General features: G+C 40.0%; 2 protein-coding genes and 1 pseudogene across 2 annotated transcripts; 2 read left to right on the top strand and 1 right to left on the bottom strand.

The window, feature by feature from the left end:
• Positions 1–9,538: 9,538 nt before the first annotated feature.
• On the top strand, positions 9,539–91,919 carry PEX7 (peroxisomal biogenesis factor 7). The gene is made up of 10 exons (XM_025865915.2): positions 9,539–9,776; positions 11,290–11,347; positions 12,736–12,886; positions 26,639–26,716; positions 27,296–27,404; positions 40,472–40,578; positions 42,024–42,137; positions 43,856–43,911; positions 69,555–69,654; positions 91,437–91,919. Exons 1-10 carry the CDS (start codon positions 9,647–9,649, stop codon positions 91,503–91,505), a joined length of 972 nt encoding a protein of 323 aa, XP_025721700.1. The 5' UTR covers positions 9,539–9,646; the 3' UTR covers positions 91,506–91,919.
• Positions 91,920–99,119: 7,200 nt separating this feature from the next.
• SLC35D3 (solute carrier family 35 member D3) lies at positions 99,120–102,939 on the top strand. The gene is made up of 2 exons (XM_025861101.2): positions 99,120–100,167; positions 101,176–102,939. The coding sequence occupies exons 1-2, from the start codon at positions 99,288–99,290 to the stop codon at positions 101,988–101,990; spliced, it is 1,695 nt and encodes a 564-aa protein (XP_025716886.2). The 5' UTR covers positions 99,120–99,287; the 3' UTR covers positions 101,991–102,939.
• Positions 102,940–141,605: 38,666 nt separating this feature from the next.
• Positions 141,606–142,953, bottom strand: LOC112815277 (keratin, type I cytoskeletal 18 pseudogene; annotated as a pseudogene).
• Between the last annotated feature and the right edge of the window lie 1,226 nt (positions 142,954–144,179).

Genomic DNA, 144,179 nt, shown 5'->3' on the forward strand with positions numbered 1-144,179 from the left:
TTTTAGGCATTTAATCAATTTTTTTTTTCAATAAGCCAACAGAGAAAGAAATCTAAACTTCACTGAGTGCTTACTCTGGGCCTGGCATAACACTAGGCCCTCTGCATAATTTGCTTCAGTAAAGCCTCACAAAAGCCCTAAAGACTATTATTATATCCACTTACAGAGAAGGAAATGAAAGTAAATTATTTTGGGTAAAGCTGAATATATGTAATTTCAAGTAGATTAAGAATCCTCTGTATTGTTAAAAAGCTTGAGACAGAACTATGTGTGGATATGGAATGATCTCCAAGATACACTGTGGGGATTTTTAACTGATAGTTGTATATGGTATAAAATTAAAAGGTGAAAAAATAAGTAAATATAGTGACTAGTAAGTCCTGATTCTTGGTGTCTCCATTTTTCTTCCTAGTGGCAACCACTATTACTAGTCTCCTTGTATTTCTTTCTAGAGATATTCTATGAATTTACAAGCAGCACATATACACACATACACATATTTTGAAAACATAAATGGTGGCTAATTCTAAGCATTGTTCTGCACTTTGCTTTTTTTCAGTAAACAATATATTCTTTCTGAGGAGGGGAACTGAAAAATTAAAGGGTCTGGAGTAAAAAGGTGACTTACTTCTCATTGTACACTCTCTGAATAATTTTTAACCATGTGCATGTGTTAATTTTTTTCAATTATAAAGCATACATGCAAGAAAACTTCTGCATATTCCTAGTCTTTGGATGAAGATCTTATAAACAAGTGGTAAGATTTTAAAGAAAACCAATTTGTGGTCCTGTTACTTCTCTTTTAATTTTGTGGCACCATTAACTTTCTCCCTCTTGAGGAGTGTGATTTTCAGCAACCTTTACTTTATGAATTCAGCTTTGGATTGTGATGCTACCTAACTCACTACTAAAAGCAAATATTACTTTTGTCGGTGAAATATAGAATCTAGGTTTTGGGATAAAGCCTGGCCACCCCCTGGTGGTCTTAGTTTGAATAAAAATAACCTTCAACTATAATCAATTTTCTTTATAGCAAGTTTTGGAGTTCTAATATTAAGAGATAAAAAGAATCAGAATCCATCATACTTATTTTACAGTTGAGAAAATAGAGTACCAAAAGGTAAAGCAATGTGCCTCAAAACACAAAGCAAAGAGTCCTGACATTCAGTCCATTGCTTTCTCCATTAAAAAAAAAAATGCCTTAATAATAATTATCTTATATCTTATTCATTGAATTTGTCACAAAAAGGATATGCTGTGTATCACCCTCAAAAGGGAAAATAAGAAAAGCAATTACAATTCTTACAAACTATATTACCTGCAAGTTCTTTTCAAATTTGGAAGTTAAGTTTCAGACATGCGTTAGAATTTCTGGAAGAAGTCAAGTTAAGTTTTAGACATGAGTTAGAATTTCTGGAAGAAGTCAACTCTATGGGTAGATTTGAAAGAGGACAGAGAGTTGGCTCGTGGGATACGAAGGTAACGATTTTTCCTGCATAGGGGGCAGCGTTAAAGAACACCCAGAAAAGTCAGTGGGTGTAGGGAACAAAAGAATCTTTCAGAAGAAATCCGTAGGCAATCCATGTTAGTGAGATGGGGGAGGGGAGATTTCATTTTCCTTTTTAGCTTCTTCAAAGTTTTCTCTTTGAAGGGTAGTGGAGAATAAAACCAAATTCTAACACTTCTCAATTTACTTAAAAACATTAATTGCTCTTAAGGTTTGTTTTTAATGCACCAGACTTTTTAAAAATTAAGACTATATTTTTAAGAGCAGTTTTAGGTTTGCAGAGAAATTGAGGGGAAGGTACAGAGATTTCCCATATATCCCCTGTCCTCACACATGCATAGCCTCCCCCATTTTCAACATCCCTCACCAGAGTGGTACATTTGTCACAATTGATAAACCTACACTGACATGTCATTATCACCCAAAGTTCATAGCTTACATTAGGATTCACTCTTGGTTTTGTACATTCTATGGGTTTAGACAAATGTATAAATGACGTGTCGATCATTATGGTATCATACAGAATATTTTCACTTCCCTAAGAATCCTCTGTGCTCTGCCTATTCACCTCTCCCAACTCCAACCACCCCTCCTCCACCATGCAACCCCAGGCAACCATTGGTCTTTTTATTTTCTCCATAATTTTGCCTTTTCCAGAAATGTCATATAGTTGAAATCATCATACAGTATGTAACCTTTTTAGATTGGCCTCTGTCACTTGGTAATATGCATTTAAGCTCCCTCCACATCTTTGTATGGCTTGATAGCTCTTTTCTTTTTAGCGCTGAATTATATTCCACTGTTTGGATGTACCACAGTTTATTTATCCATTCACCTGCTAAAGGACAACTTGCTTCCACATTCCAGCAGTTATGAATAAAGCTGCTATAAACATCCATGTGTGGTTTTTGTGTGAACATAAGTTTTCAACTCCTGTGGATAAATACCAAGAAGCAGAATTGCTGCATCCTATGGTGAGGGTATGTTTGGTTTTGTAAGAAATCACCAAACTGTCTTCCAAAGTGGCTGTGCCATTTGCATCCCCACCAGCAATGAGTGAGAGTCCCTGTTGTTCCATATATTCTCACCAGCATTTGGGGTGTTGGTGTTCCAGATTTGGGTCATTTTCATAGGTGTGTAGTGGTTACTCCAGTTCTCCTAAACAATTCTCTCAGTCATGTGGCTTCTAGATGCCTCACTGTTCTACCGGTCCTTCTTAGGAAGCTCTATTTATGAGGAAACTGAGACTCAGAGAGAAATTATTTGCTGAAAATCATGCAGTCAACATCATCAGAACTGAAATTTCTGTTCATCATTATTTACAGTGAATTGACTCACAGTGTGGTGACTTCTTTTTTACTGTGAATTATATAAGAAAGAAAGAAAGAAAGAAGGAAGGAAGGAAGGAAGGAAGGAAAAAGAAAGAAAGAAAGAAAGAAAGAAAGAAAGAAAGAAAGAAAGAAAGAAAGAAAGAAAGAAAGAAAGAAAAAGATTGATCGATCTCATCACCCTGGGATCATACCTGAGCTGAAATCAAGAGTTGGATGCCTACCTGATTGAGCCACCCAGGGCCCCTGGAATGATAGCTTTTGAAGAATATGCTATCTTCCAGAGCTAAGAAATCTGAGGCACATAATGAGCATGCTAGATTTTTAATGTCTGAAGCTCAGATTTAAGATGATCATACACATTCCCTGTATACTTGGCAAAGTGTTTCTCTGTCTAAACTTTTCTTTCTTAAGAATATATAAACAACATATATAGTCCAGAGAAATAGCTTGATACTGTACTATATGTTTGTTCAAAAGTGAAATGTATGTAGTAACTGAGGTTTATGCTTATCATAAACGGTAAGATTTATGAATTGCCGAGTAAACCTCACCAAGAATCCTGGAAATGAACGATCCTGTTTTGACTGATTTCTCCCTGAGGTCAGTTCTAGGTCGCCGTAGTCAGAGTCTTTATGCCGCTTAGTCATGATGAGAATTATAGTTGACCTGGATTTCCTCATTGTTTCCACTCGATTAGCTCTGAAATATAAAGTGTATGAGTTCTGTTTCACTCTAGACTTAAGCAGCTGGAAACTTCTGCTTTTCTTCCCAAACATACTCCCTCAAATTTATACAAGTCAGAAGTGCCAATAGAATCACAAAACAGATGTTTCTGACATATGATTCACTGACAGGGACTTGGCGGGCACCAGTATAGGAAGTTTTCACAGGCTCCCAGTTACTACATAACAAATTAGATCCATTTCTACTAATTCAAACTAACTGGACAAGAACAATTTGAATTAGTAAAATCCTTAGTCATATACTTAAGATGACCTTTCAATTATAATAATTTTAAACTTATAGAAATATGACAAGAGTAATACATAAAATTCCCATATATATTTTACCCAGATTCCCAAATTCTTAACATTTTTACTGTATTTGGTTATGATTCTATTTGTGCATGTCCATGTTCCTTGATTTTCTGAACCATTTGAAGTGTTATCCTTTTATAATTCCCTTTATCTCTTCTTACTTCCTAAGTATTTCCTAAAAATAGAGGCATTTTCTTACATAACCACAGGATAGTCATCAAGTTTGAGACACTTAAATTGATGCAATATTTTTATCTAATCGACCATTCATATGTTTTCAATTATCTCAATAAGGTGTGTATGACAGACAGCAACTCTCTCTGCCTTAGTCCACTTGGGCTTGGTAAACTCCTGTTGCAGACCCTTAAAGATCAACCCATATAAAACCTATGAACTTTTTCAAATGTTTACCTTCATGAGCCCCAGAAATGCTATGCTTTTATAAGCAATTGGAAGTTAACATCAACACCAGAGAACAAGTGTAAGCACATTGCGTCCATATAATTTCAGCCGAAAAACAAACCAAAGGAGTTTGAGCTTTAGGCTGGCCTCTGTTGCAGATTAATCAATGTGCAGTTCCACATTGGCTTTTGAAATATTTAGAATACTTTATCTCACCCTATTAGAGTCTCCAAGGCCTCCTAGCTAGAAATGATTGATGTAGCTGAAACTCTTCCACTGTACAAAACTCTAAGGAAAGTAGAGAACTGAGAAGTAAAGGGCAAATTGAGATCAAAACCCAGCATTCTGTGTTCTTTGTTGTGTGGCCTATTTGCATTTAAAAGAGGAATCTTAAAGTAGTCAATTAAAAAACAGGGAATAAATTTCTAGTCCTGGCATTTCAGGCAGTCCTTAACAAGCAGAAAATCAGATCAGTGGTTGATGAAGGGGGAGCGGACAGTGGTGATGGGCAGGGGTAGGGGCAGGTTTGATTAGGAAAGAGCACAAGGGAACTTTTCTGGGATGATGAAAATGTTCTGTGTCTTGAGAGGGGTGTCAGTTCCATGGGTACATGCACTTGTCAAAACTGATTGAACTGTACACTTCAGGTCTGCTATAAATAAGCCTTTAGTAATGTGGTGGTAAGGTGTGGGTGCTGGGGAAGCATTCTCTATTCCTATGATTAGGTCTTCGTCTTTTAGTGAGCCTTGCTTGTGCCTCTGGAGTGTGAACTTCCCAAGTAGTCCTCAGGTTTTGTTTTGTTTTTTTTTCCCTTCTCTGTTGAGGTAGGACAGGATGTCTAGAATGGGCTAGAGTTGGCTATTTCTCTTCCTTCAGGTCAGTTAGACTCTGGTTAACTAGTTTCTCTGAGGGCAGGCCTTGTTAAGAAGAGAGTGCTCTGGCATATTCCAAAATCGTTCTCCCTACCTCAACCACCCCACCCCCCTCCAGAAGCAGGAAGTGATTTTTCTCTGATATTTACTGTGGGAACCTGGTTGGCCTCATGGAAGTAACTCTCACAATATTTTGGACCCGCCCTATGATGGGGTCTCCTTAGAGATTTTAACTCTCAGACTTCTCTGCACTGAGCCTCCAGTAATTTATGAATTCTAGATCGTGTTTTCCTATATAGGTGCTGGTTCCATGGTGGTCTCCACTACTGAGTCTTGGCTATGGTAAGCCATGACTCGCTGCATTCACCTGTCTGGCTCTCCAATCTGGAGGACAGCAGTTTGCTATGCGTCCTCCCCTCAAAGACCCGAGAAGAGTTGTTAATTTTCAGCTTTTTACTTGTTGTGAGGACAGAGTAGTGACTTCTACTGATCTCCTTACATACAAAATCAGAAACCAGAAGTTCAGGCTTTAAAAAAAAAAAAACCTTTTTATTTTAAATTATTACAAATTTGCAGAAAGGTTGGAAAAATAATTCAAAGTAATCCTGTATAAGCTTCATGCAGATTCCCAAATATGAACATTTTATCACCTTTGCTTTATCTATGTAGCCATCTGTTTAAGAACCCAATTTTCTAATTTTTAAGTGCTTGAGACATAGTATATACTTCCTGAAAACAAGAACACAGTTTTACATGAACACTATACAGTGACCAGAATCAAGAAATTATTATCGGTATAAAACTATTAACTAATCCAGACTCTTTTCAATTTCTGCCAACTGTCCACTATTGTCCTTTACAGCAAAAGAAAAACATCTTTCTAGTCCAGGATCTAATTCAGGATTGTATGTTGCTTTAGTTGCAGTGTCTCTTTAGTGCACTTTAATAGGCAACAATTATTCAGTCTTTCTTAGTCTTTCATTACTTTGATATTTTTGAAGAGTACAGGCCAGTTATTTTGTAGGATGTCAATGAGGTTGGGTTTGTCTGATGTTTCCTCATTATCTGCATTCCTCAGATTAGCAGTTTGGGTAGGTACATCACAGAAGTGACGTCGTGTTCTTCCCAGTGCATCAGGTCAGGAGGCACCTGATGTTGATTTGTGCCATTATTGGTGATGTTGGATCACTTGGCCAAGGGTGGTGTTTGCTAGGTGTCTTCATTGTAAAGTTACCAAATTTCCTTTTTTAACTAGTAAGAATCTAGTGGGGAGATACTTTGAGATTATGTAAATATCCTGTTTCTCTTTATACTTCCTCTCACTAGTTTTAACATCCATTGATGATTCTTGCCCAGAACAATTATTATTATGGTGACTGCCAAATGATTACCTCGTGATTTTTGTCATTTCTTCTACCTTTATTTACAGGAACTCTATTGTAAAGAAAAACTGCCTCCTCTCCCATTATTCTTATCAGTATGGTTTCTTAGATTCTTATTTTATTCACTAGGTTATAATCTGTAATAAGCAATATTTTAACTGGCCCATATATGCCCAGGAAAAGCCCCCTCCGGCGGGTTTATGTAACCTTTCTACAGTCTTTATAATCTTTTCGTGCACTTCTTTACTTTCTGGCGGAGGAAGGTTTTCCAGGCCCTGTCATGATGTAACATCTTTAAATGAAATTAAAACTTATCTTAAGCTTACAGGTATTTATTTAATTCCAACTAATGTTGAAGACGTCCTGTGCTTAAAACACTAAATAAGATGGTCACATTTGGTGCTTCTTCCCCAAACCTTTTCATGTGAAGTGGCTGCTCCAAAAGGAAAGTCTGGGGACTGGCTTATTAATTTCCTTTTTGTTTGCAGGTGTAGACACTCATGGCTGACTAGCTGTCTGGGTCTCTGGTCTTTCTCTGTGACCGTGAGTTTAAAGAATGTGAGGGCTCCCACTCTGTGTTTATTTGGTCAAGATGATGTAGTTTAAATTGGAATTTAAGTTGTCTGTGTCTGATAAAGTAAGTGACTGCAGCCTCCATGTTGACACCGATCCAGGAGCTCACAAGCCATCTTGTGCCACTTTCAAAAACACAGCATATGGGAGGTGAGAGTGAAGTGACATCCACTACCTTGGGATCTTAGGTTCATACAAGGGCAAAGGACATGAAAACAATGAAACATATACACTAGAGGGTATGTGTAGTGTGCAAACCCTCCTAACCCGAGTTGTATTTCTGAACAAACTGATTAATTAACTAATAGGACCCATCTGTGTGTCTCCCCCCATCCTTCCCTAACTCCTCTTCCTCTGCCAACTCTTACATATGCATGTTTTCCCCACGGTTCTGTCTTTGGCCCTTTTCTCTTTTCATAGAACTCTTTTCCTGAGTGAGGACAATTCTTTCCATGACTTATGTATTTTTTACATGCAAACAGAACTCTTGCCTTAATCTCTGACTGGAATGTCCGATAGTTCATAAGAAATTCACATTCAATGTATTAAAACTGGAGCTCATTTTCTTTCCATACTGGTTTCTCCTCCCATGGTCCTTATTTCAGTGATGAGTCCTTGTATCAACCCAGGCACCTAAGTCAGAAATTTGGGAATCATTTTGACACCTCCCTGTTCCTTGTGTATCATTTATTATAAGTTATTGCCTTAAAAGTTTCATCTGACTCTATTTTTCACTCCCATTACCATAATCTTTTGCTTGAACAAATGCTAAAGTCCTTTAACTGGCCTCCCTATCTCTGATCTCTGTCCTCCCAATTAGTGTTGCCAGATTTTTTATTAAACCTTTATTTTGAGATTATTTCAGAGTCAGTTGCAGTTACAAGGAATAGGACAGTAAGCTCCCGTGTACCCTTCACTCAGTTTCCTCCAATGGTAATATATTGAAAAACCATAGTATAATATTACAACCAGGGTATTAACATTGACAGTCAATATACAGAACTTTTTCACCACCCAAAGAAGTCCTCATGTTACTCTTTTATGGCCAACCATTTACACTCATCTGTAACCCCTGGCAACCACTAACTGTCCTCCACTTCTATAATGTATATAACATTTCAAGAATGTTATATAAATGAAATAGTACAGTATGGAAGCTTTTGGGGTTGACATTTGTTACTTAGAGTAATACTCTGGAAATTTATCCAGGAAACTTTTTGATGCAGAAGATCTTTTAGAATGAACATTTATCACATTGGAAAACTCTGATGGTTCCCCTTGTTTAGATTACAGTAGAAATCCAATTCCATTGGTATAGCACACAAGACTCTTCATGATTCAGCCCCAGTACAACACTCTAGTCTCTTCACCCAATAGTCTTCACTATACCCCTTCTATCTGGCCAGGCTGAGTCCTAGCTGCTACAATCTCCTATGGATCATGCTTTTTTTCTTTTTCTTTTTTCTTTTTTTACATCTCTTGGGTTGCTCATGTTATTCCTGATCCTACAATGTCCTCCATCTCCTTGTCTATTTAAAGAAAACCTCATCATTTACTCATCTCAAACATTACCTTCTTTCTGAAGCTTTTCCTCCAGCACTGACAACTTCTTTTAAAAATACCTGTATATATTTCTAATAGCACCTACAGTATTTTGATCACAGTTAATTGTTGACAAGTTAGACAATCTCTTGAGGGCATGGACTACATCTTACTGCTTTTGAATCCCAAGTACCTAAAACTGTACTTGGTGTATAGTTAAGCTGACCGTACGACAAGGTTTGTGCCAGTTTACCTGGCTTCATTATTAACTGCACTCTCTTTCACTCTCAAAAGTGTCATGTTTGGCAAATAAATTATATATAGTCACCTTCTGCATAGTACATGCTTGGTAAACGTTTGAATAGTACATGCTTGGTAAATGTTTGAATGAATGAATGAGCTTTAATTTTAACTAGCCCCGCATCTGAGCATTAGTTACTTTACAATATACGTAGTGAGAATTTTTTTAAAAAGTTATTTGCTTCTGATATCTTTTTTTCCTAAGCTTCACTCCTGCCTGATTTAATATTGCTTCAAGTTACCTTGGACAACACAGCACTCAATTGTCTTTTTGCTCGCTGCTTGGTTTCAGAGTTGCTGTAGCTTGTCTTACTTTGTAATCGTCAGAAACACTTCCTGATGCCAGTCTTCCAAAACCTCAATGAACTAATAAAACACAAAAAACTCCGCAGTGAAGGCTGATGCGCAAAAACAGAAGTTGTCAGAATCATCACCTAACCCTAGAATCACGGCCTCGCCATGCCTAGTTCAGGATAGGTGGCGCAAAGCTCTTTGTTTTGCCCCAAACAAAAATGGACTCCGTCGGAGTCAAAGTCCTTTCCTTTGCGGACCAATCGAAATCTAGCATTCCGGGCTCCTGGTGTCCTCACTTCCGCCTCGTATTCCGGGGTCTCTAACTTGGCGAGTCGGGACGGTGCGCTTCCGACTCGGAGCGGCTGTGGCGGCGCCAGGGCAGCGAGGCCCGGACGCGGCGGGCGGGATGAGCGGGGCGCGCGGCGGAGCGGTGCGGACGCTGCGGGTGCCGGGCCGCCACGGCTACGCGGCCGAGTTCTCCCCGTACCTGCCGGGCCGGCTGGCCTGCGCCGCAGCCCAGCACTACGGCATTGCGGGTGAGGCCGCGCCGCCTGGGCGGGGGCGGGGGCGGGTTCTCGTCGAGCCCCAGCTTCACCGTGCGATCGGAAACACTTCCGACAGTAGGCAGTGCCACAAATGAACACCAGGGGGAGCCTAGGAACGAGCCAGTTGCCGCTTCCTTCTTTGTCCGGAGTGGGACTGGAGACCGAGTCAGTGGTTTTTTCCAGTTACAGTGTGGAAGTAGCACGTAGGAGGTGCCTACTGGCTCGTGTCCTTATTCCTTAGTGCACCGACTCCCCACCGCCACCGGACCCCCTACCCCCACCTCCAGGCACACGCCACCTCGGCTTAGCGGCTGTGACCCCTCCTGCCAGTACTTGGAAGGCGGCGGTCTGCAGGGTCACCCCCCAGTACCAGCTAATGGGTCCCCCACCCCCACAGTCTGCATCCAGGCTCTCTGTCCGTAAGAAGGATGGCCCTCAGCGGACGCTTGGAGTGTCCCGACAATTGATCCAAGTTCCGCCCCTACTTCTGTTGTCTCTGGAAGAATACACACTTTTGCAAGTAGTTGCTGGAGGTTCAAGGTCACTGTCTCTTTTCAAGGACTAGATTGAAAGGCGGGGTTCCAGTCATAAACTTTTAACTTTTAATTTGTATCCTAGCTGTTATTTACGCACTGAAGCTCTGTGAAATACGTCACTGCATAATATCGGATTTTGATAGTTTTTTTTTTTTTTTGGTCCTATGGCCGAAAAAAAAAAAGATGTGGTTTCTAAACCTCAGAGGGCGAGAAATATTTACTTATGTTCTCACCACTTAGCTCTTATTGCTTGCATTTGCACATTCAGATTTACAACACTTGCCCATTAGTTAGGTTGAAACTCATGAGTTTGATATTTTAAATTAAATCTTTTGTAAAAACTTACAAAGAGTTGGTATTTTTTTTAAAAAAATCACTCGTTTAAATAGAGCGTTTTTCCTCCCTTAGTCCATATAACAAGTACAACTTTTAAAATATGCTTGTCCCTTAGTAAAATAATTCATTTTTGGTAGATAACTGATATATTGTATTCAGCACTTTACCTCCTAGTATGTGGTACCAGGTATTTTGTTTTAAGATCCTATTTTGAATATATTTTAGGTTTATTGGTGAGGCAGTTTAATGGAGTAGAAGGAGCAGAGTTTCTGGGGTCTGTAGGCCAAAGGTTTCTTACATGTAAATAGGGATGATGACACATACATGGGAGGTTTATGTGCCTCGGCACCCTGCCTGGCCACAGAATACAAATTCAAATACCTCTCCCTTCTGTTAGAGCTGTGTCTGGATCCCAAATGTAGGTGAGATAAGTTTAATATTTCATGGTTGAGGTGCAATATAGAAAGAGAAATGGAGAGCACAGTCCTGATCATTTTGTATACAAGGTCTCAATAACTTTAGGGAGGAATTTGTGGTAGTAAAATTAGGTACTCAGTGCTCAATCCCCTTTGACCTTAGATGCTCCCCTGGCAAGTTCAACAGCATGACCTTGAATTTTTTTTTTTCCTTAGGCTGTGGGACCCTTCTAATATTGGATCAAAATGAATCTGGGCTTAGACTTTTTAGAAGGTAAGGTGGCTCTAATGATTAAACTTACATGTATTCTCTGTTGCTATTAAAGCCTTAATATAATTAGATTTTGAATTTTTTCGATGAGTAGAAGAATTTTTACTTTTTAAATTTGCAATAGAAAAGAAACTTCAGCATTTGCATGGTAGAGAACATATTTTTGCCAGTAAGTTGTGATTATATCAGTTTTCTTCTGAAGTCTTTGTCTCTTAGTATCCAGTTATACACTATAAAGCTTAAACATAAAAAAAAAATGTAAACTGGTTAGTATACTGTGGGACGTTTCTAACTTTGCTGTCTTCTTCACATAGTTTTACTCATTCAGGAGCTGATTATCCATTTTGTCAGTTACCTAGCACTTCTTGCCCTTTCTCCTTTCTATGACTGTCTTGACTGTTGGACTTATTAACACCTCCATCAGGGTTAGTCAATGTCAGAGAAAGGAAAGGAAATCGTGTCAGAAGATAACTACCTGCTCACAGCTCAGGTGAAAGTTTTATGTGGAAAGTTGAAATCATTGGTCTAAATTAGTATTGTGAAGTGCTTGCTGCTCCCTCCTGTGGACCACAAAAACCAGGGAGCACCCAGGTATGGCAGTACTCCCTCACGTAAATCGTGCCAAATTTCTAGATGGGAGACCTAATTTTAATCTAGCTCTGCAGTTTTCTGGCATGTGTATGACCTGGGCTGTTCTTTTCTCTTTTTTATTAATATGTTTTTTATTTTATTTTATTTTATTTATTTTATTTTTTATTTTATTTTATTTTATTTTAATTTAATTTAATTTTATTTTATTTTATTTAAGATTTTATTTATCCATTCATGAGAGACAGAGAGAGAGAGATGCAGAGGCAGAAGGAGAAGCAGGCTCCCCGTGGAGCAGGGAACCCGATGTGGGACTCGATCCCAGGACCCTGGGATCATGACCTGAGTGGAAGGCAGACGTCGAACTGACTGGGCCACCCAGGCATCCCTATTAATATGTTTTTTAAAGATTTTATTTATTTTTGCTAGAGAGAGAGTGAGAGAGAAAGAGAGAGTGAGCATGAGCGGGGGGTGGGACAGAGGGAGAAGCAGACTCCCCACTGACCAGGGAGCCTGATGTGGGACTCCATCCCAGGACCCTGGGATCATGACATGAGCCAAAGGCAGACACTTAACCGACTGAACCACCCAGGCGCCCTGGGCTGTTCTTTTCACCTCTGTGAATGCATTTCTGCATCTGTCAAGTGCTTGCTCTACTTACCTTCCATAGTCGTGAAGACTCTGTGACATAATATGTGTTAAAATATGTGATAAACTTGAAGAAAAGCTATAAAATTATGATTGTTATTTTATGTTCGGCTGCCTGGGTAACCAGATGTTCTGTTTCACTTTCCCTGGTGTAGCTTTGACTGGAACGATGGTTTGTTTGACGTGACCTGGAGTGAGAACAACGAACACGTCCTGGTCACTTGTAGTGGCGATGGCTCGCTGCAGCTCTGGGACACCGCCAAGGCTGCTGGGCCCCTGCAAGTCTACAAGGAACACACTCAGGAGGTATGAAGGCAGTCTTCCTGGGCCCATTGTTTTTCTTTGGTTGAAATCCACTTGGGGATAGAAACATGGGGACAAGAAGTTTAAGCTTTGGTATTTCTCATGCATGTTAGATGCCATTTATTACAGGATTATTGAAACATAACGTACATCTTGGCCTGAGGGGCTAGGAAAGAAGAAAAGGTCAGGCTTCTCATTAGTCTGCGAGGACGCCTCCAGTAGTATAAGTATGCTGTGGCACCATTTCCTCCGGAGAGGTCCGTCACTTTCTTCCCGCTGGAGGATATGCCTGCCCCCCCCCCCCCCCGACAGACTGAAGATAGGAGTAGGCGGCCTTTTCACAAGATTGCCTCTAGGGCTTCAGTAAGATTCCTAAGGATTTTCAGAATATACTGGAGCAAGAGCATCAAATACTGATTATGAGCGCTTACTGAAAAGATTTGAAATCTTAAGCCAGTTCATGTGTGTAGGTTCTGTGTGTATATATATGGGTAGCATAGAAAATAGTTTGGTTTTCAATCATATAGAACTACCATATATATTTTTAATGAATGTGATGGTAAGAACAATGCCTTTTGGTGTTTTACCTCAAATGTTTAAAAATTTTCCTCAAGGTAGCAGTAGATCCTTCAAGTGAAAACTTGCACATTTACGTTAAGACTTGTGTCTGCCACAGTGTCTGGACCGCAGAAGGCCTCCAGTGAATGCTTTATTAGATGCAAGAATGTTAGTCTTTTGTGATAAAAAGATTACTCATGTGAGGATTCCAGAAATCATTGTATAGCCAAAGCTATTAAAAATGACTATCTCTAAGATTGTGACTGAAAATAATGGAAAATCTTAGTTCCTCTGTTTTATGGTGAAGCCTCTCTCTGAGTACTATACTTACAAATGATAATGTTTTCATAGAATCACTGAAGACAACTCTGGTAAAGGAGAAACTTTAGTTTCAGGATGTTCAATGCAAGAATCCCCACAAAGCGGCATGTCCAAAATTTGGACATTTTTGTGGTACCTTCATGATTTTTGCTTTTTTCTAATACTACTTATAATTAACTTAGTTTTTTTTTTTTTGCTTTAAGATTTTTCCTCTCAAAAGTTTTTTTTCTTTTTTTTAAAATCTTTAGTGCTTTGTATTGTCTTATAAATTCTAGGACTATAACCAACAGGTCATAAAATAATATATCTAGTTATGTTAAATGGGATATATTGAGCTAATATATTTTTTAAATGATCTTTACATTGTTATTTCACTTATCCTAAAACAGTTATATTTAGGAAGCCATGGAATTGATGGCTAACTTAGAATGTACATTTATTAGTTTGCAATGTATGTTTAAATATGTAATGAATGAAATAAAACGTATGTGCCAGTTAAAATCATCTCTTGTACAACCAGTGGTATGTGTACTACTCTCTGGGAAATACTGCTCCAGAATGTTCCTGATGATAGTCACTCAGTCTTTACTTCCTCTCAGTGAAAGTAGATCTCACTATCTCATGAGATAACTTATTCGACTTTAGATTGCTCTAATGGTTAGAAAATTGCTCTCTTAAGTCCAAATCTACCTCCTGTCAACCAACTGTTGTTTCTAATGCCTTTTCTCTGAAGTGATGAGAGTGAGTCCAGCCCCCCTTTTCCAGGGAACCCTTGAAAATAGCCACCATGACCCCTTTTAGTCTTTCCTCTTCCAGACTATGCATCTGTAATTCTTTCAGCCTATCTTCAGATTACATGGTCTCTCTATCTTTTACCCTCTTGGTAAATTCCTTTGCATACTCCCCTTTTTCATGGTCATTTCTGGCGTTGCATACATTATTTATTCTAGAAATGTGATGATCAGTGCTGAGCTTTTTAAAACTTTTTTTTTTTAAGATTTTATTTATTTATTTGACAGAGAGACACAGCGAGAGAGGGATCACAAGCAGGGGGAGTGGGAGAGGGAGAAGGAGGCTTCCCGCTGAGCAGGGAGCCCGATGTGGGACTCGATCCCGGGACCCTGGGATCATGACCCGAGCTGAAGGCAGACACTTAACGACTGAGCCACCCAGGTGCCCCTGAGCTTTTTAAAACTTTGCCACCATAATCTTGAGCCTCTGGTTCTAATAATATTACAGAACATGGCTGGCTGTACATTTTCCTTGGCCATGTTGTAGTGTTGGCTTACTTTGAATCCACTGGTAAGGCACCTCGATCTCTTGTTCTTTGAACTGCTCTGAAGCCAGGTTTATATCATTCTATAGTTACGTAACTGGGTTTTTTTGAGCTGAAGACATCTTTGTGGGTTTTTTTCTTTCAGGCTGTTTTTTTCCCCTTAATTTCTTTTCCAATGCAATTTTTGATAAGTGCTTGTGTCAGTTAGGATGCCGTGGCTGTTCATGTAATAGAGAATACAACGAAAAGTAGATTCAACGGAGTTTATTATCTCACATAACCAAGGACATGGAGAAGGAATGGGTGCTGCTTGGTTACTCAGGGCTTGACAGTGCCATCAGATACACAGGCGGTCCTTGCCTTTTCCACTCCTTTATCCTCAGTGGGCATTGTTTTCTCCATATGCTGCTTATAGTTCCCAGTATCATCTTATCCCCTTTGAAGGGCAAAGGGCAGAAAAAGTGAACGTCCCTGTCTTGGGACTCCTTTTGAGGAAAAGCTTCCTCAAAGCTCTACAGCAGACCCCTCTTCACATCTCCATGGCTAGAAGAGCGTCATATCCCCAGTCCTAACCGTATCACTTATGAGGGAAACAAGCCACCATTCCTGCCTTCACCTAAACAAGATTCAGCCCTGGGATGAGGAAGGGACGGAGCTTTTTCCCTGAAGGACAGAATTAGGGTTTTGTGAGCAAGGAAGAAAGGGAGATTGGCTCTGCTACAACATACTTGTCTTTCTCACAGTCCTTAGTAAAAATCAAACTATGCCAAGCAGGGTGGTGAATAGAGAATGTAGGGTACTCGCAAAAACCATCTGCTGTGAGATTGTGAAGGGAAAGAATTTCTGGTGATTAACTTAAGGCTCAGTATTAAAATACCAAATATTTGGCATTTTGTCATTGGAGAGAAATACAGCATATATTCGAAGCATGTCTCTTATATCAAATACTAGAAACACTGAAAAGGATTTAAGAGCAAGTGAGAGTTTTGAGGAGCTAATAAATATTTGTTGAATAAATTAGTAAGTGAACGAGCATAGCTGATTTCCTTTTATTTTTTTTCCCACCAGCATGTTCAAGAATAGCAAACAATGGGTTGTTTTTTTCCCATGGATAATAGTATAGAATAAGGATGAGTAGCTTGGTTTCAATCAACTTTGGATTGAATCCTGGCTCTGTAACTTAGCTGCTGTGGGACCTTGGGCGAAGTTACTTGTTTCTCCTGAAAATTAGTTTCTTCATTTGCAAACTGAGGATAATAGTAGCCTATGTCCTAGGGTTGTTGTAAGTACTTAGAACAGAGCCAACACTAAATAATTAAGAGCTCTTATTATTATATCTTATTATACTAGGGTTAAAAAGGTACAGAACAAGTTAGGAATCCTGCACTTACCCATTTCATCACTTGGTAACTGAGAAAATGTCCAACAATCAGTTTTCAGATAATCAGATGGGTAGGTGCTGAAGTGAAAAGGAGAAATCCAAGACCTAGATATATTTTAGGCCTGGGGAATGAAGGGCTTGGTGAAATGGAAAGGAAGAAAAACATGAACATTATCCGTGTGCATAGCTTCTAAACTTAGCCTCAAAGCAAGAATCTGATTCTTCTCTCCTTTGTTTACCTGGTGCCTGCAGAGGCCATTATGTCTTTTGAGCCCATTAAATGCCGGTGGCTTAGCCTGCTGCTGAATATATACTAGGAGTGGAAAAATTGGAAAATTTTAAAAAGATCCAGCAAGAAGGAGAAGAGAGGGTGAACTGAGAATTTTGTTTCTGTACGTCATGCCTTACAACATGGTGCTACTGAGAGTTGGTTAGGAATGACTTTCAAGGTGACAGTGACTCAATTTAATGTTTACATCAGTATCTAGTTTCCCGTGTGCTGATTACAGTTTTTTTTTTAAATAGTTAACATTTGTCTTCATTATCAAATAGTAACCTTATCAATTTGTTGAACTTTTTTTTAAAAGATTTGATCCACTTGAAGTTTTTGGTTATGAAAACTTATCTTTGAAGTAAGTATACAACTATAGTATCTTATTGTGGAGAGAATGTATTTAACTATACATTTTGTAGTAAACATGTGCCATATGGTTAAGACCTTGCTTACTTTAAAAAAATCAATTATTTACTCCTATGATAGTGATAGAAGCTGGAAAGTATATAGTGATGGATGCCCATAAAAATATTAATGCAGAATGATAGTGAGTCATGCATTTAACACCAGTTTGTTCCCTTTAGAAATTGCATTTATGTTTAACTGCACAACAGACTTCTCAGCTAAAGAGATCTATCTCTTTTCTTTTTCCCTTACTCTCTTCCTCCTCTCTTCCTTTTTTCCAGGATACAGTTGAACTTGATATATTTCCTTGTGGGTATTTAGTCACCTAAATTCTGGAGTAGGTTACTGCAGTAAGATTTTTATTACAATTCAAAATAAGTGTAAATCTTCCTCCCCCTAAAATTGTAATTATGGAGAAAAATATTTTCCAGTCTTTCTGGATTTTACTATGAACAGGATGTGATATCCTTCACCACTTTTCAATCCTTATATTTTTAAAGCATTCACTTTTTTTTTATTTTTTATTTTGTTTAGTATTTTAAAGTTTTAACTTGTATTTAAAAAGCTAGATCTGGGGGCACCTGGGTGGCTCAGTCAGTTGAGTGTCTGACTCTTGGTTTTGGCTCAGGTCATGATCTCAGGGTTGTGAGATTAAGCCCTGCGTGGGGCTCCACACTGGAGGTGGAGCCTGCTTAAGATTCTCTCTCCCCCTCTCCCCCTCCCTGCCACTCATGCTCTCTCTCTTAAAAAAAAGATTCTCCCCCTCCCACACTCACATTCTCTCTTTCTCAAAAAAAAAGAATATAGATCTGTCCATACTGGTACATGTGTTATGTGCCAGGCATATGCTAGTCATTGAAGATGCAAATATGAATAAGACTCAGGTGCTGATTTCTGGTAGTAGTTCTGGGACATGCTAGCAAACCATTTAATACAGTGTGATTATATTGAAAAGAAGTGTCTAGAAGGTACAGAGAGGGCACAAAAGAGATGCCATTTGAGCTGAGTCTTGGACAATTAGTAGGAATTCACTGGCAGCCCAGAGGGAGGAGGACATTTCTGGTAGAGAAAAGCATCTGCACAGGTGCAGATCTGTGAAAGAGCATGACATGTCCAGGCGCTCATGGGTCCTCTGGTGTGACTGGAACCTAGGGTGTGTGTGTTGGATTCTAACATACTGGAATCACCTAAGGACCTTTCAAAAATTTTCATACCCAGGTCACAATGTCTGGGAGTTGGAGCCGAGCATTATGTAGATTCCCAGATGATTTCACTGTGCAGCGATGCACACTGCTTTAACTTAATAGGCATTCTGTTCTAATGACCTTAATACGTATATTGTCTAATATCTCGAGGGTTGTAGATTCAAAATGTAGATTTTAACAAATATTTAATAAAAAGCGTGATCTGATTTGCCTTGCAAAGGGGTAAACTCAAAGCTTTAAAACTTTTTTTTTTAAAGGAAGAGAAAATGATAGTCCTATTTTTGGGTCAAGAATGACTTTCATGCATGACTACTGCCACTATATCTGTAGTCTCTCTGTCATATACTCATTGTGGGTCTCAAACACTGTGCTTGTCTCCAGAGCAGGTTGGTAAGTGAATCGTGTCTAGAAATTAGAACACCATGGCTCCTACTTTAGATCTAGTAAGAAACATATGTAGGAGAATGATACAGCCTTATTTGATAATTTTAAATTATGTGAAACTAGAAATTCTTTTTAGTTTAGTTACAATCTGATATCCAATGAAGTTATCCTATGGAATTATTGGCAGAGCTATTTAAATATATTTCGAATTTATGTTTTATGTGAGACAGGGAGCAATTTTATATATATTTTATATGCACATGTATATGTGTATATATATTTGTATGTATATATATAGTTATCTCTGTATATATTTCAAAAGGACCAGTGGAAAGATAATCCAAAAGCTAATAAAAGTGGTTACCTTTAAAGGGAAGAAATCAGGGGAGAGGGGCCAAGGATGGACAATTTCTCCAATACAACTTGTATTACACTTTTGACCTTGGAACAATTGAAATATTTTACAAAATTAAAAACCACCATTTAATTAAAAAAGAAAAAAAGCAATTGCTAAAAATTGAAAACAAATGAATCAATCTAGTACTATATAAAATTGGCATCATAACCAGGTATTGAAAATAATTATTTCTAGTGACTTTAAAAATACAGTATTGTGATTGTCCATAACCTAATGAGATATGCCTGACAAACAAAAAGAATTGCAAAGAAGTTTTAAACTGCATTCAGAAAGATCAGTATTGTTATTTTGAAACTCTTATATTATAGAAAGACAGTTATCATGTTCTTTCACTCATATGTGGACTATAAGAAACAGCGTAGAGGATCATAGGGGAAGGGAGGGAAAACTGAATGGGAAGTAATCAGAGAGGGACAAACCATGAAAGACTCTTGACTCTAGGAAACAAACTGAGGGTTGCTGGAGGGGAGTTGTTTGGGGGATGGGGTAATTGGGTGATGAGTGTTAAGAAGGGCATGACGTGATATGATGAGCACTGGGTGTTATATGCAACTGATGAATTATAGAACTCTACATCTGAAACTAATGATGTACTATATGTTGGCTAATTGAATTTAAATAAAAGAAAACTCTCATATTGTAGGTTAAAGCAGAGCAGTAATTATGTTATCAGAAACCAAAAATTTTTATCTAAGAGAAAAGTGATGAGAATAAAGAAGTTAAAAAGAGACATTTAATTTTAAAGTTGAATGAGAAATATCTGTACATTAAAAAAAACAAAAAACAAACAACAACAACAACAAAGAAACATCTGTACAGACTCATGATTTATTTTTCTCTGTTTAAAAAAGTACATATGTCCTGGTTCTTTGGACTATAAAGACCAAAAAGCAATTGACAACTCAGTCACAGTAAATATCCCTAGTGCCCAGATTACTGCCTCTAAATACCATTTCCCACTAGAAGGAACTGGGATCTTTGGAGAGATAGTTGATTCCAGGACTGAGAGGAAACATACAAGATGAATCCAAGACATCTTCTTGTGTCAGAAAACTATGAAAGGCCACTGGGATCACATCAAAAGTTTAGAAGAGACAATGTGTAGAGAGACCATACACTTATATGTATATTTCCACCCATTCCGTGAGTTGTAATCATTAAGAAACAACAACTGGTCACCACTAAAGATTACTAGGACAGTGGACTCATTCTGAAAATTGGTAAGATAAAGAATCAAGGCACTTATCCTGCCTTTCTTGTATGAATTTTATTGTGGAATAATCAGATGCTTGATGTGGAAAATTTCTCCTTAACAGAATTCTGGCTAATAAATGCAGAAGGAATAGCATAGTTAGAAAGTCACCATTGAGTATCCCCAAATGAAGTAACAACTGTAGGCAAAGGTTTTCCATGGATGCTAAAACATTAATTTAACATTGATACATCTTCTGAATAGTTTTAGGATCACTAAAAGTGGGTCAACCAGCAATTATACACCTAATACAATAGGAAGCTAAAAAAAAAAAGATTGAACTGAATGTAATCAAGCCTCTAGACCTAACTTCCAACTTAAAGGAATGGGAAGGGTAGAGGAAAATGGTAACACCACGAGGAAACAGCCAAATCCAGAGTATAGAAGATTCTACAGGACCATTAACTCTGTGTCTTCAACAATTAAAAATATCATGGGAAGGATGGGTGGGAAGAGCAAGGTGGGAGAGGAGGACTTTCCTAGATTAGATCTAAGAGACAACAACTAAATGTAAAATGTGGGTTTTGTTTGGTTTCTGGTTCAAATAAACCAACTGTAAAAAGACATTTTTGAGACACTCAGGAAAATAAGAATGTGGAGTGATTTTTGGATGATATTCATCTTTTTAGGTGAATATAGCCTTGTGCTTCTCTAAGAAAGGAAAACATCCTTATCTGCTTAATTAATTATGAGTGAATTGGTCTGATTTTTTTTTGTTTTTGTTTTTGTTTTTAATTTTATTTATTTGACAGAGAGAGACACACTGAGAGAGGGAACACAAGCAGGGGGAGTGGGAGAGGGAGAAGTGGGCTTCCCGCGGAGCAGGGAGAGCCCGATGCAGGGCTTGATCCCAGGACCCTGGGACCATGACCCGAGCCGAAGGCAGACACTTAACGACTGAGCCACCCAGGCGCCCCAGAAGTGGTCGGATGTTAAAATATCCAGCAGTCAGTCAGTTGGTAACCGGACAGATGAAACAAGGTGGCAAAATGTTGATAATTATGGAAAGTAGTTGATGGATACCTGGGGATTTATTATGGTATTTCTTCTTTTATGTGCATTTTAAAGTTTCTATAATGATAAATTAAAAAAAACTTGTTTCATATTACAAGAAATATGTAGCCTTTTCTAATCGCTCAGTAATTAAAAGTCAGGGTCCCTTTCCTTTGTATTGATACAGACAAGTATGAGCATTCTGGACAGTTTTTATTTGATGATTTTTAATTAAATAGACCAACTTAAAAAGGGCAATGCTCTACAGTAGATTAAAAATGAGCTCTTTGGGAATTGGTTTCAGTAATAAAATTTGTCCTCTCAAATGGTGGTTTTGATAAGGTTCACATTTCATAAAGCAGCACAAAATATTGTTCAGGGTTATTTTTTTTTCTTTTTGCAGTTTCTCAATTAATTTTCTTCACCACTGCCAAGAGTAATTACATAAGATAGGCCTTTAGAGGACCCTGCTTTTAAAGCATAACTGCATACCCCTCTTCTTTTTTATCCTTAAACTGACCATTAAGCCATGTCCACTGTTTAAATGGGAGTGGGGGAGGAATTGGGAATAGGGAAAGGGGGGCAGACTAGACTGATGTGAGATGTGCTCTTCATTCAGATTTGTTTCTCTGCCCCTTCATCCATTCCAGAAACTTTGATTAACCCAACTGTATACAAGGGATGGTGTGAGGTCTAGCGGGGAAGATGAACAAGTCAGGCATGGTGTCCTTGCCCTGCTGGAGTCCTCGTCCCTCTCTAGGGAGGGGGGCTGGAGCTTGCAGGTTATCTCCTTGATAATGTGATCAGTGCTGGAATGTATGGAGTGCTACAGGAGGAAAGGATCTTGTCTGGGGAAGGGACCAGGAAGGCATCCTTACATTTGCAGGGAGAGTAGGAATTAACTATTCAGATGGAGAGGCCAGAGGAATAGGGTTAGAGGCAAAGGAAAAGTGCACGCTTGAAGGGGAGGGATTGAGCCTGCATGCCTGGAAGAGTTAGCATCTTGGCTGTTAAGCTAAAATCAGTGGAAAGGTGTTGAAGATTTTTAAAAATTTGCCATGATATATTTCTTACGTATGGAATATATGTAAGCTGTAAAAATGTATAATGAATGCTTGCATATTCATCATCTGACTTAAGAAATAAAACATTCCTTATGCCGTTGGAGCTCCTGCTTTACAGATGCTATTTTTCTTCTATCTACTTTTTTTTTTCTGAGTCTGTCATTCTCCCTCCTTTTGTCTTTACGCCCTTCTTCCCAGGAGTAACCACTAATGCTGAATTTCTATTTCCGTTTTCTTTCTTTTTTTTTTTTAATTTTACAGCATATGTATGCATCCCTAAACCATTCACAGTTTTGCATGACTTTGACCTTTGGGTAATAAGCAGCAGCAAGGATAAATCTCACTGTTGAGTGGAGATGGTAAGTTGTAGGAGACCCATAGTATGAAACCGTCAAAGGGCTTCCTACAGGGGAGTGACGTGTGTGTTTATGTAGTGCAGATCATGGATTGGACGTGAGCAAGGATGGATGGGGAGAGCAGTGGAAGGATGCTCCCTGCAGTCTAGGTGGTAGCCAGCGTAGGCTCGATGGCTGTAGCCTCTAAAGAGAATTATGTACATGGGCGCCTGGGTGGCTCAGTTGGTTAAGCGACTGCCTTCAGCTCGGGTCATGATCCTGGAGTCCTGGGATCCAGTCCTGCATCAGGCTCCCTGCTCAGCAGGGAGTCTGCTTCTCCCTCTGACCCTCCCCCCTCTCATGTGCTCTCTCTCCGTCTCTCATTCTCGCTCTCTCAAATAAATAAAATCTTTAAAAAAGAGAGAGAGAATTATATACAAACTTGTAACCATGTTCCTTTGGGTTCTTGTCCCTCCTGCTAGACCTTTCTGTTCTTTAACCGTGACAAGCCTGTTTCCTGCTTCTGGGTCTTTTCCTGTTCTTCTGACAAAGCCTTTCCTCTCAACCCTGTAGAGTTCTGTCTTTGCTACATGCAGGTCTCTGCTCAGCGGGGTCTTCCCTGTCCGCTCTATCAAGAAATGACTCCTTCCCCCTGTCGTTGTTTCCCAGTCTCCTCCCTTGGTTTGTTTTGCTCTGTAGCTTTTCTTTAAAATCACAATCTGAAATTTTTTATTTAGAGCCTGTCTATGATCCTTGAGGGCGGGGACTTTATCTGTCTCGTCTAACACAGTAGGTGCTTAATAAATACTTGTTGAATAGACTAGTGCGGTAACTTGAAGTTGGGATAATGGAATCTACTCATCCTTTTTTGACTGTCTCCCAAACATCTGTCTGCTATAAACTTTTTTTCAGAGCCTGAGGTCAATGCCCAAACCCCGTTCCCACTAGACATTTCCACTTGACTATCTTGCTGTCACTTCAAAGTCAGTAGGTCTAAAATTACACATTATCTTCTTTCCTCCAGTCTTCCCATTTTGTTAATGCCACCACCACCAGCAGTCCCTGGGCACAAAACCTTGGTGTTATCCTGTAGTGTTCTCTAGTCCTAATCCCTTGGGTACTATCTATGCCCGTGTATGCCTTTGGGGGAGTTTCTGATCACTGTTTTCATTTCTGCTTTCTGCTGTTGACATTTTAGCCAGGCCTCAAGGCCCCGCTTAGATCCTCTCTTCTGGGCATCAAGCTGAATTTTCCATCCCAGTGCCCGTTTTGTACTTATGTCTATAGTTTTTTTCTTTTTAAACAACATCCTGGCTTGTACTGTTAATTACTTACCCGTACCCTAAATTGTAAACACAGTCAAACACCATAAAATATTTATTGGGTTGCCTTTATTTCCTTCCCTGTTGTCCCGTTTTTAACCTCACCGTGTGCGTTCTGTCCTTAGTTTTGCGCGTCGTTGCGGGACTGATAATAGAGCTGGCAGCAACACTGCCGTCAGCAGAGCTATCTTCCTTCCTGTCTTTTGTTCTCACTAGGGCTGGGTTCTCCCTGAGCCTGTAGGGGCCCTTGCAGTTTTGAACGGCGAGAAGTCATAAGGTGTCAGATCTTAACAACATGCTGGACATGTGTAGAGGCAGTGGAATCTGAGATGTTGATCTTAGTTTTTAGTTATATTTGTTCAGTTATCCACTGAAATGAAAATAGTAGCTCTTTATAACTACTTAGTGATGCAGATTGTGAAGATAAATTTAATTGGAGAAATTATTTTAACTCCCATTTGTTGAGTGCTTATTGTATTGCAGTGAGCATAGACATACAAGATGGTTTTGCTCACATGGTGGATCTCCCAGAATCTAGCAGGTATTTAACACAAATTGTAGTAAAATATGGTAAATGTTAAATTATAAGTAGGTACAAGATGCTGTTGGGATGCATGGAAGGAAGCATCGAGGGTTTTGTCGAGGGGAGACTTGTTCCATAGAGGATGTAATGGGACCAAGTCTTGACAGATGAATGGGAGTTCACTCAGTTGACAGGGACTTTAAGTTCTTGGATATGGATAATTCATGGAAACAAGAATGGAATCAATCTGAGCTCTAATGGAGGGTGATACCTGTGAATCGCCAATGAAGGGCAGGCTTTTATTTCCTTAATATTGCAGCCCAAGCTCATTCCACTTCAACAGTGCCCTCAGGTAGCATGATGTAGAGACAGCCTAGTGTAGTTACTAAGGGTGGACTCTGCAGTTAGGCTACTGAGGTTCAGAATTCAGCTTTGCAACTTACTAGCTTTAGGAATTTGGACAATTTAAACTTTGTGGGTCTTAGCACAGTATCTATTAATGAGATAAAATATGTAAAATGCTTATGACAGTATCTGGTATGCCGTAGGTGCTCAATAAAGGTTTGCTATTGTGCTTATTTTTGACTGTTCACATCTGCCTAGAGCAGGAGTCGGCAACCTAGCGTGCTCTCTGATTTGTAAACAAAGTTTTATTGGAACACAGCTATGCCAGCTCATCAAGTATCACCTTTGGCTACTTTTGCTCTCCCAGACTGACATACAGAAACCACATGGCCCATAAAATCCCAAATTATTGCTCTTTACAGAAGAAATTTGCCATGCCCTTGCCTAGAGGATAAAATCAAACTCTTTAGCTTTCAGGATCTTCAATGACTACTTCAAGGCTGTCTTTTTCCATCCATAACTAGCAGATGGCCACAGCAGCTCTTGGGGTTTTGCTGCCCTTTCTATAAGAGGTGCTCTCCGTTGCTGGATTGTGGTTTTTTCAGTGTTCCAACTGATCTTCTCTCTTCTACATGAATATGGACAGCAGCAGGGCCAGGACTAGGGTAGGGTGGGTGAGTCACTCACCTTAGTTACACAATTAAGGAGGACCCCCAAAATTCAGTAGTCAAATAATGTCTTACTGCAGTATTTTTAAAAATCCCAATTCAAAAAAATCTGTGATGAGAAAAATACTAAAGTTTTAAACAAAGACAGACTCAGTATTACTGATATTTTTTAAACTGAGACTCCATCATGGCTAGCCATAGTTCACAGTAGAAGACAGCAGAGAACAGGTAACCCATACTTAAGCCACAGCAAACTGCAGACACCCCTGCTTCCTACATAAACATGGTAGCTAGAATTTTTAAGATTCAGAAGAATCTGCTGGCTGGTCACATTTAGTGATGTATACTCAGGTCCATGTCAGGACTACTTTAATTTAATAAAGAATAATTATGCACGGATTTTGTGGAAGTTTGCTTACAGTCGTGATCTGTATATAATCTGTTGTATAAAATGACAGAATAAAAAATATTTCCGTAAGTTTTCAAATGGTTCATTTAAAATGGTTCACTGAAAGCAGTAAAGCATAGATTAGAATAGCAGCATTGGATAACTAAAGCTGTTTACCAAGAGATCTGAAAGGATTACCTGGTTCCTATAAGCTTTTTCTAAGAAAGGACAGATAAGGATATTAATTGAATTTTAATGCTTTCTGATAAACACTGACCTGGCAAGCTTTTTTAGACGACTAACTTTCTAATCTGCTTTGACATTTCTACAGGGTGCTGCAAACAGTGTTTGTTGGTAGGTTAAAAATATATATGATTTGTTTTAGTGAAGGAGGTTTGGAAATCATCTGTAGCATTCTATTAACATAGAATGGAATCTTATCTGTAAGGAATATGTCTGGGGGAATGGACAAAATGACCTTTCCATTTCTCAGGCACCATGTTGAGATTTGTAGGACTTTATTTGATGTTTCAATGAAGTGAATTAGTTGTTCTAACTGGCTATCACTATTATAAAGAGATAAAATATAATATTGAACTTGATGCTCTTTTGCTTTCCAAATGATACATTAAAATGTTTTTAGGTCTACAGTGTTGACTGGAGCCAAACAAGAGGTGAACAGCTTGTGGTGTCTGGCTCATGGGATCAAACGGTCAAACTGGTATGTCAGCATTACTGTGTTTAAAACCAAATGTTCTCGGGGGGCGCCTGGGTAGCTTAGATGGTTGAGCGTCTGTCTGCCTTCGGCTCGGGTCATGATCCCAGGGTCCTGGGATCGAGTCCCGCATCCGGCTCCCTGCTCAGCGGGGAGCCTGCTTCTCCCTCTGCTTCTCTCTCTCTTTGTCTCTCATGAATAAATAAATAAAATCTTAAAAAAAAAACAACAAAACACCAAATGTTCTCTTCCGCAAAGCTGCCATTGAATTTTTTTTCTTTTCTAGAACGTACTTCTGTATCTTTTCAATTACACAGTTAATTTTCTTTTCAAAAAACTGTATTAAGGCATTTATTAGAATTTAAACATTTTTAACCTTTTGGCTGTAAATAATTAACTCAGCATTGATAATTTTGGCCCCTTAAATACCATTTTGCTTCATATGGAAATAGACTTTAAAGAATCTTTGAGTCTGTTTATTACGTGTGTATATATAAATACATAGATAGTGTATTATATGTATTATATATATAAACATAAATTTGAATCTACCTCTAAGTAATTGATCTATTCATTTGTTTGTAGTGGGATCCAACTGTTGGAAAGTCTCTGTGCACCTTTAGAGGCCATGAAAGTGTCATTTATAGCACAATCTGGTCTCCCCACATCCCTGGTTGTTTTGCATCAGCCTCAGGTAAATAATTCGGTATTTACCAAAAAAGCCTTACTTGTAGTGAGTGGTGGCTTTGCTTTCCCCAGCAGATGGTGCTGTGTACTTGCGATTTGGAGGGGAAAAGGGCCCACAGTACTATTCTTTGTGCTGTGTAGATGGTTTCATTCTTCATCAACCTCTAGATAAGAATCAGCCAGGCGTGGACTACTTTTCAACTATTAATGAACAAATATGGTTTGTCTTAGGCATATCATAACTGGTTATAAATCTTCCAAAATTGGGAACCGTTCTAGTTCTTTTTATTAGCCCCTGAGCTCCTTCCTTTAGATGGCATTATCCTTGGTTTGTTTATCGGAATAAAGGTGGCTAAGTCTGAGTAACAGGAGAATGTGTAACGTGCTAATTAATGACAGATATTTGTGATGATTGACAAAGTAAAATGATCACTATTCTTTGCTTCTTTTGTAACTTTCAAAAAAATAATTTATAAAGAAAAAATGGTATCCTACATAATCCCATAGTGAGGAAATTCAAACAGCACAGAAACATGCCAAACAAAATGTAAGTCCTCATCCCTCCCCTCCGTAGAACCACGTTAGCTTTTTCTTATATTCCTCCATAAAAATTCTTATTCACTTTCCAGAATATGGAGTACAAAAATGAAAAATGTTTGGGGCGCCTAGGTGGCTCAGTCCGTTAAGCATCTAGCTTCAGCTCAGGTCTTGATCTCAGGGTCCTGGGATCAAGCCTCGCATCAGGCTCCCTGCCGAGCGGGAAGCCTGCTTCTCCCTCTCCCTCTGCCTGCTGCTCCCCCTGCTTGTGCTTGCTCTCTCTCTAATAAAAAATAAAAAATATTAAAAAAAAGTGAAAAATGTTTATGGGGAATATTCCTGAGGAAAAAGTCAGATGTCTTTAAGGGCTGAATTTGCTTAGTTGGTGTTAGGTTTTATACGCTTATAGCTATAAGGCTTTTGTTGTTGAAATTATACAGAAAAATAATTTTATAATTGTGAATCAGAAAATCTCCCATCCCAAATTCATTTTCCCCACTGCAAACATTGTTATTATAAAACAGCTTTTGATCATGGAAATTTCTTAGTAGCCTTAGTCCTGTTATAGTTGAAGTGAGAGTATCATACCACCATTCAGAAGGAGTTATTAGACTCTAGTTTTAAATAAACTTGATGGAAAAGAACATTCACCAGTTATATTTTATGAATTTTATATATGAATTTATGTTATATACTTAAGCTTATGGAATTAAAACAAATTTAAGGTAGAAAGAGAGGTATACCGTGTTCCTTTTATTTGATCTACCACCAGTAAACATTTGGCTAAAGAATTTTCTGAGTACTATTTCCTTCCTAAAATCTCTGACACTTTAATATACATTGCTTCATTTTTCTTTTAGATAATTGGTGTGATGTATGGAGTGCCAGTAAAGCTGTAAAAAGTGTAGGAATGAAACAAAGGTGAACAACTAATTGGCATAGGCAGGGCAGGGTTGCTGTGCTAGGCTGCCTCCTTGAGTCACTAGGCTGCCTCTGTGAACAAGTAGTGGGAAGGGTAAAACCAATGTCTCCCGAGTATTCCAATGTGAGGACTTATTAAATGACATCGTCTGGGGAATATATACATAAATACAATCTATATGACACTAATGACTTTCAAAAGTGTTTATTATAGAGCAGCAACACCTTATAGATTAATCAAAACAGTAACAACAACCTTTCCAGTCTAGATGATGTCAGTTAATTCTGATAGTGAGAATCTAGTAATGTTAAGGTAATAGTTGTTTTAAGATTTGGACCTTGAAATGATAAATAAATGCACCTCCTTAATCTTTTAAATGGTTTCCCATTTGATGAGTGAAAAATGATACCTAATTTTTGTTTTGATTTGCATATTTGATTATGAGGGATAGTAAATATTTTTTATATGTCCATTGACTACTACAGTTTTTCCTTTGTGAGTCTCACGTTCATGTTTTTGGCCCATTTTTCTACTGTGAGCTGTTTGTTGTTGTTTTTCTGTATTGATGTATGAGCTCTTTTTTATATTTAGGAATTAGTCTTCTGTATCTTACGTATATTTTCCCATTTTTGTTTGTCTTTTAACTGTTTTATGTTGTATATTTTTTTTTTACTGTATATGCATTTGAGTTTTTTGGTAGCCAAGACTATCAATTTTTTGCTTAATAGTTTTCTGGCTTTCATTTAGGATGAATAAGGAATTGGCTCAGTGAAAAGTGGGAGACCTTGCATGGCACAGAAAGAGAGACCATTCTAGGTAGAGAGAATAGGACCAAAAGTAAGAATTTGGTGCATTTGAGTTACTGAAAGAAGGCCAGGGAGACCACTGCTTAAGAGGAAAAGGTAGTGAAAATGAGGTTGGGCAGTAGAGAGGCACCCAGATGGACACCTTATGGACTGGATTCAAGATTTTGGATTTTATCCTATGGACACGGGCAAGGCACTGAAGAGGTTTAAGCAAGGGAGTGGTATAATTAGGCTTGCATTTAAAAAAATTCCTTCTGGCTGTGTGTAGAGAATAGCTGGGAGGTGAGCAGGAGCGAATGCAGGAAGATTAACCGAGAGCTGAAGGCCTGGATAAGGATGGTGGCAGAAGAGCTGGCAGAAATTAGGCTGACTCGAGTGGTATTTGGAGATGATTGTATAAGATGTACAAGGATGAGTAAAGAATAACTCCTATATTCCTGCCAAGGGTAAGTTGGTGGGTGGTTAATGTCATAACAGAGGTAAGAAATATGTTTGAAGGAGAAGATCTGGAGTTTTGTTTTAGAGCACACTGAGCTCATGGCACACAGGGGGCTGTGGATGAGTAGGTTGAGTTTGGAGCTGAGACATCTAGCCTCATGAATAAATTGTGTCATTGGCTCAGAAATGGTAAGTAGAGCCATTGTAGTAAATCAGAGCCCCCAGGAAGGACTAAAGGGAAGAGACCTTAGACTAGAGTATAGGTTGACAAACTACTGCCCTCAGATCAAAATGACTCACTGACAGGTTTTGTGAACAAAGATTTAGTGGAACACAGCCATGCCCATCCTTTTACAGATTGTCTGTAGCTGCTTTTGTGCCATAATGGCAGAGGTGAGTAGCTGTGGTAGAGGCCAATGGCCCTTGAAGCCAGAAATACTTACTGTTGGGTCCTTCACAGGAGATGTTTGCTGACACTTTGTATAAAGTGTCTTGAGGGGAGATAAAGCAGTGGAAGCTCTTCCATGCAGTTTGGTTGTTTAGGGGAGGAGAGAAGAAAATAGCTAGGAGAGGAGGTAGAGTGTGCCTACTGTTGTCTCCTCATTTAATTACCCAGCACCCCCAAATAGGCAGTCAGTAAGATAGTTGCTCCTTACTTGCTACTAAACTCTTGTCAATGCCCTGAGTTGTTGAATTATGTTGAGTGGCTTCCATAGTAAATATAACATCACAGAAATCCTTTCCTTTCGTTTATTTTATTATTTTTTTATTCTAAAAATTTAAAATGACCAAATGTCCCTCAATTCTAAAGTATTATTAGGTTGAAGACACTCAGAACTGGAAATCTTCAGGTAAATGGTGTACAGACAAACATGTCCTTTAGATTAAGCAATTTCTTAGATTCTAAGATAATAGCAAATAATAGTAAATTCTGTGTATAGAGGTTCAGTTAAGTCAAAAAAATGTTCAATGGTTAAAATTAACAGCATGGTTTTCTAGAATGAACAGTATACTTATAAAATTATTACTATTATTTTCAAAATTTCTAAGTTGTCTTGAGTCATAGTGTTTTGTTCGTAATCTGAGTTAAATCTTTCCCGAGATATCAAATCTTTTGGGATGGGACCAGTAAATATATTTTTCCTTGGCACATTTCCTTTTCAAAGCCTAAATTTCTTCTTTGATTTTTTAAATTTTTCTGTGGCACAGCTAATTATAAGGCTGGGTGGGTATTAAGTAAGTGATAGCAGTATTGATATGCTATTCGAATTAACTAACCCTTTAGCCTGCCTATATAACTTGGTTAGTCATCTTTATGCTTTTAATTTAGTGTAAATGCTAATGAGTTTCATGCTTATTGTGAATCAGATCTGTAAGATGACCACAGTGCAGCATAATGGTTATAATTTACCATAGGTGAAAAGCCCTAATACAGAGAGTATTAGTACAAGTTCAATTAAAATTCTTTTAAGGATGTGAATTAGATTGACATTAGTTAGCATCATTTTCTTCGAGTAGGGATGCCCTTTGGCCTTATGTCCTACAGTTTCAAAGGAGTCATTTCAAACCCTGGATGAATTAGTGGTATAAAATAGATCTGTCTTCAGAATGTACTGAAATATACTTCCCTTCTGGTGAAGCAGTGAAGACGTGTCTGGTGGGAGCTCTAATTGGCAGCATTCATAATAAGCTGGAATTAATAATGAGTATAATTTTACATATTTGGAAAAGTATTAATAAGTAAAACTCCTTGAACTACTGACAGATTTTTTAAAAAATTCCTTTACCTTACTATTGTATGTAATTTTGTTGATGTATATTACTATTTAAGGTTCTAAAATTATCTTCATTTTCCTTGTTCTTTTTATGACCATGACCAAATATAAAATCTAATGGTGACAAAATCTTGAACGAATACACCGGCATTTATTTAAATGTCAGGCAGCATTGTGTGTACCAGCCTTTGATTTGGGCTGAGCCGCACACTCCTCTTCCTTTTCCAGTGGCGTTTTGTGTAGCAGGTCTACATAATACTGAGTCTGCGTGTTGCACACAGAACATTCAGTGTATGAGACTGAATAGCAGGAAAAGACTTATTGTGTGGAGAGTCAGCAATATAATCACAAAACTTAACTATCTGCCCATTGCAAATCGGTAATATTTAAACCGTCTTTTTATCATCACAATGTCCGTTTGGTTTAACAGAAAAAAAAAGATTATCTGCTTAATGACATCACCTTCCTGTGTTCTATTAGAAATAAATATAAATAGTGGTCACAGCAGCCAGGATTTCTTTGGTTGAAAGTCAAGGAAATTCTGAACCAAACCACTTTAAGTAAGAAGATAATTTATTTGTTCTCATTGTTGAAATGTCCAAAATTACATCTGGCTTTATACACATGGCTGGATGTAGGGCTTAGAGGATGTTCTTGCCATCTCTTCTGTATTCTTTTAAGTTGGTTTTGTATCAGGCACCATGTGAAAGTAAGACGGCAGCAGCTCCAACCCCTCTATCCTTTCTGGTTTCCGTCCAGTAGGAAACGTGTGAGACTCCTTCTCAGACATCTAGGAAAGTTTCATTTTCTCTCGTCTGATGGTCCACGTGAATGTTCTAAACTGAGCACTGTGCCTCGGAGAGGGGGATGTAATTGATTGGTGTGGGCCCAGCTTACTCCTGCAGTCGGGAATGGGAAATGAGAAAGAGGGTGGTAGTCCAACTCATACACCAAGAACGGAAAGAGTGAATAGTGATTAGGTGGAAGTGGCTGGATACGTTCTACGGGGCCAATATTCACTAGACTGTATGCACATCCAGCACTTAAGGGGATTTCACGAAAACCAAGCACTGGACCTGTGAGCTATAAAATGTTTCTTTTTAAAAAATTGGATAAAGGAATGCCATTTTTCTGCCAGCTTTTATGCTTTTAGAAACTCATTGGAAGGTTTATTTATTAAGCATTTGCCATTTTCCTGAAATATTCCTTCCTAATGGTTTTCAAATAGTAGCCTCCTTAATAAAGTTGAAAAGATTTGAAGTTTTTTCTTCCAGTCTGCGAGAGGAGGGTTTGTGGTACAGTAAAGGATGGGGCCCGCTCTGAAGCTTTCACTGTGCCTTTGTCATTTCAAGTGAGATGAGAAAATTTGCTTACCAAGCTATGTACAGTGTATTAGGAAGCAAATGAACTTCTTTGCATATTTTCTTACTCTTGTTTTCATGTATTTCCTATTGGACATGTGTATTCTCTTACATAGCTGAGTGCCTTACACAAGCAAACACTAATATATTTTTAATTACTATTATATAAGATATAGGAAGTAACCATCTTATTAGAATTTTAAAAACCTATCTAAGGTTAATTTTGGTTATTGAGAGGGACATTGGCAGTGAGTCAGTTAGATATTAAGTGAATGGCCACTGTTGTTTGAAAGATACATTGAAAGGCACTGAAGATACATTGAGGAAGAAAACAGACAGGGTTCTGTCTTCTTAGAGCTGCAATCCAGTGGAAAAGAGAGATCATAAGGAAAAACAAACCAACAATGGGTGGTAAGGAGTGCAGAGTTCTCTGGAGAGGTAACATAGTAAGTATAGTGGTTAGGAACATGGCCTGGAGCTGGACTGTCTGAGACAAAATTCTTCCTTCACCGCTATTAGCTGACTTCAGGTCATGCTGCTTAACCTCCGTCTCTTCATTCCTCACTTGGAAAACAGGGGTGATGGTAGTACTTACATCGTGGAGTTTTGAGGAGGATTAAGTGAGTTAATATGTGCAAAAGGCTAAGAACAGTACCTGGCACAGAGTTAGGGCTCTATAAATGTTGCCTTCTGTGATTAACACGTGTGCTCAGAATTCTGTGGAAACACAGCTAAGGATTCCTGATCTTGTCAAAGTTGGCTGGTCAGGGAAGCTGGTCCTCCATTCTGAGGAAATAGTCGTTCAAGCTGTTACCTACAAACAACTAAGAGTTAAGAGATGAGAGCTGGAAAGCGAAGGAATGGGAGGTGCGAGAACAGAGCATATTTGAGGAGCATCTGAATGACCGTGGCATACGTTTGTGTTGTAAGGATTACCAGTGCTCATCTGAGGAACTTGCTCCGGGTAGAATCTGGAATGCATGGCTGTGTAATAGCATACGAGGCCAGTGATCCTGAAACCTGGCTGGCTGTCAGAATTGTTGGGGGAGCTTTAAAAGAACAACAGAATTCTGGGCTCCATTTTAGTCCTGCTGAATCAAGTATCTCTGGGAGGCACATTTTTTAATCACCCCAGCTGAACCTAGTGATCAGCCTCATTTGGAAAGCACTGTTCTAGTCTATGGCATAGCTTTGTTTGAGATGCCAAACTAATAGTTTATTTCTGTTGGTATGATGGGAATTTCATGCTTAATATTCATCTCTTTTTTAAAAACCCACAGAATGGTTTCAGTGCTGAATTTGGAGAGGAAGTGGTTTCTGTAGTTTGAGAATGCCTTAGTTGTTTTTTTTTTCCTCAGTTTTGTTTGAGTTATATTATGGTCTTCATCAATTTTCTTACTTTGTCTTCTTGCTTACAGAGAGAAGCTTGTTACAAAACATACTATAATCTTTGCATAAGAAAACTCAACTGTAAATTTCATGGTTGTGGAACCCAAAGTTATAAAATATTTGTTTTTACAAATATTACAAATGGCAGAAGCTTACGTGATAGGCAGCCAAGATGTACTTTTGTGTCTAGTCCGGTGGTGCACATATAGTTAATTATGCCACTCAACTGCTTATAGCAGTTTATATTTTAAGATAATACATGAGAATATAGTATTGAAGTCATTCTAAGAATTGAGTCACCTTCAAAGTTAGATGGTATTTGCAAATCTAGAACTAAATTTGTTATCATTGGCTAAATTAGGACAGGCCAAAAAGGGGAGGAGTGTTTAGAGATTTAGATTTACCTTCCAAAGTGTTCAAAGGTTCTCTGAGGACATTGCATTTTGTCTAGTTCATGAAAGTTGTTAGTAGGACAGAATTCATATTTCCAAATTGCATGAGATAGAAGGGAAGAATACTTAAGCTCATTACATAAAGAACGTTAATAAGAAATAAACTTTCTTTTGAACCATGAAAACTAAGTTACTGCTATCACAGACTCCATATAATTGCATAAGTCATAGCCATGCCTGAATGAATGGGTCTGGTAGTTAAAAAAAAAAAATCTTCATTCTACTCTAAGGAAAAAGTCATATTACATTTGATAAGCATCTGGCATTTCAATTCAGTTCAATTATTGGGCCCGATATGCATCCTTTTGCTGCTCAGTTCTTCGCAGGGTCAGACCCAACATCGACACTCACTTCCTCTTCCCTTCGCCTTACCCGCTGTAGTTTGAGAGGAGACGTCACAGCGTCCAGCATTTCCTATTCCGTGCTGTGCGCTGAGACTCACTGGTTGTGCCGCCGTGGCGGGCCTGCCACTGATAAGAGAAGATGGTGGCACTGTCACGGGGCCCTGGTCAACGTCTGGCTGACAATGAAAGGCCAGTTGTCTGGAAAATGCAATTATAAAAAACCAACATAAATGCAGATATCCCGGTGCCTAAGAGTTGAGTGAGTCATGGTACCATTGGGCCAGAAGCTGTCTCTTCCACCTGGAAAACAAAGTGAGGAGGATGAAGTGCCACATGTGTGCAACAGAAGTGACTGTCAAGTCAATGGAATTCTTAGCTCCTTCAGAGCAGTTCCCTCCTCTTTGTGTCTTTTAAGTTAACTGCAAGAAGGGACAACCTAGGCCATGGCTTTTCTGTGTGTGTGACTGCTGCTTGAATATGATGGGATGGTGAGGGACCAGAATATTGTCCCAGAGAAATGTGGAGTGGCCACCCACCCAGTCTTTGCTGGTGGTGTTTTGCTTAATCTTTTTTTCTTATATAAATATATATGTCATATAAAATAAATATATATAGACATATACATTTTTTATTTAAATTCAATTTAGTTAACATAGAGTGTATTATTAGTTTCAGAAGTAGAATTTAGTGATTCATCAGTTGCATATAACACCCAGGGCTTATTACATCAACTGCCCTCCTTAATGTCCATCACCCAGTTACCCCATCTCCCATCCCCCTCCCCTCCAACAACACTGTTTCCTAGAGCTGAGAGTCTCTTATGGTTTGCCTTCCTCTCTGTTTTCATCTTATTTTATTTTTCCTTCCCTTCCCCTGTGTTCATCTGGTTTGTTTCTTAAATTTCACCTATGAGTGAAATCATATGGTATTTGTCTTTCTCTGACTTACTTCGCTTAGCATAACACCCTCTAGTTTCATCTGTGTCATTGCAAATGGTAAGATTTCATTCTTTTTGATGGCTGAGTAATATATGTGTGTGTGTGTATATATATATATCTACAGATACATATACACACCACATCTTCTTTATCCATTCATCTGTTGGTAGACATCTGGGCTCTTTCCATAGTTTGGCTATTGTGGATGTTGCTGCTATAAACACTGGGGTGCATGTGCCCCTTTGAATCACTATGTTTGTATCCTTTCGATAAATACCTAGTAGTGCAATTGCTTAATCTTTTAGTGAAGTATAATACACATATGGAACAGTGCATAATCTTAAGTGTACAATGCAAAGAATTTTCACAGTGAGCACATACAGATGTGTGTGTAGCACCCAGATCAAGAAACAGAACATTCTGAGAGGCTCCCCTACCCCACTCCAGGGTGACCATTGTCCTGCCTTCTAATTGCATAGATTAATTTGCCTGTTTTATACTTCTGTGTCAGGTTTCTTTTGTTCATTATGTTTTGTGAGACTCCAGTAATGTTGTTAGAAAACAGTTACTTCTTCAAGGCCCAGTCCATATTCCTTGTAATGTTTTGATACTCTAAATCATTCACATACTCATAAGATATAATTACTAGGATGAACACAGCACATTCAGCTTTAAACAGTGCTTTAGTTGCCACTATAGCAGACTTTATAGTTTCAGACCTGATAATAAATATAAATTTTTGAAAGCTAGTATACATCATTTAGGTATTTCTTGTGTTTTAGTGGAAGCCTTGTGCTGAATCAAATGTTTTCCTCTGGGGCTAGGCTTCTTACAGACTGAAGTTTTAGGGGAATTCCATTCATTCCCTCCATGATGGAAAGGGGTCTCCTTTACCTACAGGTGATAGACTTTGAACTCTCTTAGGTCTTTGAGGAATTTATTGAAAAACAGCCCCAGAAAGGGAAGGGATGCCTGAACAGCCCCAGGACACATTTTCTATCTTGAATCTGGACTTTTCTCTGCTTGTTGACTTCACTCTGCAAGCTGCTTTCCCCAAACAGTGAGACGTGGCCACCAGCGGCTCCTTCATGTTATAGCCTGTTAATCCTAAGAGAGGGACTGATATTATTTTTTCAGTTATAGTTAAAAAAAAAAAAATCCCAGGTACCTACCTTTAACCTGTGATCAGGACAGGGAATAAGATACTATGACTGGCCTTGCTTGGACCTGTCCCTGTGGTCAGCTGTGTTGAGCCATAGATCCTTCTAGAGTCACATGGTGAGAAAAGGCTGCTTTTCCTCTAAGAAGTGTACTGTTGAGCAGACCAAACACTAGCCATCCACATCACCCTGCTTTATACTCTGAAGGCCAGAGAAAAACCTAAAGACCTGAATCATTTTATCAAAGCTATTTTAAATTTTGAAACAAATTCTGACTCGTGGCTCGACATTGACTGTAATTAGGGCCCCTGGAGTTATTTGAAGCTCTAGTCTGTACTAATTCTGAACAGTTTCCATTTGGTACTTTCAGACTCCTCATTCCCTCCCATCCCTACCATATTTAGCTGGACCCAAAAGTGTTAGTTACTGTCTTCTATCAGAGTGGTTTTCAACTTTTTTAAAAGTGGGAAGATGGGAAGAGGGTTGGGAGATGGGCACAATGGGTGAAGGAGAGTGGGACAAGCCGTCCTCCAGTTAGCGAATGAGTGAGCCCCTGGAATGACGGGCACGGCACAGGGAGTATCGTCAATAGTACTGTAATGGTGTTGTGTGGTGACAGACGGCGGCTACGCTTGTGGGGAGCAGAGCATAAGGTATAGAGACGTTGTATGCCTGAGACGAAGGTAACATTATGTGTCAGCTGTACTCAAATTTAAAAAAAAGTAGGAAGATGGTATTTTTAAACAATAAAAATTACAAATCCCACACATAAAGCGATAGTACCTATATATGGATCCATAAAAATGGAATGAAAGTATCACAAAAACACAGACTAAAGGGATGCCAAACTCACTGTTGTGGTGGCCTCTGGGGAAGGAAGGTGGGGAATGGGACCAGAAATACAACAGAGGTTTCAAGTTTATTTGTTTTATTATTTTTATTTCTAAGATAATTGTGAGGCAAATATGACAGAACGTCATGTGTGTGCATGCGTGTGTATGTGAGGTCTTTTTCCTCTCAATTTACTGAAAAAATGTGTAAATAAAAGAATTCCTCAAAAGTCAGCCAACATTGGCTGTCTGGCAGTTCTCCTCCAGCCACATGAGGAGGTGAGCACAGTGTCGTTATGGAGCAGGCCAGCTGGGGAGCCAGTCTGCCTGGGCTCTTGTCCCAGATCCTGACTCCATGCCTTGCAATCCCGAGGGCATTATTTCATCTCCACAAGCTTCAGTTTCCCCATTTGTAAATTACTACAAAAATTGCTTCTTATATTAGCAAAATTTCTGTCTCACTTGTTATGTTTTTAAAAAGTTAATACATACAAAATGTTTAGACTACCATCTGGCATAAAGTAAGCACTCAATAAATGTTGGCCATCATTCATGGTATTAGTAATAGGGATGGGAATGACTTCTAATCATGGGTATGCTTTCTTTTTTTTTTTTTAATACATTATCTGATTTAAACTCGTAAGGTAAATATTTTATCACAGGTAAGGAAACTGAGAATCAGGGAAGTTAATTAACTTGAAGAAACATCAACAGGGACCAAATGATTGAGCTGGATTAGTACTAAGCCCCGGAACTCTGGAGCCCCTATTCTTAACCTCTGCATTTCATTACCACCAACAATTTAATGCTTATCTTTCTTAAACAACTTCCAAAGAAATCAGAAAAAAAAATTATCTAAAATTGCTGAATGTAGCTACATGACAATATGATTTAGAATTGGGAATCCAGGAAAATATAGGTAAGTAAAGCAAAGGATAATTTAAAATTCTGGCGTTATTGTATACCATATATTAAAGTGTCTTCTTTGTGCCAGAGACCATGCTAAGTGCCAGAAATTCTATTACACTCAATTCTTGTACAATCCTGCATGCAGGCATTCTGTTTCTTTTTTAGAAATGAGGACTGAGTCTCAGAGGTATTATATAACTTGTGCAGGGCCACACAGCTACTAAACAGAATTCCACACCCTGACTGCCATCGCGCCATAGACCACGTTCTTTCATCAAGCTGTACCAGCTTTCTCTCAGCATCACTGACTGGTTCTAATTTACTGGTGATGTTGATACCTATATATATCCTGAGTTTTATTCATCTGGTCATTTTGTTATCTCCTTATACTTTATAAAAATCTAAGGCAAACGGCATATAAAACATTTAATCAGGGGTAACTTTGTGAAACTAAGCAATGCAAACCATTTTTGTAATAATGCAAGATATAATCCCTGAATTTTTCAACTTGTTTTTTTCCATGGAGAAAACTAGATCTCTGGCTGGCCTATTAAAATGTAGTAAACATAAACGCGAAGATTAAAAATTCTCTATTTTGTCTTGGTAGACTGACCACGTTTAACAGGAAAATTTTTAGCATTTGGTTTCTTATAGACTAGAAACCGAGGATTTTCAGGGCCTTTTCCTATCATGAAGGGAAATGCGCTGTGTGTGTATGTAGTCACCACTGTACTTGTTTCAGTGTGAAATTCAGATTTTCCTGCTTTGAGTAGATTTAAAAACATTGTTGTGACACATTACTTTTTGTATTTCATCACTTTTAGTAGTTACTATGCATTATTATAGTTAAACACACTATATGTGGGGGCGCCTGGGTGGCACAGTCGGTTAAGCGTCCGATTTTTGGTTTCGGCTCAGGTTCTGATCTCAGGGTCGTGAGATCGAGCCCCACATTGGGCTCCAGCCTCACTGTGGAGTCTGCTTGAGATTCTCTCTCCCTCTCTCTGTGCCCCTCCCTCTCGTGTGCTTTCTCTCTTTCTCTAAATCTTAAAAAAAAAAAAAAAAACCACCAATATATGTATGCATATGATATATAGATGGTAGGAAGCTAACAGTAAAACAGTATTTTCCCTCAATTTATCATCATGAGTACAATGTCACTGAGCATCCAGGTGGTGTGATGGAAAGTGATCAAGTCTTCATCTCTCACCAGGTGATCAGACTCTGAGAATCTGGGATGTGAAGTCAACAGGAGTCAGAATTGTGGTTCCTGCACATCAGGCAGAAATTTTGAGCTGTGACTGGTGTAAATACAATGAGGTACCCTCCTGTCTGGATCTGTCCCTTGCTGCTGAGCCCTTCCTATTGTTGAAATGTTGGGGATTTTATTTTCTCTTCGTTTATGTGGACTTTGGTAGTGTTTCTGGACCATTAAGTTAAACTCAGTCCCTTTCAATTCTAATTCACGATTGTGAGTGACCTGCATTAGCATTAATTGGATTTAAGTGCCCATAAAACAGGCAGAGTAAGAAATAGAAATTCTCAAAGTTCAACAGGGCAGCCTTACTTGCTTATTTGGGAAAGCTGCTTTATAATTTATGTAATTTTTTTTCTTTATTGCTCTTAACCCCACCAATTTGTATCGTCTGCTTTCATTTCTCATTTACTTTGCTGGGTAGGCTGCTGAACTGTTTGTAATTTGACTTTTAGTTTGACAGTCTACCAGTTTTTAAAATTTTGTGTCATCTTCCCATATAAGCCTAACCAGACTTCATGCTTCTGTAGATAACAGTGTCTGTTTGTACCTCTTTGCAAAGCTTCAGTTAACCACATGAGCATATGAATTCAGAATAGAAATGGATTAAACATGTGTTGATATACTATTTATGTACCTGAAGTGGTCTGTTGACTGGGACAGACAGGTAAAACATACGCCTTGTTTCTTCTCAGTTTTCAATTAACTAGTAGAAGTTAAGAGAGCATTGTATTGGCAGAGTTCTTCGAAAAGAAAGAAAATAGATTAAAAGAAAATAGAGTCCATATTCAATAATAATACTTGATCTAAAGAACAATTTCAGTGCTGATAACTGCAGTTCAAATCTCTGTCATCATAAATGAATTTTCCATATAGAAAATGAATTGTGGACTATATGTTACACTTATGGGAATTCTAAAAAAGGTGCTGACACATAGTTGAGAGTTGTTAAAATTGTTTTTGTTTTAAATTATTGAAATTTTTCCTCAAATGAGCTTACACTGAAACCCAGCACATTCATACAATGAATTACTGCTCTGGTTGACATGGGATGGGCCTGACTGTGGACCCAGCACTTAGGCCTGTTCAGCCAGGAAGTGTGGGTTCACCGACGGCTCTAGATAGAGGGATTTATAAAACCTGACCAGATAGGAGAGACTCACCACTACTTACAGAGGGTCTCAGAAAGGATTAGATATTGTATTAAGACATGGCGCATGAGAGCAGGGAACAATGATTGAATTAGATTTGGAAAAACATAAAAATCAAATTTGTACCCTTTCCTTTCCCCCCATATTCCTAAGTTAACAGGCCTCTTGCCTCTTAACACCTGGTAAAGCCTCACAGTACACTGAAGAGAAAGGTGCGCTCATTTGTCAGGCATAATTTTTAACCCCTTATGTACTTACTGATACTACTGAAGGTAGATTGGAGAACCCACAATGTCATTTGAGACTGTGCCTTATTCTGATATGTGCACTGCTCACTTTTCTCCGAATCGGTTTTGCAGAATTTGCTGGTGACGGGGGCAGTGGATTGTAGTTTGAGAGGCTGGGACCTGAGGAATGTACGGCAGCCAGTGTTCGAACTTCTTGGTCACACCTATGCTGTTAGGAGAGTGAAAGTAAGTGTTTATCTTTTCTTTTTATATGTAGAGTATAAATATAAACAATACCAATGAAGTATATAGAAAACATGTTTAGGGGTTGGGGTTATGGATGCTTTTTATGCATATTTCTGTTAGCCAGTCTTAACTGGTGATGATGAACAGTGAAAGCTAAAATTAGGTAAAATATTTGAATAATTATTGAATGAATTGGGACAATGTAGCCGATCAGTGCTTAAGGTTAAATAGAAATGTTTTTTCATTCTGTCCTTTCCATTCTACTACTATTCCTTTTTATGTGTTTTTAACTATGGTAATTTGCTTTTGGTATTCTTCATAGTTTCCCATTCAGTGGGAAGGTTTCTTGGTTGAAACTGCAGAGAGGTTTCCTTTCTCTAACATTGTAATAAATATGAATGTTCACAAACATTTGGGGTATAGAAAATTTTCCACTCTGCCAACACCAGAGGATGAGATAAAGATGACTTTTTTTGCCACTCCCAAGAAATGTGCCTGGTTCTAAAGTGACTTATATTAGCTTCCCAGCTTTTATTGGTGGGTTTTGCTAAGTCGCTGTGGAAAACATATTATTAAGTGACATCTCCTAATTTCATTCTTTGTTTTGTTAGGGCAAAGAAGTACTTTATTTATCTTTTGAATAAGATACTGGGTTATTCCTATTTCAGAAATTCTGAATGTTCAGTTAAATTAATATTTTAAGTTTTGCTGGTTGCAACTCAGCATATGAGATCCGGCACCACTTTGTTGTTTTAATGGCACACAGGTTGTAGTAGATGAAAAATATTTTCAGTGTTTATTTCACAGTGCTTTTGAGAATGAAGTTGGGTAATTTACTGAAAGTATTTTGCAAACTATAAAGCATATTCAAATGTAGTTATATTTATGTATATATCACCATTAAAGTACTGGGAAGAAAAACTAAAGAAATATAATTACAAAGGGCAGCCTATTAAAGTATGTTGATAACTTATCTAAAAGATATTTGTCTTTAAATTTGCAGTTTTTTTTTTTAAAGATTTTATTTATTTATTTGAGAGAGATAGAAAGCATGAGAGGGAAGAGGGTCAGAGGGAGAAGCAGACTCCCTGCTGAGCAGGAAGTCCGATGCGGGACTCGATCCCGGGACTCCAGGATCATGACCTGAGCCGAAGGCAGTCGCTTAACCAACTGAGCCACCCAGGCGCCCTAAATTTGCAGTTTTTGTTCTTGCTATCCTTTGCAGTAGTTGTGATACACAAATAACAAAAATTCATTTAAAGATGTTTTTATTTAACAATTAAATGATGACCTGATACTTGTGCATATAGCAATCATAGTATGTATTCATAAAATTGGTAAATTATATAATTGCATATTGTACAATCGTATACTTAAATCCCTTATATTTGTAGGAGTCATTTTTGGATAGCCATTATGAAATTGCATTTAATTTTTCCAGAATGGCAACCCATTGGGAATATTTCACTCTAAATAAGTGCCAAAAAGCTTGAGGAATGACTTTTCTTCAGAGAATGTAAAAGGAAATGTATTTCCTGCAGGTGACGCTTAAAAGGCCAGAAGATTTTTGCCTTGAATTAAAGCATATAAGGTTTGGGGAAGCGTAATTTTAAGTGACAGTCTTGATTAAACTTTATTGTAGCACTCACGGGAATGACCTTAGGAAGCAGCGTGTTATAATTGCAGCTAACTTGAAAGAGTTTTGTTTTGTTTTGTAGTTTTCACCGTCTCATGCCTCCGTTCTGGCCACTTGCTCCTATGATTTCACTGTAAGGTACGGTCGTCTTTGAGCAGCTTCATTGGGAAATACCAAGTAGCATCTTTCCAACTTTTATGAAAAATAATGTATTTACTGTACTCATCTGAAAATAATCTGAGCTGGGTGCATTTGAATATGTGCCACTGGGATTAATATTATATTTTTTCTGTTTTTCTGATCTGGCCACATAACGTACATTCTTTGCTATTTGAAGATAGCCTGGCTGTTCTGTTTAAAAGCCTTTTTTGCTTATAGCTATTCGTATAGTGACACCTTTCCACACAATAGGCTGCATAGCCAGTCTTTTTTTTAAATTTAGATTTTAAAAATTGTGAAATTCCATTTCTCCGGGTCTAATCGTATGAATCTTAAGGCTGAGATTGTTACAGTTCAAAAAAGCCAGCAAGAGTGTTATTATGTTTGTGACTGTATACGGATGAGTGTGTATATATGTGTGTGCACATCCGCATCTCTGTATGAACATGTGTGTATGTGTATGTGTGTCTCTACCCACACATCCCAGTTCCAATCCCACACTGCCCAAGGTTTGTTCTGTTTTTTCTCCTTTTCCAGACTTGTAACTCCTAATTCCCATTGTCCACAATATATTGAGTCATTTGTAAACCCTAGAATGCTCAGAAAGTAGTTTCAGAATTGCAGAGCCGTGCCTCTCTGAAACAGAATCGTACTAATTAGGGTTCACATTGTTTAGGGCTTTTTTCCCCCTAGTCCAAATACTATGTTTAAAGGTTATTTGGATTAATTCTGCTCCCCTCCATCATCAGTGTGGCTGTGTCATTCACTGGAAACACAGTTTGATTCATTTGCTTCTGTTTGTATTCGATTTTAGCGTTTCCTGCCATCCTTACTGATTTTGTCTATTTTTCTGAGCAGACAAAACAGTAACGTGGTTCCAAAGTCAAGATGTATGTAAAGGTATATTCAGAAAGATCTATTTCCTCTGTTCTTTCCAACCCATTCTGTAGGGTCACACACCCTGTAATGATCAATATTGCTCAGATAAATAGACAATGTCTATTTTCTTATTTCCCCCTTTCTTATACAAAAATGGAGTGTTCTGGATACTCTCTTCAATTTTGCTTTTTTTCATATAAAATATATGCAGGAAATAACTCTATGTCAGTTCATAGAGATCCTTCTCATTCTCAGAATACTCCATCATGTGGATGTACTGTAGTTTACTCAACTACTCTCCAATGTATGGGAATTTGGCTTGTCCTCAGATATTTTATAAATAAACAATGCGTACCGAATAATAACCTTGTATGTATGTATGTGCACATTATTAGAGAATTAACTTCAGAGTATATTCCTAGAAGTGATATTGCTGAATTAAAATGTAAGCATACATGTAGTTTTGTTAGATAATCACCAAATTCCCACCAAAAGGAATATACCAATTTCTATTCCAAGCAGCAGTGTTTGCGAATGCCTGTTTCTCTACCATCTAAAGATCATTGATTCTTTATGGTTTTCCAAGTACATGATCAAAGCATCTGCAAAGAAAGATGGTTATGTATCTTCAATTCCAATTCTGACGCCTCTGATTGATTTCTCTAATTGTATTGGCAGATACCTCTATTAAAGTGCTAAATAGTGTTATAATGTCTAATTCTATATTCATGAAAGTGCCTTTAACACTTCCCTGTTAAAAGTAAGGTGTTGGCTTTAAGTGAAAGTACAGTTGACTCTCGAACACCTGGGGTTAGGGATGCTGACCCCTGCATAACTTTTGAGTTCCCCAAAATAGCCTGCTATTGACCAGAAACCTCACCTATAATGTAAACAGTTGATTAACACATATTTTGCATGTTATATGTATCATATACTGTATTCTTACTATAAAGGAAGCTAGAGAAAAAAAATATTATTAAGAAAATCATAAGGAAGGGGTACCTGGGTGGCTCAGTCAGTTAAGCATCTGCCTTCGGCTCAGTTCATGATCCCAGGGTCCTGGGATGGAGCCCTGCGTCGGGTTCCCTGCTCTTCAGGGACCCTGCTTCTCCCTCCCTCATGCCTCAACCCCTGCTTGTGCTTTCTCTCTTTCTCTCTGTTAAATAAATAAATAAAATCTTTAAAAATAAATGAATAAAATTACAAATGAATAAACATTTTCAAAAAAAGAGAAAATCATAAGGAAGACAAAATTGTTAAGTGGACCCACACGGTTCAAACTTGCGGCTGTTCAAGGGTCAGCTATATAAATGTTTGTTTGTATGCTAAGAAAGTGTGTATCAACTCTTGTTTTCTTGAGTCTTTTTTAAAGTCAGGAATGGATCTTAAGTTTTGTCAAAGGCTTTTTCAGCATCTGTGGAAATGATCATGATTTTTCTTCTTAAAGCTATTAAGGAATCATAGTAATGGATTGAACAAGTCTTGCCTTCCTGGACTAAATCCCTCTTGATCTTTGTGTATTATTTTCTTATGTGGTGTTGAATTTGATCTGCTAATATTTTATCTAGAGCTAGGCATTAGTATTCAAAGGTGATAACTTTTCATCTCTAATGGGATCAGTTTTGGAAATTGTCCTTAACTTACAGATTTTCAAATTTATTTCTTACAAATGTCTATAAAGTAGTGTCATGACTTTTTAATTTCTCCTGTTTCAATGGTTATTTCACTCTAATTTCTGATTTTGTATGTTTGTGATTTCTTCTTTAAGTTATTTAATGGTATATATATTTTGTTATTTCTCTTCAGCAAACAAGATTTTGGCTTATTAATTAGAACTATTGTTTTTCTATTCATCACCTCATTAATTTCTACTTTTATCTTTATTATTTCCTTCTTGTTACTTTCTTCTGGCTTATCTTGTTCTTTTTTCAACTTTTGAGCCAGGAATTTATATTTATTCTTTTATTTTGTTAATAAAGTGTTTAAGGCTATGAATTTTCTTCTAGTTACTGTTTTCAGTTCTAGCCCATACATTCTGATACATAATGTTTTCATTATCATTTTTAAAAGATTTGTAACTTCTGTTTCTATTTCCCCTTTCTTCCAAGAGTTGTTTAATAGGAAGTTACTTAATTTCCAAATGAAAGGGCTTTTTAATTTTTAAAAATTTGTTAAAAATTTCTAGTTTAATTGCATTGTGATTAGATAATATAATTTTTAGTCATTCTGTCTTATAGAACACATTGATTTTGGGGGGTACCTAATAAACGATCAATTTTTGTGAATGTTTCATAAGCAATTAAGAAGAAGCTTTATTCCGTACTATCATGCTGTAAAGTTCAATATGTGACATAAGCTCTACTGATTGTTGTTTAGAGCTTCTGTATCCTATTTTATTTTTTGTTCACTTAATTTGTTTTGTCCTGAGAGTGGGATGTTAAAAGTCTTATCAGTGGGTTTCTGTCTCTCTCCCTGCGCCTCTTGTAGTTTTGATTTCATAAAAGTAGATGGTGTGGTGTTATTTGGCGCATAGGTATTTATAACAGCCATATAGTGAATTGAGACTTTTAGCATCAAAGAGAATACTTCTTTGTCACAGTTGATCCTTTTAAGCTTTAGTTGTGCTTTGTCTGTTACCTGTGTCACTGCCCCTGCTTTCAGATTGTTTCCACTTTCCAGGTACATCTTTTGCCATACCTTCATTTTTAGCTTTTTTGATACATTTTGTTTTTGATATGTCTTTTGTATAGAGCATATATTTGGGTCTTGCTAGGTGAACTAAATAAAAAGTCTTTTTATTGTAATAGTCAAGTTTAACCTTTCCATATTTCTTGATAAAAACATGTTTGGTATCAAATCTGTCATATCATTTTAATGTGGTGACTATTATGTATATTACATTTGCTGTTGCTGTATATGGTGTATTTTTTGTTGTGTTTTGAAGGTTCATTTTCTTCTTTTACTTAAATTTCTTAATGCCTTTATTCCCGTTTTAAAAAATGTAACCATTATCTGACTTGTAAGAGTTTAGTGGTATTTTAACACCTATTTATTGCATATACAACAAGCAGTGAACTTACTCTACTTTTCTTTTTACCCCCTTTCTCTTCTCCATCAATTTTGAGCTATTTTATTTATACTTTGTCAGACCTTACAACATTTAACATGAATTATTTTTCCACTCTTGTTTTCACCTTTGTTTTAGTCTTAGATATATGACTAAATATATTAAATATTCATCATCAATCTTTTTGCTGAAATTTCCCCATCATGTCTTACTTTGATGAAGTTTATCTTCTGGTAAATTCCTTAAGAAGAGCTGATGGGTTCAGAATTCTCAGGAGCTCTTGCATGTTTAAAACTGTTTCTCTATAGCCTTGTTCTTAAAGTGTAGCTTATCTGAATAGAAACTCTTTGATTTACATTTCTGGAGTTTTTTGAAAATGCTACCTCATTTTTGCCTCACCTTCTGTCTTGTTTTTGGAAATTCCAATGCCAGTCTAATTCTTTTGTCCTCATAAGTTATTTGATATTTTTTCCTGGCGACCCTGATTGTTGCAGTTCAGTTTTCCCTGCTACAGATTAAAGTGTCCAGTTAGGCTTGCATCTGGAACATGGGAGATAGCTCATTGTGGTTCTGTTTTTATTTTTCTTTTTTACCTGTAATTAGAATTTCAGGTGTGTTGGAAGCCTGAGTTTTATGTAGTTTTTTTTTTTTTTTTTTTTTTTTTTTTGGAGATGGGGGGAGAGTGAGCTTGCACACATGAGCTGGGGTAGAGGGAGAGGAAGAGAGAGAGTTTCAAGCAGGCTCCATGCTCACGCCCAGCATGGAGCCTGTTGTGGGGCTTGATCTCATAACCCTGAGATCATGACCTGAGCTGAAATGAAGAGTTCGATGTTTAACTGACTGGGCCACCCAGGTGCCCCAGGTTTTGTGTCGCTTTATTTGTTCTTCTTATTCTGTATTAGTTTTTTGTGAAGATGCACTAAGAGTTTTGGATTTGCGTGGCCTCACAGCCTCAACTAACCAGAATTCCTCTCTCCTTTACTTCTGAGTCAGTGGTTGCTATGGTAGAAGCTATATAACTTTGTTTCTGTGGAATGTACTTCGGAATAGAATAATTTACAACAATGCCTTGAGAGAAATTACATGCCCTAACTTGTTTTTTTTGTTTTTGTTTTTGTTTTTGATTTTGTTTTACTTACCCAATACAAGCATGCAGGTAAATTGGAAAACATTATGACACTAAGGCTTCCAGCTATCAATTAAAAGGATGCCATAACCAGTTTTTTGTTTTGTTTGTTTTTGTTTTGTTTTTAGTAGTCTGTATAAGATAGTAAGGGGTGATTTTAGGACTTCTGGCATGGGAGCCAAAGAATGGCAACATGACAGACAGGAAGAAAACTTGGCAGTTGGTTGCCATCCACCCCAATCTTTTTCCAAACTGGAATTGTGGAGCTAGATTTTTGGCTGGAGGTTTGGGCTGTAAATATGGACTTGAAGACCATTAACTTACTGACAGGTCAATCCACAAGAATGAGTAAGTTTAGAAAAAGAAGAGCAAAATGCAGGAGACAATTAATATTGGAAGAAAGAAGGACCAGCCCACTTAAAACAGGAGAGTATGCAGTATGCCACAGAATCTTCGGGAGAGGATTTCAACCAGATGTGAATGGCCAGTGATGTGAGGTCCTTTGGATGGGCTGAGATTAAGAGTTGAACTTTCAGTTTTCTCTCTTTACATGGTGTCACTTGTGGGCTCAAAAGGGATTTCTGGATATAGAATCTAGTCCTTGGATTTCAAAGACCTTTCGAGTGTTTGAAACTGATCACTGGAGACTTGACCAAAGGAGATTGGGCATTAATCTTTTGATCTCATTTTTAGTGTCTCTAACAATTTTAATTGGGTCTTTCTGGTTTCTAGGAATTATTAAGGGGCATATTAAATCCATTTCTGTCCTGTTTCTAATTAAAGGGGAAAACGTAGTCACTTACCTATACCTTCCTTTCAGAACTGTCATGATCTTAACCCTACTGGCCATGCCTTGTTTTATCTATATACTTAAGTATCCTTGAGGGCCCAGTTGGGAAATGCCTTATTTTTGTAGATGTAAATTTGTCTCAGAAATATTTGTTAAGACTGGACTTTTGAATGTCAACTGTACTACTCCAGAATCTTGTAGATAGCTAAACCTGCTCAAAAATCATCACAATTTGAGGCTCACAGTCTTACTTTCCTCTCTATTTCTAAGAATTAGGTTTTGCCTCTTTCCTGAAGCCTGAGCAAGACTGGAGATTGGGGGATAGATGTTTAGTGCTTCTGGGGAGAAGAATGGCTTCAGTGACATGCTGCAAGGTCACAAGTGTCATAGCTGTATTTGTAAGCATTTGGAAAAAGTGAAATAATAATAATAGGAGATCCTTAACATATAACTGAAAAGGACATTTAATGCACAGTTTTCCTATATAACTTAGAGTCCAGGTTTCTTCATATGTAAAATGGAATTAATAATATCTCTCCTCACAAATTGATTATAAGAATTACAGAAGAGGACATGCTTGAAAATACTGTGTTAGTTTTTCCACTGTCCCAACGTTTGCTTTTCTTCTTAAGACACCTCACCAACCTTATTCACTAAAAGGCCTTTTATATCTCTTTAAAAAATAATAACTGTAGGGCTCAAGCACAAATTATCTCATTTTCCACTGCAAGCCTGCGGATTGATCTAAATCTGTACCTATCCATTTCTCTGCTACCATTGGACATGAGTGCTCTTAACCCCATACGCTCTTGTTGTTTTCAGGACTCCGTGAAATCACCCCTTCTCCCTCCGTTATTATTGTTCTCCAATTCCCTACTGACCTCCCCCTTAGCCTGTAACTTATTCCTTTATCCTGTATCTTCTTTTAAGTTCTCTCTTACATTTCTCTTTCCTTCCCAGCCAAGCTTTTAGTGTCCCCTAAGCTTCCGTTCACCAGGGCCATTTTAAGGTTTCCATGGGAATACTATCCCTAGTCAAGCCTGAAGCCTAGAATTCTTTTTTTTTTTCCCTGCAAAATTGGTAATCATTTTCTCAATATGGAGTAAAAAACTTAAGCCAAATTCCATCACAGGCAGTATGTAGACGCAGCCTCCTCTTTTTTCCAGAAATAGAATTTTCATTTTAACATACATTATGGCTATTTTACTGTACTACCTTCATACTAAATGTAACTGGAGGTTAATAATTGTGTATATATATATATATATATATATATATATATATCACTACCAAAGACTTTCTTATGAGAAGGAAAGTAGAAAAAGAAAAAATCATTTTTTAAAATTTCATTTTTTAATATATGTACTGTAATTTTGTAATTTTCAAAACATGCTGAGAATACGACTTTAACTGTAGCAATGTCTTGTGTGAGTTTAGTTCTCATTATTTGTGTGTGGTGACCACGCATTAGAAAGGTCAGAAAAGATATGTTTTTGGTAGATTTTTTAACCCATGTGATATGAGTTAAATTTATCCCCTGAAGAATTTTAAATCTCATTGGATTGATGATATTTTTAGTGCCAGAAAACTCATTTTGATAAAAAGAAAAAGATTTAAGATGGAAGACCAGCAATAACCTGTTTAATTTTCAGCACTGATAATTATACAGATATTACCTGTAGATTTGGATGGCTAGTTTTTATAACATAAGCTCTTCAAATATAAGTTTTCATTTACTTGTCCATTTTTATATTTTGTCTAGTTTTTTAAGCCTTTAAAATTTCATTTTAAAATAGTTCATATTATGTGCATTATATCAAAACTGATGATGTGATGGATATTTTAGTATTATAAAATACGAGTTTCATATTTTTGTTTTATGTGGATATATAATCATATCTAATAGAAAAAGCTTTAAGTCCTTTACCTGTATAGTAGCTCATTATGTTTCACTGAATAAATAATAAAAATCTAAAAATTAATATGTAGCATAGCATTTGAAATTAGTGTGTTTAGATTAAATAAAAGCTCCAACCTTATGAAAAATATCAGAACTCCCTTTAGCAGATGGGCAATATACTCTATAAAAATACACATCAGGGGGCACCTGGGTGGCTCAGTCATTAAGCGTCTGCCTTGGGCTCAGGTCATGATCCCAGGGTCCTGGGGTCGAGCCCCGCATTGGGCTCCCTGCTCGGTGGGAAGCCTGCTTCTCCCTCTCCCCCTGCCCCTGCTTGTAATTTCCTTGTATTTCCTTGTATATTCCTGCTCTTGCTATCTCTTTCTCTGTCAAATAAATAAATAAAATATTAAAAAAAATACACATCAGTTCTGGGGTGCCTAGGTGACTCAGTCAGTTGAGCATCTGCCTTTGGCTCAGGTCATGATCCCAGGGTCCTGAGATCGAGTCCCACATCGGGTTCCCTGCTCAGCGGGAAGCCTGCTTCTCCCTCTGCCTGCCACTCCCCCTGCTTGTGCGTGCACTCTCTCTCTCTCTCTCTCTGTCAAATAAATAAAATCTTTTAAAAAAATACATATCAGTTCTTTCTTTTTTTTATCTATTTATTTATTTTATTATGTTAATCACCATACATTACATCATTAGTTTTTGATGTAGTGTTCCATGATTCATTGTTTGCATATAACACCCAGTGCTCCATGCAGAACGTGCCCTCTTTAATACCCATCACCAGGCTAACCCATCCCCCCACCCCCCTCCCCTCTAGAACCCTCAGTTTGTTTCTCAGAGTCCATAGTCTCTCATGGTTTGTCTCCCCCTCCGATTTTTCCCCCTTCCTTCTTCCCTTCCTGCTGTCTTGGGGAGGGTATGTGCTATGGTGAGCACTGTGAATTATGTAACGCTGTAGAATCACAGACCTGTACTTTTGAAACAAATAATACATTATATGTTTAAAAAAAAAAAAGAAGAAGAAGATAGCATATCGGTTCTTTCTAAACTTCACTCAAGATAGTACGAAATCTGAAATATTTCATAGTGAATTATTTCCATTCTTCTGTGAATGTTATCACCATAGATGTTAGCACATCATCTTCTTCTGATGTACTCTTCGTTAGTAACTTCTTTTTCTGCCGAGGCGTGTTTGCTATGCCAACCATGCAGGAGCATGATTTGAGTTCTGAGTGCTTGTTTTTGGTTTCATACTAAGTGGATTGTTTTGTAAACACAGTTGGAAATCAGCAGATCCAGTATGTATGGCAGCCAAACAAAAGTAAAAGCTGTTAAATTAAAATTATGTTTTTATTAGAAAAATCAACATTTTGTCTCTTCCAGGTGTAGCAAATACTTCTTAGATACATAAAGATCTCACTTTCATAAAATTTGTAAAAGTTTTTTATAAAAAAATTTTATAAAACTAATATGATAAATTTAAAGAGTAATACTCTTCAGCTTCATGATCCTTTTATAAATAGCCTAACCTTCCAAACATTCTTTGTCAATGGTTTTTGGTAGTAATATACCAAACAGCAGTGGTTTTTTTTTTTTGACTTATAAAATTTTTGGCAAGAAAAATAGGGAGTTTTAATTCCAGTGTTTTCAAACTGTGCTCATCCAAGCTTGTGTGATGTGAAACTCACTCTGCCTATACCAGCAATGTTAATGTTTCCAACTCCACTGTTAAGCTACTTTGGTTACAAAATGGTAGGGCTATACTCTGCTTTAAAATTCAGGCATTTTTATAGAATGCCTGTTATCTGACAACCCTTGTAATAGACAGTCCTGAATATCTTGCTGACAAAATGATAAAAGTAAAGGCCTGGAGAAAAATAGAAACACACTTCAGGGAGTCCCGAGGCTGTCATTTGTGTTGGGATTAGTGGGCGTAGCAGAGAGACATGTAGTCACAAATACAGATCTGGGGTTGTGGGAAATACAAGTTGAATGGACTAATTGTGGGGTGACATATTCCTGGGTAACACAGGAGTTAGGACCACAGACTATGGAGCCAGGCCTCCTTTTACTATCTGTATAAACGTGAACATGCTATTTTAAAACAGTATGCTCGGTGTCCTCTTCTGTAAAATGGAGAGAGGGTGATAGTACCCATCACACTGGCTTGCTGTGAGGACAGGAGGAGTAATATCCACAAATGCTGCGTACAGCAAGTGCTATATAAGTGTTTGCCATTTATTACACCGCCAGGATGGATGGTGACAGAAGACCATCTCTTGGGGGTTGAACAAGGCCCATTTCAGCTCTCATCTTAAGGGTGAGATAACAATTTGTATTTTATGGCCACAAAAGCAGGCAGCCTCAACCTGGCCTTTTGTGGTCCTCTGCCCCCTGGGAGTTCATTTTCTTGGTGACAGTGTGCAACTTTTTATCAACATGTTCTCTAGTACATAACTTTTAAATTTAGTTTCAGTTCAGAGCTCCAAAAGTATGTGTTTCTTTAATTTAAATTCAATTTTTACTATAAAAGTATAGTATTTTTTAATTTAAATTCAATTAGCCAGGTCAAATAAATAAATAAAATCTTTGAAAAAATAAATAAATAAATTCAATTAGCCAACATATAGTAGATCATTAGTTTCAGATGCAGTGTTCAGTGATTCATCAGTTGCATATAACACCCAGTGCTCATCGCATCATGTGCCCTCGTTAATGCCCGTCACCCAGTTACCTCATCCCCCCACCCACCTCCCCTCCCGAAACCTTCAGGTTGTTTCCCAGAGTCAAGAGTCTCTCATGATTTGTCTCTCTGTCTGATTTCTTCCCCTTCAGTTTTCCCTCCCTTCCCCTGTGGTCCTCCATGCTATTCTTTATGGTCCATATATGAGTGAAACCATATGATAATTGTCTTTCTCTGATTGACTTGTTTCACTTAGCATAATACCCTCTAGTTCCATCCGTGTCAGTGTAAATGGTAGGTATTCCTCCTTTCTGGTGGCTGAGTAATATCCCATTGTATATATGGACCACATCTTCTTTATCCATTCATCTGTTGAAGGGCATCTTGGCTCCTTCCACAGTTTGGCTCTTGGGGACATGGCTGCTATGAACATTGGGGTGAAGGTGCCCCTTTGTTTCACTACATCTGTATCTTTGGTATAAATACCCAGTAGTGCAGTTGTTGGGTCATAGAGTAGCTCTATTTTTAACATCTTGAGGAACCTCCATACTGTTTTCCAGAGTGGCTGCACCAGCTTGCGTTCCCACCAACAGTGTAAGAGGGTTCCCCTTTCTCCACATCCTCACCAACAATTTGTTGTTTCCTATCTTGTTAATTTTAGCCATTCTAACTGGTGTAAGGTGGTATCTCATTGTGGTTTTGATTCTAGTATTTTTATCAGTGCTTTTATTGTTTATAAGACCAGATAATGACCCCATTTTAGTTTACTAACAGTTTATTATTCAACAGAATTCAATAAGGGCTGACCAGTGGTCTGAAAAATGTTTAACAACTGGCTCTCTAGGCAGGTGGGGGTAACCTGATTCATAGTGTTTGAAATAAGAGTTCAGTGGTATAGGGGCGCCTGGTGGCTTAGTTGGTTAAGCGGCTGCCTTCGGCTCAGGTCATGATCCTGGGGTCCTGGGATTGAGCCCCATGTCAGGCTCCCTGCTCAGTGGAGAGTCTGCTTCTCCCTCTCCCTCTGCCTGCCGCTCTGCCTACTTGTGCTCTCTCTCTCTCTCTCTGTCAAATAAATAAATAAAATCTTAGAAAAAAAAAAAGAGTTCAGTGGTATAAATCCTTCCATCACAGCTGATAGCAGGCTTCCAGCGTCACGTGGGTTGGGAAGTTATGCGCAGCCAGCTCTTGCAAACCAGAGCGAGCTGGCTCCAGCACTGCACTGGGGCTGGCCTAGACCTAGGTGATTGTGATCTTAATAATTACTGATTTTAAAAAGCTTCTGTAATTGTAATATGTGTATATGTGTGCATTTCCATTGGAAAATATCTGGAAAGTTATAAGCCAGATAAACTTTACGTAAGCATTCTTTACCTCCTCTCCTTTCAGCGGCTTTTACTCCCTTTGAAGAACATTTTTACTCATTTATTTATCTGGAGGCAAGGAGGACCTGAGGTTTACTGTGTATGTTTCCTTCGTGATAGTTAGACTTTAAATTAAACCTGCAGTAATTCTTAGTGGGGGCATATTTGGTTTTGTGGCGGTGCCGGCAGACACCTCTGGCATTTAGTGGGCAGGGACTGGGCAGAGGGTCCTGGCATGGGCAGGACAGACCCTGCAGTTAGCAGTTGGCTCCTCTTCCTCCGGGATCAGTAGCACCTGGATCTCAGGCAGTAGGAATATTGAGCAGGAGAGGTCCAAATAAAGAGTCTTCATTATGCCTCAAATTCTTTCACATCGATATCTGTTCTTATATTTAACTTCTTATTTTTTTTCAAATTTTTCTTTAAATTCTAGTTAGTTAACATATAGCATAGTATTGTTTTCAGGAGTAGAGTTTAGTGATTCACCACTTACACATAACACCCAGTGTTTAAAATGATACAGCTTCTTATCTTTGATTAGCCGTATCTAGTTTATAAAGCATTCACACAACACTACCTTGGGCGTGTACTCATTTTATCCAGAAGGCAGTTGACTCTGGGAGGTGGAAGAGTAGGCCATTATCATACAACTGGCAAGTTATGGAGCCAAACTTGAACCTAGATCTTTTATTTTCAAAGCTGGTACTTTTCATATTACTCAATACCTGAACACTTCTAGTAAGCCCAGGCCTTTATGTATTTCCAAATAGTATAATTTTCCCCTGTTATGTTAAACATTATCGCCCTAGGGATTAAATTGCCAAAATACAGTACTGCCTATAATATCTATAATCATTTCGGGATTGAAGTAGTCTACAAAAGTGGGTCTTGACAAAGATGGACGCATAAAAGGTTATGTGCCATGTGCCATACTTTTAACAATTACGGATTTAAAAGCCTTTCAGTATTATAATATATGTGTATATAAATACACCTGTAAGTGTATATAGATACACATATAAGTGTATATACACACAAACATACATGTATGTATACACATTTTTATTGAAAAGTGTTTGGAAAGATATAACTAGAATTTAAAGGAGATTACCGACGGCTGGGATTTCAGGTATCTTAATACAAATTTTTTTAACTTCTTTAATTGGCGTATAACTTAGGTATGTATATAATCTTAAATCTTTCTTTAAAAAAGTCTAACTTTCTCTGGCCAAGGTTGACAGTGCGTAAGTTATTGAACTGTCTGTGTAATGTAGAACTGTCCTGAGAAGCTGTGGCCCCAGAAAGTTTTACTTTCTAGTTTCTTTTCTTATGCTCTTTGTATGTTTCTCTCCTCTCCTTCACTTCCAGGTGACATGTTGTTCTGCTTTTGTATGTACTATTTTTAACCTGCTCACTTAATACCATTCACAAGCTTAAAAATAGCCATTTTTCACATACACTAACTTTTCTGGATTTTATTTTTTTAGTGTTCTGTTTTGAGATGTTGTTCTTCTCAAAAGTCAGATTCCTAAATGAGTGCAATGTTACTATGGTAAATACATAGCAGATGGTCTGTCATTAAGTGAACTATATTCATTAACTATATGTTATTGAAATATGTTTAAGTCCCAAGTTACAAATTGGATACATTCCTGACTCGACAATGTAGTTTAACTTCAACTTTTATAATTTTAAGGTTTTACCGAGAGCGATTAGACAATCTAAGACCAAGACTTCATACCTATTTCATTCAGAAAGAATATAGAATTGCTAACTTTTCTAAATATCTACTCATAAATTATAATTTAATAAAGTAAGTAGGTGAGAAGTACTAAGCGGGGGGCTAGGAGGTTGTATAGAAGCAGTACTGTCCTTCCCCATTTGGTCTCTGGAGACATATTGGAACATTCTATGGGTTCAAAATCCTCTATGTGGTGGGGTAAGCATATGCTCTTTTTGAGTCCATTAGACTTGGTGAAAGGCCATTTCCTCCATTTACTAGCTGTGAAATATAGGAAATGATACTTTGCAGGGATGTTCAGAAGATTAAATGAAACTGTAAACACCTTTGGCACATAATAAGTGCTCCAAGAAATAGCAGATATTTTCAATGAGAATAGTTATAATAAGTTTTCTATTTTAAAATGTAAGTACTGTAGGGAGAGTTCAGGTATTCATCATTCATGCCTTCCCTAGCATTACTTTAATAAGATAATTATGGTGCTTAAACTGTGGAGGAGCTTTGTGAATGGGAATTCTTGTTGCATTGTCAGGATGGGGTGGGGGAGGCATACCTTGTGAATTTGGTGCAGCATGACCCAGAACAGAGCATATTTGTACACATAGACAAAGGTGAGTATACGTGAATCATTTTCTTCAAAGCCATGGCCACATGACCACTACTACTTCAATTCAACCTATATTTTTCTCTAAATTACTATATATTATCTATATATTTGTTTTAAAATTACTGCTTAGGAAGGCAGCATGATGTAATAGAAAAAGAGATACAGTTTAAAATCCTGAATTTGCCATCACTAGGTATTGTTACTTTTAATCTCTTATAAAGTCACTTGACCTCCGTGAGCCATTGTTTCCTCAGTCATAAAATATATTATTATGAGATTTAAATATCAATGTGTGCAAAGCTGTCCTCATAGAGCCTAGTCCATATCAAGCACTCAACAAATTTTAGTTTCTTCTCTTTTTCATCCACATACATTCCTCAAACTTTGTACTTAGTACTGTGTCACTATAAATGTATGCTCTTATATTTCTGATCAAAATTGTTAAAAAAGAAGCAGAATCACAAAGACACTCACTGATGACTCCTGCAATTTGTTTTTAAATGGTTCAGCAAAAATATTACTTTATATATGTGTTTGTAGAGGAAAATAAAGCAAATGTAAAATTTTAACAATTGGTGAACCTAGACAAAGAATATATGAGTGTTCATTATAATCTCAGAATTTTTCTTTGGGTTGGTGATTTTAAAAATAACATTTGAGAAAAAAGTAAGCTGTATTTGCCCATGTAAAATAAGACACTGAAAACGTTTCTTACTAATACCTTCTCATAAATACGATATTTAGTGATACTGTTTAATTGTAAAATAAGATCAATAGCTTGATTGTGTTGCATAAGCAGGAAAATGGTCTTTAATCGTATTGTAGTAAACTTAGAATCTTAACAAAGCAGCAGACACAGAAATACCTTTTATCTTTGTCGCATTTACTCTCAGGGGATTTTCCTTTATATAGTAAGTGTCTTAACTTTGGTGTGGTTGATGGGCTTTTTTGATCCTTATGTTTATTAGCACAGAGATTTCCACAGGCAGATACTTCTCTTTCTTCCCCTTCCCCATAAAAAAAGGTCAGCCAAAGTAAACAGATAGTATAGCTGAATATGTATTCTGTCTCGCAAACCTTTCCTTTCAACTTTACCTAGTGCCCCTTACCCACAAAAAAGGTCAGTCAAAGTAAATAGGTAAGAAACGTGGCTGAATGTGAGCTCAGATGCAGTTTCAAATGATGATTTTACCCCATCTTTTCAGACAGTTGTTCTTAATTCCTCTGCATTTGTTCATCAAACCACAAGAAAAATTATGTGGCTATGATATGACACTAGCCGTTAACATTTGATTAACTGTGATTGAATCCTGAAAATGATCAAAGAGTTGTTTAAGGGCGCCTGGGTGGCTCAGTTGGTTAAGCGACTGCCTTCGGCTCAGGTCATGATCCTGGAGTCCCGGGATCGAGTCCCGCATCGGGCTCCCCGCTCAGCGGGGAGTCTGCTTCTCCCTCTGACCCTCTTCCCTCTCTCGTGCTCTCTATCTCTCATTATCTCTCTCTCAAATAAATAAATAAAATCTTAAAAAAAAAAGAGTTGTTTAATATTGTGTGCCGCTCAGATATCTCAGATGTGTCTTTGTAACTCTTATCACAGGATTTGCTTTGTGGCAAAGGTGCACTAAACTTCACCACTGATATTAGGAAAGCATCTTAATGTAGTTTTCTTCGGTTTACTTTTTAAGAATGAGAATATTCACATTCACATATTTGCTTAACCCTGATAAGGATATTTTAATACTGAATATATTTTATTTTAATAAAGTACATGACCTGATTACAGGCTATGGGTGTCTGTTTCATTGTTTTGTCCCTAGTACCTGGTACGTGTATATTCTAAATAAATGTTTTAGATGTAAGTGAATTTAAATTACATGTAAAGTTGTATTACGCTTGGCTCACTCTTGAGTGTAAAAACCTATAACAATTGTATTTTTAATATGGCTTTCCCTTTATGTTGGAGGTAGTCATTAATCAAACTGTGAATTTAAAGTGGAAAGTCCTGTTGGGTTAAGAGAGTGATATTTTTCCAGGGTAAAAACTTGCTGTTGTATTGCATTGAAGTCAGGACTGACTAGATCACGAAATTTTGCTCTTTAACAAATTTGGAACCATCGTATTGGTATCCTGATTGTCAACTAAATTTACAGATAGATTTTTTTTCCTTACAATCGTCATGTGCAATTTACTAATAAATCTCCTTGAGCTTCATATAACTAATAGTTAAGGTATTTGTATGTATGAAGCAATAAATCCCAAGTTTGTTTATAGATTGATGTTTTTATATGTCCCAAAGAGTTTTTCCATTAGACTTGTTTAAATTAGAAAAGTCTTGTGTTAATTATTGTCATATCGGAAAGAGCTTTTGATGAAGTGAAGCATAATTTTGCAAGTTAAATGCCAGGTGAAAAATGAAAGGAATTTCCTATAAAATGAAACAATGTACATTAATTAGGAAGGAATGTGGAAGACTTTTGATTTTAAATTCCTTGATTTGTAACTGCAGAACATTTTCAGAACTATTTAGTGCTGACAGTTTTCATTAAGAACCAAACCAAATCTGTGTATAATTCATAACCTAATGCAAGCACATGAAGAAATACATAGATCTAAAAGCAGTGAGGAATGTTAAGCCTTAGCTTAGTGCAGTGTCAGTCACTGCTTTGAACTTTGAATTGTGTTGATTAGCAGAAAATTTCTGGAGTTTGTTAGTTAATTTGCATTATAATTTTTAAGAACTTCTGTTGTGCAGTTTGAATAGGCAACTGAGTGGCTTTTGTTGCGTATATGTATATTTTCTAATGGAGATAATGCTTTGCCTCATCTTCCACGGTAGGAAGCCAAAAGATACGTGAAAGTGAAAATAATCAATGAATTCTATGAGCATATTATTTGGAAATATAGCGGAAGTTAAGTACAGAGTATCAGAAGGAACAGTTAAAAGAATGGAAAGCCATGGCCTCTGAGGTGAAGGGGGGAGGGGTCTGTGCAGGCAGCTTCTATTTTTTGTTATAAGCCCTGTAGAATTAGTGGACACTAATCTGTGCAGTTACCGTTTTTAAGAAAAAGGTAATTGAGCAGAAAACCTCAGTGTCCCCACCCCTTTGTTTGCACACATAGTGAGCCTGTTTATTTAGATCAACTAGGTACTACCCACCAGCTGTCAGTACTTTGTTCTGTCCCCTAAGAACTCAAGGATAAATCACCCTTGAGGGGCGCCTGGGTGGCTCAGTCGGTTAAGCGTCTGCCTTCAGCTCAGGTCATGATCTCAGGGTCCTGGGATGGAGCCGCGGGTCAGGATCTCTGCTCAGCAGGGAGTCTGCTTCTCCCTCTCATGTTCCCTCTGTGCTATCCCCCCCCCCAAAAAAAAAAAAACTTTAAAAAAAAAAAAAATTCACCCTGGAAGTCTGCCCTGAAGCTCCAATCTGGAATGTGGCAACACTAACTTATTCTAACACTGAATCTTAGAGATTTGACCTAATAGAGTGAACCATACAGAGAATAAACACCAATAATGAGCAATCCAATTCAGCATGTGAAGGGCATGTGTGTGTCTGCATGTGTGTGCATTGTGTGCAGACTCGTGTGTAAAACAGAACCCATCTCGAGCTGGCTTATATAGAAAAGGAGAGACATTGCTCAGGATCTGGGACCCCTCCGAGCGCCAGGGCAGGGGTGCCCCAGGGGCCAGGGAAGGTACTGAAACTGCTTGACTCAAGTGCCTGCTCTCATTTCTCCTCTTTCTGCGCTGATTTTTTTTTCTTTTCTTTTTTCTTTTTCTTTTTCTTTTTTTTCTCCTTAAGCTTTCCTGCCCAGTCACCAGAAAAGAAGCAGAATTATTTGGTCTGCTCCGTGTGTTTTTCTTTCTCCCACATGTATCGATGTCTGCTTCTCTCCCCATCACTGTATCCGCCCTCCACTGACAAGAGAGTTGTTCAGTACAGGAGATCCTTGTAAGCTGTGTAGACATCCCACAGCCTGAGTGGGTTTATTCACAAATGCTTAGCTGCGGAGATGAGGACTTTAGGAGTCAGAGGGATATAGCTGATAAAGGACTGGAGCGGGTGAACATTTGCTACCAGTTTAGTTCTTCAGCACTTAGGGGCCAAGTTCTCCTGCAGCCTCATCTGATCCCACTGTGGTCTGTACTTCTGTGAAATAACCTTTTGTCACATTTGGTAGGTAGTTAACCTCCGTAGCCACATTTTGGTGCCGGGGACAGTTCAGTTGAACATAGATTATTCTCATCCCTGAGATACTGATACTATTTCACCTCATGCCAGATAGAGTTCTTCCCAGTTTGTTTCTTTTTTAAGATGTTGTTTGAAACTTGATTACAAAATTATTTCATGGTTTTCCAGTTTGTACCAGTGAGCAGTAAACAAAGCCTCTAAGAGTCTTTACTTTTTTCTTCTTATGTCTCCTCTTGCTGAGATGTGGCATTCTTCAGAAAATCATCCTGTATCCCTGTGGATTGCAAGCATGAATACTCTCAGAGCAAGCCTTTCATCAGCTAATGGTTTTCTTTAATTTGTCAAAGTACGCTAGGCTTTGTGGTATGTGGCTCCTCGGCTTAATGTTTATTGTAATGAAGTGGAGTAAGTCCCTCTAAAATACTGATCTAATTAAAGTTTTAACTGAAATATTAAAAATCGTTTATTTTGGTAGAGAATCTTAATTCTAGAATTTTGTATTTAACCTTGAAAGTTTGTAAATATGGTTCCTGGATTTTTGTGAATGAGTCGTTCTGGAAGTTCTTTGAAAATTGTTCAGTAATTCTTTGAAATTAATCATATTTTTTCACTTAGCAGACAGTATTTTTCAGTTGTAAGCTTTATTTTTGTCATTACCAGTTACAAAAATAAACAACTCTCCAATCTAGTCATGCAAACAAATGAGCCTTAGCATTCAGTGAATATTCTTTAATGAATGAAAGTTTAGCTCTTTAACAAGATTGTTTTGCTAGTCTATAATTTCTATGTTTTAATCCCCTCCAAAAGCGATACAGACAATAAAATAATAAGCCCAAGATTCCATGTGTTCTGCTCAGGGAGGACTCACTTCAAAAAGATGGGGATCTGTGAGGTTACAGAAAGAGCTGATCAGTTGAATGATGCAAAAGTCAGGAAGGGATAGCAAGATAGATGGGAGATCCAGTAAGTGCATGTAAAAAATATTAGAAGAAAGGAAAATTTCTGAACTCCTTCCCAGAGGAGTTCAGATTTATTCTAGCTTGTACTTTTCTTAGGGTATTGGTTTTGAATGTAAGCTGGCCGACTAATGGACTGTTGGCATGGGCTTTGGCTAATGGAATTTTCTATGTAGTTTGAGAAATATAGGGGAAGCCTGACTTGGTCCAGGGCCATTTGAACTTTCCAGGGTGTTAATCAGAACTACCTGAAGAGCCCCAGGCCACCTATATTCCAGGTCCCTTGGCGTGACCCAGAGAAAAAGCGAATGGCAGCATCTTTCAGTAGAAGAAGTACTGGACATGGTGGCAGTAGAGTCTGTACATTGGGGCTGCCATTTATTAACTGCGTCACGATAGATTGCTTAATCTCTGAAGCAAATTCTTGAGCCTCACTCCATACCTTCTAAATCTGTTTTTCATAAGCACTGCAGATGATTCTGATGCAAAGTTAAGTTTGAGAACTGTTGGTCTAGATCAGTGATTCTCAATTAATGGATAATATCTGCCACCCCACCCCCACCCCCTCAAGAAGCTCAACCTTGGCTATACATTACAATCACCTGGAGAATGTTTGAACCTCCCAATGCCCATGACACACCCCAGGCCAATTAAATCAGAATTTCTAGGGATAGCATTCCCACATCAATTTTTTTAAAGTTTCTCCGTTGATTGCATTTAGTCAAGGTTGAGAACCACCCCCACTCCCCCACTGGCTTTTTTCCTTGCCTCCCCTTCTGCCTGATGCCTAGAATCACTGTTGTTTCTGATGGGAATTTATCACATCTATCTGTTGAAGTGCTACCTTAGATTGGTAACTTCCAGACCTAGCTGGTTGAGCAGCACCATGTCCTGGGAAGGGATTTTTGGATTCCATACAGATCTACTCAATTGGAATTTTCAGAAAAAATTCCTCAGCAAAGCAGAGGAATGAGTCTCTGGTCCGTCATTTGGGAACCATGTCTGTAGGTGATTTAAAGTTACTTTATTTGTGAGTTTAGCCTTTGTTATTTATCTTGCCCTTAATATTCACATTTATTTTTTTTTCATTCATTTAAGAAACGTTCTTTGGGTGTCCATGTGTCCGATACTTTTATATATGCCAGACATACAAAGAAGAATAGGACACTGTCCCTGAATTCAAGGAGTTTAGTGCCTTTTAGAAGAAAAAAGATCTATAAATAACTAAATACATGGAAGTATTGTAAGTACTATGATAGAAGCCAGAAACATAGGAATCATTCTTTATTTTTTTCTTATTCCATTAATCATTTTGTTTCTTCTGTTCTATTAATTCTTCTGCCTGCATATATCTCCAGTCCATTAACCTTTCTTCATCATCACTGTCACCATCTTAAATCCAGGCTGGTATTTTCTCTTTTTGGACCCGTACTGCATAGGGTCATACTACACGGGAACTCTACTTTGTTCAGAAGTTCGCTGCAGATTTAAAACTATTATAACATTTAAAAGTTTACTAAGAAAATATTTTCAAAGAATGTAAAGCCGAGTATATAAATCTCCTTCAGTTTTTTTTTTTTAAGATTTTATTTATTTATTTGACACAGGGGGAGAGAGAGAGAGAGAGCACAGCAGGGGGAACGGCAGAGGGAGAGGGAGAAGCAGGCTCCCCACTGAGCAGGGAGCCCAAAATGGAGCTCGATCCCAGGACTCTAGGATCATGACCTGAGCCAAAGGCAGACGCTTAACCAACCAAGCCACCCAGGCACCTCTCTCCTTCAGTTTTTTTTTTTATTATTGTTATTTCTTTCCTTTTCTTTTGTTTTTTATACTTAAGAGAAAATCCCAAATTCCTCACGTGGGCTAAAAGACCTGTGTGATCGGACCCTTTCTGTTCCCTGCTGACAAGGGGCCAACTGGTCTCTACCCGGCTAACTCCTCAACCTTCAGATTTCCGTTCAGTGTCAATTCCTCAGGATTTCATTCTTCTTCTTCTTTTTTTTTAAAGATTTACTTATTTATTTGAGAGAGACAGAGAGCGCAAGTGGGACAGAGGGAAAATCTCAAGCAGACTCTGCACTGAACACAAAGCCCAACATGGGGCTCGATCTCAGGATCCTGAGATCATGACCTGAGCTGAAACCAAGACACTCAACCAACTGAGCCACCCAAGCACCCCAGGATGTCATTCTTATACCATCCCACATTGTCTTTGGGGTTACTTGTCAGTTGCAGTGACATTTATGTTTCTGTGGCCTTTTTAAAGAATGTCAGTCTATCCTGCCACATCTCTCTTCCTTCTGATGCCTATCACAGTACCTGGCATATCTGAGGACTCACAAATTGTTGAATGAACAAGTAATTAAGCAATGAGAAAACAGCTGTTGTGACATTTTTTACTCTTCACTCTAGAGAACACTAGCCTGAAGCACGGCAAACAGGGAATTATAATTGTGCAATTTGCTTAGAATTTTAAAAACACAACTAAAATTAATGTGACTAAAATTAATTAAAATTCAGCTTGGCTAAAATTAATGAACTTCTAAGACATGAAAAGGGAGCCAACGTTTTTTCCCATCTTTTTTTATTGTAGTTAGGAAAGACTCACAGAGAATTATGGACCAACTCGTAAGTTGAGAACAGGAAAGGAAAAAGAAGAATTTTGAAAAATACAAATGTTCTGAACTCATAAGTTGGCTAAATTTCAGAAGTGTTAGTAGAGGGATTTCAAATTATATTTTAGTAAAGTGAAAAATGATTTCAGCTTAATTTTTGAAATAGTTTGGCTGTATTATTTAACATAGTGCTCCATACTTGCTTTGTTAAAGAAGTGTGGAATCAGAAGGTAAAAAGGAACTCAAACAAGACTTGGTACTGTGATGAATTTTTCTCTCTCTCTCCATCTCCAATTTAAATGAAAAATGTTCCTATGGTTCTGTAATATTTTTAATAATTGGAACCCTGTCCAGTATATTTACTTCCCATGAGAGAGCTTAAATAGTCAGTGATTTCATCAGCAAAGAGACAAAAAGGCACCAAGTCGTATATGTGCTGGACCAAAACAAACATTGCACTTAATAATAACATGCCTATAATAATAACATGACCGCTTAATGATATATGGAGCCTGACTTCTCCCAATAAAAGGAGCCTATTTTACTTGGGTGATAGGCACATGAAGGCCCTCAGATATATAGAACTTATGGAACCTTTGATTTCAGAAGATTGCAAGGAGAGACCTTGCCCACCCCCTTACTTGCAAACGTGAGAAAATGTGGAGAAATGCCCACCCCCTCCTTACTGCTCGCCCCTTTCTGGCGGAATTAGAATGGAGGAACATGGAACAGTTCTGGAAGTGTCCACATCGAACTGTTGACAGTGGATGCCATTGGAGAGGGAATGAGGAAAAAAATACGTATATTTCTTTTGTTATTAAAAAAAGCCTTTAGTGATGAAAAAATGAATTATAGTGTATAGAGGCATTGCTTAGCTTTTGGTTTTCTCAACTTATGTAGCTTGTGCCACTTACTGTCTTTAACTTGATATTTTTGTTAAGATATTTTAGTTTACTGAAAGTTTTCTTAAGTTATAAATATTAACATTAATCTTGCTGGTTGTTCTGGCTCCTGTTCCCCTCGAAGTTTAGAAAATTGAAGCTCCAACAAAAAAGAAAAAAGAAAATTGAAGCTCCAGTCTTCCTGTTCAGCAGACCCTCTCAAGGCAAAACCTGGCTCGTGGTCAATGTACTGCTCTGAGCTTCAGTCTTATTTTTGACCTGAGTCCTCACTGATGCTCTTATGAAGTTTTTGTGGTGGTGTTGTTTTATGTTATTATCTAGGATTTTTTTTTTTCAGTAAGAATGTTCTAGACACCTAGTCAGCCATTCTGCTGGAAGTGAACCTCTCATAATTTTTGTACTATCGTATGCATAATAGGCATAATTTGTGTATTACATAATTTCCATCAGAGCTGTGAACTGATGTAATTAAGCCGGTAGCACTTTTATGACATTCGCTAGACTAACCCTCCCTTCCCCAAATAGTATCCTTAGAGTTGTGGCGTGCATCTTGTTTGACTAGTGTTTTGTAGATTGCAAGTAAATACCTGATAGTTTTTATCAGGTTAAAGTTAGGATGGGTGTGACTCTGGAGCTGTATGTCACCTTGACTGCCTGTTAAGCTGTGTATTAGAGCAAATTCTGCTTTACTTTTTTTTTTTTTTAAGTTTTATTTATTGGCGTAATCTCTATACCCAGCGTGGGGCTGGAACTCACGACCCAGAGATCAAGAGTCACTTGCTTTCCGGACTGAGCCAACCAGGCGCCTGCAGCTTGACTTTTTGAGTAGAATTTCGGCCCGCCCTCCTGCATGCGTGACTTCCCTCATCATATTTTAAAGCTAATGTTGGATGTTTTCACACATGCGTTCTTATTGGGCATCCTAATTTTGATAAGGCCCACCTGTTTTGTCCTCAGTGCCACCTTTTCCTTAACTAGCTCAAAAAAAAGCAAAATAATAACAAAAACTGCATTCCAGGAACTTGTCAGGAGGGTACAAATGAATCCTTTTGCTTTTATTATCCTTAAAAAGTTCTTCTGAAATTCACAAGCCAGTTTCTGTGGTTGGTCTGAAGACAAATGCTCATCCATTCTATTATAATAGAATCTAAATCCCAAATGAAATCAGAAAGCTGAATACCTAGATTAAGTTGACCTTCCTATAGAATGATTCTACTACCCTGTCCTTTGGGGTGATACCGTTGACTCATGAGTAGCAGCCTATGAAGCAACATCTCTGTGTTTCCTTCAGAGATGTTGAAGATGCTCTTTGTTTTTGTTTATCGATCTCATTGCAGGTTCAGATTTACTTTCCTGTCCTTTTCCTTTGACTCATTTTTTTGGGCCATATTAAATACTCATTTTTAAAACCATTTTGACTATTTTTTGGAACATAGTGGGTATATACAAAATCATTTGATTACTGTTTCAAATAATGCAAATCAGTGAATAACCATGTTCTAGAAATGAAATTACATGATGACTTATTTACTTTTGCTTATACAAACATTATCAAAATCTAGAAAATTAGATTTCAGTATAGTATCTGTCTCTAGACCCAAAGGAACAAATATGCAAAGACAGTGGAGGCCACTTTTATGATTTCTGAGGACTGCAGCCTGTTTCCTCATTTGTTTGAGCAGGAAATTTTTAAAAGTAAAATCACTCTCCTTAAATATTTTGTAGATTTCAGTAATCTGATAAATGAGCTATTTATTCATTGTCTCTCTGGTACCCACACAGTGGTTTATCCATAGCAACAATCCTTTTCAAACTTAATAAGACCAACCCTGTATTTATTAGGGAAATAATACCACCAGGTTAAACAAACGATGACTGTTGGTTTTGTGTATTTACTCTCTTTCAAAGAGATCTGCTAAACCTTCAGTGTGTTCCATGTTGCAGATCATTAGGGAGGATGAATTGGTATGACTCTATGATCCTGAATGTGCCATTTTTATGGAGTGTTTAGAGTCAAATAAGAAAGATGATGAGCAAATAAAGCTTTAGAAATAAAGTACTATTTTGTATATTGAAAATAGGGCCAAGTTCCTATCTGTACGGTAGAAATCAGGGACATATTATGGTAAATAGTACCACTCCCAGTCTATAGAGAATAAATGGAATACTTAATATTGGCCCAGGAAAACACATTTCAGTTTCTTGACTCTAGAAATTATATTGATGTAGAATCCATAAGAAAGGCTGTGCCTCAAAAAAAAATTTTTTTTCAGAATTACCGAGATTTTTATAAGAGAACAGATTCTTTTTAAAGAATCTGAATTGCTGTTGAAATGTAAATTAAGCCTAAGATCTTTTCATATCAGTTGTTGAGAAATGAAGTATTTAAAAATCACAAAATGTTAGAGTTCGTGTAATCCAATATCCTTATTTTACAGTCATGAATGCTTTTAGAAATTGCTGCAGATGCATAGTATATCTCATCTTAAATGTCCTTGTGCAATATAAAAAAATTTTTTTAACTAAAACTTGTTAAGCTTCTATCCTACAAGGTATACTAATGGGAATAATCTACAAGGGTAGATTGATTAATAATTTCTTTTTTTTATATAATAGAATGGGGTACATTTTTTATTAGATTTTTTTATGTAGACCAATAGCGGGGCTCTGTATTTAAGAATTGGTTGAAGCTGTCTTGATAAAGACTCTGCTATGGTAAATATCTGTTTTTTCTTAGATCCATTTTTGGGTAGTTTTAGCACTTAAATTATTTCTTTCTGTTTATATTCACAGATTCTGGAACTTTTCAAAGCCTGACCCTCTTCTTGAAACAGTGGAGCATCACACGGAGTTTACTTGTGGTTTAGATTTAAGTCTTCAGAGTCCTACTCAGGTAATGGGTGTGATCTCCTGAGGTTTTTCTTACCCATGCAGTTTGCAACTGGCTTTACGCAAGGCGTGTGCTGTTGTCAGGAAGACACTTTTGCCTTTAGGGCAGGACAAAGTATATTTACATAATTAACTTGATCTCTTTTGTTACATAAACTTGAGCATTTGAGCAGACATCTCCCAATAGAAAGGGTGACAAGAGAAGAATGGGGATGGCTTGTCCTCAGAGGTTTGTGAGAGTCAGGAGTGTGGTTCTAGATTCAATTGCCTCACTGAGCAGTTGAGATGATGGGTAGGTCATTTTCCTCTCAGGACTATCATCATCCTCTCTACACCACGTGTCAGAAAAGAAGCTTCCAATGGGCAACCAGAAAGAGTAGAATGGCTGTTTTACTTAAACTTAAGGGGCGCCCTGGGTGGCTCAGTCGGTTAAGCATGGACTCTTGATTTCATCTTAGGTCATGATCTCAGGGTCGTGGGATCGAGCCTGTGTGAGGCTCTGCACTCAGCGGGGAGTCCACTTCTCTCCCTCTCCCTCTGCCCCTCCCCGCATTCATGCAAGCACTTCCTCTCTGTAAAATAAATAAATCTTAAAAAAAATTAATAAACTTCTTATTTTCCCCCTTTTGTTCTCTTGAGGACTTGAGAGTCAATATTTTGGACTTTAAATATTCTTCAGAGGTTTTTTTTTTTTTTTAATGCGGTTTCAGTTTTGGAGATTATAAACTCAGTCAGAAGCACTATGGTATGTTGAGTGATTAGACACTTTATAACACAGGCTATGTGAAAACACCAACATAATCGTGAAACAAAATAATATGTGGAAATTCTAAAGTATGACTAAGAAATTATGTTTTTATGATGAATTTTAGAAGTTGGACCAAAAGCAAATCCCGTTTCTCATTACTGTATTCTTAAATTTAAATGAATACTTGTTTTTTGTTTTTTTTTTTAATTTTAGGAACTTAAGACAATTCTCATTATAAAATATTCTCAAAAAATAAATACATAAATATTCTTATTAGCCATTAGAATATTCACATTAACATTAGATTAATTGTTTTTAAATGATTTAATGACATCTGAGAAGAAACTGAAATAGTGATAGGAGAAAAAATAGCATTATCTTTGATGTAAATATAATGTGTTTCAAATGAACTAGTTCCTTTTCTGAGAAATACATTTATTATAGATTGTTTTTAATAAAATAATCACACCTCTTTGCTGTCCTAGTTAAAAAAAGTTGCAGTGTACCTATTGAAATGTGGCACTACCAAACAAAGGACCCTAATATTTTCCTTTTCATATATTTCTGTTAACCTGCACTTTATGCGTCCCAGACTGTGGCCTCCTCAATGTACATGGTCATGGCAGTTCCTCGCCCAGAGTGTCAAGTGTTTTCTAAATCCTCCGCACATAGACCACCCTATTAAAAGGAACTTTGTTTTCACAGGATTTATTAATCATATTTATTAATCATTTTGTATTAGTCATATTTTAAAATCTCTTAAGTAATAAGAGATTTTATCACATGGCCATATATGTGTGTGTGTGTGTGTGTGTGTGTGTGTGTGTGTGTTTGTATTTGTATTTTATAATCTGGTGACTGCCAATCATCTCTTCCGGTTGAAAAACCAAATTCCATTTGTACTAAGGAAATAGTTGCTGTTGGGAGCAAATAGGAATGGAGAAGCAGGGGTCTTTGAGCTCCAAAGAAGCCTCAAATTCAATGGCATAATACACAGTTCAATTGTACTAGAAATCTCCACTGAATTAACTCATAGTGGGACAGAATCTTGGGATTAGGAGGGACCTTAAAAGTAAGACCATTCCCTCTCATTCATTTACTCTTTCCACAGATATTTTCATATGTCGGACTTGTACTAGGTACTGGGGATTCAGTCAGGTGCCTATTGAAGGCTAGGCATTGTTCTAGGCACTAAGAATAAACCAGCAAACAAAGCAGACTTGGTTCCTGCTGTCATGGAGCCTTACATACATGGGAGAAATCAAATAAACCAAAAGATGATTTCATATAGTAATAAATGCTATTCAGAATTGGAGCAATTTGATAGAGAATGATGGGGTACTTTTGCTTAAATGGTCTGGGGAAGACTAAGAAAAGTGGAATGTGAGCTGATAGTTGAATAATGAAATGAAGCCAACCATCCAAAAATCTAAGGGAAGAGTGTTTTTCACAGAGGCAACAACAGTCAAGTCCTTGATATGAGAAAGGGTTTGTTATTATTAAGGGACAGAAAGAAGGCCAGTGTGGCTGGAGCCTACTGAATGAGGGGGAAAGTTGATGGGAACTAGGCAGGGGCCAAATTGTGGAGGGACCTTTAGACCATACTGTGTTTGATTTTCTTTGTAATTGCCTTTGCAGATTGAAAAGCAGAAGAATGATAGAAATTGATTTGTGGATTTTCTTTATTGAGGTATAATTGATACTTCAGGCATATAACATAATGATCTGACATTTGTATATATTGCAAAATAATCACCACAACAAATCTAGTTAACATCTCTCATCACACAAAGTTATAAAAAAATGTTTTTCTTGTGATGAGGACTTTTAGGATCTCTCATAGAAACTTTCAAATATATAATACAGTATTACTAACTCTAGTCACCATGCTGTACCATTTTATAATCCCCAGGACTTATTTATTTTATAACTGGAAGTTAGTACCTTTTGACCCCTTTCATCTGTTTCTTCCACTTCTTACCCTCGCCTCTGGTAACCACCAATCTGTTCTCTTTATCTTTGAGCTTGGTTGCTTTGTTTTTTGGTTTTGGGGTCTTTTAAGATTCCATAGGTAAGTGAAATCAAAGTATTTCTTTCTCTGTCTGATTTCTCTTAATATTATCACAAACGGCAAGATTTCATTCTTTTTTTATAGCTTACTTTTATCACATGTATATATGTATGTGTCTGTATATGTGTATCTATCTATCTGTCTATCTATCTATCCCTGCCATGTTTTCTTTATCCATTCATTCACTGATGGACCCTTAGTTGTTTTCATATTGTGGCTGTTGTAAATAATGCTGCAGTGAACATAGGGGTACATATATCTTTTGAAATTAGTATTTTCATTTTCTTTGGATACATACCAAGAAGTAAAATTGCTGGATTATATGGTAGTTCTATTTTTAATGTTTAAAGGAACCTTCTTACTGTTTTCTGTAGCAGCTACCCCAAGGTACATTCCCACCAATAGTTTACAAGAGTTCCCTTTTCTCTACATAATTGCCAACACTTATTATTTCTTGTCTTTTTGATGACTGCCATATTCTAACAGATGTGGGGTGATACCTACCTGTGGTTTTGATTTGCATTTCCCTGATGATTAGTAATGTTGAGCATTTTTCATGTTGGCCATCTGTATTTCTTCTTTGGAAAAATATCTATTCAGAGCTTCTGCCTCTTTTTTAATTGGATTGTGTGTGTTTTTGCTATTGAGTTGTATGAGTTCATTCTATATTTTGGATATTAGCCCCTTATCATGTATGATTTGCAAATATTTTCTCCCATTCAGCCTTTTCATTTTGTTGATTATTTCCTTTACTGTACAGAAGCTTTTTAGTTTGATATAGTTCCCCTTGTCTTTGCTTTTGGAGTCAGATCCAAAAACTCGTTGCCAAGACTCTTGTCAAGGAGCTTACTACCTGTGTTTTCTTCTTGAAGTGTTATGGTTTCAAGTCTTAGATTGAAGTCTTTAATCCATGTTGAGTTAATTTTTGTATATGGGATAAGATAGTGATCCAGTTTCATTCTTTTACATGAGGCTGCCCAGTGATTTGTGCTTTTAAAAGATCATTCTGGGGGCATCTGGGTGGCTCAGTAGGTTAACCAACTCAGTTGGTTAAGCATCCAACTCTTGCTTAGGTCTTGATTTCAATGTTATGAGTTCAAGCCCTGCATTGGGCTCCACGCTGGACATGGAGCCTACTTAAAAAGAAAAAAAAAATCATTCTTTTGTGACAGAATAGAGGACAGGTAAGATTGAAAACTGGGAGGGCAGCTTAGAGTCTCTTGACGTAATCCAGGCAAAAGATAATGGTGACTTAAGGGGCACCTGGGTGGCTCAGTTGGTTAAGAAGCGTCTGCCTTTGGCTCACATCATGATCCCAGGGTCCCCGGGATTAAGCTCCCTACTCAGTGGGGAGCCTGCTTCTCCCTCTCCCTCTGCGACTCCCTCTGCTTGTGCTCGCTGTCTCTCAAATAAATAAATAAAATCTTAAAAAAAAAGAGATAATGGTGACTTAAAATCTAAGAGATGTTGAGATGAAAAGATTCATAATGTAGTAGATTGAACCATATAAAATTACTGAAAATTTCACATGGTTTACTTTGGAGATAGTAGGATTTGCTGATGGGTTAGAAATGGGCTATGAGAGAAACAGAAAACTCAATGATTACGCCTAAGATTTGGACCTAGAAAACAAGGTGGGCAATGGTTTAATTTACTGAGATAGGGGAAGAGGAGATGATTTGGGATCGGGAACAGTCAAGAGTTATGTTGGAGAGGTCTCCTGTTAGACATTCAAATGGAGATGCTAGGTAAACAGACTTAGGCTTGTCCACCTCAGGGAAGAGTTTAGGGTAACAGATACAAAATTTGGAGGTTTTTGGCATAAAAACGATTTAAAAGTGTGGGGGCAGATTAAAATTATCTAGAGAGTATATAAGTGAAGAAGAGGCTCAGAAGAGACTCTAGAAGTCTGAAAGAAGAGAATCCAGCAAAGTGGATTGAGAAGGAATGGTTAGCAAGGTAAAAGAAGAACTACAAAAGTGTAGTATCTTTGAAGTTCGAAGAAGAACTTAGTTCAAGAAAGAGGACATTCCCATGTATTGCTGGTGAAAAAAATGTAAAATGTTGCAGTTATTTTGGAAAAGTTTGACAGTTTCTTAAAAAGGTAAATGTAAATTTACCATACAGCTCAGCACTTACGCCCTTAGATATCTAACCAAAAGAAATGAAAATATAGATCTACACAAGGACTTGCACATGAACGTTCATAGCCAGAAAGTAGGAGCAATCCAAACGTCAGTCAGCTGCTGAGTGGATAAGCAAAATGTGGTATCTCGATACCATGGAATACTATTCAGGAATAAAAGGGAACAGTTTGATACACGCTACAACATGGATGAAGCTCCGGAGCATTATGCTAATGAAAGAAACTAGATGCAAAGACTGTATAATGTATAATTTCATTTATATAAAATGTCCAGAAGAGGCAAGTCTGTAGGGACAGAAAGGAGATTAGTGGTTATCTGGGGTAGGGGATGAGAGTGGGGGCGGTTTGCAGATGGACACAGAGGATCTTCTGGGAGTGGTGGGGATGTCCTAAAACTGGGTTACGGTGATAGCTGGACAGCCCTGTAAAGAGCCGAAAAATCATTGAATTGTACACTTAAAATGGGTGAATTTTACGGTATTTAAATTACATCTCAGTGAAGATGTTTTTAAAAAAAGGAATGGACATTCTAATTTTCCCTAAGATGTAAAGAGATGAAAAAAGCATTATTTCCACTATAAAAATAAGAGAAGTTCAAATAAACACAAAATCAGACTTTCTGTGAGTCCATCAGAAAGCTGAGACAGCAGGGCAAACAAGTAGCCCCAAATCCAAGGAAGACAAGAGGCCTCCTTCCAAGGAGAGACGGGACCCCAGTACTGTTTTACTTTTGGCAGAGCACGGGCAGAAAACACAGCTGCTCTACAAATGCGGTCGAGCGGAAAAGGTGGACAACATGTGTGAACAGAGGAGGGGTTTCAGCTGAGAGATAAAAATCATCAAATGAAAATAGTAATTTTTTTAAAAGTACAGTGTCAGGGATGCAGTCCTTCAATATGTCCATCAGGAGACTCATCAGCGAATTTAGGGATAGGTCACTAGAAACTACCCAAGCTGAAAGAACAGGAGAAAACAAGAATGAGGGAAATAAAAGAGAACAGAGCATCTAGCATCTGTGGGATAATATCAGATGTTCTTGCATATATGTAATTGGAGTCCTAAAGAAGAGAGAGCAAATAGGGAAGATGAACTATTTAAAGAGAATTTTCCAAAAATAATGAAAGTCAAATCACAGGCTTGAGAATCCTAGAGAGCCCTAAGCAGGATTTAAACAAACAAAACAACACATCAAGGCCTACCCATATTCAAACTGCTAAAAACCAAAGATAAAGAGAAAATATTAAAGGCGGACAGAAAAAAGAAACATTATACCCAGAAGCATCTAGATAAAGATTACAGAAGACTGCTTACCAGAAACTATGCAAGCCACAAGACAGAGGAATGTCTTTTTTAAAGTACTAAATGAAGAATATAAAGAGGAATCTTTTGAATATAAAGAGTAAATAAAGGGGGCTCCTTCGTGGCTCAGGTGGTTAAGCGTCTGCCTTTGGCTCAGGTCATGATCCCAGGGTCCTGGGACCCAGCCCCCTGTCAGGCTCCCTGCTTAGTGGGGAGCCTGCTTCTCCTGCTTCCTCTGCCCCTCCCACTGCTTGTGCTGTCTCTCACATGCTCTGCTCTCTTTCTCTCAAATAAATAAAATCATTTAAAAAAAAGAAGGGGAAATAAGGAAACTTCAGACAAAAACTCAGAGCACATCTGTGCTACAAGAAATGTCAGAAGAAATATACCCAGACCAAAATGAAAAGAAAGAGGCAGACAGAGGGAGGAAGGGAGGTAGGGAAGAAAGGAAGGAAAGAAGGAAGGAAAAGTAAGGGAAGGGAGGAAGGAAGGGAGGGAAGGAAGGAAAGAAGAAAAAAATTAACTAGAAATGGCAAAAATGAAGTAAATATACAAGACACTTTTTAACTTAATTTTATCACTGAAAATTTTTGCCTAAAGCAAAAATAGTATTGTATGCGATATATTTGCATACAGTATATTGTAGAGCTCATAGTATGTACAAAAGTAAAATGTATGACAGTAATAAAATGAGGGAAGAATTGGAAGTACACTATGAAGTTATTACTATATGTGAAGTGATACAGTATTTGAAGGTAGATTGTGATAAAGTCAAGACGTTTATTGTAAACCCAAGTTAACATCTAATAAGTTTTAGAAAAAGAGCTATAACTATTAAGCCAATCATGAAGATAATTATAAAAACTAACTACCTCAACATAATAAAACCCATATATAGAAAAACCTACAGCCTACATCATACTCAATGGTGAAAAACTGAAAGCTTTTCCTCCAAGATCAGGAATAAGACAAGGTGCTTGCTTTCACCATTTTTATTAAACATACAGTATTGGAAGTTTTAGTTAGATCAGTCAGTCAAGAAAAAGAAATGAAAGGCATCTAAATTGGAAAAGAAGAAGTAAAGTTAATCTCTCTTTGCCAAGGACACGATCTTATATGTAGTAGCCTTTAAATCAAACTATTTCAACAACTATATTAAATATAAATGGTCTAGGAGTGCCTGTCTGGCTCAGTCGGTAGAGCATGTGACTCTTGGTCTTAGGGTCATGAATTCAAGCCCCATGTTGGGTGTAGAACTTGCTAAAGAAAAGAAAAGGAGAGAAGAGAAGAGAAAGAAAAAAAAAGAAATGAAATGAAAGGGAAAGGAAAGGAAAAATGTAAATGGTCTAAACATCCAAATTAAAAGACAGATTAAATGTGGTAGATATGTGAGAGACTTTGAGAAACTTGCTAGGTCCAGACTTTGTAACCTGTTGGATTTGGGATTCGAAGAAGAGGCTTTTCTAACTCCCAAGATCTAGGATCTTGTTACTTTCCGTATAATATTTTCAGTGACAAGTTTGTCTAGTCTTCTGCCTATAAATTTATCTTTAAAATTTTCTTTTTCCCTTTTTAAAAAAAATTTCATTTATTTGAGAGAGAGGGAGAGAGTGAGAGAACACAAGCAGGGAGGAGGGGCAGAGGGCAAGTGAGAAGCAGGCTCCCCACTGAGCAGGGAGCCCGATGCGGGGCTTGATCCCAGGACCCTGGGATCGTGACCTGAGCTGAAGGCAGATGCTTAACCGACTAAACCACCCAGGCGTCCCTCTTCTTTTTCTCAAACTAAGATGATGCCTCAACCAGTATCTTTCTTTGCATATCTAGCATGAACACATTTTCACACAAACATTTGTATTGTTTGAAGTATTTCTGTTTTTGCCAAGTAGCATTAAACCCCCTTGTAGGGAGATACAAGAGATCAAGTTCTTGATGCATGTCCCTATTTTTCTCTCACTTATTTTATCTCCGTTATAAACAAACTCTCCCACAACTTAAGGGCTTAAACATCAATTTTCTTTGCTTACAATTCTGTGAGTCAGCAATTTGGGCTGGATTGGTCTCACCTGGGGTCCTTCATGTGACTCCAGTCATCTGGTGACTTAACTAGAGCTGGGTGTTCTAAGAAGGCCTCACTCACGTGTCTAGGGTGCATCGCTGGTTGTCGTCTTGAGTCACGTGTCTCTCAGATGAGCCCAGGCTTCTTTACTTAGCAGCTGTAGGTTTCCAACAGGGCAAGAGTAAAAGCTGCATCTCCAGGACTAGACTTAGAAGTTCATGCAGCAGTCCATCTGTTGCAAAGCAAGTCATGAGGCCAGCTCAGATTCAAAGAGTAAGAAAAATAGACTCCACTTCTTGATAGGACAAGCTGCGAAGAATCTGTAACCATTTAAAACCTATAACATTAACCTTTTGTTGGTATAGTTGGTACTTTAAGTTATTTTTGACATATTTATCCTTTATTCTCACAATATGTGGTTAAGTTTACTGATTGCATATTAATTTCACTCTTTGTTCATATTTTATTCTCTTAGAAAGTATCTTCCTCTCACCTTTAAGAAAGTACCTTTCCACCCGTTTTCAAAAACTTGTTGTCTCTTGTGATCTTAACAGCTGTTGGATTTTGCTGACCTTACTTTAGGTCCTTGTACCTTAATATATCCTTTATCTTAAAAGAGATTTATCTGAGTTCTTATATTTATAATTCCTTTTTCTTTTTAGCTTCTTTCTTAGAGATCTGAAAAATGAGATCCAAAAGCATTCTTATACCTCCTTTCTTCTTGACAGATGTAAGATCTTGTCTTTAAAGGTTTAAAACTTGACAAATAAGTATCTAGGGTCATTCTTTGAGGATAATTGCTGAGAAATGCTCTATCCCCTCTCTTGTTAACCAGGCTGAAGTTACCTTTCAGTTCAGAAAGTTTTTCTTTGATTTTTTTTTTCCCCTCTGATCATGATTTGTACAGCCCTGGCATTTTCTCTTTTCTCTCTTATCCTCATTATTTCTAAATCGGATACCCTTTTTCTGTTTTTAGGCGTATAAATCTGGACCTGTAATATACCCGTTTGTATAATTGGGATTTTCTGTATTAATATATTTTTAGAATTCCTGACTTTGTGCTCTGTAGTATCAACTCTGCTCCTTTGAAATTGATATTTAGTTTAGTATTTATAATCTGGGTATAGGTTTACATATTGTTACACATGCCTTTTGGGAGACAGTTATTTCTCTTTTTAATCTCTTTTAAAGTAGACTTTATTAGTTCATTCCAAAATAGAATCTTTATACGTTTAATAAAGTTGATCTTTTTTCTCATGATGAAATTGGGAAATTACATTCAGAAGAAAGAGAAAAGATTGGGGCGCCTGGGTGACTCAGTCGTTAAGTGTCTGCCTTCAGCTCAGGTCAGGGTCCTGGGATCAAGCCCCGCCCCGCATCGCACTCCCTGCTCAGCGGGAAGCCTGCATCTCCTTCTGCCACTCCCCCTGCCTGTGTTCCCTCTCTTGCTCTTTCTTTCTCTGTCAAATAAATAAATAAAAATATTAAAAAAAAAGAAAAGAAATGATTACCCATGGTCCTACCATGTTAGAAAGAATCTCTGTAATACCATATTAGTATGTTTCTTTTTAGTCTTTTCTTTAAGAAATTTTTATTTGAAGTGTAACCTCCTTGTTGGAAAATACATATATTTTAATTGAGCAGCTCAGTAAGTTATCAAGAAATGACCACACCTGTGTAACCACCATTCAGGCCAAGATACAGAACCCTACCAGAATCTCAAAAAGTCCTCTCATGCTTCCTTCCACATCTTGCCCCCATCCTTCCCAAAAGTAACTACTCTTCCAGTCGTTTTCCATATGTATGCATATTTTTCATAGCTGTGGTTATATTACATATGTAAATCTATCTTCTGGGACTCCTAAAATTCTTGGTAAATATAATCTTTAATGAGTGAATATCCTAGACTCTCCATGATAGGAACATGTATGCACTTTATAAAGATTATTTTTAGGGCAAAAGAAATTTTGTGTATTTTCATTTTGTTTCAGTGGAAGATGCTTTGGCTCTGATTTAAACCAGTTCTATAGATGTGTTCTTAAAAGTATCTTTGTTGACATTTTAGTAAAAAAAAAATTTAGCACTATATACGTATATTGAAACATTATGTTGTACACCTAAAACTTATGTAACTTTTTTTAAAAAGAACAAATTTATAAAGAAATTTTTAAAAATTAGGCATCATTTAAAAATTCAGCTCATGTTTTGATTCAAATCTCTGTACCCACAGTCTCAGATGCCACCTTTATGAGTTGACAGTAGATAAAAATATTTTGCAATTCTCAGTATGAAGTTGGAAAATTCAGTTGTAAAAGAAGACCAGCATTATTGGTAGTTAAGATAACTAAATTCTTTTCACCTTTTATTGGAGGTGATATTTGCTGCATCTGTCACAGACTAGCTTTAGAGCCTAAAAGAACATGTGCCAGAAGCATCCAGTGTCCTCAGGCATTATTAGTCTCTGTTGTTTCTTTTTTGATGCTTTCATAATTGTGTGATTTGTAGCTGAAAATTATATAACAAGGGCCTGTTTTCCCCCAGCTGTAAAACATTCCGAGGCTCAGCTTGGTATAGGACCTTGGTGTATCCTTAAGGTGGATGTGTTAACCTGTGTCTGCTGCTTGCTGGGCTTCATGGACAACCCTTGCGGTGACAGTTTGCAGAATTATTGACACCTTAGTCTCTACTGCCTCGGCTCCCAATCCTGAATCACCCACTTTCTTGCTCATTGTCATCGCTTCTAAGAAACCAAGCAAAAATGCTGACTTGGCACACCACAAACTACATTTTCACAAAAATTTCATCTGGGCTCTTGGTCCCACTCAACTAACGTTAGAAGTCATTTTGATTTTCTAGCCCATTCATTCTCTACAATATCTTTTCTCAGCCTCCCACAGTATCATTAACACTCTGGACACGTGACCTTACTTGCTACTTAATTGTAAAAATAAGCAAGAATAAATATCTTCTTCCCTCTCTATCACCTCACAATATTTGTGTTCTGTCTCTGTTTCTCCCTTTTCCAGTGGGTTCCTGATTTTCTCACTGACTTCCTCATCCAGGTCTTTGCTTCCTCAGATGTACACCGTGCTTTTAGATCTTCAGCCAGTTCTGTTCTCTGTTTTCAAAACTCACTTGACTTCATTGTCCTGTCTCCCTACCAGTAAATTTGGCTTTTCTTCCATTATTAGACATCAAGAATTAGTAGGTTTACCTGCTGCTTTTACTCTCTCAAAATCAACATTCTCTTTTTACGCCCCTGCATCTGCCTCCCTTTCATCATTCAATTGATGTTAAGTCCAAGAAGTCACCAGGAAACCCCCGAAAACCAAGTTAGCCTTTTCCCAAGTTTCCTTCTTCTTTAGCTATATGATTTAGATTTGTTTAAAGAAAAAATCTTCTCATCCTTTTGCTTTAATGCAGATCGTACTAGCCTCATCTTCTTTACCACCTTGCCAAATGTCTTCATCTCCAGTTTCTTCTTACCATCCTTACAGACGTAGACATCCTTCACTATCAGTTCATTTAATGAGATGCTAGTGATGCTTGTCCCAGTTTATCCAATTGCATTTACTGTGTGCTTGCAATAAATGTCTTCCTTTTACTCTGGTATTCCTAATTGCTCAATTGATTGCATGATGGGGCAGACCTGAGAAGTCATCCTAGTTTGCTGGTCACCCTAAATTCAAGTGGGCATCAAGTTTATAAATTTCTCCTCACCAATATCTCTGAAATCTGGACCATTCCCTTCTAGCTCCATTGCCTTAGATAAGCATTTATTAGTATCTCTGCCATGGTTGCTGCAGTAATCTCCTCACTGGTCTCTGAGCTCTTTTCATCATTCCCCTAATTCTCAGCGCTGCTTCTGGGGAGAGCTTTCCATAATGCAAGTCTGATTTTGTTAGTCCTTGACCTGAAATCTATCAGTGGCTTCATTAAAGGTAGGAACAAGATGAGAATTACCATCTTCACTAGGATAATCAACATGGTTCTAAGAGGCATAGCCAATTAGTAATAGAAGAAAACAAAATGGGATATAATGTCTTTAAAAGGTAGAAATATTGACAAAGGTATTCATATCAACACCATATGATTGTCAGTGTTATAATGCAGAACATCAACTTTAAGCCTGTTAAAAATTTTGAGTTCAGTAAGATCAGTAAAAATAAATGTGCAAAAATGAATACCATGTAGATGTCAGTAATCAAGTTAGAAAATACAATGGAAAAAATTACATTTGCATGGCAGCCACCGTGTGTGCATTTGTGTGTGATACACAGGAAAAATAATTTTTAATATGCAGGATTCTAAATAAAGAAATTATGTATCTTTAATAAGGGACTTTTACTTTTTTAAATTAATTTATTTGAGAGAGAGAGAGAACAAGCAGGGGGGGCAGAGGGAGAAGGAGAGACTCCCAAGCAGACTCCCCGCTGGGCAGGGAGCCTGAGGTGGGACTCAAGCCCAGGACCCCAAGATCACGACCTGAGCCGAAATCAAGAGTCAGTTGCTTAAATGAGCTACCTAGGTGCCCCGAGTCTGAATTTTTAATGTTGCTTTTAAGATTCACTATAATCTGTATTGCTTTCTAATTGTGTTTCCCACCATCCCATATAATCCCTCTTTTACATACCAATTATATTTTGTAATTTGTCATCTCCATGTGTCTGCCACTGTTCCCCTCACTCTTCCCCACTTCTGCCTTTCAGAGTCAGGTACAAGTTCTTCTCTTCCTTCTCTCCTTTTTGTTTTTTGCTTCAGTAAATATTTGAGTGCCAGCTCGGTGCCAGGAAATACAGAGTAGATAAATGCAAACTACTATATGTACTAAATAAATATTGAATAAATGAATGAATGAATGAATGAAAAGGATTTTTAGTATATCAGGTCAGCTCTTTCTTACTTTTACTTAAACTCCATAATCATTAACATAATAAACCATGTTCTCTGTAGTCACTTCCTCCTGTAAGTTGGTTGAATAGGTAAAACATGTTCCTTCTTTAGCCCGTAATTCAATACACTGTGACACAATAACTGGGCTGCTTTTTCCAAATTTAGAGTTGACTGCTAGGGATTTCTTGCATTCTGTCTTCATCCTTCTGCCTGTTCCTCTTGTTCATTTTTACTAAAAAGGCCGTATGTCATATAGATAATTACAGGAAATTGAACACGTTTCCCAAGGGCAAAAAGCAATTGTCCACAAAATTTGAGAATAATAAGAAATTTCTATTCCGTTTTTCAAGAAGCCTTCATTATGTTTTAAAGAATTGACATAGTGAGAAATTCATATTTCTAATTAGTGTGCTTTTTCTTAAAACTTAGGAATATTTGTTTTGCTATTAAAACTGAAAATAAAACAACGAAAAATCGAACTTATATGGAATTTTATCCTATTAGTTATTGTTCACTACCTAGAAGATAGAAGATTTTTAAAATAATAATGAAGATTTTGTCTTCAAGTTTTACATTAAGTGAAGAAATATAACATTTTGACAAACCATTTTTCCTATAATGTTGGTAACTTTAATTCTGAGTTTTAATGAAAAGATTTGCGTTTTGTTGTGAGATTAAAGGAAATTCAGAGAGCATCGGGATGACATGTACTACAGTGGAGGCGTGCAGGTTAAGGAGTACACTTTCCACTTGAATACCCTTGGGCAGAAGAGGTAGAGTCTGGAGGCTCCTACTCTGTGGTGCCCACATGCACACTCACTGTCGGGGGAGAGGGTCAGACAAGATAGGCCTTGGCAGCCAGCCCTCAAGAAACCCTAGACGGGAGTCAGACGGGAGTCAGGAAAAAACCTGGCTCCAAAGATTAAGAGTTTCATCTGAGGAGTTAACAGTGCAATTTAGTTGTTTTAAAGCTAGAACTTTCAGGTCTTCATTTATTCTTATTTATTCCACTGCCTAGAACACTTTCCTTCTCTCTAGTGTGTCCCCCATCTCTAGCAAACAATTGCAACACCAAATGCTGTCTGGCTGAGGCATCCTTCTCTTTTAAGCCACAGCTTAGATGATATTTCTCCCTGAACACATCCACTTCCCTCACATTTGGTTATCGTGACCCCTACCTCTGCTGGATCCTATGATTCGTCTGTTGTCCATATGGCTCTGCATTGTAGATGTCTATTTATCCATCTCTTTGCCGGACTTCAGATCTGTGGGGTCAGAGACCAGGACCATCTTGTTTACTGTAGTGTCCTCAGCATGCATCTGACAGAGGACATACCCGATAAATATTTGTTAAATAAATGGATGAATGTAAATATGCGTGTATACACACACACACACACACACACACACACACACACATAGGAATTATGTTTTAGATAGCCTTGTAGTGCAGAGGAATATTGGACTAAGAGCTCCTGGGACATAAAAGAAGGCTCCCTGTGAAATCTCTTTAAATAATATTCATGACGCTCAGCAATCCCATATATTCCCCATTCCCATACAACTTGTTGCCTTCACCCAGATCTCTGACCTCACACCTGACCAGGTGCTCCTTACCATGGGTGAGGCTCTACTCCAGAAAATCTCTGGAGGAGGAAAACCACTGCATGGATTCACTCACTATTTCATTCATTCATTCATTCAACAGTATTTACTAAAGGTCTACTCTACAAAACACAGGAATACAGATTTGACCAAGATGTATAATTGCTGAAAATCCTATTCAGGTTTAATTATACAAAGATGTTTGCATCCATATGTGCGTGTTGTTAGAGAACAGAAATCGTATTACCCAGCATGCTCTCATTTTCTCCCGAGTTACCACGAAGCACAGAGCCTGATTTATTCTACAAGTGTTGTAATGTGCTCAGCCCTGATGCCTGAAAGCTTTGGCTCCATTTGTTCCCTTTAGAACAGACATTTTCCCCTGAATCTGTATTTATTTTATTTGGCCCTGTGCATTAATCTATAAACCACTTAAGCCCATTTAGAACTCAGCAGGGTGCAAATATCAAATAAAAAAATAACCTATTGGTTTTAACCATAGCTTACGTGATTAATAAAATTTTCTTCTGTGTTTTAAGTAGAAATTCTGGATACTGCCTCATGTAGAACAGGATCAAGAAGCTACATCAACTCTGGGGGTAGGAATGCTTCAGGTGGGGCTTCAGTCATGGTTTTTTTTCTTGGTCCTCCTCCCAGTTCACCATCTTCCCACCACATATCAGCCTGCCAGATTTGAAACTTAATTTCAAATAAATGTGAAAATATGGCATAAGATGTTTTCCATATTAGTTGCAAATGAACCTCTTCTTTCTCCTCAAGAAAGGAAGAAAATTCTCCCTCAAGAATATTTGAATCCCCACTAAATTTTGGTTTCGTTAGTTTGTTCATTCATTTATTCATTCATTTATTTTATTAATGTTTAGTCAACAGCAAAAAAATTCCCGTACATAAGATACTACCAAAGAACTCCAGGTTCGTGCACATGACAAAAGCCCAGTTAAGAAAATTGATCTACATCAGAGGTTCTATATCAGAGGTTCTCAATTTTGGCTGCATTTTAGAATGTTCCCTAGGTGATTATGATGCTCTGCTGGGGAATGCTCTGGATTAAACTTTTGGGGTCAGGGGTTGAGAAACTGAAGAAAATGATTGAGCCTCTCTCCCCTCCCCCACAGATGTATATATACACAAAATGTTGCATCTGTAGACTCTCTGAATCCCTTCTGTGGACTTGATTTGAAGATCCCAGGGTGTACATCAGCCCTAGGAGATATCAGTGAAGCTGATCTCAGGACCGCACTTTGAGAAGGAATACTTTGAGGATGGGGAAGAGGCCTCTGTGTTTTCACACGTCCTCCAGATGATTCTAATGTACACTAACTCTTGAGAACCACTACCCTATAGAAATGCCTTCAGGAAACTACAGTTGAATAGTATACTTTTGGCTTATTTGAAGGTTGAGATGTTTATTTTAAAAACAGCCATGTGAAGAATGACTTTGTATCTCTTGTAAAACCCCTCTTTTGGCACTGAATGACTTTTATAATGGAAGCATATTATATATTTCTCTTATAGCCAGGCAAGTGCTAGGAAAAACTTGATTTCTTCTGATGAACTGGTAAATTGATCCTGATTTTTGCGTTTCTTGCATTATTGTTTGCTTTTCTTTTTTACCTTTGCTGCCAAGAGATGTAGACAATTTCATGCCTAATTTTAACAATTATTCTTAGCTTTTTTTCCTAGTATAATTATCTGCCCATTCTCTCCATTTCATGTTTGTTTTTTTAATGAAATGGCTTTTGTGTTACTGTCTCATCTCCTATGAGAAAACAAGGGTTATTATGTTGCACAGAAACAATGATTTCCCTGTTGAGGCCAATAAGCTATCTCCCTGTATGTGACCATGTTAGAGGATGATTTTCAAAATAGCGATCATGACTCTCACACAGATATATCATGAACATGTATTGAAGATTTATGTACCTCATGAAAGATTTTACAACTAGCTCAGAGGAACCAAAGAACAGACATAAACAGGCAATCACTGAAGGCTGAAATGAATTTACCTAATAGGTGCAGAACTGGTCAATATCCACAGGGCAAAAAAGTGTAATGTTTGGAATGATTTCTGGGGGACAAGCGGAGGCATCAGTTGCATCTCCACAGGCGACATTCATTTGCAACTTTAATGGATGAGAATCATTTGATTACTATCAGTTTTCTATAACTTTCAGAGTTGTAAAATAACCCAGTCAAAGACAGGGAAAGGCACAGACCCCTACAGAATGAGGTAACCCTGTGAGGCCCTTGGACAATGCTGGCATTTCGCTGAATCAACACCCAGCAGTCCTTTTGCTGATTGCAGTCTTTCAGGTTTTCCTGACAGCAAGGTAATGGGCAAAGAAGTGAGTCCCCGTACAGGAGACTGAAACTGAGAAAGAGGATCTTGGGTAGATGAGAAAGGAGACACCTATTATCTCTTCTCGTTCTTGATCCCGAGTCTGGCCTTGAAGGAGTCTTCGTAGCCAGGAGTGTATTCCTGGAGATGGGATGGAAAGATGGCTTTTGTCATGAAGAAGTAGGAGAGGAGCTAGGGAAGATTCCTCTCTTTGTTTGACCAGCTGAAGAATGAGTCAGTCTCATCCTGTAAAGCAGATTGTTTATTTTCATGCCATTCGCTTTACTTATCTTTCGGTCTTTTTGTTAACACTTATTTTTAAAGTCTTTTTTTTTTTTTAAATGTCTTTCATCCTGGCCTCAGATGGGTAGTAGGGAACATTAAGAGAGAGCCTTGTGTTTACTCCCATTCTTAAGTGGGAAGCAGAGCCTCCAGAGGCCATGAGGTGGTGATGGTCATCGGTGAGAGCCCCGCCCACCTCCGCCAGGGACCACACCACCATCTCTCCTTACCAGGAAGCCCACTGTACCTTGGAGAGTCAGGCACCTCCTTGTTAGTTTAGTAAAGCGCTTTTCTTCTTGCCTTATTATTTTTTTTTTATTGTAAGCTTTATTTTTTTTATTTTTTATTTTTATTTTTTAAAGATTTTATTTATTTGACAGAGAGACACAGGGAGAGAGGGAACACAAAGCAGGGGGAGTGGGAGAGGGAGAAGCAGGCTTCCCACCGAGCAGGGACCCTGATGCGGGGCTCGATCCCAGAACCCTAGAATCATGACCTGAGCTGAAGGCAGTCGCTTAACGACTGAGCCACCCAGGCGCCTCTATTGTAAGCTTTTTTAAACTTGTGGCACTAGCTGGAGTTTAGTTAGTTAATGGAGAAATATTATTTGCATTAATTTGAATCAACTATTCATAATTCCATATCATTTGCAGTTTGAGGTCTTTTTGATTTTACTGATTAATTTATAGATTTGTGAACATTTGCTGATTCATTGGCCTTGATATTTGTTAGTTATCGAAGTTCTGAGCAAATAAGTCCTGAGTAAATAACGTATGGAAAGGTCTAGCACTTGAAAAAAATATACATAGATGAGACGGGGGTAAATTAATATAATGATCTTTGTGTCCCATGATATAAAAACATTAGGCAGATAACGAGTGTCAGTTTGCCTTTTATGAGGTACTTATTTCTGGTGGACAGACTCAACAGATTTTGGTTCTGGTTCCAGCTCTGCTTCTTCCGTACGAACATAAGAAAACGTTATTGTCTGTAGTCTTCTTCTGCAAAATACACTCTTTGAGCTAATATTTATTGAGTAGTTACTGTGTTATAGCAAGACACTGTCTGTGCCCTCAAAGAGCTGAAGCCACACATGTCTGTAAGTAAGTACAGCTGAATAGCATGGGTGCTGTGAATGACTTCATAGAGGGAGTGAGGCTTAACCCAAGTCTTCAAAAGAGAGGTATTCCCTCCAGACAGAACAAGGCGAGGGGGAGAGGGGCAGGGAGGGAATAGAGAGGTCACTCAGGGGAGGGGATCAGTGGAAGGTCAAGAGCACAGAGGCGTGAACAAGAGGCCGGGATTGAGTGTGTGGGCCTGGTGCAGTAAGAAACGAACAAGTAGGTGGCAACCAGATCTTGAAGAGTCTGGTGTTTAATGCTTACGTCTCTACTGCTCTCTAGCTTGGACTGTGATCCAAATACTGTTAGGGAGTGATAAGGAGTTAATATGTTCCGCGCAATCTGAGTGGTTCTTGTACTCCGTGACCGCCAGCTAATTCAACTGTCCACTAAGACTGTGAGTTCCTTTATGAAACTTGGAGCCTTGGTGACCATTAAAAGTGGGGAATAGAGTGCAAATACCTTTAGTCAAAATCTCTCTTATGCCACTTCATCCTTCATGTCATTGTCTACATTTTTGTTTTTTTTTTTTATTGTGAAAAATTCCACACATATAAAAAGTTAACAGAATAGGATCATGAACTTCCTTCCCTTACTCACCTTCAACGATATCAACATTCTTGTTTTATTTATTCCTCTACTCATGTCCCACCCCCGTTCAGTTATTATTATTATTGTCATTATTATTCTTACTATAACTAGGTATCAGTTACATATATCCAAATGTACAAGTCTTAGGTCTATGTTTTGACAGACAGGTACACTGTGTAATCTACATCCCATCACAATATAGAACATTTGCATCTTCCTCCAAAATTCTCTTCTATCTCTTTCCAGTCTCCCCCTAGCCCCCCTCTACCCCCAGCTGAAAAAACAAAACCAAACATTGCCCTATTTTTTTTTTATCTTAGATAAAGTTTCGCCTGTTTTAGAACATATATGATGCAATGTCCTGTAAGTTACTCTTGTTTTTGGCTTCTTTCACTCAACTTAATGTTTGTGAGATTTATCCAGGTTGTTGAGCCTATCAATAGCTCCCTCCGTTGGGTTGCTCAGCAGCACGTCATTGTAGGAATTTACTACAATTTATTATCTTCTCTTATCAGGGATATTTTGGTTGTTTCCGGTTCTGTGCTATTGTGAATGACGTTGCTGTGAACATTCTTGCTCTCCATTGTTTCGTAAAGCCATTTTCATTTGTCTAGGATAAACCTCTAGAAGTGGAATTACTGAGTTTAAAGATAGGTATATGTTTAACTTCATCAGAAACAGCCAGTTTCCCAAAGTGGTTCTAGCAGCCGTGTGTCCAAGTTTCAGCTGCACTGCATCCCTGCTGACATTTGATATTGTCTGCCTTTGATTTTAGCCATTCTCATGAGTCTGTGGTGGTATCGCATTGTGGTTTTTATTTGCATTTCTCTGATGCCTGATGATGGTGAACATTTTATTTTTCATCTGTTTATTGGTCATATCTTTTTTTGTCTGTTAGTAAGGTCTTTTGCCCGTTTTTAATTGGGTTGTCTTTTCATGATTGAGTTATAGTAGTTCTTTACATATATTCTGGATACATATTGTCAGATGCATTAGTTTTGGGAGCACTTTCTCTCACTCTATGTCTTACCTATTTATTTTCTTAACAGTGTGTTTTGATGAGCAAAATTTTATTTTCAATTGCACCCAACAAATTTTTGTGTCTGTTGCTTTCTGTGTCCTGTCTACAAAATCTTTACTAATCTTCAGATTGAGAATATATTCTATGTTTCCTTCTCAAAGCTTTATACCTTTAGCTTTTATATTTAGGTTCATGGCCCATCCCCCCTGAAATTAATCTCTGTTTATGGTGTGAAGTTGGGGCTGAGGTTCATTTTTTTTTTCCATATAGATGTCCATTTCTAGCACCATTAGTTGTAAAGACTTCCCTTCCCCTGTTGAATTGTTTTGGTACATTGGATGAAAAGCTCTTGTCCAAGTTGGGATCTATTCCTGAACTCTGTTCTGTTCCTTGACCTGCTTGTATATCCTTATACCAATATTACACTGTTTTGATTACTATAATTTTATGGTAAGTCTTGAGTCAGGTAGTATAGGAAGTACATTTTTGCTCTTCTTTTTCAGGATTCTTTCAGCTATTCTAGGTCCTCTGTATTTCCACATAAACTTTAAAAGTCACCTTGTCCATTTTCATTAAAAAGCCTGCTGAGATCATGAATTATTTATAAATTATTTGGGGGAGCATTAAATTCGGAACAACATTGAACCCATGAACATATTTCCTCATTTATTTAGGCCTCTTCAATTTCTCTCAGCAGTGTTTTTGTTTTTAGTGTGGCTGTTTTTCACGTCATTTATTAAATGTGTTACTAAGTACTTTGTTATTTGATACAATTGATTTTATTTTTTATTTTTTTTAAAGATTTTATTTATTTGACAGAGAGGGAGAGAAAGAGAGCACAAGCAGGGGGAATGAGAGAGGGAGAAGCAGGCTCGATCCCAGGACTCCGGGGTTACGATCTGAGCCGAAGGCAGATGCTTGACCAACTGAGCCACCCAGGCGCCCCTACATCGATTTTACATATCAATCTTAGACTCTGAGACATTGCTGTACTCACAAGCCTTTTAACACCCGGTTCCTGAGCACCACGGCCTTTGCCCCCTTCATGTTTGTATGACTTCTTAGACTTGGATGTCTTTGGCATCCGTGTCTGCCCCTAAAGAGGGCCAGGGTGAATGCCACAGCATTTGTGAAGTCTTCCGACACCACCCCACTTGGATGCAGATAGTCCCTCCTCTGAGAGTCTGTTTGAGCACTTCTCACTACGCAGGTCTTTAATGAACCGTTCTGCAAAGGCAAGAGCTGTACATTATCTCCTTTCTGTCCCCAAGATACCTAGCATGGTGCCTTGGTTCCCGATTTAGGAGTGGGTTTTTTCAACATTTCTCTTGGGATGTATAGGGGATGATGTAGTTCTTGGGTGAGATGGGGCCGAGGTGAGGTTGCGGGGAGGCAGGAGATCCTTATAGGCAATTTCTGTCAGTTGGGAACAATCCCGGAGGTGTAGCCCAAAGAGGGAAATTAGGCCTTCTTCCTATTGAAAACAATGTTTACCAGGGGGCCATCTGCTTCCATTCTCAGTGACTTCGGCTTTTGCTGCTGACCTTGAATGTTTGTAGATTATGTTTCTTTTTACTTCCTTTTTGTTTTCTAGGTGGCTGATTGTGCTTGGGACGAAACAATAAAGATATATGATCCTGTTTGCCTCACTATGCCAGCCTGAGATGTACTCCCCCAGTCAGAAGCAAAGGAGACTGGCTGAGAGCTACTTAGCAGGAAATAAATTAACTATCGATATAGTACTAGTGCTTTTATGTGCTATTCAAAATTTCAAATTTTAATTTACCCTGGAATAATTTTGAGGCAGCTGATAAAGACTTTGGCTCACTATTTAAGCCTGGTACATAAGCCATATTTCTTAAGATCCAAGGAATAATTGAAGTTATGGTACCTCTTGTAGTGTCTATTGAAATGTAATCTCTGTATTGTAAAATGGGTTAAAATATGGGAGATCTGTAGATTATATTGATAGTGATATATTTCATTTTTAATTTGTCATTTTTGATGTAAAATATAATCACTGCTGTTGGTAAAAATTAAAATAAACTACATCTCTTGAGTACTTATGATTTTATGACATCCTAGCAAGGTTGCTTTTTCTAATACAGTATATATATGAATACAATACTATATATAGTATAGAGATATCTGTGGTTCAGTAACAGGGCTCTAATATAGATTTGATTTATTCAGCAGCATTTATTGAGCATCTACTATGTTCTTGACACACAGACTGAATGAGATTGTCTCAAGGACTGGTGGCATGTTTTAAGAACCTGGAATGCTGTGAGTTAAAAGCTTACATGTTTTTTACATTTATTCAAATCTTTTTAGATGTTATAACCTTAGCCCTATATTTTTCTCTTCCTACTTCTCTACTATCAATTAAAAAAAAAAAAACCCAAAACTGGCCACTGGGCAAAAAGTCTTAGGTCCTACTAAGTTTCAAGCAGTTACCCTTGAAACTATCCCTAAGTAATGCCATAAACCCTCCTCAGTCAGTACCTCCCTAAATCTCCTTGAAAAATCCCTAAGTGCAGATGACCTGTAAAAAAAAAAAAAAAAAAAAAGTGGAAAGGGAAACATTGGTAAAACAAACAACTTTGCATAATATTTATATTTTTATATAATATTAAAATAAAAATGGCAAAAATTGTCATTAAATTTTTAACAAGTTTTTGAAAATTTTAAAGAGCAAAATATATTTGTAGTAACACAACAAAAACTAGACTATATATATATAGTCTAATATATATATTTACATTACATATTTGTTTACTTGTCCCAGAAAAAAAAAATTTGACAGCTTATCACATAAAAAAACAAGACCACATAAGAGACTTGTCAAAAGGGACATAAAGTGAAGCCGTGAGTGGAACTTGAACATCTATGCCTCAAAGTCCTAGAAGGTTGCTCCCAGCAGCATAACTGGGAAGCCTGGTTGAGTACACAATTCAGTGCCCAAGACCTAACGGCAAGGACTTTGTCCTGTCGCAGGCGTGGCCCTAGTATTATACCTGGTGCACAGAAGGTGCTCACGAAATATTTGTTACATGAATGAATGTACTCAGGGAAAAGTACAACTGTTTTTAGTTCTTAGACCAATCAGTACATATTGTTTTTGGGAGGCCCCATAAAGAGGACACTACTTTCATAACAAGAGTACAATGTGAGGATCAGGCGGTCAGACACATCCTTAGGGCTGTCATGATGATAAAGCTCATGGAGCTGTTTCTCAGTTCCTTCCAGAACGAGAGGCATCACACTAAGCACAGTTCAGTAAAAGCAGGTTCACAGTGGGGGTCTCTATCAGCTGGATTTACCATAGACCTTTAAAAAAGACCTCACCCAGCTCCCATTTACAATGAAGCAAAATTACCTACTTATTTTCCTTTGAGAATGCAAGAGATTTTATTAAAATAATGGATCATGTATCTTTTGAAACACGTACTTGTGATTTAAAGATGAACATCTCTCTTGATTATCCCCCCCTCGATTTTAAGGATGTGAGAGACGTCTGGAACAATAACTCCTTAATACTTAACTCCGGTGCTTGGAGTCCCTCAATATGAAAGAGTGTGGGTGAATGTTAATTTTTTTATTTTAGTTTTTTTAAGATTCTATTTATTTGACAGAGAGACCGAGCACAAGAAGGGGGAACGTCAGGCAGAGGGAGAGGGAGAAGCAGCCTCCCCACTGAGCAGGGAGCCCAATGTGGGGGCGTGATCCCAGGATCCTGGGATCATGACCTGAGCCGAAGGCAGTCGCCTAACCGACTGAGCCACCCGGGCGCCCCAAGTGTGGGTGAATGTTTATCCAGTGGGTTCCCTGGAGCTAGGATTGGAAAACTAGAAGGAAAGGTGCTGGATTCTCTCCTGGAAGAGAATTTCCAAGAGCTTTAAGTTCTTGGTGGTTCACAAGCCAAGCAGCCTCTGGACAGCATTGGTCTCTAGGCCCCTGAGCTCTTAGCTGTCGTCCTGCCTGCCTCTCCAACTTCTCCTGTGATCTGGGTACAATGTGAGAGGATTTCTGCATATTAGTCCTTTTGATTGACATAACGTCCCTGCCAGGAAACCCTCCCAGTTTTCCAGACAAAGAAATGAAGAAATGAAGCTCTCTCAGGAGTCTAGGAGCCAACAAGTATAGAGTTGCAATGTGAACTCTGCTGTGGCTAGATCTGAAGTCTAAGTTGCTAAGAAGCTGACCCTGGGTCTGGAGTGACCCTATCAAGGTATGTCACCCCCAGAAAGATCCAGGCTGAGAGCCCACTGTCTCTTCCACCTCTGGCACTTTTTAACTGACCAACTTGGCTGTCTTGCGGCTCTTCCAAAAAGGAACTCATTAGTTCCTTCGCAGGCCTCTTCTTGAGTGAGATAATCCACTTCCAATATTTTTTACTTCCATGTATTTACTGAAAACTTGCAAATCTGTAGCCCCTGCCTCCCCCATCCAGGTCCCCCATAGCCTTTATGCTCCTTTTCTTCTAACCACACTGGTCTTGCTCCCTAACGGGCTCCTCTGGCACGTGCTTTCCCATTTGTTGCCGGTACTGTCCACCCAGGCGCTCACGCTGAAGAGTTAAATGCCATTCTTGTTCCTTCCCTTTGCCCACCTCTCTACTCCAAGTCAAATCACAGAAGTCCTCTCCCCGAACCCCTAAAAACTTCTCCATTCTGTCTCCTCCCTTCAATCCAACCACCACTGCCCTGGTTCAAGCCATTGTTAAGTTTTTTCTGGACAGTCCTAGCAGACGATCCCTCCCTAAGTGAGGGGTTTGTTTCTAGTTTTGTGCCCTCGGAGCCATCCTCCCCAACACAGCTGCTGGAGACAGATCTAAAAATGCGATCTGATTACATCAATTTGAGTGTAAAACCTTTCTCTGCATATAGGATTGCCTACAGGAAAAAGTTCCAGCTCACGAATCAGACAGCCGCTGTCCTTTGGGACCAGCCCCTGCCTCTCTCTGCAGCATTGCTTCCCTGCACGTGGTCACCCGCTTTGTGCTCCAAACACGGGTGTGCTCACAGACTCCCTGTATAAATAATGCAGGTTTTCATTTCTGTTTTTGTCCAACGTAGTCCACGTGCCTGGTTTGCCCTGCTCTTGGCTCAGTGAATTCTTCTTTTTGATTGAAGTATAGTTTGACACATAACGTTACATTAGTTTCAGGTATGCGTTGGTTTGACAAATTCTTTCCCCCCATTCGAAAGTTATGAGAAATGACTAAAGAAAAAGACTGACAACATACAAAAAGGAGCAAAACACACCATTAGCAAAGCTAAGATATATTGGAAGGTATATTTGCAACATATGTAACGAATTGTTTAATAGCCATAATTTATAAAGAGCTCTCAAAAATCACTGAGACAACCAAACATAAAAGTGGACAAAGGATATCAATAGATAATTAACAGATGTAAAAGTGCAAATGTTTAATACACTTCAAAAATGGTGCCCAGACTTTGTTTTATTGACCACAAAGAAATGCAAATTAAAATGGGATTCCGGTTTTTTTGTTTTTGGGGTTTTTTTTTTTTTGGCTTAGCATTTTGGCAAACACTAAAATACTGATAATATTAAGTTAAAGTGAGAGCACTGTTGGGGCGCCTGGCTGGCTCGGTTGAGGGTCCAACTCTTGATTTTGGCTCAGGTCATGATCTCAGGGTGGTGGGGTGAATCCCCAGGGCAGGCTCTGCACTTAGAGGGGAGTCTGCTTGAGATTCTCTCTCCCTCTCCCTCTGCCCCTTCTCTACAACTCTGCTCACACCCCCCGCCCCGCATGCTCATGCTCTCTTTTGCTCTCTCTAAAATAAATAAATCTTAAAAAAAAAAAAAAGTGAGAGCACTGTTATACACCTGTTTGGAAGGCAGTTTGGCAGTAAAGATTTTAAATTACTGGTTGACTCAGCAGTTCCAGTTCTAGAATTCCCTGTCTGTATGTCTCCACCCCAAATACATACAGAGTATGTAAGAACAAATGTCCAAGGGTATTCATTATATCATTGTTTGGTAACGTCTAGATGCCTGTCTACAGAAGAAAGGTTATACTATGGAACAATCATCAGAAAGAATAAGGTAGAACTATGTGTCCTGACATGAAAAATACCTTGCTATCGATCGGTGTATTAGTTACCTATTTCTGTATAACAGGCGCCCCAAAACCTAGCAGCTTAAAACAACAGACATTTATTTTAGAGTTTCCATAGGTCAGGAATCCAAGGGTGGCTTGGCTGAGTGGTTTTGGCTCAGGTTTTGGCATGACAGTGCAGGTAAGCTGTCACCTGGGGCTGCAGGTATCTGAAGCTCCACTGGGGCTCAAGAATCAGCTTCCAAAGTCACTCACGTGGTTTTTAGCAGGCACCCACCATGCGGGCCCCTCCACAGGTTGCCTGAGTGTCTCCATAACATAGCATCTGGCTTCCTCCCTGCGGAGTGACAGAAAGAAAGTTCAAGATGGAAGCTTCAGTCTTTTATAACCTAATCTCAGCAAGTGACACCATCACTTCTGTGTCTTATTGGTCACACAGACCAGCCCCAGTACAATGTAGGAGGGATTGACCAAAGGTGTGACTACAAGGAAGCAGGGATCTTGGGGGCTAACCTGCCCACCATACACTTTTTAAAATAGTAAATTACACACAAATAGGTCGATGTCCTAGTTTTATCATTTTTTTTAAAAGGGGATTATGTACGTATAAATAGATACGTAAGAAAACCGTAAAGGTTTACACTAGTAGCCAGCTCTGTGTAGTGGGGTTGGTCTGGGGTTGGGGTGGGGAATATTGAAGATAGCATGTTCAATTATTGTTCTAAAGTCTGCTTTCCTTGTACATACTATAATGGGAATGGGTTACTTTTACAATTAAAAATAATGAAATAAGACCATATTTCCTTCTCCAGGATGTCTTTTCTGATACCTCTGGAGAAAGCTGATTTTATTGTCCTCTTTATTGCTCTCGCTTCTGCCACGGGCCCCACTGTTGCATAAGCCTCATTGTGTTGTCTCACCTGCACCTGTGAATCCCGAAGAGCTCAGATGAGTGCTCATCTTTGAATTCTCTGTGGCTAACCAACTGCCTGGCCCCAAATACTCGCTCTCTTTCTACATATGTTTGCCAAACGAATGACCTAAAGGATTTATTTAATGCCATCAATATGTATTAAGTAGCTCCAAAGATAATGGAGCTTGATATCAGTAGGTCCAATAGCTTTTTGACCTTCAGATCTACATTCTTCTTCAATTAACCTTGCTAAACATAGTATTCTTGTTTTTCCCATTTTTCTGTAGGAGCTCATCTAGTAATTGGTGTGGGAGATGGTATTAATTTTTTTAAAATGAAAGTCCTAATGGAAAAGAATTATATGCAATAAAGTAGAGAAAATGAACTGTTTCATGCCAATGCAGGTTTCAAGTATTAAGCTAAATTTTCTTGCCTAAATGAGAAGGGTAAGATAGCTGAATCAGCCCCAAATCTTTTACCTAATGTTAGTATCACAAATGGAAGCAATTATAATTGCTGGCAGAAATGAATCATTCCAAAACTGGGTCTATGTAGACAGTTCTTTATTGTGTTCACTTAAGATGGCTTTTATTGGAATGGTCCCCAGAAGCAGAGATCTGTTATTTGCTGATTTCTTTAAAAAGTTAATCTTCAAGGGTTTTTTTTTAATCTGAGTATACTTTGTTTATATCCTTCTACTACACACATATACATAATGTGACCTGCTGCTTCAGACCCCTTTTCCTAAAGAAAGAACATCACTTGAAAAACAGTCCATGAAATGGCCAATATCGTGTAACCATAGCCGTTAGCAACAAAAACAAAGAATTTCCCAGGGAACCAGAAGCACGGGTTTCAGTAAATTGCTTTTCAGTGTTATTCCTGGAAAGTTGACACACTGAGCCATTTGCAAACATTTTCTTGAGTGTCGACCTGAGGGGGGCAGGGAGGTGGCCCTACTAGGCCCTGGGCAGGACTGGTTGAAACCTAGATCTCTCCCACCAATGTGAGCTCCCCAGCACATGCAAAGCTGGCCCAGAATAAGGACTGCAGTGATGCTGCCAGTCCCTGGTGGAAATTATTTTTCTGCTCTGGTAAAAATAATCGCGGCTTCAATATCCGGGCTGGAAGTGCCGCGTTCAGCACAGAGGGGGAAGTATGGAGGAGAAAACAAAAGAATCACTAAAGAAACGGTTCGTGTATACTAGTTTGTGCAGCAGTTAAGGGTTCGGAGGTTGGGATCCCGATGGCAATGGGTGGCTAGGAAAAGTGAAGGAAAGGGAGAGGTGGTGCGCAGCAATTTCAGGCTCTCTTCCTCGCTCCCAAACCCTGGCCAAGTCCGTAATTTTAAAGTAGCGCGAAAACTGAACTGTCTGGCTTTTAGCTGTTACCTCGGCCGAGCGAACCCCTTTGCTGCTGCTGGGTTTCCGTGTCCGGGTGTTACTTTCCAGGGAACGAAATTCAGATCGAAGGGTCACAGAAGCCTTGTGCCCGCAGAAAATAATTTCCTACTTTTCTTAGCCAGATAGAAAGTAAACAGTTCTCAAGTCCTGCAGGGCCCCCGGGAGGTAAGAGGTAGGGGTTGTCCCGCTCCCCAAAGCCGCCAACGACAGCCCGGCAGGCTGCGGTCGGTTCCCCGGGTTCCAGAGAAAGCTACACCTAGTCTCGGCGCGGTCTTGGCCCCGGGTTCCTGCCCCCGCTACGCCCCCCCCCCCCCCCCCACCACCCCCCCCCCCCCGCGCGCGCGCATCTCCCAGCCAGTCGCTGCCCGCCCACCCCTGGGGCACCGTCGCCCCTGTGATGCCCCAGATCGGTGGAGGGTTCTCCCTCCAGAGACTTAGCTTCTGCTTTTATGCTTATTTCACATCTTTGCCCCACTTGGAACGTGTGCCCTGCCTCCGCCCCCAGGCTCCGCGGTCCGGCTAGGCCAAGGAGCGCCCCCCCCCCAAACCCCCCCAGAGCCACGCGAGTCATCCCAAGTCCCTCTCTGGAAGGCGCACAGACTGGAGAGCGCGCTGCCGGCCACGGGAAGAGGCCAGGCTTGGCGCCCTAAAGCACGCTGGGGCGGTGTCCTGGGGCCGTGGGTTTCTTCAATGTGGGGGTGCCGGCGCGGGAGCATCAGGGAGCCCCGCAGCCGGCTGGCACCGACTTTTTCCCCTTTCCTGGCCGGCAGCTGGACAAGGTCCCGCGGCTGCGCCTGTAGGGACGGCGGGTAGAAAAGCCGCTTGAAGCTCGGGGGAGGGAAGGGAAGGGTTGGGGCTGAGGGTGCTGTCACTTGTTGCGGCTAATAAGCTCGACCCTGGGGCGCTGTTGTTTCTACCATCTTTAGCTGTGCCCGGGATCCCGCAACCCGCGCTCCTGGGCTCGGCGCTGGAGAGAAGAGGCCAGCGGGAGTAGCTGGCCTGGCGGGAGGAGAGGGGGCGGCGCCGGGAGAGCCCGCCCGGATGGGCGCTGGGCTGCCCGAGAGGTGCGAGTCGGGTCCCGCTAGCTGCAGCTGCCCGGGCTTCCAGGAGCAGAGCGTCCGCCCTGGCTGGGAAACCGCGCGGGACACAACCCATCGCAGCTCGTCACATACTTACAGATCGCTGTCGCTAGGTTTCCCGCCACTCCTCTCAGACCAGCCCCCCACCCCTGCCACTTTTCGGAGTCCCCCGCCCTCGTCACTGCCTCCCGGGAGCTGCGGGGCAGTCGGACGCGAAGCGGCGGAGCCGCGAGGACGCCTGGCTGGAGCTGCCCTCTGCAGCGAGCCGGCGCCCCCTGCCCTTCCGCGCGGCGTTGGGCGGGCACCCCCGCCGCCCTCGCTCCGCTGCTCGCGGCTCTCTTCCCGGCTCTCCTTCTGCAGGTCCCGGAGCTCCGCCACCACCGGGTGCGGCGCGGCCGGCGCGATGCGGCAGCTGTGCCGGGGCCGCGTGCTGGGCATCTCGGTGGCTATCGCGCATGGGGTCTTCTCTGGCTCCCTCAACATCCTGCTCAAGTTCCTCATCAGCCGCTACCAGTTCTCCTTCCTGACCCTGGTGCAGTGCCTGACCAGCTCCACCGCGGCGCTGAGCCTGGAGCTGCTGCGGCGCCTGGGGCTCATCGCCGTGCCCCCCTTCGGCCTGAGCCTGGCGCGCTCCTTCGCGGGGGTCGCAGTGCTCTCCACGCTGCAGTCCAGCCTCACGCTCTGGTCCCTGCGCGGCCTCAGCCTGCCCATGTACGTGGTCTTCAAGCGCTGCCTGCCCCTGGTCACCATGCTCATCGGCGTTCTGGTGCTCAAGAACGGCGCGCCCTCGCCCGGGGTGCTCGCGGCCGTACTCATCACCACCTGCGGCGCCGCCCTGGCAGGTGAGCGGGACCCGCGCCCACCCCCGGCCCACCCTACCCCACCGGACAGAGACTGCGGGGATCACCTAGTGCAAGGCCCTCACTTCCAGATGGGGAGACTGAGGCAGAGGGAGGCTTGAATGTGGGTGCTCGGTTCGCAAACGGGACTTCTGAGACCACGCCGAGCCTTTCCCAGCGCTCCGACCTCCTCCTTTAGAACGCACCCCTCCCCCCAGTCCCGGCTTCCGACCCCCGCCCCTGCCTAAACCGGTATCGCCCTCTCCACCTTCCCTTCCCCCCTCCCCCCGCCTCCCCTCTCCTCCGCCCTGCCTCGCTTCCTTCCTCCAGGAGGGGTGGGGGAGCCGCCTGAGCCTGGGAACTGGAGCCCCCAGGCTGAGTCGGAAGGAGGGGGGCGCTGAACTTCCCTGGGTCACGCGGGGTTGGAGTGGTGGGGGTCGGGGGACAATGGAAACCAAGCTTGAGCCGCGGAGGCTAGTTTGGGGTCTCTGGCGCCGCGCGAGGTGCTGAGGGAGAGAGGCAGAGGGGGCCGGATTGAGCCCCACGTGAGGGCCGAGCTTAAAGGACTAAGCCCGAACGGAGCCGACGGGAACGGGAAACGGGTCGGGAGAGAGAGGCGTTCGCTCGGCGACCAGCCCGCCCGGGGTAGAGGACACTAGCTGGGGATCCCTCTTTCTTCCGGAGCCCCACGGAGAGGGCAAGGGTACAACGCGCCTGGGTGACCTCCGTGCCTACCCCGAGGGCATCTGCGCTCTCCCGGGCCTTGGTCTTGGACAGAACTAGCCAGGGTGCCCCGGGGATATGGCAGGGAAGGCGCCTCCGATTATGCCTCGAACTGGACATTGGCTGAACTTGGCTCTTGCGCTTTATACCCCTGGGCAGAGCTGGGACGCGAACCCTGTTTACTCACCAACCCTACGCGTTGCCCCAGTGAATACCCACCCTCGCCAACCCGGTGTCTTCTCTTTTTCCTTCTTGCCCTGGCTCCGCGGTTCTCCTGGGGCGCTCCAGGAGCCGGCGACCTGACCGGCGACCCCATCGGGTACGTAACGGGCGTGCTGGCCGTCCTGGTGCACGCCGCCTACCTGGTGCTCATCCAGAAGGCCAGCGCCGACACGGAGCACGGGCCGCTCACCGCGCAGTACGTCATCGCGGTGTCCGCCACCCCACTGCTGGTCGTCTGCTCCTTCGCCAGCACCGACTCTATCCACGCCTGGACCTTCCCTGGCTGGAAGGACCCGGCCATGGTCTGCATCTTCGTGGCCTGCATCTTGATCGGCTGCGCCATGAACTTCACCACGCTGCACTGCACCTACATCAACTCGGCGGTGACCACCAGCTTCGTAGGCGTGGTGAAGAGCATCGCCACCATCACAGTGGGCATGGTGGCCTTCAGCGATGTGGAACCCACCTCTCTGTTCATTGCCGGCGTGGTGGTGAACACTCTGGGCTCCATCATTTACTGTGTGGCCAAATTCGTGGAGACCAGAAAGCAAAGCAACTACGAAGACCTAGAGACGCAGCCCGGGGGCGAGGAAGCACAGCCAAGTGGAGATCAGCTGCCGTTCGTCATGGAGGAGCTACCCGCGGAGGACGGAAATGGCGGGTCAGCAGGTGGCCCCACTCAGAGGAGTGGGCAAGAGGCGAGGGGCAGCCCCAGAGGAGACCCGCAGGTGGCTAGGAGTTCGCAGAACACAGATGGCCCCGCGGAAATGAGCAAGAGGTCATTGAAGGATGCTTACCTGGAAGTGTGGAGGTTAGTTAGGGGAACCAAGTATATGAAGAAGGATTATTTGATAGAAAACGAGGAGTTACCCAGTCCTTGAAAAGGAAATGCATGTATGTATATATGTACATACACTTATTTTGTATGTTAGAGATACCATATTTTAATGAGGGGCCGCACAATTTTATCCTTTGAGGAGTGGGGAAGGGAAGCAAAGAAGGAAGCTGAAACGGACTGACAGCAACAGCGTGAGCACCCGTGTGAATTATTTAGTGTGAGTTTACCTGAGGCATCACAGAGACAAACGAGCGTGAAGCTTAAGGAATGAACGCAGCGGTTCTGACTGCAGACTCCTGGCACATGAATTTTGTCTTTATAACCATACCAAATATCTGCATGTACTTAGAGTTCCTCAACCCACCCCCTCCAAAGATGGAGTATAGACGGGATGCCCACACTGAATGAGCTCAAAGAGGACATACCCAGACACGTCTTCAGTGATAGCTAGAACTACAGGTTTTAGCCAACTGAGCGAGAGTATATTATTGAAATAATATATATACATATATGTATCCTGAATTGATGTTTACCGTTTATAGTCATCTGAAATATCATGTTTACTCTAATCTTTCTTCACTTTTTAAAAAAAATAAGTACTCTATTATTCTATTATATATTGGTAGAAAATGTTAAAGCTATTTTGAATATCTGAGTTCTTAGCTTTAAGCCTGAAGTTTAAAGTTGGCTTTTAGTAATTATAAAACTATTTTAAAGGTTGTTTGGGTTCATTGCCTCATAATATTTATTATTGAATGCCATAACCTTTTGAAAAGCCAGTTTTACTGTGTCCAATATTCTTTCAAGCAAATGCAAAGGCTGAACAATAATTCGGTATTAACTGAAGCCCAAACAGAAGTGAGTCCATCCAGTTAAGCTTGCTCTTTCGAGTCACCCTGCACATCCCAAACCCTGTTACAAAAACAGTAACTGCAATATTCACTCTATGATATTTTTCTATCTTACATTTGTCAAAATAAAGTTATGAGTCTATCTGCTAAAAAATACAGTGTTATAAATTTGTTTCAGGCACATTTATGTTCTATTGTTGCTGGGTAGCTTGCCTTAGTCTTCAATGTGTGATGTTGGGTATCTGCTATGTAGGGGCCACCCCATAGAGAAGTTCTTAAATTAGCAGGGCAGTTTACTTTAAAACAACAACAATAACAACCATAAAAACATTCCCATTTTCCAGTCAAGGAAACCGTTATAAGGTAAAATAAAATGCTGCCTCACGCTGCACTATGAAAGCCATCCACCGCTGACGTCAGTTAACATGGAGCCTGAGATGTAATAGGAGAGTGCGCGCAGAGGGCTGTCTTTCTTTCGGCCTCCTCCAGAGAGGTAATTTGAGAGAAGGCACTTTTATTATTTTTATTATTTTATTATTATTGCCAGCATGTTCCTGAGACTCTCAGATGGTAGCATCCTGTATTTTTCCTTATTTTTCAAAAAGCAAAACAAAACAAAAAGCAGAGTCAAAAATGGAAGTTTCAGCTTCATCAGGTTGGCTCTACAGGCTGGTGAGCAAGGGTCGATGGGGTGGTTTGGGATTGGTGCTGGTTTCCTGGTGGTCACAGGCAGTCCATCGTTTCCACAAGTACCTCTCCAAGCCATTGGAGATGTAGGAGCCCTTGTGTGTCTGCAGTTAAAAATGGTTGGCTAGGGTTACAATGACTTCCTTAAAAATAAGAATTAATTTTGATGTCAACATGTGAGGAGACCACATCCTGTTGCACCTCTGTGAAGCAGAGAATGAAAAGCAGCAAAGGTGAATAAAGGTTATATATTTTTGTTAATGCCATTGTCTGAGAAATGGACAGCATGGTTGTTTTTCACTGAAAAAATTCCCTTTGGACCAAAACTGTGGGTTTACATTTACTGCAAAAAGATGAACTCTTTCCTGTCTCTGTAGACACTGTATCAGTTCGAGTTCTCCAGAGAAACAGGACCAAGAAGATGTGTGGATATCTATCAAATCTGTCTATCATCTGTCTCAGAGAGAGATTAGGGAGTTGGCAATTGTGGGGGTTGGCAAGTCTAAAATCTGTAGGGCAGGTTGGCAGGTGGGAAACTCAGGGTTTTTATGTTGCAGTCTCGAGGCAGAATTGCTGCTTCTGCAAACCTCAGTCTTTGCGTGAAGGCCTTCCACTGATTAGACAAGGCTCACTCACATTCTGGAGGGTTTTCTCCTTTATTCAAAATCTACGGATTGTAACTATTAATCACATCTAAAAAACGTCTTCACAGCAATAACTAAACTACTATCTGAGCAAACACCTGGGCACCACAGCCTGGCCAGGTTGTCACATTAAAGTAACCATCACAGGCACTTATGGTGGGGGGACAGTGGGGAGTGTGCAAGGATGGGAAAACCCAGGAAGATCAAAAGTGGAGGTTCTGTCCCATCCATTGGTTGGAGCCAAGCTTGGGAGTCTCTACGTGGATGAAGAAAGTGAGTCATAAGGCAGGGCAGAATGTGAGTCAGTGCCTGGAGCTCAGACACAGCAGGGCATGAGCAGGTGGTAGGCCTTGCCTGGCTTCTGAATCCTCCCTCTATTATTAATTGAGGCATAGATCATCCAAAACACTGGGAGAGTCATTGCCCAGAATGTGCAGGTGAGAGGGGGTGTGTGTGCTACTGGGGGGGGCAGAGCCGAGCTCAAGCAGTGGCCTAAACTTCTGCAAGGTTAGCCATCCTGCAAAGGTGGTCACGTGTTATCAGAGGGCCTCGTCGTCTGTGTGATGAATAGCAATACTTCATGCAGACAAAGCTGGGTAAAACTTAGAAGTTCTCAACTGACTGATGACTTATTTTGCACTTTAGTTTGGGAAGTTTCTATTGACCTATCTTCAAGCTCACTGATTCTTTTGGGGGGCGTGTCCAGTCTGCCAATGAGCCCATCAAAGTCAATCTTCATTTCTTTTTTTTTTTTTTTAAGATTTTACTTATTTATTTGTCAGAGAGAGAGCGAGCGAGCGAGAGAGCACTAACATAAGCAGGGGGAGTGGTGGGCAGAGGGAGAAGTATGCTGCTTCTGCAAACCTCAGTCTTTGCGCTGAAGGCCTTCCACTGATTAGACAAGGCTCACTCACATTCTGGAGGGTTTTCTCCTTTATTTAAAATCTACGGATTGGGGGCACCTGGGTGGCTCAGTCGTTAAGCGTCTGCCTTCGGCTCAGGTCATGATCTCAGGGTCCTGGGATCGAGCCCCATGTTGGACTCCCTGCTCGGCGGGAAGCCTGCTTCTCCCTCTCCCACTCCCCCTGCTTGTGTTCCCTCTTTCGCTATGTCTCTGTCAAATAAATAAATAAAAATTTAAAAAAATAAAATAAAATAAAATAAAATAAAATCTACGGATTGTACCTTTGAACAAGACATTTACCTATTTGTCGTGTCTTTCATTCCATTCTCAAAATATTAACTTTAATTAAAATTGTAAATTTTTTTGTATATATGCTCATGGGAGAAAACAGTATTTATTTAATCACAGAGATGTTTATATGTTATTATTTTGAACTATTAATTCATTTGTATCTTTACAAAATTATCACTGTTAAAGCCAGTGAGTACACAGAAAATCTTTTAGTGAAGCCAGCTTTTTACACTGAGGTTTTGGTATGTATTTTGTTAAATAATTGGCTAATATCCTGCCATGGTTTCTAGGTGATGGAAAGTATTTGGCTCCAGGAAACATTTAACTGTTTATGACAACGATAGTCAAAGGTAATAGGAAAACTTACTGAGTGGTTTTTGTTAATTCAGTGAGTGAATTCAGAGTAAGAGCATTTACTTATCAAAGGACAGTTCTGCTGTTATTAATGTGCAAGTTCTTCTGGTAAACAGCAATAGAATTCTAATATAAATTATTCCAATGCTGTGTACTATAGGTTTTGTGTTATTGTTTCATTAAGCTTGGTATAAGAATTTAAAGATAAAATTCTTGGAACATTAAAAGATTAAAAAAAAAAAAAATCTACGGATTGTAACTATTGTGATGCTGGGCTCGATCCCAGGACCCTGGGATCATGACCTGAGCCAAAGGCAGACGCTTAACCCCCTGAGCCACCCAAGTGCCCCTCATTCTTCATTTCTGTCAGTGTTTGGTTTTTTGAAACTCCTAGGATTTCCTTTTGATTCTAAGAGTTTCCATCTCCCTGCTTAACTCACCCATCTACTCTCACATGTTGTCTACTTTTACCATTAGCTCCATTAGCACATTAATCATAGTTATTTTAAGTTCCCTGTCTAATCATTCCAAAGCCTGTGTCGTATCTGAGTCTGGTTCTGATGCTTGCTTTGTCTAGTGAGACATGTTTTGTCCTTGGCTGTTTAACTTGCCTTATAATTTTTTTTTTGAAAGCCGGAGGATGTATGGGATGAGAGGACCTGAGGTAAATCAGCGTCTAGTGTGAGATTTCATGTTCATGTGTCTACAAGGGGCTCTGTTTAATGTTTGCTGAAACCGTGGGTGTCAGAGGCTTCAAATTCTTCCAGTGTCCTTGCTTTTATCTTCTTGTTGTCTTTGGGCTTCCTCCTAAGATAGGGTCTGATGCATCTCAGAGCTGTCGGCTGTAATTCACCCTTATTATACTGGAGACTTGTTGGTGTGCTGGTAAATGGTAGGGGACGGAAAGTGTTCTACAATCTTAGTGTTCTTCACTTCTGCATAATAGAAATTTCTTCCACTTCTGGGTTTTATTCTCCCATGTTCCTACTATGAAACCCATAACGTTCATGTTAACCTCCAAGGGATAATTGCTGACCTGACTCATTTGTTACCTCCGTCTCTAGATACCACAGTCGGTCTGCCAGGCTAGACTTCATTATAGCATCTGGTACCTTCTCCCTGGCCACACACCCCTCACCACCCTTTACACACATAACAAGTACTTCTGATTCTGGGTATATTCCTCTCTGAATCTGTTCTCTCCTGTTTCCAAGAGAAAATAGCAGTGTTTGGAAGAAAGCCGGTGAGCAGAACAGAGGAGAACGTAGAATAGCAGGATGCACAGCTAGTAAAATGAACCCCCAAATCTCCCATGGGGAACCATCCCCTCCCGACTTCTGGTTCATGTAATTCAGATAGTGTTGACCCCATCCTTCTACCCTCAGTGTGTGACTCCAGCCAATCCAACCAAAGCATTTCCTCCACTTGGAAGCACAATTAGTTCAGGATGGTCGTGGGACCTGGTCAGAGTTGATGAAGTGCAAGAATACTTTTGGCAAGACTTAAGTATGTTTTTTTCTTACTGGACTTGAACCTAGGAGTATGGAGTGGAATGGGGCCAGATGGGCCGTTACCATCTCACCACAAGGAAAAGATACAATGGAAACGAAACAATACAGAGAGTCCAAGTGGACCGGAGAGGTAGAAAGAGATAGAGAGAAAGTTTTGGTGACCCCGTGTGGCCCTGAAATTAAGCTTTCACTTAGGTTAGCACTATCCCTCAGATCGTCAATTCCATGCAATAAAGCCTTTTGTTGTTGTCACTATTTGCTTATGTCATTTCAAGTTGGGATTTTTGCCACTTGCAACCTAAAGAGTCCCAAGTGACACAAACATAAATTAACAGTTCTCCGCCAACAGAGAGAGTAAGGACCAAGAGAGGTTTCTGGTTGATTGGTTTTGTCTTTGTTTTTGATTTTTCACCACACAATCCATGATGCCCTGCACTCCACTAAGGATTAGAAATGTCTCCCCGATCTCTTGCAAATGATCCTCTAGCATGCTCGTATCCCCCGTGGTCTTAAACCACCCATGCTTAGTTAGATCCCGTCTTTCTCTTCAGTTTACAATTCTGTTGATTCCCATATTCATGCTTCACAAATTCACTGGATATTGGAAGAATTTGTGTACTGCATATTGTTATAAATACTACTACTTGATGCCTTTATTCTAGCACTTACTATTTGCTAGATGAGGTTCTAAGTGTTTACAAGTACTAATTCATTTAATTTGCACAATACGCTTAGAGGTTGGCATTAATATTATCCCAATCATACAAAGGGGTGAACTGAGTCGTGGAGATGCTGAGTAACTTGCCCTGATCTCAGAGCTGGTAACTTGTAGATCTGGGTTCACATGTGAACCCAGGCAGTCTGGTCCAGTGCCCATAAGTTTCATGCCATGCTCTCCCCAGTGAGAAGTGCTCAGTCTGACATCACGAGGCTGGACATGCTGGGATTGGTGGTGAGCAGCTACATTGTTTGTTGACCCTGCAGCTCAGTGGGGATCCTGACTCTATCCCTAATTCTTTCCTGCTGTCCCCCAAAAGGAAAAAGATACAACTTTATTTCTGGAACAACCTATATGTGTATGTATAAATCATTTTCTGTTTGTGAGTACTAAGGGACCCAGAGAGCCACTGAAAAGCAGAGTAAAGAAAGGGGCCCCAATTGCTATTATAACAAAGAATCCCCAGGCTACCCAGCCTTTTGGATCAATTTCTGTCTTAATATTCAAATAAAATCACTTATTCCTCCCCTTATGTACAACCGTGGGAAGTACAGACCTTCAATAGTGTTTCTGAGGATTCGTTGAACATGCTCAGTATAGCTGATTACTTCTTGCTCCCAGCTGCTGTGTGGATCACTTTAAAAAAATCCAAGCAAACAATTTTATTGAAATATAATTTACATACCATAAAATTTGCTCATTTTAAGTGCACAATAGTCTTTAGTATGTTTCTAGAATAGTACAACTGTTATCATTAGAATATTTTTATCATTCCAAAAAGAAATCCTGTACCCATTAGAAGTCACTAGCCATTCCTCCCCAGTACCCCCCAGCCCCTGACAATGCCAAATCTACTTGCAGCCTCTGTGGATTTGCCTGTTCTGGACGGATGCTTCTTGCTAGCCTGAGAGTGTTTCTTCAGACTGCTTTTCCTCACCAGCTCCCATGCTCCTGTTTTTACACAAGATATGGCTAATATGAAGTTGACATTGAGATTCAGTTGACAAGATTTACTGAATGCTTGACGCTACTTATCATACGGGCATTTCAGTATAAAAAGAAACATTTGAAAGTCACCATCAGAGGTCCCTGCTCTTGGAGTCTCTGAGCATTCCTCTCTCCTGGGGCTACTACCTGCTGTGCTGTGGCAGGGCCCTCCCCCCTCAGAACAGCCCTTTTTCCCAGAAGAAAAGACTTAAGTCCCCCAGTTCCTTGTTTACCCAATATTTTTCTCAGGGAGTAACTGGAAGCACAGTAACACTGTTCTATAAAATAAAAAAGCAATCACTCTCCCATATGATTCTTCACTACTTCCTAGAACGTAGAAAAGCCAGTTATTAGAACATCCTCCCTCTCTTGTTCTACTCCAGGGAGAGAGGGAGAGGGAGAAAGTTATTCTGGAAAATTTTATAACTAATGCAAAGTTGGTTGCCTGCCTTCCCCCATTCTTCCTTCACAGAGAACTCTAAATTTGTTCAGATGAAAGCAGCAGTGTGCTCAGGGAAGGTGGGCCAGCCCCCTAGCAGATTAATCATCATTTTTTTAAAGCCATCATGGTGGATTCACATCTCTGCCAATCACTGGTTCAGGGGTGGGCCTGTGACCCAGCTAGCAAATGAGATGAATAAGTAAGTGTGCTAGCGAAGGGTTCTGGGCAAGTTCTCCATAAGATGAAACTCCCTTTATCCTGCCTTTCATGCAGTTGGTGAAGATGTGATGTCTGAAAGGTAGTCATTTTGCAACCAGAGTGGACACAATCTTAAGGATGAAGGGCAATATGCTGAGGAACCAAGAAGATGAGGGAAAGAAGGGCACTTGGGTGGCTCAGTTGGTTAAGCGCCCGACTCTTGATTTCTGCTCAGGTCATGATCTCAGAGTCCTGGGATCAAGTCCTGCGTTGGGCTCCACACTCAATGGGGAGTCTGCTTGAAGATTCTCTCCTTCTATCCCTAACTCCTCCACGTGCTCTCTCTCTCTCCAAAATAAATAAATAAATCTTAAGGAAAAAAAAAAAAGAATGAGGAAAGAGCCCGTTCACTGATGCCTTCATTTTACTGCTGAATTAACAACACTGGAACTGCTCATGTCCACACTTCTTGTTACAGGAGAGAAAAAATTCCTATTTTAAAGTCACTTTTAGTCAGACATTCTTTTTCTTTCAAACAAAAGCTTCCCAACTGATATAATATCAATTTGATAATAATTTTGCTTCAAAAAGAAAATAGACTTCTTTGTTCCCATTTTCATCCCTTCATCTATCCATTATCTGTGCATTGACTCAACAAACACGTGCTAAGGATATATTACACACCAAGCTCTCCACAGTCTATTTCCTCTTTTTAATATTTCTGTATAATAAATGTAATTAGTGGTTTTATATACATGAAGAATTACATCCAAAAGGGCTCATTTGGTGATAAAGACTCATCAAACATTCCTTGGAAGGGCAGTACAAACCCTAAAGATTATCTTCTGAAGTTTACCTGATAGACCAAACCGGGCATTGCTTCCCATAGTCACCAAAATTTAAAAATGAACCAGAAACCCCATACAAATAGTTAAAAGATATCAAAAGAAAGTTTTTAGCAAAGGAGATCAAATGGCTCTTATATGCATGAGAAGATCCTGAATTTCATTTAAATAGGAGAAAAACCAACTAAACAGCAATGGAAATACAGTTGTCATGAGGGTGTAGGGAAACTGACACATTGTCAGGTGGCTCATGAATGCGCATGTCGCTATGACCTCTGTAGTAAACAGAGCACTTGCTATGGACTAAATGTGTATGGGTCCCCGCTGCCCCTCTTTATATGAAATCCTAAACCCCAATGTGATGTTGTTGGGAAATAGGGACTTTTGGGAAATAATTAGGTCATGAGGGTGAGGCCCTCATAAGTGGGATTCGTGCCTTTCTAAGAAGAGGCAAGTGAGCTAGCCTCCTCTCTCTGCTCACTGCGGTGTGAGGATACAAAAATGTGATGGCCGTTTGCAAACCAGGAATCGAGCTCATGCGAGCAATTGGATCTGCCAACTGACCTTGATCTTGGACTTCCAGCCTCCAGAATTGTGAAAGTTTCCTGTTGTTTGTAAGCAACCCAATCTGTGGTATTTCATTATGATAGCCCAAGCAGACGAAGACAAAGTTTTAGATAAATATCTTCAGTGGGAACTGCAGTTTTCCCCAGGCATCCCTTCTCCCTTCTTCCTCTCAGTACTGGAGTGCCCTGTGCTTTAGCTGCACACCTGTTGCTGACCTTGGACTACTCTCCTATCTCTCTGCAGTCAGCTGCAGCCAATGGAAAGTAAAGGGAACGGATGTGGACAATGCTCATATCACTCGGTCACAAGAAACTTGTTTGTTGATGAAAAAGTTTTGGAGTAGATTGTAGTGATGGTTGCACAAAATTGTGAATGCGATTAGTGCCATTGAACTTTACTTAAAAATTGTTAAAATGGCAAATTTTATGTTGTATATACATGTCTTAGTCTGCTCAGGCTGCTGTAACAAAATACCATAGCAGTGGCTTAAATAGCAAGCCTCTATTTCTTAGTCTTGGAGCCTGCAAGTCCCAGATCAGGATGCCAGCAAGATGAAACCCACTTGCTGGCTTGTAGACAGTCACCTTCTCACTGTGTCTTTACAAGGCCGAGGGAGAGAGGGGCTCTTCATCCCCGTATATGGGTACTGATCCCACTTGTACGGATCCACCCATGACAAATCCAGTCACCTCCCAAAAATCCCCCCTCCAAACATTACTACATCGGGGATTAAGATCTCAACATACAAATTCTGGGAAGACAATTTCAGTTCATAGCAATATATTTTATCATGATTTTGAACATTAATAATGAATAATGAATTCTACCAAAATCCATTGAAATGCGCACTAAATGGGTGAATTTTATGGAATGTGAATTATACCGTAAAAACCTGTTTTAAAAAAGTAAAAAGAAACCTGTTTGTCCTTTCCTTCCTCTCGTTCCAGCCTCACGACTCCACTGTGGATGTGGCACTAAACCCAGCTCTGGCAAAACTGAGGGGTGTCAGAACACATGCAGACGAGAACAAGGGCGCTGACTCGTACCGTGAGTGAGGCTTTCTGCCACCACAGCCCTACCCTTACTTTCAGAATAAGTGCAAGAGACTACCCTTGTTTGTTGAGCTTTTGTACTCGGAGTTCTTTGTAGTTTAGCAGCTTAGCCAGTATTCTGACCAAAACATTGCCCCCTCACTTCACACGTGGAGAAAGACAATGATTTTGAAAAACAAGGGACAAGGATTGAAGGCGTCTTCCCACTCTCTTTCTTCCACTTCTTCTCCCTCGTCCTGACCGACACTCAGCTTATAACCAGTGATGCCCCAGGATTCCACTTGTCCTGTACCTGCTGTGTAACTTCGCTTTAGTCTACAGAACTGCTGGAGGCACAGTAGTGTATATAAGAATAAACTACACTACTCAGTTCTTTTTTTAATTGATTTCATTAAGAGCTGAGAGCATTTCCATGAGGACAATATTCTATAGTAGATCTCAAATAAAAATGGTTTGTTTGTGGTTTATGCCAACAGTCAATTTATAATATCAGCTATGTTCAAAAGGGCAAAAACAATTTTTCCCTAGCTATCTGAGGAATGCCTATTTGTCATTTGTTTCTTTTATTGCACTAGAGAAAAGATTTTAGAACATGAAAGGAAAAGGAAAGAAGCCATCATTTTCATGAAATCCCTCCTTTATATAGTAAACTAATTCAGTACATCTTTGAGGCTTGCAAAATTTAACAACGGATTAACCTTAGTGATATGTTCTGGAAACAGTTCATGAAATAAACTTGATGCAACAGAAAGAATAATTACTTACTAGCAAAGGGCACGTGGTTGATTTTGTCCCACCACATGATATAATTCCAAATGTGTTTGATCCATTCCTGCCCCTGGATCAACCTTCTCTTTGGTATGATAGGAGAGAGAAAGCTTGACTTTAATCATTTGATGCCAAGGCACCCAGTTGAAAAATTGAAAAACCCAATCATCTTGATATTTCTGTGCTTGATGTAGAGCACCTAATTAGAGTTATCTGGACAGTGGACCATTTTTTTTTCTTTTTGTTTGGCTACTTGGCTTTGTATATATATGTGTATATATATGTATATGTGTATATATATATGTATACATATATATATATATATATATATATATATATACAGAGAGAGAGAGAGAGTTTTCTTGTATCAAAGATCTCTTAATGAATAAGAGGCACTATTGGTTTTGGGGCTGGCTTTCCATGCAATGATGATGAGTCTAGAGTGCTAATCTATCGTGTGATATAATAAGATGTCACCAGTTATAAATCTCTGCTGTATAGCACCCCTGTCTTGGGTTAGTGGGAGTTCATACTGCAAGTCAGAAGTCCTGGGTGTCTGTAGAGTGCTTTCAGACTGACGGCCCAGTTCTCTGGAGGGCTACCATTCTCTCTCACCAATAATTTCTGGGTCCAGTTACCCTTAAACAGCCCATAATATGCAACCCAATTCAAATTGCTGGTTCCCTATTTTTCTTCAAGGAATAACATTCAATTTTCAAATGAATTGGGTAGGCAAATAGGGAAAAGTTTTATATTTTGCAATTCACCTAGTGGCTATCTTCCAAAATCTGTAATATCTTTTATAAGTGTTATTACCAACTTGGTGAGTGGCCATTTCCATAGGCATTTACTGTCACTGCAATGATATAAAAGGAAATTCACATTGCCTAATATTACCTAAGCCTTCCTGAATGCTGCTTTAATCATAGGATGGCACCACCTCTTTCACTGGCTGAATTGACTTTGTGGGCAAGTACCATCCCCTTCAATTCCATAGCCATAGGGAGAGATGATTGCCGAAAGGGAGACGGTAGACCAGATGGCTCACTGCACAAAGGCAGGCATTCTGCTGCTTTATCTGTCCTCCTCCTTCCCTCTGCCCAACATGGTGCCTGCAACATGGACTAGCACTCGGTAAGTACTTTTTGACTGACTGACAGAAGAAATCAGTCATGAAATCAAAGTATAACTTCAGTTTTCTCATTCAATTGGAAACTACAGTGGATTATAAGCTCCTTTTAAGATGGCCTGATAGGTAAGCCTCATTTCCCTATAGTGCCCTTCTTGGAAAATAAAATGCTGCAAATTGAATCTGCCAGATAAGGAATAAAAGGCAGAGAGGCCGGATGGCTGGGTGCAGACAGTTCGGAAGTCTACTGGCCTAGGACAAGAGCTCTTACACGGCACTCTTGGTGCCCCTGGGGCTCATGCAGTCAGGTTTTAGGAGACTTGCTCTGCTCAATCCAATAAAAATGTTCATAAAGAAACTTTCTTTTGTGTGGGGTTTTTTTTTTTTTTGGCTAGGATGCTTGCCTTGAAAAATAATATAGAACATTGTTAACAATTCAGACAGGGAAAGTAGAAATAGGTCAGACAAAAAATGGAGGGTGAAGTTGTCCTGCCCTTTCTTTAATCCTTTGAACAGTGTTTGAAAGAGCTCTTGGCAGATGAACAAATTTGTTCTGTATCGTGGAGTTAATATCTGTGCCAGGATTTCTGTCATCCCTCTGGGGGTGGTGATCAATATAACTAATAAATAGCAAATGACTAGATGAAGCCCACTGGAGGCCAGCCGTCTCCCTGATGGGGTCTTATAATAGAAAACACCCTGGGATATTAGTCACACTGAGTTTGGAGAAATGTGGGTCTTAATAGAACAGTTATCAGCTACTAAGTTAGCACTGAGTTATCTTAGTGAAACTAGGCAACAAATGAGGGTAACACTAAGGAAAAGAGACAGCAAGAAAGTGAACCAAGTGAATCAAGGAAGAAGGAGCCATAGAAGAGGGTGAATGAGCAGAAAACACTTTTCAGACTATTTTTTAGAACAGTTTTAGGTTCACAGTGAAAGCAAGAGGAAGTTATGGAGATTTCTTAAGTACCCCCTGGAACCCCCACAGGCACAGCCTTCCCCATTATCAACACCCCCACCAGATGTTACAATTGATGAACCTACACTGACATGTCATTATCACCCAAAGTCCATAGTTTACATTGGGGTTCACTCTTAGTCGTTCTACATTCTGTGGGTTTGTACAAATGTATAATGACAGGTGTCCATAATTATGGTATCATACAGAGTATTTTCATGGCCCTAAAAATCCTCTGTGCTCTCACTATCCATCCCTCTCCCTCCCAACCCACAATCTCTGGCAACCACTGATCTTTTTAATTGTCTCCTAGTTTTACCTTTTCCAGAATGTCATATTATTGGGATCATACAGTATGTAGTCCCTGCAGATTGGCTTCTTTCACTTAGTAATACACATTTAAGTTTCCATGTCTTTTCATGGCTTGATAGCTCATTTCTTTTTAGTGCTGAATAATATTCCATTGTCTGGATGTACCAGTTTATCCATCACCTACTGAAGGACATCTTGGTTGTTTCTAAATTTTGGCAGTATGAATAAAGCAGTTATAAACATCTTTGCGTAGGTTTTTGTGTGGACACAGGCTTTCAACTTCTTTGGGTAAATACCAAGCAGTGCAATTGCTGGACTGTGTGGTAAGAGTATGTTTATTTTTATAAGAAACTGCTGAATTACCTTCCAAAGGGGCTGTAGGATTTTGGATTTCCGCTAGCAATGTTTGAGTGTTTCTGTCCTCCACATCCTTGCCAGCATTTGGTGTTGTCAGCATCCTAGATTTTGGCCATTCTAATAGGTGTGTAGTGGCATCTCATTTTAATATGCATTTCCCTGATGACATATTTTAAGGAGTATCTTTTCATATGCTTATTTTCCATCTGCATATCTTCTTTGGTGTCTGTCAAGGTCTATAGTCTATTTTTTAATGGGGTTGTTTTCTTATTGTTGAGAAGGAGGACTTTTTTTTTTAAGGACCAAAGAAGACTTTGTTGGGTTGGGAGTGAACCAGGGACCCCCAAAGATGTCTAAGATACATACATAGTAGGAGTATCAGTGTAATGTGGCATGTCTCCAGAGCTAACACAATCTAAGTCATACCCAAGAGAACCTCTGATTGAAATACAATGACAAAGAGAAAAATATGTAGTCACTAACTCAAATGCAAGGGGAAAAGGTGCATATGGCTGAGGATGTTATTTAAGAATCCATTAGAAGTTCTGGGTGCAGGAAGATTTTTTTTTTTTTTAAGATTTTGTTTATTTGAGAGAGAGAGAGCATGAGATGGGGGGAGTGTAGGAAGAGTTGGCCTCAGTTTCCTTTTTGAAAATTGGGATGACCAAAGAGCTTCAGAATAAGGTTGTTTTGTTTGTTTTAAGAATAATGAGTACACCCCTGGTAATTTTTTAAAAGCTTAATGTGTGAAAACATGACTAACAAAACAAATAAATAATTTGCTTTATAGGAGTGTTCTTAACATGGTTTCTTTAGGTAGAAAGTTACTGTATCTGAAAAACCTGTCCAACTGCCTCAAGCCTATCCTAGAAGGGTCTACTTCCACACCTGTTATGGGACTTTCACCCTTTGTTGTATTTTTATCTATGTTTGTGTCCTGACTAGACTGAGCTGCCATAGAGCAAGGTTTGAGTTTGTTTGTCTTTGTATTTCTAGGGACTATGACTTCTAGCACCTAGTGGGCATTTAGTAAGTGCTTGCTTAATGCATGAATCCCTTCTGGTGCAGTGAAAATATGTTCCGGTTTATTGAAACTATTTGTTTATTTTTATTTTATTTTTTAAAAGATTTTATTTATTTATCAGAGAGAGAGAGAGAGAGAGAGAGAGAGCACAAGCAGGGTGAGTTGCAGAAAGAGAGGGAGAAGCAGGCTCTCCACTGAGCAGGGAGCCCAAGGTGGGGCTCGATCCCAGGACGCTGGGATCATGACCTGAGCCAAAGGCAGATACTTAACTAACTGAGCCACCCAGTCGCCCCGGTGCAGGAGGATTCTTAAGTTTAATGTTTCAATAAGAAAAATTAAGGAGATCTTTTCCTTTAGAAGACAGTTGACTAATTGCTAAAATAGGAACCAGATCTAGTTACCAAGTCCTCCAGTTGTGTTAGCAGGAATTTAAGGAGTTGTGTGAAGAACTGCAAACCATGAGCCTATACCTGCAGCAGGTTCATGTTATTACCCAAGTTGGCCTCAGTTTCCTCTTTGAAAAGTGGGTTGCCCAAAGAGCTTCAGAATAAGGTTGTTTTGTTTGTTTTAAGAATAATGAGTACACCCCTGTTAATTTTTAAAGCTTAATATATGAAAACGTGACTAACAAAACAAATAAATGATTTGTTTTATAGGAGTGTTCTGAACATGGTCTCTTTAGGTAGAAAGTTACCCTATCTGAAAAGCCTGTCCAACTGCCTCAAACCTGTCCTAGAAGGGTCTACTTCAACACTTGTTATGGGACTTTCACCCTATGTTGTATTTTTATCTATGTTTGTATCCCCACTACACTGAGCTGCCATAGAGCAAGGCTTGGGTTTGTCTGTCTTTGTATTTCTAGGGACTATGACTTCTAGTACCTAGTGGGCATTTAGTAAGTGCTTGCCTAATGCATGAATCCCCTCTGGTGCAATGAAAAGATTTTATTTATTTATCAGAGAGAGAGAGATAAAAAGCAGGGGGAGCTGCAGAGGGAGAGGGAGAAACAGGCTCTCCACTGAGCAAGGAACCTGATGCGGGGGCTTAATACCAGGACTCTGGGATCATGACCTGAACCAAAGGCAGACGCATAACCAACTGAGCCACCCAGGCGCCCTGCAACTATTTGTTTAAACCAAACTAAATTTCAACAACACATTTATCATGAAAATCAGAGAAACACCTGTAATGAAGAAATTCACAGACCCTTTAATAGCAGGCCTTGAAAAAGATAATGCACTGAAAATCCTTCCTGAACTTCCTGCTATTATATTGTTGTCAAAATATCAAAGCCAAATTATACCACAGACATCCCAAGTTGGCCATTTATGTATTCACAAGTTATGTTGTCCTCATACCTGGGCAAGTCACTGTTATGTAAGCTGGACATTTAGGGACAAAAAACTTTCTTTTGTTTTTAGGTTCAGTAATGGAAAAAGATCCTTGGGGAGACTAGCCAAGCTGGACAAGTACCGATAATCCAGCTATGGAAGGATAGTAAAGGTGGCTTTCTAAAAACGGCCTATTTGATGGAGCTACTTCTATGTGGCTAAGGATGCATTCAGATGCCTGCCAAAGCGTGCTATTAGTTCTGGATGAACAATAAGAGCTGTAATTTTTATTAGCTTAATTTTGAAGATTTTCCCAAAGCTGGAGGTACTCCACTTAAATCTCCAAATCTTTTAATTAACAAACATTCCTAAGCAGGCTAGAATTTCTCCTGATTGAACACTCTGAATATACAACATGGAATTGCAGTATCCCCTACCAGATAATTATTTAAATGAGATGCCAATACTTGTGTTGAACAGACACCTTAATTAGCAAAACGGATATATCCATATTTTGCATCTGAAATGCCTAATAATACCACTATTCAAGATGTAGAAAGACTTTCTTCTCTGAGAAGGTCAATGAAATCCCTACATTGTTCATTTGCATGCATCCCAAAGTACATTTCTTATTACTTCTATTCGTGTCATGCTTATGGGTTTGCTTGAGAGGGGTGTTGCATTTTGCTGGGAGAATGATTTTCATTGTCATATAAAATGATGTCTTTCTGAGACATTACAAGTTGGTAAAGCTGAGAATTAGAATATAATCTAAAATATTTTGTAGAGAAGCATTTAGCTTGTTTGTGATGGTTTTGTTAGCTGCCCAAAGAGGAAAAGTCTTACCTTTTCAAAGATGGATTATGACTGGTCCTCATCTGAAGCTATTAGTAGAATTATTAGGGGAAAGGTGTTGATCTCTCTGAGAAATTCAACCCTACTGAATGGTTGATTCAGTCATTGTCCACAATAGTGGTTTATATTCACAAAAGACTATTTAAATTTAGGTACATGTAGAGTAAAATTCAGAATGATCTACTGTTGTAAAGGTGGTGAGTTAATCACTTACAAAGCTAATATAAAGGTTAAAATACAAAAGTAGTAAAAATAGGTGAAAATACAGTGATTTGTTAAGCGATATACAAGATAAAAAAAAGTCTCTTTGGATTCATATAACTACTGTGACAGATCAACATTAAGTAGTATATTCCTAAATTTAAAAAATATTAATATAGTCTACTAGGCTTTTCCCGTTTCTTGGACCAAACTTTCAACTAATAAATATTTCTTCTGCAGTATGTTGTGTTAAGATGCTTCAGACATATAAAGAAGTGTAAGACTTAGTTCCTGCTCTCAAGGAGCTAACATCCTCCTTGGGAAGGTAAGACATCTGTACATGGCAAGTGAACTAACAATCCAAAATGGTACATAAGCCAGTAGCAAAAGCAAAACAAAACAGTACAGACCCTTAATTTGCTAACTACGGATGTTTGCTCCAAGGCAGGATAAAGTTAGTAACTACCAAAGCTGGGCTAATTTCACTCCCTCAGTAAGTCTCTAAGTTCAAAAGATTGGAGGCATATAATTTGGGAATGAGAACTATCTGTCTACAGATAGTACAAATCTAGATTCTGAGCCAGATCTTTTAGGCAGGTAGCAAGTAGAAGAAAAACTAATTTCCCAGAGATTACTTATAATGACCAGATTTATCAAAATAACTCTTGGAAAGAGAACAAACCATTGCAGCAATTCCCAGTCATGCTGGAATGATTGGCTACAAAGTGTGAGTCAATATAAATAATATAAATGAGACCCCTTTCCACATGCTTCCAGAAACATTATTATTGGCTCATCTCGTTGTGGAATAACCACAATGGCTGATGTGCTATAGACATTCTGGGACCGAAATCTTGCACAGTTTAGTCAGACTTTCTTCTTACTGTTCATGCAGAGATTCTCTAGATTTCACCTAGTCCTAGTCACATGGTGTTCTCCCTCCCCCATTCCTCTTGAGGAGGTAGACTCATAGCCCTCAAAAGAGGCCAGTTGCTTTCCCACTCATTCCCACCCTAAGATGAGATCACCTGAGCTGTTTTAAACCATGCCCCTTCAGATTAGAGATGACCTAGAACAAGATCCGTCTCTGAAAGTGGGTCTAGGCCTGGAAAAAGTTAGGATCTGAATGTGGCTTTGTATAAAACATCATTAAGGATGTGTGAAAACCAAGAACTGAGGCTGAGGTCCAGTGGTAGCCTACCATATGACCAACGTATAACACGTGGAGGTTTGGGGGACCACCATGACTTTCAAACACAAAATTTCCCATTGTTACAGGAAAAGAAATGCAGAAAGAGTTTAGGGAAGAGAATGAGGCTGACTCAGAGAACTTAAACAGGAATATTTCAGGTTACAAGCCACCAACAGTTTTAAAATTCAGAAGTCTCCATTAAATTGAATTTCAAACACATCTCTTTCGTGATCTGACATTCTCTCAGATGAAATAATTTAAGTAGAAACCATGTCACATTATAATCAATTTAAGTAGCTCTTTAACTACTTCAAGTTTGTCAAAGTGTTTTACAGTTAAAGCTATAATTAGCTAGCCTTTCTATATTCACTGTGAGGTAGAGAGTTGAATTTCCAAGTAAGCTTTATTAACTGTGGAAACAAAGAACAAATAATTTTCAAAAGGAGTCAACCATTTAGGTGCTGGTTTTATGGATGGGTTCATCTTATGAAATTCACCAAGCTAAATATTTAAGGTGTATGCACTATTGTGAATGTATGGTTGCATATCAATAAAGTTAAAATTAAAAAAATATATATGAAGAAACCTGGTATAAAGGCAATGAAGAAAAATCTCCTTACCAGACTAGCTCTTCTGAAACCACCCAGGAAGGGCGTTTGTGTAATGGGCCTTCGGCATGCTGAGCCAGCCACTAAAGGTACTAAAACTAACTCAATTCCTCCTATCCCTAAATTAGAGTTTGAAAATAATAGAGTTGTGTGCTTAGGTGTGTAGATGAGAGTTAAAGTGGCAGGAAGATAAATAGTTGGATTTTAATATGGCTTATTTACCAAGTGGTTTGCTTCTTCAATGGAACCATTGGGTCCTGACTGCATGGCGCTCCAGAGAAAATAAGCAAGCCATCACTGTGACCTCCCAAACCAAAGCCTTCATTTTGCTGAGAAGGAAACAGGCTCCAGAAGTGAAATTACTGGAGAGTCGCTGACTCTCTCACTCCCAGAGGCTTGGTGCTTCAGATCAGATAGACCTGGAACCAAATTCCAGCTCTACCATTTATGTACTGTGTGTTGTGGGCAAACCAGTGAACTTTTTGCCTCAGTTTCCTCAGTTGTTCTAAGGGAGAAAATATACTAGTGTCCATGTTGTGGAACTTCTGAGGTGATACAAGAAAAAACACAAAATTTCTGACGTGTAGTAAGCATTCCATAAATTCCTATACCACACACACCATTCTTTTTATTTAAAACCTGAGAATTGGATTAGGTTATTCCCAGAGTTCTCATCAGGCAGGAAGTAGGAGATGGCACATTCTTGAAGGAAAGTTCAAGTCTCTTCTCTCTCTCTCTCTCTCTCTCTCACACACACACACACACACACACACACACTCCTCCTTTGAACTCTCCTTCTATTTTCTGTCCCTCCCTCCTACATGGTTTTGGTGTCAAGCCTCTTGAGATTCAAGTCTGCACTGCAGTTTCTGCTTTCCCTTCCCCCACTGAGCGTTCAGTCGTTGAGATCCGGGTTCTACCCAGACCATTCCGCTGAGACTGCTCTGCCAGGATCCTCAGAGATGGCAGGCGTACAAAAGCCAAGTCCCTCCTTTTGTTCCTATTGGGTCACTCTCTCTCTAAAACATTCTCCTTCCCTTGGCTTTTATATGGCTCTCCTGGTTTCCCTTCCGCCCATCTGCCCGCTTCTTCTCAGTCTCCTCCTCAGGGAGGTGTTCTCCGGGGCTCCCTTTCTCTCCCCAACCATCTCCCCTCCGCCTGATTTTTCCTACCTGCTGAATGGCAGCCAAATGTGTCTTTCTACCTTGCCCTGTCTCTTGAGCTCTAGCTCTAGATCGGTTGCCCATGGGACGTTTCCCGTGATTAAGCTCGCCACATTTCACCTGTGCCCGCCATTGTGGCTCCTTCCACTCCCTCCTCCTCCTCCTCCTCCAGGAAGCCCCCCACTCTTAAGCCCTGAGTTGCACCAGCATCTCTGCTCCTGCCTTAGCTCTCCCTCGCTTCCAGGATCCAATCCATCAAAATGTTTGGTATCCTCCTTTCTTATAAATACTTTTGAATCTTACCTGTTTCTCTGTTCTCACACTCACCACTCTAGCTGTACCTTTTATCCTAGTTGGCTTTCCTGATTCGAGTCATTTAGAGAGGAGGTGGCAGCCTATGCAAAACACTGATGCCGTGAGTGCAAATCTGATGATTATTCCCTTCTTAACCATCCTAGTATTCGATTCCCATCTCCTTCAGAATGAAATTCAAACTCTTAGTATAGCCTCCAAGACCATTTTCATTTCCGAACTTACCTTTTCCGTTCCGTGTCTTCCGTCCTGAGGTGGGACAGCTGGGATTGCCAGAAGTGTCCTTCCCCTTTCCTGTACAACGCTGTCCCCTCCTCTGGGGAGGTCTCCTTCCCCCTCCACGCCCCATCCCCAGGTGGGATGGGTGCCTGGCTCATAGCATCTGTAGGCATTCTGCCCTGTGTTGTGATTGTCTGTCTACATGTCTGAATTTTTCATCTGAGGCAGGAAATGTGTTCTTTCATCTGTTTTCCCAGGGCATATAGCACGACGCCCACACAGACCCACCCCTCCTCGAATGCAGTCTGAGTGAGTGATGAGCGGTTCCAGCAAGTCTGTGGAAAACTTCGGTGTAGCCGTGGAGAAGTAGGGAGGTGTGAGCGTGTGTGAACTGGGTGGCTTATCAACTCCTCTGCAGTCAAGAACTAGCTCAAAAGTAATTTAAATAAAAAATGAGAAGTTCATTTTTTCCCCTTATCCACCCACATTATCATTTCCCTGCTACCTGAAGACTAAAAACCATATAACTTTCTGTTGCTTGCGTGACCGTGTCAAATGATCTGAAACATGTCATGTGTGAGCAGTCTCTCTGGTGGGTCTGACACCCACAGGATCAGATTCCTCCTACCTTTGCTTTTTCCTCCTAGATTTTTTCTGAAACATGTTATATATTCCTGCAAGCTCTTTCATCCTGGAACAATTCTCCTCTGGTGAAAACATCCCCTTCATCTTGTTCCAACCTCCCTCTCCTCAATAAACCTCCACGGATAGAACAAAGGTGATGACTTTTTAAAAAAATTTTAATGAGGCACCTCAAGGAGTGACATAGAATAAGAATTTAATATTACTCTTAAAAGATAAAACAGACAACTCGTCTGAATCTTCCTTTGGAAATGCATCAAAGTAAAATATTTGGAATTTAAATGTAAATTGTAAAACAGAAGACAGCGTCCATTAGAACAAAATGATGCTGAACAGGGACCCAACAATCCCGTAGAAACAGAGTTTTGTTCCTTTGAAGTGAACTGAATACTAGTTTTAATATATTGTTGACCTTATCTGTTTTGCCTTCAAAATACTAAATAGAATGGAAGATAAAAATCCAAAGGCAAATGACTAAACTTAATCTCATCTTTATTCATGTCTATTTATTGTTGTTTTACATCAAAGTCTAGATCAATTTAAGTTACAAGGGAAATGATTTTTTTCTCATGAGCCAGTGCTAAAGGAACTCACTGAATGAAAACACAGCTAACGGAGGAGGAGCATGCAGGGCTGAGGAGATTCTGTGCCTTTTGTGGCAGTCGGTATCTGTAAGCAGCTTCCTTACCAGTATAAAATTCATTTTCCCCAGGTGAGAGAAGGCCTCTGGGAGTTACTACTGAGTTCCAGAATTCCTCCATTTTTAGTGAATGTTTTACTAATAAAAAGGAAATGAGAGGGTGATTATTTGAGCAAGATGTGTTTTACTGCAGATTGCTAAAAGACCACTTTTCTCTAGAGAGTTAAGATCTCTTCAAATTCTCTCTTTCGTTTGCAGTAAAACACGGCCATTAATGCCTCAGCTGCTGTGACCAGGCCCTCTGTCACCTGCCGCTGTGGCTGTTGCTGTGGAGAGAATTTAGCAGGGAGGAGATAATGTAGAGGAGAATTGGGGATGGGTAATAACAGATCTTCCCTGTCGGTTCTTTTGCTTTTGCCCGAGTTCCAATCCTTAAAAGAGGCATTCTTCACCTCTCCCTCCAATTCCCCTGACCATGCTTTAGTGCTACGCTCTCAGCAACTTCATTTATATTTCCACTTACTTATGGACTTTATTCATGGAGTTCTCAGATTATTGCCCATCTATAGATTTGACTTACTCACGTAATTTGTATATTCTTTGGGGGATTGGGTTTCTTAATTTGGGAGTTGAGAAATGGATAAAATCATCCTTCGATTGACCATCATTCTCTACCAGTTTAAACGGCCCTTGCATTGGGATATTTTATTTATCCTGAGTTTTTATACTATTGGTTTTGAAGTCTAGACAACACCGTTTCTGAGGGATTGGGATCGTTGACTGGGTCAGTCATTAGAGGAAAACCTGCAGCATGTGAATGCTTATGGAAAGTGGAGAGAAAATACTCCCAGAAAAACTGTGGAATGGGAGTTTGTTGGGGTTTTGACCGGCAGACGTCCAGGAAGTAGCTCCCAAGTGTTGGATTGCAAGACCGTGGTGTCCACATAGAACCAGGCTGGGAGGAGGGGAAATCATGAGTTTGTAGCTCTGGGTTTGCCTCTGGGGCTCAGTCAGACTATAGAGACTAAGGAAATGAGGAACATGCTCTGTTAAGTCAACTATGACAGGGTCAGATACCAAAGTCCGGGGTCAGAATATTTGTATGATTATTCTATTCTCTGTATTCATTTCCGTTTTGTTTTCTGAAAATATTTAGTAAAATCTTTTTGAAAGTCTGAGCCTTTTTCAGATATGCCAGGGGGAGCTAAGGGCAGGTGCAGGCATGGGCTACTCCTCTAAGCTAGAAGTTGGTCTTTTCTCCTAAGGATCAGATAGTAAATATTTTAGGGTTTGTGGTTCTGTCAAAAAAATGTTCTCTGTCACAACTACTCAAGTCTGCTATTTTAGTGCAAAAGCGACCACAGACAACACGTGAGTGAATGAGTGTGGCTGGGTTCCAATAAAACTTTATTTACAGAAATAGGCAGCAGGCTGGCTTCTGTTCACTGGCCTTATGATGCTGTAGATAGATAAAGGGGGTATGCCAGATCCCTGAGGTCCGGATAAATGGCGCTTGAAGTAACAGACCCAAGAGCTTATGAGACAGGCTGGGATCTCCCTGGCTGCCTAAGCTTTGAGGGTTTGAGTTTTAATTTTATTAAGAAAGATACCTCCTCCACCCCCACCCTATCAAAAAAAAAATCATGAGAGCAGGGACTTTTTTTCCTATTTGGCTTCTCCTTTATCCTCTACACATACATAGTTGCCTGGCATACGAGAGGTACTCCGAAACATTTGTTAATGATGAATATTTAAGTGAATAAAATTCTCTTATATAGCGGGCTTGACTGAACACTTAGCCTCTCTGTGACTCTGGGCATGACTCAGGACATTATTGTGAAAAATCCCTGTTTTGGTGTTGTGAGACTAGAGAAAATAAACAGCAAAGAAAAGAAATCAACTATATTCTCTTAATTTTAAGCTAACCGAAGGTGAGCATTGTGCTTACTCAGGTCTGCGTCTTGTACAGAATCGTGCCCTGTGTAATCCACACTCAGTGTCAGTAGCCGGGTGCTTGAGGGGTGGAAGCAAATCTTGCAGGCAGGTCCGACCAGGGGGCAGTGCTCTGATCTGAATGTCTATGTCCCCCAAAATTTGTCTGTTGAAACCTAATGCCCAGTGCGGTGGTATTAGGAGGTGGAGGGTTGGGGAGGTGTTTGGGTCATAAGGGTAGATAGAGCCCTTATGAGCGAGATTAATGATCTCATAAAAGAGACCACAGAGAGCTTTCTGCTTTCTTGTCTCCTTTCACCGTGTGAGTTGACAGCAAGAAGACAGCCATCGACGAACCAGGAAGCATGTCCTCAGCAGACACCAAACCTACTGGTGCCTTGATCTGGGACTTCCCAGCCTCCCGAACTGTGAGAAATACATTTCTATTGTTTTTAAGCCCCCCAGTCTGTGGTATTTTTGCTGTAGCAGCCTCAGTGGACTGACAGGCAAGGGAGGGAAAGGAGATTTAGCAAACCCTCACTAGGTTTCTCATAGAATTATCCATCGCACTCATGAGGAAGCCAGCCTTCCGGTACCTTTTAATATTTTCATGAACGATGCCTTTGTAGAGAACACGCTGCTAGGTTGCATGGTACTATGTGTGAAGAATTACATGGACTGAGTGCTTATATCTATGCTCATTGCAATGAGAAGGCAAGCTCCCCTCCCTTTTCAGATTGGTTTTGAAAAATAGGGACATTCCTGAGCACCGAAAGGGCGCAGCTCAGTGTAAGCAGGGGCAAGAGGAAGACGGGAGCACAGGGGTGAAGCCTCCCCCGCAGCTGTGTGCACCTGCACACGTGTGTTCGTGTGTGTGCACGCATGCTGGACGGCGTGCATGTGTGTGAAAACACCGCCTCCCCAAGGGCCTTCTGACATCAAACCTCTGGGACTGAGAATCCTGAAAGCCTTTTGGTGACTACGGCCTTACTATGGATTGGCTTCTCAGAGGCTCGCCTCTGTGTCAGCAAACAGCCCCGGAGATCCGACCGGTGACCACTTTGCCAAGTACTCTGCATATTCTCTACTTTAAGACCCCTGCGCACCTCTGTAAAACAGCCTTATTTTCACTGTTTGTCACTGGGAACACCGAGGCTCAGAGAAACAAAATAATTTACTGCGATTACTCAGCAATAAGTGGAAAGGACGAAGGTGAGGCGATGAGGCGCACAGGGAGCGGAATTGAAGGAGGCAAACTCTCGGGTCCGCGCAAGCGCAGGTTGACCCACTTGAACCTGGGAGTGAGTATCTCAAGGGTTGCACCCTGGGTGTCCCAGGGCTTACGCTTACGTCTTCCTGACTGCTGAACGTGTGCTCTTGACCACTGCGCCATAGCTGGAAGCAGAACATTCTGGATGGTAACATTTATAGACTGGAATAGGGCAGTCCAGTGGTCTTCGGACTTTTTGCTTCTATATCCCCAAAGAGAATTTTCCGAAAGCTATGTGTTCTTTGCACCCGTGTAAGTTGATCTCTAAAAACTTTCAACTTAAGCTTACATAGTTGCAAAGAAGGTAATTTCCACTTTTATTGTATTGGAAATAAACTTGATATGTAATTTTCAATGTACTTAGCTGAGCCCAAATTCCATGGTGATAAGAAAGACATGGGCATATGTGAGGGAAATTTTATATCGTCCTTTTTTTTCCTTAATCCTTATGAAATCATATTTCTATTCTATTCCCTGATAGAAATTTTATCCTAATGATTTCTATGCTTTAAAGTTGTAAATATATTTTTGAAACAAAAATATGTATGTAAATTGAAATTAATTTTTTGACCACAGGACCCTAAGTGTAAAGATTTTCTTCTGCAGTTGAGTTATTGTAATTATTAGTAGTACTCAATAGGTCCTCAACATCATTATATTACAAATTACATTATATTAGTAGTTACTAAATATAATGATAAGATGCTATTAGAACTGTAGCTCAATGAGATAGGTGGGGTGCTTATAAAGTTATTTCACATGTTCATAGATGAATATCACTTATGGTAGACGAAGATAGGGTTCAACTCCAATTCTCATCGTATTTATTATTTTTATAGATGTGCTGAGAAATTTTGGTCATGGAATAAGTAGACGGTAATGGAAAGAGTTTTGTTGCAGGAAAGTAACTCGCTTCTCCAAGATGTATTCTAACAAAATCACAGAATGATCTGTTGAGAAAATGATTTTTAATGATTTATCAGCTTTCTTTCTTTCTTTCTTTCTTTTTTTTAAAGAATCAGAAGTCACTTGACTTGCAAAAAGGATGTTAGCCGGCCATTAGAGTCTCAACAGCAACACTACCACTTCAAATTGATTTTGTCTTTCTTGCCTCAGAGAGTGTTAAGCCCACAACTGTATTGAGTCCCGACAGAAGAGAGGTGTGACTTCATTCTTTTAGGTGAGAGAAGGGCACCTGTAAAAGGCAGATGAGAACAGAGAACCAGAAGGACACGTGGACCACAGGCTCTTTTTGCAGTAGAAAGGTTTTAATAAAAAGCCCATATGGATGCTGAAGAGCTGGGAACTGATTCCCAAACAATACTACCTGTGCTCATTTTGAGAACCACTGGCATGGGGCATGATGAACATAAGAAAGCTTTGGAAGGATGAAATGAGCAAGGGTGGGTGTAGGATGTTCAAGTAGGATGTAGGGAGGACAGCAGGGGTGGAGGGAGGAAGGCAGCACCAGTCAAGTGGGAGAATAGGGGAGAACTGACAGGGCACAAAAGAATTAATCCACATTTTGAGAGTAGCCAGCCCCACTGTATTATACATTGGGCATTGACTCACCCTCACCCACACAACTTTTAGAACCTAGTGTTTTTGTCTTGTGTGTGTTGGACAGGTTGATTTATTCAGGGTTTCAATCAAGAAAGGAATGAAGATTAAGATTAGAGTGAGAGGTTTACAAAATTGGTCAAGATTAGAAGATAGAAAGGCTACAATTTGGAAGAAGGAGAAAGAACTGAAGATAAAGACTGGACAGGTTGCTTCTGTGTCCCTCGTTTCTGTTTGCCCTGCTTTCCGCAGCAGATGTTGCTTACTCGTCTCAAATTAAATTAAAATGTCCCTAGAGCTGGAATAACACAGTTCAGTTATCTTTCAACCAGAGCATACAATGTCTCGACACTTTTCAAAAACGGCTAAGTGTCTTTATTTTGTGTATAACACACAGGAACATTTCAAGTGTCATTCAGCAACAGGCCACTTCTCTGATCAGTCTATTCATTGGCAAATTGACAGGTCTGTATGAATTCAGGGACATGTTTGCTATGGAGCTTATGTTATTATCAATGCAATTCAAAATCACCTATGATAAGATTAGGCTCTTTAGTTTGAAAAGCAATTAAGCTAATTTTATTTTATTTATTTTTTTAAAAGTCGAATCCACACTAGGCTTGACCACTTGACATTGAGTTCAAGACCTGAGCTGAGATTAAGAGTCAGATGCTGAGCCACCCAGGTGCCCCCAATGAAGCTAATTTTTTAAAAACCATCTTTGAGGGCGCCTGGGTGGCTCAGTTGGTTAAGCAACTGCCTTTGGCTCAGGTCATGATGCCTCGGGTCCTGGGATAGAGTCCCACATCGGGCTCCCTGCTCAGCGGAGAGTCTGCTTCTCCTTCTCCCTCTGCCTGCCACTCCCCCTGCTGTGCTCTCTCTCATTGTCAAATAAATAAATGAAATCTTTAAAAAAAATAAAAACCATCTTTGAATGAACAGATGAAAAGGAAGAAATGACAAAATTAATTTTTAAAATCTTTGCTTGAATTCAAAGTTCATGAAACTCTTTCGTTAACATATTCTGACACATAACTTTATTATTATTATTTTTTAAGATTTTATTTATTTGACACAGAGAGACACAGCAAGAGAAGGAACACAAGCAGGTAGAGTGGGAGAGGCAGAGGGAGAAGCAGGCTTCCTGCCAAGCAGGGAACCTGATGCGGGGCTCGATCCCAGGACCCTGGGATCATGACCTGAGCTGAAGGCAGACGCTTAACCATCTGAGCCACCCAGGTGCCCGGACACATAACTTTAAAACTGGAGAAAACATTTTAAAATTAGTCTCATATTTTCTAGCACTGCTTTAAACTGTGGTCACTGGAATTGTGAAACTCATCTGCTTATCTGCAGAAATTCTGTTTTCTCCTAAGTATATGTATTTACCTCGTTAACACGTCTTTACGAGAGGAAAAGCAAATGTTACAGTCAGGCAATTGTAAAAGCATCCTGTGTATATGGTTTCTACGACCACCTACATCAGATTCCAAACCGATAATCCAGCTGTTAATTCGTAAAGTAGATGGGGAGAAGGTTTCTATTTTGGCTTTGGCTGTCATTACTTTAACAACTTTTTTCTTTCTCTCCCCAAATACAACTCATTAGCAAATGCCACCTAAATGGTACTTCCTTTGTGACTTTGCAGCTGTCATTGTTATGCATTCACCAGGCCCAAGTGCTGTTCGGTGTATTTCTGGCAAGCTATTCATCTGCTTAAGCTTAACAAATGGAGCCCTTTAAGCGGCTAAAATACAGTACCGTAGTCATTTGTTTTTTGCGTCTTTAAGTTGCATCTAAATGAAAGGTTCTGGCTAATCGGTTCTAGGAATAGTATGAAAAGCAGTTCTAGAGAATTTCTCCTGGTAATTAAGTGGAATGCACTTGCGGCCCTCTCGCCGACCTCACACAAAAGGCATGTCTTTCCTTGGGGCTGCCTGGGCTTATCTCTAGCAGCTTGGTGGTAACGGGCTGGGGCGCTGAGGGGAGGAGGAAAAAAGATAAATGTGGCACAGTGCACGCAGACCCGTGCTCAGGGAGGAAGGAGGCGCTCCTACAGAACGACGAGCTGGGCCGTTCGTGCAATTCTGATTTATCTTTGAATTTGTGTCTTTTAAGGGCACTCCAATGGGACAGTGGGTCATAGCCTGGGAGCCCGGGGAGACTCTCGCCTCCTCCCGGCCTCCTCCGGAGCTGCCGCCTGCCAGCTGCCTGGGCCCGGCGCCCCCAGTCCGGGCGCCCCCCTGGCCCGCGGCGCCGGGCCTGGGAGCCGCGAAGGCGGGGGCGCGCGCATGCTCCGTGCGTGCGTGGAGTCCACCGCAGGGTCCCCGAGTCTTCAGTCGCCCCGCGAGTATCCCTGTGCTCTGGGAGGGGGGCATTAAATAGAAACTTAAAAAACAAAACAAAATGCCACGAAGGGGCACCAGAGAACCTGTGAGGAAAAGGAAAAAGCCTTTCTTTTTCCCCTGTGGTTTTCACCCCCCTTCTTCAGTAAGGGGCCCGCATTTTCATTTTGCACTGGGTCCCGAAACTTAGACGGCTGGCCCTGAGCCAGGGCATGGAGACAACCTCACAGCCGACTGCTCCTCGCAAAGCCCAAAGTAAAATAACCTAACCAGCAACCAAAACACTCTGCCAGGAGGCCGGCCTCTACGGGTGAATTCGGTTTCCGTAGCCAGCGTGAGAGGCAATGAGGAAATCGTCTAGATCTTAGCCAAAGCGGCAAACAGTGAGGACAAGCACCATGGAAGTGCGGGGACCGAAGACGTGGCCTTGGTTTTTCAGAGAAGTTGGGCGATGTAGAGCTTAGACTCTGAAGCCTGGTGGTCCCGGTTCCGTTTGGTTTCCTCAACTAATTATACTGTTACTCTAGCCAGGTCACTTAGTTACTCTGAGCCTCCAGTGCCTTGTCTGGGAAAATTGTTCCTCTATCAAGCTGATTTTTGCTTTCTCCCTACCTTAAAAATTATTATAAAACATGGGTCTTGGGGCACCTGGGTGGCTCGGTCGTTAAGCGTCTGCCTTCAGCTGGGGTCATGATCCCAGGATCCTGGGATCGAGCCCACATCGGCTCCCAGGCTCCGCGGGAGGCCTGCTTCTCCCTCTCCCACTCCCCCTGCTTGTGTTGTCTCTGTCAAATAAATAGAATCTTTAAACAAAACAAAACAAAAACACAAAAAAGTGGGTCTTTGGGGCGCCTGGGTGGCTCAGTCAGTTGAGCATCTGACTCTTGCTTTCTGCTCAGGTCATGATCTCAGGGTCCTGGGATGGAACCCCAGCTCCAGCTCCTGGCTGAGCAGGGAGTCTGCTTGAGGATTTCTCTCCCTCTCCCTCTGTTCCTACCCCTGCTGGTGCTCTCTCTCTCTGAAATAAATAAATAAATCTTAAAAAAAAACATTCTGGGCCTTCAACTTAGTATTTTTATCTGGTTTGGTTAAGGAATGCCTTCTTTCCTTAATCGGTATCAGCTCTTCTTAGCCACACCTAAATTGTTGCATGAAAATCTTAATTTTTAAAATCCTCTTCCTGAAAAGACCAAAAGAAAATATAAGTGAAAATATAAGTTCTTTAAAACTGAGGAAAACAGGGGCGCCTGGGTGGCTCAGTCGTTGAGCGTCTGCCTTCGGCTCAGGTCATGATCCCAGGGTCCTGGAATCGATAACAGCATCGGGCTCCCTGCTCGGCGGGAAGCCTGCTTCTCCCTCTCCCGCTCCCCCTGCTTGTGTTCCCTTTCTCGCTGTGTCTCTCTGTCAAATAAGTAAATAAATCTTAAAACAAAACAACTGAGGAATATTTCAACATCTAATAACAGACAAAATGTTAATATTGATACACAAATACAAATTATAATCAATAAGAAAAATTCACAAAATATGTTAGAAAAAAGCAGGATAAGACAATTTTCAAAAGATTTATTCATGGTAATTCACTAATAAAGAAACAGTCAATGATTAGTCAAAGAAATAGAAATTTGAAAAGCAATGATATTTTCACTTAGCCTGAGGAAAATCTTATCAGTGTTGGCAAAGGTGTGAGGGAAACAGACACTCATACTCAGCTGGCTAGAGGTCTCCTGGAGAGCAACTTGGCACCAACCTTTGAAAGTATTAAAAAGCAAATACTCTTTAATCTAGCATTTTACTTATAGGTATTTATCCTGAGGAATTAATTAGTCGTGGATATATCTGTGTTTATAAGGATGATGGTCACTGCTTATAATGGTAAGTGGCTTAAATGTTCAACACTGGGAGGCTGTTAAGTATGTAAGTATATATTTATAAAGGTATAAATAATACTATTCTATAATAAGTAAATAAAAATATGAGTACAGGGGCGCCTGGGTGGCTCAGTCGGTTAAGCGGCTGCCTTCGGCTCAGGTCATGATCCCAGGGTCCTGGGATCGAGCCCCATGTCCGGCTCCCTGCTCAGCAGAGAGCCTGCTTCTCCCTCTCCCTCTGCCTGCCACTCTGCCTACTTGTGCTCTCTATCTCTCTGTCAAATAAATAAATAAAATCTTTAAAAAAAAATATGAGTACATATATATGATGGCATATTACTAGGCTTCTTAAATTACCAAATTATAGATATATATTAAGAACCTGGAAAGAATTTTTCATTACATTTTTAGGTGAAAATAGCCTGTTGTAATTTGGGAAAGCAGTATAGCATAGTGGTTTGGTGTGTGAATTCAGAAGCCACACTGGTTGGCTTTGAATGGTGGCTCTACCCTTTCCTGGTTCTGGCCCTAAAAAGCTGTGTGACAATGAGTAAATTACTTAATATCTCTGTGGCTTGGTTTCCTCAGCTGTCAAACGAGCTACTCTTGGCAGTCTATCTCACCGGGGTATTGTGAAAATTAAGTTAGTACATGTATAGTGCTTAGAATAGTGTCTGGCACATGGTAAGTTCTCAACCATTGTTAACTTATATTTTACTATTTTATTAATTATGTATGCATAAAAATGCATAGAGAGATATACATGCATATATTCCCAGTTGTTATTTCAGTTGGGATTTTGGTAATTTTTTTTTCTTTGCTATGTATACTTTGCTGTATTTTCCAAAAATTTGTAACGAAAGTGACTTACTCTTATAATCAGAGGGAACAATGAGGGTAATCCCATTTTTTAAGAAAGCACAAGCTTCCTCTTCTCTAAAAAAGACAAAATGCGGTTGCCTGGATAGCCGCAAATGTAGGTTAAGAAACACTCACATAGGAGGACTCAGGAAATCTTCCCTGATACAAGGGATAATAAATGTGTAAAGAAACATTCAACTTCTCTATTGATTGAAGTAATAATCAGAATTCCAATTAATGTGTTTCAGCCACCTTCTGATTTGTATGACAGTTCCAATGGTCCCTTTTTGATCTGAGTTATACATTTTTAATGAAGATGAAATACAAGATAATGCCATTGTTGATGGCACAAGGGAATGTGGTGTATTAGTAAGAATAGCTAACATGTCACATTCATTTAACATCTTCTAAGCACCTCTAAAAGTCGAAGCTATCATTTCCCCCGCTTTGCACATAAGGAAACCAAGGCCCAGAAATATTAAGTAACTTGTCCAAGTCACATACAAATAAAAAGTAGAACTGCGATTCAAATCCGGTCAGAGCTCGGAGCCTGTACTCTGCAGGCTATAGTGATCAAGAATTCCAAAATAAACAGAGGGGGAAAAAAAGAAAGACATATAAACACGGGGCCATGGGGAGGGAGTATCAAATCAGCTGTTTCAAGCACTTTCAGGGCACAATTTTATCTTATTTGTCTTAAATTCCCAGAATTTTGCTCCACACCTGTGGTGCATAACAGACACGTATAAATGAATGCCTAAATAGCTCATAAGCCTGACACAAAGCAGATATTCTTAGGTTCTTAATAATAGGGACATGGTTGGACACTCAGATTTGTAATTAAGACAAACAAAAAAAGCTAGAGACTCTCCTAAAATGAAAGGAGGACACTAACGGAGAATGTGGAATATGGCACATGAAGGGATCTCTTCCTCCAGACCCGTACCCTCTTCTCTTTGAGACTGCTTGAACTATTTATTAGTGGTTCCTGGGTCTCTAATTAGAGTCCTAAGCATTTCCTTCTGTTTCCCAAAGGGTTTGGGTAGTGCCCTGAGGGCTTGTCACCAGCGTCCTTCACTCCTTCTAATCAGCCAGATGGCCCCAGCAGGAAGAGGCCACGAAAGCACAATCACAGGGTAGGGGTGACTGTGGAGGTCTCCAGCTGAAGGGGCACTTGAGGAAGCCTATGCCCTGGAGTTTCTGAGCCTGAGCTGTTAGAATTCACTTTTGTCAGTTAGACTTTATATATTGATTGGAAATACTTGATTATGTTAATTTATTAGTCTAAAATGAAAAACTGCTTTCAAAATAATCCTTCTAGATGGCAATTTCGTGTAAGAAACATTGATAATTTGTCACTACTCTTAATCTAAAATTTTTACTGGCTTTGTAAGTGGCTCAATGTGTGTGTGGTATTTGTGCTTGTGTATTTATTTACTATTCTTATGTGGGGAAGTGCATAAAAAGCAAACACACTCAGACTCATTAGTAGCAACTTATAGACCTCATAATCCTTTTTTTTTTTTTTTAAGTATGCTCCTTGTCCAGCATGGAGTCCAACACGGAGCTTGAACTCATGACTCTGAGCTCAAGACCTGAGCTGAGATCAACAGTTGGAGGCTCAACCGACTGGGCCATCCAGAGCCCCCAAATCTCATAATCCTTATGGGAAAAGTGACCAGAGAAATGTGACTACCACCAGAGATTTTCCTGGCCATTATAGACCTCAGTGTGGTCACTGGCTTCTCTCAGCAAGGGCAACACACTGTTGAGATGTGTTAATGGAGAGAAAGCAGAGAGTCTAATGAAAATGCCAGTAGGCCCTTTGGGAAACTGGCAAATAGAGTGTAATATGAATGTGGACACAGGCTGAAGAGCCCTCCATTGGTCTATTATTAGAATAGGGGCAATATCCAGTGCCTTTAATGCTGAAAGATACATACCTGGCACTTCATTTCCTCAGTGTCACCAGTGAATTATACCTAATATTAAAAAGCAAGAACATTTGTTCATTCAGTTATCTATCTATCCAGCCAGCCAGCCAGCCAGCCATCCAGCCAGCCATCCAGCCAGCCATCCATCCAAACAATTGAGTGTGGTCATTTAAAACTGTATCCAGCAGGCTTCTTCTGTTGCTACAAATATTCCCTTTTGGAAGCCATGATGTGACATGGTTTATGGGTAAATTGATTATATTTTCCTATTACAACACCATTATAATTGAGAGATTGCTTCTGTTCCCAATGTCAGAAAATTATAAACAGGACTCAAAATATTTAGCAAAAGCACTGATATAAGTAAAACCGCACAAATCTTGACAATCTATAATATAGTAGAAGTATATTCCAAGACACTGAATCTTAGAGATGGAAGAGACTTTGCTAATCTTTATTTCCAAGAAAACCAAAGCTCAGAGACAAGAAAGGACTTGCCCAGTGTCACCCCCTTAACTCAGAAAAGGTAAGACTACAAGCCTGGTCCCTCGGTTCTCAGATCTATGTTCCTTTTCTGATACCATACACCCTCCCGCAGAAAAACCCCAAGATTTATTTAAGGTTGCTTAAATAAGGGGTGCCTGGGTGGCTCAGTTGGTTAAGTGTCTGCCTTCGGCTCAGGTCATGATCCCGGCTGGCTGGTGTCCTGGAATACAGCCCAGCATCATCGTCGGGCTCTCTGCCGGATGCAGAAGCAAGGAGTCTGCGTCTCCCTCTCTCTCCGCCCCTCCCCCACTCGTGCTTGCTCACTCTCTCTCAACTAAATAAATAAAATCTTAAAAAAAGGTGGCTTAAGTAAGAGACCACAATATGTTGTAAAATGTGCATACAACATGAAAAGGTACAACTATATTTCGTGTGTCTAAATTAAATAGCTAGCCAAAATAAATATGATCAAAATAATTAATTTAAAAAAATGGTTTGCTTTGTTAAGATCGATTAAAATACGGAAGAAACACCGTGGAAGCCCGTTTCTCTTAATAAAACTGCTCAGAAACATTTGAGCCAGTAATTAAGTGGACTCCGTTGTTTGTCTAACCAGTGTCCTTCCGTTCCTTCTTCCTTCCTCACAGAATCCTGATTTTATTTAGACTCTTGCCACTCCTCTGCACCTTTGGATTAATAATATACTGGAGGGAGCAAGAAAGGGTGCGGGGGGGACCAGCTCCAGGGCTAAGGAGGAATCTACCCCCTTGCCTGAGATGGTTCTGGAAAAGTCATGTGACTCAGTCGGGCAAAGCGGCCAAGAGGGGAATGTTGTTGAAGGCTCTGGAGGAGTTTCTAGAAGATGCCCTCCCTTTTGAGATTATTTTGTTAGGGCTGAGATTTCTGAAGCATCTCACTACCTACCAACGAACTAACAGTGAAGTGGGCCAATGGTGCTGATTGTTTAAGCCCATTGAATGATGTCCCTTGTCTGTAGCTTAAGATGGATGCGAAATGCAGGTGTGTCCCTCCCTCCCTCCTTCTCCCCCGCCCCGCCCAGGCCTTCCCCCCTCCCTCCCTCCAGTATATTGTCATTAATCCTTATTAGGCACAGGCATTCTTCTCAGCATGGAGGATTTCACAGTACAGTTTAGAATCCTCATCTCCAAAGTGCTTACCCTATAGAGCAGTCTTTCCAACTTTTTTTATTATCATGCCCTCTAAGGAGCCTTTTTAGATATATTTTTATAATGCTGTTTCATGAAAATTTAATACCACAGATATACTCTATATCTGTTGTGTACTATATATATTTTGTTCCTCAAGAAGCAATTATTGCCTCCTTGGGAGTGATATGCCTCCCTGGAGAACAGTTTAGAGGGAGAGATGGAAGGAGGCTATCATGATGAGATATGTTATGAGTGGGATGTCTCCAGGATGGGGACACCTACTCCTTTACAGAAAGCAGGGGCTTTGCAAATTCTTTACAAAATAGCCATTGCAACACAGAAATCTTTAAAAGAATCATCATGGACTTTATTTGGTTTTAAATTCATTCTGTTCCATTTGTTTCTCTCTTTTCCCTTCAGATTCTCCTGTAGCAGCGGGTTCTGGAAGCCTGAGAGGAGAACGCAGACAGCCAGGGAAGGTGAACAGGTGTAGACAAGGAGGCTTCCTTTTGTTAGCAAATCGTCTTATTTTCTGTCATGTCTCTGAAATGTCTTCCCATCTTTCTCTTCTCATTTTCTTTGCTACCATCCTCAGAAGCCTACATTACCTCTGGTCTGGGCAATAATCTATTTTCTTAATTATTTATTCAGGACCAACTGAATTTCAAGTACTTCCTGTTACAGTCTCAGTCAACACAACAACCCTGGGAGTTAGGTATTAACGCTTCCATTTTACAGACAAGAAACCTGAGGCTCAAGGGTTTTAGTGACTTGCCCAAAGCTAGACACTAGTAGGAAGAAGCAGATAGAGCTGATACCTAAACCCAGTAGGGCAACCTATGCCGGTGCGCCTTCTACTGGATTTTTGTAATATATTTTAATGAATTTAAAAAGTATACATGTGATAAATGAATACATTCTCTTTGCAAAAAATAAAATAAAAATATATTACAAGTTGATATTCCCATTAATCACCCTCTCTGTTCCTATTCTCCTCGTCCCCATTCCCCCAAAGGTAACCAGAGTCACAGTTTGTCATGGATGGTTCCAGATCTTATTCTAGATACTCCATACAGCTCTTTGTGCCCCACTGTGCAGGAGGGACCAATATAGTGCCCTCAAGCATGGGCCCCACCGCATGGATGACCTCCTGTGACACATGCCAGCACCCTGCATGTGGCTGAGCAGCTCTGCTTGGTAACTGGTTGGTTGGCAAATCCTCTTCTCAAAAACCACAGGTTTATAATGTGCAGGTGGTTCTCTCTTCTGCTCCAGACCAGGCCACGAATATTCAGTATGTTCCATTTGGTTTGTGTTTCCCTCCCTCCCCTTATTTACATGATTTCTCCTCATCACCTTTTAACCAGAACGCTTGGTCCCTTTCTCTCTTTAAGATAGCAACAGTTTTCTTTGTAGAAGGTACTTTGGTAAATATCACTTTGTGCTGTAAATTAAGCTTAATATAGCACTTTCCTATTACTGATTAATATAATTAATGTAATAGGAAATTTTTTTTTGCACCTTTTTCTTCGGTTAATAGAATTTGTGAGCTAGAGATGGGGAAAATAAGTTATTTTGAGGTTGCCAAACTTCCTGAAATCAGCCCTGGCGGATTATCACTATACACCGTCATCCCTGCTCCCTGTACACTGACTCTCCAGGCCCTCCGGGGTCCTGCAGTAGGACACTCGGGAGGAAAGGGGACACTTATTTTTTGTAAGGGGAGAAGTTGGGGTTGCTGATCCTCATGGAGACAGGCATGTGGGGCTTGGCATCTGGAGTGCCAACCTAGGAATATGTGGCTGTGTGTCCCGGAGTCCCCATCTAGCATGCAGGTCTCTAGGTAGAGTTCTGGATGCAGACCCTACATGACACCAATCACATGGCCATCATGCTAGGGTGGGGGCAGCTCATCTTCCCTGCAGAGATGGAAGTCAGACCTCAGAGGTTTCCTTACTGCACTGAGGACTGGAGACAAAGACATTTGCTCTACAGGAGTGTTATTTGAGGCACAGGACCAGGGTGAAGAATGTGGAGAATAATGTGAAAAACTGGTATTGCTTACCCCTCCTGCCAGGGCAAGGAGATGAGAGCGAACAAGCCGCTGTGGTTCTAAATCACCCCATGCTCTGGGAGCCCAAGGTGGGCAGTCACAGATGCTGCCGCCCTCTACCGAAGGGGGCATACCGTGGGGGGGGGGGGGGGGGGGGGGTGCTTGTCCACATGCATCTGTTTCCTGATGAAGGAGGGCTGAGAGGAAGGTGAGTGGTCTGAGAGATGAGAAGAATGGAGAATCTGGGTGAAGTTGGTCGAGTGCTATCTCCATTAATTTTCTCTGTGTCAGGACTCCTACTAGGAAAACCAGCCAGTATATATTTTACTCAACAATTCATCAGTTAGGTCCTGTTCACAGACAGAGGTGTGATATAAAAAGCTTCTGCCACAAGGTGGCAGCAGCATCTTCTTGGCTGTGTTCACCAGCCTAGTGGGTGCTTTTTCTTCAAAGGCAGAAGAGATGGTTTTCTCCCTGCTTGTACTTTTAGAGACGAGTTGCTCTCTGAGAAGCTTAGGAGCTTCACAATACTTATTATAGGAGTTTTCTTAATGAGTCTCTTTTCTTAAATTAATGTCTGGGAAAATAGGAGATTATGCCTTAGTGGGTATATTTTCTGTCTTTTCTTAACAGTAAATATTTTAAATCTAAAACTCCTTCTGTCTGTGAAGCCAGTGGTTTTGCAACAGGATGAGGGGACAAGGGTATTAGGGGACCAGATATTCTAATTGAGGCAGATAGTCTCGGTTCTGGCCATGAGCAGGTGCTCTGGAACAAGTCCCAGGCAGGCTCTGCTGTGCCCCTTATCTGAACGGAGCTGATGAGCTGGCCCCCTTCCAGAGGAGGGTGACCAGTGCAGAGAGGGATCTGGAAACCAGGTGCGACAGGGACGTGTGGAAGGGACACATTTGCTAAGGAGGAGGTGATGCGAACACCGCAGTCAAATATTTGAAGGGCTGTCATGGAAAAGAAAGGTGGTTGGAATACGTTGGTTAAATCATAGCTATGGAAGGGACCTTAGAAATCCAATCAAACACACTCTTTAATTTCCAAAAGGGGACGATAAGGTTGAGAGGGTGACACTTGCCCAGTGTCACACAACTGGCTGGTAACAAACAAAGATAGGACTACAGCACAGATCCTTGACTATACCCAAATATGGCCACCAATCGGTTGTAAGCGGTTCTAGTGGTGGGGGGAGGGGAGGGTGGTGGCCTCCGTGTAGTGTTGAAGCAGAAACTGGATGTCCACGGAAGGTGTTCCTGAATCACTCAAAGAGCTGGCCACAGCCCAGTCACTAGAAGACTTCTGGGTTTACTTCTAAGATTCTCTACTTCTGTGTGGTTGCCATAGGATTCTCAATAATTGGTAGGTAACTCATGGTAACAAAGTTTGTGTGTGGTTGGACGAGGTGGAGGTTGGACTGGCAAGCCCTAGGAAAAGTCTGGCTTCTAGGAAGACTGCTTGTATATGGTGGCACAACTGGAGGCTACCAGAGTCTCTGGCCTGGGATTCCCTAGTGTCTCTGCCCTTGCAGAGTCCCTTGGCCCTGCCTCGGGGGAAGAGAGAAAGAGAAGAGCACTGCAGACTTCTCTAGGCAGCACCTGGCCCTTGGGGAGGGAGTGAGTTACTTGCGATCTGAACTTGGAGCGCCTCTTGCCCACTTCACAAACTCCATTCTTGTCTCTACTCGTGCAAAATCCTTCATAAGCAATATAGGATATATACATTTTTACCACCTCTCCCTGTATTGGTTTCTTGTCTTTGTCAAGGTGCCTGCATGATCTGGTAATGTGGTTTCATCACACCTTGTGTGGCTTGGATTATCATCTGGAGGATGAAGAAATGGGGGTAGGCCATTCCCTCGATACAAAACACACAATAATTAAGCACCTGATGGCTCATGTCGTAAGATGGTTAGGAGTGGCAGCAGGTACACAGAGGAAAATGAGGTCCTTCCACTGCTTTCACCTGGAGACTGAGCTGGTGATACCAGAAGGAATCAGGCAACCATGCTTCCCTAATGCATCACACGTCCCCTAGGGGAACCGAAATGACTTTTGGTGTGAAGAAGAACATTCTTCTATCCTTAAGTGTGTTAGAAGTGTCTAATTAGTATATCAAATTTGTTTACTTAGGATGAGGCTAAAGAAATCACTTAAGTTAAAAGGGAAGTAGATTAGAAAAAATAACGGCTGTTATGAAGTGCTGCATGCCGAGGCTCATACTAAGTGCTTCCCAGGTAGTTCCTGGTTTGCTCTTCACAGCCACTGTAAGAGTTGAATTCCACTTTACATGAAACCAAAATAAAGCAAAGAAAATTTGCATAACTTGCCCAAATTCAAACAGTTGAAAGGGGCAGACCTGTCTGACTCCCAACAAACCCAGATCTGTGTGAATTTTTTTTGACCTCTGAACTTTTTATTGGCCTCCTGACCCCCAAAGGGTACCCTGCTTCTGCTGCCTCAACGCCTCAGAACTTTGGTGTCGTTGGTCTCAGACACCACCTTGCCGTCCACAGTCCTGCGGGTGATGGTCTTCTGGATGGTCTGCATGAAGCTGCTGCTGTCCAGGGCTTCACTGAGACTGAAGTCCTCCCCGTCTTCCAGCAGGCGACGGTAGGTGGCGATCTCAGCCTCCAGCTCGACCTTGACATTGAGCAGTGCCTCGTACTCCTGGGCCTGGCGCTGCCCCTCGGCCCGGGTCTGGGACAGCTCTGACTCCAGGTGCAGCAGGACCCCGTTGAGCTGCTCCATCTGTATCGCATAGCGGGTCTCGACCTCCCTCAGGCTGTTCTCCAAGCTGGCCTTCAGGTTTCTCATCGAGTCCAGGTTGATCTCTAAGGACTGGGCCGTACGTCTCAGCTCCGTGAGGGTCATCTCAGCCTCTCCTATCTCCGCGGTCTGTGTGGTGACCACTGTGGTGCTCTCCTCAATCTGCTGGGACCAGTACTTGTCCAGCTCCTCTCAGTTCTTCTGAGCCAGCTCGTCATACTGGGCCCGGATGTCTGCCATGATCTTGCTGAGGTCCTGAGATTTGGGGACATCCAACTCCACGGTCAACCCAGAGTTGGCAATTTGGTTTTGTAGACCCTTTACTTCCTCCTCATGGTTCTTCTTCATGAAGAGCAGCTCCTCCTTGAGAACCTCAATCTCTGTCTCCAGCTGCAGCCGAGTGACATTGGTGTCATCAATGACCTTGTGGAGCACATGGATGTCACTCTCCACAGACTGGCGCATGGCCAGCTCCGTTTCATACTTGACTCTGAAGTCATCAGCAGCAAGACAGGCATTGTCAATCTGCAGGACGATGCAGGCATTGTCCACAGAACTTGCAAAGATCTGAGCCTTCAGCTCCTCAATGGTCTTGAAGGAATGCCCCCAGTCTCTGACCTGGGGTCCCTTCTTCTCTAGGTGTTCCCGGATTCTCATCTCCAGTTTCTGATTATCAGCCTCCAGGCTCCTCACCCTCTCCAGGTAGGAGGCCAGGCGGTCATATTCAGGTCTTGCATGGTCTCCTTCTCGCCCTGGATGCCCCCTATGCTGGCCAGACCCCCGGCCATCCCCGAGGCCAGGCCCCCGGACCCCCAGCCGCCCCGGAAGCTGGTGGAGCGGGATACGGAGATCCGGGAGCCTGAGCCCCCGGCGCCTGCATAGACGCTAGCCACGCTGCTGACCGACCGGACCCGGTGGCTGGACGACCGCGCGGAGCCCAGGGACCGATAGTCGGAAGAGAAAGTGGAGTGGGTGGTGAAGCTCATGCTGTTTGGAGAGTAAGACGAGAGGCCAGGACTCAGGCTTGGGCCAGCAGATCTGTGTGAATTTAGAGTCTGGATTCCTCACCCCTTGAGACAGGGCTCTATAGAATGTCATCCCCACCCCTCCCCCGACAGAGGGGCTTTGTTTTTGCAGAACCCCAGCACCAAGTAGGGCCTTATTCAGTCTTCGTTGAATGGATGAATGAATGAATAAATAGCATGAAGTGGATGCTGATTCTGGCAAAAAATCCTAAATTGGTATGTATGCCTGATGCTTAAGAAACCCTGACCTAGTTTAATCATTTCAAAGTGTGTCCTCAGGAACTATCCTGGGGTTCAAGCCGCAAAAGAGCTTCAGGGTGCTGCTGTGAGGGTCGGGAGGCCAGCTTCAAGCCCATTCTTCCAACTCCCTCCATGGCAGCTCCCTTTTATCTAGTATGGCCCCTCTTCCCACTTTAGTTTTTTAAGAATTCTTTGCTCCTACCGCAATTAAAACAAGCAAAAGAAACAACAAAGCCAAAAACCAAAACCAAAACCAAAACCTCCCAGTGATCTAGTGCAATAATGTCACAATATGATGAAGAAATTGGGGCCCAGACAAGTTAAAGATTAAGAACGAAGTCAGACGTGAATCCTGTCTTTCTGACCCGTTGCCCAGTGCCTCTGTCATCACTCTGAGAAATGATGTTGGAAGCACATTGGAAAACACCCTTGTAATTCTGATGCTATGTCTTGTATGTAGAAAAGTAGCTGTAGGGACCAACCCTGGCCTACATAAAGACGCATTTTAAATGCTGGGTGTTTCCCTTTACAAAAATGTCTTAGGTGAGGCCAGTTCTCACCATTTGTTTCTACATAAAGAATAGGTAATTTGGAAGTACAAATTTAGGAGGAGTAGATGGAATTAGACCATCTGATTAAAAAAAATTTTTTAGGACACAATGTAGTATAATATATTGCTCAAATGAATGTAATTTAATAAATCACAATTCAAATCTTGAACATAGATAAAAGATAACATTATTACACAATACATGGTAAGTGCAAGATGAATTATAGACAAAAAGTGGCAAGTTCAGTGGGGGAAAGAAATTATTTCCGACTTGAGGGGCTTCAAGTCTCCGAGGTATTGGTAACACTCGAGGGGGCCTTGAAGGATTGGTGGGGTCCAGCCATTCCTGACAGAGGGAGGGGGAAGACTTTGGATGAGGTGGGTAAGGATTTGGGGA

The sequence above is a fragment of the Callorhinus ursinus genome, unplaced genomic scaffold (genome assembly GCF_003265705.2).
Source record: "Callorhinus ursinus isolate GAN/ISIS: 27379988/994484 unplaced genomic scaffold, GSC_fseal_2.0 scaffold6, whole genome shotgun sequence".
Classification (NCBI taxonomy): domain Eukaryota; kingdom Metazoa; phylum Chordata; class Mammalia; order Carnivora; family Otariidae; genus Callorhinus; species Callorhinus ursinus.

Excerpts from the sequence above, each read along its gene's own strand:
- PEX7 (XM_025865915.2), top strand. The coding sequence starts at position 9,647 with ATGAGCGGGGCGCGCGGCGGAGCGGTGCGGACGCTGCGGGTGCCGGGC. Across the intron at positions 26,717-27,295 it reads GGGATCAAACGGTCAAACTG|TGGGATCCAACTGTTGGAAA; the intron begins GTATGTCAGCAT and ends ATTTGTTTGTAG. Across the intron at positions 69,655-91,436 it reads GTCTTCAGAGTCCTACTCAG|GTGGCTGATTGTGCTTGGGA; the intron begins GTAATGGGTGTG and ends TTTGTTTTCTAG.
- SLC35D3 (XM_025861101.2), top strand. The coding sequence starts at position 99,288 with ATGGGCGCTGGGCTGCCCGAGAGGTGCGAGTCGGGTCCCGCTAGCTGC. Across the intron at positions 100,168-101,175 it reads CTGCGGCGCCGCCCTGGCAG|GAGCCGGCGACCTGACCGGC; the intron begins GTGAGCGGGACC and ends GGGGCGCTCCAG.